This window comes from Urocampus carinirostris, chromosome 17, assembly GCF_059441175.1.
Source record: "Urocampus carinirostris isolate Australia breed hairy pipefish chromosome 17, RoL_Ucar_1.0, whole genome shotgun sequence".
Lineage (NCBI taxonomy): Eukaryota > Metazoa > Chordata > Actinopteri > Syngnathiformes > Syngnathidae > Urocampus > Urocampus carinirostris.
Genome location: NC_142365.1, coordinates 18,459,881 through 18,601,635, shown reverse-complemented (window position 1 = coordinate 18,601,635; position 141,755 = coordinate 18,459,881). Strand labels below are relative to the sequence as shown.

At 40.1% G+C, this 141,755-nt stretch overlaps 8 protein-coding genes across 18 annotated transcripts in view; 4 read left to right on the top strand and 4 right to left on the bottom strand.

The window, feature by feature from the left end:
* The window catches only part of cfap54 (cilia and flagella associated 54), a 55,061-nt gene extending 32,146 nt beyond the window's left edge, over positions 1-22,915 (bottom strand). For 4 of the 6 annotated variants that reach the window (XM_088321173.1, XM_088321176.1, XM_088321174.1 and 1 more), the window contains exons 1-32: positions 22,761-22,915; positions 20,617-20,722; positions 20,406-20,555; positions 20,170-20,335; positions 19,072-19,130; positions 18,854-18,997; positions 18,665-18,784; positions 17,091-17,192; positions 16,813-17,005; positions 16,645-16,743; positions 16,470-16,582; positions 16,279-16,396; positions 15,447-15,523; positions 15,259-15,378; positions 14,456-14,582; positions 14,303-14,358; positions 14,110-14,238; positions 13,835-14,015; positions 13,647-13,780; positions 12,275-12,466; positions 10,965-11,057; positions 9,987-10,175; positions 9,814-9,923; positions 9,490-9,570; positions 6,207-6,354; positions 5,990-6,145; positions 5,790-5,912; positions 5,018-5,140; positions 4,713-4,833; positions 3,165-3,254; positions 2,973-3,099; positions 2,109-2,211 (exon numbers count right to left, since the gene is read on the bottom strand). In XM_088321173.1, the coding sequence (XP_088177299.1) occupies positions 2,109-2,211; positions 2,973-3,099; positions 3,165-3,254; positions 4,713-4,833; positions 5,018-5,140; positions 5,790-5,912; positions 5,990-6,145; positions 6,207-6,354; positions 9,490-9,570; positions 9,814-9,923; positions 9,987-10,175; positions 10,965-11,057; positions 12,275-12,466; positions 13,647-13,780; positions 13,835-14,015; positions 14,110-14,238; positions 14,303-14,358; positions 14,456-14,582; positions 15,259-15,378; positions 15,447-15,523; positions 16,279-16,396; positions 16,470-16,582; positions 16,645-16,743; positions 16,813-17,005; positions 17,091-17,192; positions 18,665-18,784; positions 18,854-18,997; positions 19,072-19,130; positions 20,170-20,335; positions 20,406-20,555; positions 20,617-20,722; positions 22,761-22,915 (4,005 nt within the window). The remainder of the gene's footprint in view (positions 1-2,108; positions 2,212-2,972; positions 3,100-3,164; positions 3,255-4,712; positions 4,834-5,017; positions 5,141-5,789; positions 5,913-5,989; positions 6,146-6,206; positions 6,355-9,489; positions 9,571-9,813; positions 9,924-9,986; positions 10,176-10,964; positions 11,058-12,274; positions 12,467-13,646; positions 13,781-13,834; positions 14,016-14,109; positions 14,239-14,302; positions 14,359-14,455; positions 14,583-15,258; positions 15,379-15,446; positions 15,524-16,278; positions 16,397-16,469; positions 16,583-16,644; positions 16,744-16,812; positions 17,006-17,090; positions 17,193-18,664; positions 18,785-18,853; positions 18,998-19,071; positions 19,131-20,169; positions 20,336-20,405; positions 20,556-20,616; positions 20,723-22,760) is intronic. The other 2 variants (XM_088321175.1, XM_088321178.1) reach the window with 1 other exon arrangement.
* A 4,654-nt stretch (positions 22,916-27,569) lies between these two features.
* On the top strand, positions 27,570-32,484 carry LOC148349419 (alpha-crystallin B chain-like). Of its 2 annotated transcripts, XM_088321303.1 has the most exons (4): positions 27,570-27,823; positions 29,792-29,830; positions 31,470-31,592; positions 31,649-32,484. In XM_088321303.1, the coding sequence occupies exons 1-4, from the start codon at positions 27,629-27,631 to the stop codon at positions 31,835-31,837; spliced, it is 546 nt and encodes a 181-aa protein (XP_088177429.1). In that variant the 5' UTR covers positions 27,570-27,628; the 3' UTR covers positions 31,838-32,484. The 2 variants fall into 2 exon arrangements, with proteins under 2 accessions (XP_088177429.1, XP_088177430.1); XM_088321304.1 differs by lacking the exon at positions 29,792-29,830 and having other exon boundaries at positions 27,579-27,823.
* A 2,113-nt stretch (positions 32,485-34,597) lies between these two features.
* mia (MIA SH3 domain containing) lies at positions 34,598-42,518 on the bottom strand. 2 transcript variants are annotated; one of them, XM_088321283.1, is made up of 5 exons: positions 42,294-42,518; positions 41,934-42,194; positions 38,631-38,764; positions 36,922-37,032; positions 34,598-35,685 (listed from the first exon to the last, which is right to left on the bottom strand). In XM_088321283.1, exons 2-5 carry the CDS (start codon positions 42,049-42,051, stop codon positions 35,662-35,664), a joined length of 387 nt encoding a protein of 128 aa, XP_088177409.1. In that variant the 5' UTR covers positions 42,052-42,194; positions 42,294-42,518; the 3' UTR covers positions 34,598-35,661. The 2 variants fall into 2 exon arrangements, with proteins under 2 accessions (XP_088177409.1, XP_088177408.1); XM_088321282.1 differs by having other exon boundaries at positions 41,934-42,518.
* A 3,708-nt stretch (positions 42,519-46,226) lies between these two features.
* bicdl2 (BICD family like cargo adaptor 2) lies at positions 46,227-67,711 on the top strand. Of its 3 annotated transcripts, XM_088321125.1 has the most exons (11): positions 46,227-46,307; positions 52,461-52,558; positions 54,618-54,904; positions 56,579-56,794; positions 58,293-58,409; positions 61,120-61,266; positions 61,382-61,531; positions 62,802-62,876; positions 64,086-64,168; positions 64,236-64,350; positions 67,481-67,711. In XM_088321125.1, the coding sequence occupies exons 3-11, from the start codon at positions 54,653-54,655 to the stop codon at positions 67,658-67,660; spliced, it is 1,335 nt and encodes a 444-aa protein (XP_088177251.1). In that variant the 5' UTR covers positions 46,227-46,307; positions 52,461-52,558; positions 54,618-54,652; the 3' UTR covers positions 67,661-67,711. The 3 variants fall into 3 exon arrangements, with proteins under 3 accessions (XP_088177251.1, XP_088177253.1, XP_088177252.1); XM_088321127.1 differs by lacking the exon at positions 61,382-61,531; XM_088321126.1 differs by lacking the exon at positions 52,461-52,558 and having other exon boundaries at positions 46,232-46,307.
* A 3,740-nt stretch (positions 67,712-71,451) lies between these two features.
* LOC148349416 (mitochondrial import receptor subunit TOM40B) lies at positions 71,452-82,696 on the bottom strand. Its single transcript, XM_088320950.1, has 10 exons — positions 82,571-82,696; positions 81,127-81,329; positions 78,450-78,517; positions 78,247-78,339; positions 78,081-78,182; positions 77,505-77,610; positions 75,303-75,425; positions 75,156-75,232; positions 73,740-73,842; positions 71,452-71,837 (listed from the first exon to the last, which is right to left on the bottom strand). Exons 2-10 carry the CDS (start codon positions 81,311-81,313, stop codon positions 71,695-71,697), a joined length of 1,002 nt encoding a protein of 333 aa, XP_088177076.1. The 5' UTR covers positions 81,314-81,329; positions 82,571-82,696; the 3' UTR covers positions 71,452-71,694.
* Positions 82,697-82,884: 188 nt separating this feature from the next.
* fdxacb1 (ferredoxin-fold anticodon binding domain containing 1) lies at positions 82,885-91,050 on the top strand. Its single transcript, XM_088321668.1, has 5 exons — positions 82,885-83,246; positions 84,212-84,368; positions 86,042-86,245; positions 86,338-86,496; positions 88,341-91,050. The coding sequence occupies exons 1-5, from the start codon at positions 83,075-83,077 to the stop codon at positions 89,392-89,394; spliced, it is 1,746 nt and encodes a 581-aa protein (XP_088177794.1). The 5' UTR covers positions 82,885-83,074; the 3' UTR covers positions 89,395-91,050.
* Positions 91,051-95,347: 4,297 nt separating this feature from the next.
* Positions 95,348-113,898, top strand: alg9 (ALG9 alpha-1,2-mannosyltransferase). Its single transcript, XM_088320722.1, has 15 exons — positions 95,348-95,527; positions 98,108-98,243; positions 99,066-99,200; positions 99,866-99,936; positions 101,303-101,391; positions 102,790-102,925; positions 102,982-103,069; positions 103,567-103,672; positions 104,248-104,370; positions 104,429-104,583; positions 107,615-107,744; positions 108,661-108,808; positions 111,536-111,665; positions 111,732-111,862; positions 113,510-113,898. The coding sequence occupies exons 1-15, from the start codon at positions 95,388-95,390 to the stop codon at positions 113,631-113,633; spliced, it is 1,842 nt and encodes a 613-aa protein (XP_088176848.1). The 5' UTR covers positions 95,348-95,387; the 3' UTR covers positions 113,634-113,898.
* layna (layilin a) lies at positions 102,767-136,688 on the bottom strand. Of its 2 annotated transcripts, none has more exons than XM_088320723.1 (10): positions 136,608-136,688; positions 136,468-136,488; positions 130,939-131,281; positions 127,887-128,044; positions 126,470-126,511; positions 124,585-124,644; positions 124,416-124,512; positions 120,368-121,039; positions 103,039-103,063; positions 102,767-102,959 (listed from the first exon to the last, which is right to left on the bottom strand). In XM_088320723.1, the coding sequence occupies exons 1-10, from the start codon at positions 136,672-136,674 to the stop codon at positions 102,912-102,914; spliced, it is 1,533 nt and encodes a 510-aa protein (XP_088176849.1). In that variant the 5' UTR covers positions 136,675-136,688; the 3' UTR covers positions 102,767-102,911. The 2 variants fall into 2 exon arrangements, with proteins under 2 accessions (XP_088176849.1, XP_088176850.1); XM_088320724.1 differs by having other exon boundaries at positions 102,767-102,947.
* Between the last annotated feature and the right edge of the window lie 5,067 nt (positions 136,689-141,755).

The window sequence follows — 141,755 nt, the reverse complement described above, 5'->3', positions numbered from 1 at the left end:
ACCGTCAAAAGTTCAATGTCTCGTGAGCAGTGATTCGAGATTATCTTCGCATTTCTACACCAGTTGTTGTTTGTATAAATGCATAGACCGCCCCCCTTGCTTTTGCCGGTGAGCTTGCCGCTTCTATCAGCGCGGAAAGCAGTTAGCCCCACAATGCTAACAGCGTCATTCGGGATAGATGAGTTTAGCCATGTCTCCGTCAGAATTAAAGCACAACAGTTTGTCAACTCGCGGTTCGATGAGAATTCCACTTGTAAATGGTCCAGTTTGTTGTCCAGGGAGCGGACGTTGTATAGGAAAATGGATGGTAGAGGCGTTTTGAAGGGTTTAGCCTTCATCCGAGCCGTTAGCCCGGCCCGACAACCTCGTTTCCTTCCCCGGTCACAGCGCTTCCGCTTGCCACTTTTACTCGCTGCTTTGTTGGCCGCTGTGTTCTGTTGACGTAGCACTCCGAGGCTAAGTAAACACTCCAGAGTGATCGTCGAAATTTGCGCTGGATTTCTGGATGTTCGCATATCCAGCAAAAAACTGCGATCGTATATTAAACTGCAGTTAGAGTTGTCTTTGTTCGCCCTCATAAACTGAGTCGAAGATTGGGGTTTTTGACTAGAATGTGAGAAACTGTCGGGAGCAGATCCAGCCGCAGCCATAGAGGGCGCCGCCATTTTGGAATGAAGAAGTCAAAGTTTAGGTGCATGTTGTACACAAAGTTTTACCGTATTTTCACAAATCATTGGATCTAACGCGAGTTGATCCCTGGTCGCGGTGGTGATAGCACTGAACTGTTACCACTGGGCAATCAGTGATGAAAATAACATGTTAAAAAGCATTGGGTTTTATCTCATCATCACACTATTTTTAGTCACTGTACCAGAGACGAATGTTAACTTTGTTGTTCATTCCACATGTTACAATGACGAATTATTTTCTCTTCTTCTATTCAATAATGTTAGTTTTAGTGTGTATTCCACATGTTGCAATGTCAATAAAGTCAATTCTATTCTTCTATTCTAAAATGCATTGTCATTGTAACATGTAAAACATGTGAAATGCACAAAACATTTGTCTCTGGTACTGTGATCCAATGCATTTTAGCATATTGTCAGTATCACTGGTGCTCTAACCGCCATGACCCGGGATCAAATCCCTTTACAACCAATGTTTTGCAATAATATGCTAAAATTCTATTCTTTTCTTAATACTATATAAATTCATTGTCATTGTAACATGTGAAACGCAAAAAGAAATTAACTTTGTCTCTGGTATCGCAAGGAAAAATAGTCTGATAATGTGATAAAACCTACTGCCTTTTCTTACGTCACCAATATTACTGGGGGTAAAGTGTACTCTCACCGTCGCAACCTAAGTTTAATACCTGTTGCATCCAACCACAAAGTTTGAGCTGAGAAAAAGTGAAGCAAAATTTCATACCACATCCTTATTATTTTTAGGAGTGCGCAATTTCCACATATAAATGCGGTACATTTCCATTTAGACTTACACAATAGTTATTGGGCTGATCGTTATTGAAGCGATAACAAATATGACGTCACAATTATCGGCTAAAAAACAATAGTCACTTTATAATCGAACTTAGCGTGTGTTTTCATTTGTAATCATTATATCATGGAGTAAAAAAAGTCATCAGTGTCAGTCTCTTAAAGGAGGATTCTATCGGGTATAGTGTGTATCATTTGTCCAATCGTGCACTGTGAGATGTTGTTTCATAGCGTAACCCAACGGAAAACAAGTGCTGATGAGCACAAGGAAGAATACAAACTACGGAGTCTCAAAAGGACAAACTACACCGATTTACTCCTATTTTTTTGCCAAGCCTTTTTGAGGTTTTTGGGTACCAGTAGCAGCAAGATGGCAGACAATTGCATCTGTTCCCTATTAGTTAGCCATATTGTAAAATAAATAAAAAATTCTTAAACTACAGGTGTTTAAAAAAATGAAAAGTTTATATGATGGTTTATGTATAATTGCTTATTATGCTAATCATTAGGTTGTTTATTTTATGAATTACTTTTTTTAAACCCTAGGAACAGCTTAATAACACACACTGTCTCTTTAAGGATTTGAGTGTTTTTTGTTGTTTTTTTTACCTGTGATGCTTGACTTTCTGTAGCAGAAGTATCATTTGTTTCTCTATCGCATGGGGTGCTTCTCTCCGAACATTTGGTGGACGTGATCATTTCATCGTCCCTCCTAGACAAGAATAATTTTCAAAATGTCATATGAATGCAGTAGACCCCTGTGATACGGTGTCCTCACCTTGCAACATTTTCAATTTAGGGTGTGCAATAAGATGTTTTTTCAGCCCATTTCTAGAGCATTTTACCCACTATAGCACACAAATGATACATTATTTTACAAGCCCAAAAATGCATCAAATTCAAACTTTGCAGCAATTTTGCACATAATGAGTTACATCTGTAAATGCCTTTATGCTATTGTGGATATTATATCAAATGCTGGTCTGCTATTGATTTGCATTACAGCATTATGAAAATGCAAATCAGGACGATTAGTAAGAATAACAAGGTGACTAAATCATGGAAATAATTTAGGCACATGACAATCATCGCAAGTGGAAAGTTTAAAATCTCTCATTCTTAAGCCGCCGTCTCCTCCCCTTTGGCATCCACTTGACCAGCTCAAGACAAGACACACGAAAGGTAAATAGAATTTCATGTTTCCTTACTTAAAATGTTAATGTATTAGGATCAGGTATGTGTATTACACATAAGTTGTACTTCCTATATACCATTTGTTTCAATGAATGTTTTCATCTGTAAAAGCGAGGTTAAGAGCGAATTAGCGTCGGTTTATATCCCCCTCTATATGGCAATTTCAAATTTGCCACCTCTGAAAGGATTTATGTTGTATCCTCGGTGTCTACTCCATTCCAATCTCTCTCAAAAAAAAAAACAGAAGCACCACTCATTGAAGAAAAAAAGAGTCTTTACCTAGCCAGAAATCCAAATATGGTTTTTCCCCACTGCAAAACAAGATGTATATGTCCTTCTTCTATGGCTCTCTGAAGCAGCAGGGCTGAAATCTCCACGAAATTGGGATGACTTCCCAGCTGCATCACTGCAATGAGAACACAAAACAAATCCAATCGGAATCCTCGATCTGAAGGCGACTATGGGGCTCACCGATTCGGTAAGCGTGTTGGAGAGTGCTGGTAAAGATCCGCTGGCGGAGGGTAGCCGTGTCCTCCGAGCCACTCAGAGAGGGGGAACTCTCTACAAATAAGAATTCAGATATTTTTCTGATATTTTTTGAACTGAAAACAGTTAGGCCCGAAAATATTTGGACGGACATACAATTTTCACAAGTTGTGCTTTACATGGAACCACATGGGACTTGAAATAATCGTGACCAGAATTGAAGTGCAAATTGTCATGCTTATTTCAAGTTCAACATCTGACTGAAAATGAAGGAATTGTTTAAATTGTTTTCCAAACTGATCCCATTTTAAGGCTCAAAATTAATTGGACAATAAAGACTAATCCAAACAAGAATGATTGATGTCAATGTTTTGTTGCCAATCCTTTGGAGGCAATGACTGCCTGAAATATTGTAGCCATGGAATTTACCAAACGCTGGCTTTCCTCATCCTTGATGCTTTGTCAGGCCTTTGCGAAAGCAGCTGCGACTTGATGCTTGTTTTAGGGTCGAGCAAGTGAAATGCATGCTCAGTTTGGTTATTACTTATTTGCCCTAATAACTCCTGGGTTGCTTTTGCTGTATGCTTTGGGTCATTGTCCATCTGCTCTGTAAAACGCCACCCTATTGACCCTGTAGCATTTGGCTGAATTTGAGCAGAAAGTATATCCCTCTATACCCAAAAATCATCCGGCTACTTTTATCTGTTGTAATGTCATCAATGAACACAAGTGACCCAGTAGCCTTGGAAGCCATTCCACTGCCTCCTCTATGTTTTACACATGATGTGGTGTGAATTGTATCATATGCTGTTCCATTTTTTCTCAAAACCTTCTTCTTTCTATCATTCTGGGACAGATTTATTTTTGTCTCATCTGTCCATAAAGCACTTTTCCAGAACTAGACTTGAGGTGTATTTGGCAAAGTCAAGTCTGGCTTCTCTATTTTTGGGGCTGATAAATGGCTTGCACCTACCTAGTGGTGAACCCTTAGTATTTACTATCATTAAGTCTTCAATTTATTGTAGACTTAGAGACATCAATTTCCTGGAGTGTTTTTTACCTGAGATGTTGTAAATTGATTTTTTTTCCCATAGAGAGTATTCGGCAGGCCTTTTCGAAGTGCCAACATCACCAGTGCATTCCTTTTTTATTAGAATTGGCTTCTCCAAGCACATCGCTATCTCTATTATGGATTTCTTCTTATTTTCAGTCTCAGGATCTTCACCTCTATTGAGAGCTCCTTTCAACGCATGAAGTGTTGTCAAAACAACAGCTTCCAAATGATTCATCAGACACCAACAATCAATCAGACCTACCACCATAGGGGTATGGGTATAAAGTGTAAAGGGCTATAGTTCCTAAAACCTTATTTTAATTTGCATGTGGAAAGTCTCAAATTGCAGAGATTGTGGCCTTTAAGCCCATATTATTATATTATTGTATTTAAGAATGTGTTTAAGTAAACAGCTAAAATAACAAAAATGGTGTCACTGTCTACATATTTTCAGGCCTAACTGTATTTGGCTGGATTACCCGTCACTGCGTCCAGATCAGCTTCAGCAGCGATAACCTCCTTGAACTTCCCAAAAATGGCCTTCAGCTGAAGGCTTTTTTTCATTTCTTTCCTCAGGACAGACGGATCTTCTACCCTGGACTAGGAAAAAAACCCAGGACACTTTTATTGAGTCTTTGGGACCTGTTATGTGCATCTGCACTTTATTGTCGTCATGTCTGCGCATGTGAGAGTGTGAAAAAAAATTCCGATTACTTGTCTGTAAATAAAATCTGAGAAATATACATATAAATTGACTTTAAATATTGATTTTGAATATGTTTACCGATGCCCGCTTGCAGGCGAGTCTGATATAACGCTCCTGAGCGTCGAAGACATCCTGGAGGAGAGCCCGGCCGCACTCGATGGCCGCTATCGCTTTCTTATACTCCTTCCATCCCCGTAAGGCCTGTGATGACTCAGATTGTTAATGACTTAAAATCGTAATTAATATAAAATCAGAATAACAGCAAACAATAAAATAAAATTTTAAAAGTAAATAAATAAAGATGAATAAAATGTTAACAAATACATTATATCAAATTGGGTTAATAGCTAATTAAAATCTAAATAAAAATAAATACAATTAAATACATTGAAATAATTAAAAGAAAAAACATACAGAAAAAATAAAAATATGTAAATGATAAACATACCAAGAACTGATAAATAAAATTAATTTAATAAACAAAATCTAATTAAAATAAAAAATCGATCAAAACATTAATTGGATTTCAAATAAACCAATCTAAATACATGTAATTAAATAAAACAAAATACATTAAAAAATAAGTAAAAAAAAAAAAAAAATTAAAAAAAAAATTAAAATAAATATATAAATAATTAAAAAAATCTAATCAAATATGTAAAATTAGAATTAAAATAAATTAATGAATACAGATAAACAAATCAAATTAATATATTCAAAAATAAAATACTAAATAAAATAAATTATATAAAAAAATATTGAATTAAAATCAAATTAAACTAAAGAAATACAATTGAATTGGAATTGAATAAATACAATTAAATGACTTGTAGCTAGGCAAGGCGCAGACCTTTGCTAGATAATTGGTGATGCATGCAATCATGTGCATGAGGGTCTCCACTGTGTTTTTGGACCATTTTTGCTTAAGGTGAGATTCATTCTCTTTCAAGACATTCAAACATTTGCTGAGCAGCTAGAAAAAAACAAATATGAGCAATTTGGTTGGAACAAGATTGCAGCAAGGGAGAGGAAGCTTGAAAAAGCTTTGACCTTGACTGCAGGATCGCAAGGGATCTGATGAAAGATGAAGGGAACCAAGAGGCCGTAGCAGCTGATCACAGCTTGGACGGCTGAACTACTATCGTTTAACCACATGGCTAAGTCCATGGCCACCAGCAATCGCTCACATTCGGCCAGTCGAGCTTCCTGGATTCAAAAAAGAATGGAAATATGCCTTCTTGTTCTCAAATAAATGGATTTCAAGGACCTGCTTCCAGACAAAAAGTCCGCATATGTTGTCCGAGTCGCGGAGAAGCGCCTGCTGCTGGATGTTGATGTCCGTCTCGATGAAGATAGACGTCAGGAATAGTTGACACGTCAGTGGAGATGAGCATTGCAAGGATTTCGTGTTCAGCCTGGAATGCAAAAGATCACAATTTTCAAAAATTAAAAACACAATTTTGTCGGGATTCTTTTATCGGCAGTTGTTTTGGACGAATTCACATATTTCTATTATTTTATTTATTTTGATGTCAGTTTATTTGATTTTAATGGTGCAAATGTGCAGGAGGAATAAGCGAGCTTCATTTAAACAAAGCAGCTCACAATAACGGTGAGCCATACCCTTTGCAATGGCTAAAACATGGTAGATACCGCAATCACAGGACTAAGTGACGTTTGCTTGCAAGACCAGCAGTAGAAGGCGAGAAACACTGAAAGACGAAGCAGAAGCAGCTTACAATACCAATATGGCAAGCCATAGCCTCCAGCCCAGTGGCTGAAATGAATTGGTAGAGAAGGAAATGATGGAAAAAAGTCACTGAATGACTAGATTCAGCAAACATCACATTTGGGGCTCATCTGTGTGAGTTAAAAGCAGCACTGGGACAAGCTAAATCCTCAATAGGGCTCCGATAGTAACAGAATGCCGACCAAACATGTCAGCTTTTTCATGTTGTATCATTAATACATTTCTAAGTCTTAAATCAGGTTTATGTGCTTCTTCTTACTATTAGAATCAAAAGTATTTTATTTAAATGATGAATTACTTTTTCACCACTAAGTGAATAAACTCTGTGGCTTTAATGTACAAAACGGCAAGAACTTGATAATCGAACTTTGAAGTGTAATTATAATCAATTTAAACAAGTCCCTGCGTAGGTTAGATTTTAGCCGATTCGATTTTTAGAACATATTTCAAAGAAGCCTGCAGATTTTTCCATTCAGATAATAATTATGCCATTTTCATGCGAAAATAGAATTACTGACAATCGTTTTTTAAGAAAAAGCCTAAAAACTGTTACATTTTGAAAACAATAGTGCACTTATTTTTTTAAATCAGCAATCCATTAGAATTAATACCACATAATGAGTTTGTGGAATCGATCACTAATTAGTGAATAATTAAATAAAATATTTTTCTGTGCAATACTGGCCTTAGTGTTTCCAGAATTCTAATGCAATAATGGCCTTACCAACAGTCAGTAACGCCAACTCAGAACCGTTAAGAGAACATTGCCACATGACCATGAACTTTAAATATATGCATATTACATAATGTTTAATAGATTATTTGTTGATTAAATATATTTAAATTGATGAAATTGATGAATTAAGGTGAATGAATAAATGAATTAATATCTGAGGAATTTGTTGTGAGACATTCACGAAAAAATACTGTATTTCAAAATGATATGGTAAGAAATAATGGGCTTCCAGTAGGGTCATTATTGCATACTAGCTATGGAAGTAGTTAATGTTATTGTCACATGCTAAAAGTTCAAATATGAATAATCAAAAATATATAATATCAATAATTCCAATATCAAAAAGATAAATACAAAATATGAATAATTGAGACGGTCTTTCTATCTTCCATGCATTAAACAAGATAGTCGAATAAGAATCAGTACTGCCATTTTAAAAAGCAATCAGTATTATCAATCATTTGATTTTATCAAACCAATTGCTATGTATTTATGCTTGGAGAATAAATCCTGCACTAGCCACTAATGCTAGTGACAACACGGCCCTAACTCCATAGGCTCGAAACGGAAACAAATCAAAATAACTTGTCCTACCTTTGAAATTAGGATCAAGTCTTGTAATTTCTTGATGGATTGCTAAAACTGTTGCATCCAGGGTTTGTCAACCCTTTAATGGCCGAATTCAAGCCCTTTCAAGACAATTTTTCAATTTCTCAAGTACCATTAAGAGAAGACATCCAGTGTGGATGGTGTATTTTGCAGAGCCACAAATATATGTCTGATTTACATATGTGATTTTTAATCTTGTGTATGCATTTATCAAGACATGATTTCTAGGTATTTTGTAAACAGTGAAAATATTAGTTTTTGAGACAAATCTCTCCCTCTATAGCACATGTATCAAACTCCCGGCCCGCGGGCCACGTCCAGCCCACCGTGTAATCATATCCGGCCCGCAAGACCATTTTACATTATTGTTATTAATGGCCCGTCAATATGAACAACGCCGTCTCATCCCTGGACATCATATTCTGACGTTTTAGTCACTGTACCTATTCCTTCATATATGACGTATATTATACTATATAACCAGGGGTCGGGAACCTATGGCTCGCGGGCCAGATATGGCTCTTTTTATGAGTACCTATGGCTCAGAGACGAATTTCATTGCATGCAAATTTTCTCCATCTCGTTCAAAATTTACACTACATGCAAAGCCAAACCAAAGCTGAATTACAGAGCAGTACTTTTCAGAATATATAGGGCACGTTTTCACTACAATTTACAGTCAAGGTGTCACACAAAAAAAAAACTCGTTTTGGCTGTACAACGCTAAAGAATCCTTTATATAAAAGCTCACTATATAATCTGTGTTCAGTGTTCTGATACTTTTTGATGAATCCACGGAACAAATTGTAAATACGCCAAAACACAGGAAGAGAACTTAAAGTTATTTGATTGGGTGAGTGGGAGGGATGGGTGGAGCTATGCAAAAAGTGCAAGCACTCCCTTCCATCTCTCCCCCTACTCCGTCTGCGCCAAAGGTAAGCACATCAGGCTCCCTGTTCTCAGAATGTTGTGACGTTTTTACAAAATAATTTGTGTAGCATTTTCATATTTCTACTTTTGACAGGAGATATATTAAGGAGAGCAAAATCTTTTGGGATATTTAAGTTTTTTGTAATATATACATTGACATAGGAGCAAAGGAATTGGAATGTTATTTTAATGTTAAGTTGTTTAAGTTAAGTTCTAAGTTGTATAATTTAACAAGATATTTTAATTTACAGCAAAATAATAAATACTATATAGGTGATTTAAGGTTTAAATTTAATACTCTTGTCTGTTTTTATTCATATTTATGTTCCAAAAACATTCAGTTTAAGTGTGTTCAATAAATGTTTATCCTGGTTGGCCCGCGATCTTAAGTGTGTTTTGAATTTTGGCCCCCCCATGTTCAGTTGCAGGAAGTTCTTCCCTTTAAAATTTACTACTGAAAATCGCTACTTTCATTTTTTGTCCATGGCCCATAATGAATGTGTATAATTGATAAGTAATCCCTACCCTAGTACACATTTCATTGTGCCCTGTTTAGGTGTAGCAAGCATCGGTCCTCTTGGCCGCGACCTGTAGAGGGTGATGACCCTTGATAGGACAATGCCATACAAACGAAAAAGACATTAAACATGGGGGAAGAAGAAATTAAATGGCAAAGCGAAGCTTGCAGAAAGCAGTGTCGGCGTCATTTTAAAGCAGTCTTATTAAAAGACTGGCAGAAGTTTTAAGCACTTACAAGCACTTTACCTAAATTCAAGCACTTTTCAAGGATTTAAAGCACCCCTATGATCTTGGAACAAACTGAATATCAATATGATTGAAGTTTCTCACGTTGTGGAAAAGAGCCTATCCGGCGTTTTGTTGTCAGCCAGGGTAAAATGCTTCCATAACTCCTTGCAGGCTTTCTTGGCAATATCAAATTGTTTGGTTTGAAATGCCACCTGAGAAAAGAGATAAAAAAAGTAATCTCCTTGTCACACAAATTGTCCAAAAGAAAGGCGTACCTGTGCCAGGTGTGCCCACGAAGAAAGCAGTGACTGCGGCATGGATGTCATCAGCGGGAAGGTGGACACTCCAATGGCGTTGCCAAGCAAACGGCCCTGGCAGGTGTAAGCTGCGATGGCGAAAACGTACTTCTGGTTGGCTTCAAGTCTCTCTGCCTTGAGCTGCCACTCGCCGCAAACCGCTGGAACCTAGAAACCATTGAACATTCTGGGACAGTGTAGGGTGATTGCCCTCTCTAAAAAAGAAAGTGAAAAAAACTAGTCCGGCATAGAAGATTGGATTTGCCTGCTTGGAGTGGTCGGTATCATGAGATGCTGTACCCAATTTAGCCACCAAGGCCGTTATAAACCCAGGAAAAAATACCATGGGAAAGCAGATGTGTATTGATTTTGTTGGCATTTATTGGGGGTGCCTTGACAGGAAACCTAAGTAGGGACACTCATGGAGGCCTAAATTACAATTGTGTAAATTTTCATAAAAAACTGTTCATTTGTCATGGAGCTTATAAGTCACATACAAACACAAACACACACACACCCTCTCACACACGGATCGGGATTTATAAAGTAGTTCAGATACCCACCAGTTTTTCAAACACCCCACAACACCCCTCCCTTTTTTGTTCCAATATCTATCTTGTTGAAATGTTTGTTTATTGACTTTAGTTTGAATGAATGTAGTTGTGTTTTAGATCAGCCAATGATTGCTTGTTTTGATTTTAAAATTATAATTTTTTATCAAAATTAATTTACTGCAAATTGATAAATACTTAAAAAAATGAAATAATATGTGTAACTTTTACTCCAGAAAAACTAAACATGAGACTGATTTGTTTTAGTAGATCTTTGGTGTCGTCTTCTGGGTAATCTAAAGTCTGCAATTTGAGACTCCGAAATCCCTAAAAGTATTTATTTCTTAACTTGAGTAAAACGCTACAACAGCTTGGCAAGGGACCAAACAGGCCGTAAATTAGTCACCAGATTTCCCGTTCCCGCCAGGCTGCAGTCTCCTAAACGGACTTTCAGGTCCAGGCCTTCGGCTGCACGGCCGCAAAGTTGGTACCAGCACACCTGGATGAAGACAATCCACACATTAATTTACCGAATTCACACTGGAGACTGTTTATTTTTATTCCGTATTAAGTTACACGGAAGCCGTGGGACACTCAAAGAGGAGCACATGATCTATCAAGTTGGCGTCCCTTTGTCACTTAGTAGGCTATTTCTGACAGTTTGGGTATTTTTACCGAAGCTATAATAGTTATAAGAGTATTAACACTTTTGATGTAAACAACATGGAAGTACAAATTAGACAAGCACTTGGAATGGCATTGCCAATTTGTGATTGGGAAAAAGGACGTCACCATTCAATCATGTCAGTAGATTAATCAAGTTAGAGCTTCTTCATCATAGACTACAGTTGTTACGATAGTACTAACATTTTACTTCAAGCAAACGTTTGATGAAATCAAATTGTAGGACTGTATTTTTCTAATGTGGCGCACCTGAATATAGAGCGCATCCTCAAAAATAGTCTTGTTAAATATTTGATACGTACAGGGCGCGCCAAACTATAAGATGCATGAAATTAAAACAGTTGTATGAACTAGGGTTCCATAAAAAATGTCAGAAAACAAACTAACATTATGAAATCTGTTTAACCACGAAAGTTTTTAATCACTTCATAAATGGTGACCATATGCAGTAGAATTTCACTGTAATTTGCAATTGCAATCTTATCTACTGAATTTCCTGCTTTATAAAGCGGACTGGATTTTAAGGCGCACTTTCAAATTTAAGTAAAATATGGGTTACCGGTATTTAAATTCGCCTTTTAGTCCAGAAAATAATAGGACTTTAAAACATATCAGACGAGATCTTGGCAAGACGCTGCTATTTAAGTGGCCAGTGTATGATGAGGTTACCATGCAATCTCGTCAAAAGATTTATCCAGTTAGTTTCCTTTTTCCAAATTTTGCAGTTTTGATACTATAAACATATTAAGGGAACTAAACGCTTAAGGAAAACAACTTGTAGGTACTTCAAAATAACTAAGACAAGCTCTTGGCAGGATGCCGCCATTTTAATGGGCGGAGATGAACGTTGTCACCACATGTCGGAACATGAAATTCAATTTGGGGCCTTTTCATCCTGATTGAGGTGTTACAGGAGCATTTTTGCTCCTTTGGATTCATTGAAATCGGAATACATGGCTCTAGGTAAAGCAGGCTTATAAATAGACGTGTTGCTGTTTACAGTACGCTATCCAGGGAGACAAAGAATCCTACTTGTTCCTCCATGTGGTAGGGAGCAGGTGCAAAAGTCAAGGAGTTTTTGGTGCGAGAGATTAAGACAGGGCGAGGGGGTGGGGTCTCCTTCTCCTCCTTCACTACTTTGTTTTCAAGCGCCAACTTCGGGTTGTTGGCGATGAACAGTTTTCTTTCTTCTATGGCTGCCTTCTCGATGAGAATCAAGGCTTCCTGGGGAAAATAATTCCTATCAAAAATGGAAACAAAGCTAGCTCTAAATCAGTGTGATCAATTTATTGTTTTGAAAATTGGACAAATGCACAGGAGATTTCATAGGATGCCAGTTCCCTATATTGACTATTATTATGCTCTGTAGTTCGTTGTTTTAACATCCTTGTCGCTTTCTGATAATAATTCTACTGTCCTTTGATCTCCAGGGCTGATATGTTTCATGTAACCTAGAAGAGTGAATAAAAAGAGGAGGCTGAGACAGGGCAACAGCAATGGGTAATGGAGATTTTCTTACCTGAAGGTTCATGTACTTGTTTCTGCTTGAGAGGTCAAAATCCAATGATTTCGGCTATTCTTATTTTGAGTTTCTACTTTAAGTTTAAACTTAAGACAGTGTTTCCTAACCATTTTGAGGAAAGGCACACACACACACACACACTACTTACTTTACTTATTGCTCCAGCGAAGGTCGGGGGGTCCCGTCCCTGTGCGTTGAGCCGACCAGATGAACCAGGTTTTTCCAATGCTGGCGGTCTTGTGCCAGCTGTTCTGCATCCTATATATATATATATATATATATATATATATATATATATATATATATATATATATATATATATATATATATATATATATATAATGTACCTTTCCTCAGAATGAGGCACATACAATTAAGTTCACAATCATTTTTCTAGTTTTAATTCATTTTTACTTTTATAGTGAAAAAGTAACGATGACAATCGTTTGCCACTGCAACACTTTTTTTAAACTTTTTTAAACTAGACAAAGAAAATATTACCTAAAATTAGCAAAACAATCAGTCAGTTTGTTTTAATGAGATGAATGAAAAGGAACAGGAAGTAATTATAGTACATATTCACTTAGAAAAATAAAAGTTACTACCCCACTGTTTTACTGAATAATTTACTTGGAAAGACCCTTTTCCTCTGTGTTTGACTAAATCTCTCTAACTGGACCTTTTGTTGTGTACTGGAGATTAGACATCAAAGGAAATGTTAAGTTATTTTGTGACCGTTAATGAAATTGAATCATTTCAAGTCACACCAGACAAGGTCTCCAGGAACACTATTGTGCCACAGCACACTGACTGAAAAACTTTAGTGTAGACACATGTGAAATCCTCAACAGACATTTTGTGAGTTATTTTTTTCAATCCAACCTCAAGCAGGCTCTTCGTGACACTGGACTCGTTAGAACTCTTCCCGTCATACAACAGCAAAGACTTCTGGATGAGAAAAAGTGCTTTGGATACTTTGTTCTTCTTGATCTTGTCCAACAATGACGATTCCGTGACTGAAAATTACAAAGGTCAGAAGCGGAGTAGCATTTTAAAATACAACAGCTCACCCGCATTCAACTGCATCAGCTTGAGGGACGCTCGGTGGTAAACGATGTCCAGTTCCAACAGAATATCTATGGCCAGCATAGACATGCGAGTGGACTGGCTAGACCGATCCCTTTTAACATCCGACTCGATCTCTTCCTTTTGCTTCTGGCTAATTTCAGTCTCTCCATTTCCGTCCCGCCTCTTAAAAAGAAACAGAGGACATTGACTGCATTCGCACATTGGGATTCTTTCAAAGGCAAAATGGAACCTAAGGACCAAGGGTGCAGAAACGTGCCAGCAAGTAAGTAATGTCCGGAGGAGCCGAGCCGTCTTGGGGCATAAGCGTCACGATTCGCTTGACCAGAGCCTGGAATCCTTTCTCCACCACAGTGCAGACTTTCTGCAAGAGCTCCGTGCGGGAACCCTTCAAACAAGAAACCAAATCAACAAACAACTTTTACTGCCGCTCTCTAAAAAGCAGGTCTTACCTTAAGCAATGTGAAGCAGTATTTCTTTTCAGTGCCACCTTTGACTTTAGGTGGGACTGTGGAGAGCAAATACAGATTTTAGAAACCAAATTAATGGATGTAATGTAGATGTACAAGGTCCAGAACTGAATTAAGTTTTTTCAAAGCGCTTACTCCGATCAGCCGCATTCTCCAGCAGTAAGACCAAACTGTGGATCATTTCGGCAGTCTTGATGCAGTCTACCGTGGCCAGATTGCAGGCAAAGGCCACCTCACACTGCATCAGTAGGCACCAAGCCCACTACAAAGGCAGAAAACTCCATAGAGTAAATAAATCCTGGGATCTTCTGAGTTCAAAATTGTCATTTGGTTTAACGCTGTAGTTCAATGTGATGAATACGTTGGTCAGATGCCCTACAGAAGGACATCAGACATGCTGGCTTGAAATGAAATAGGTTCCATTGACTCAGCTCAAGTGGGTTGGAAGAAGATTGTATTTGTAGTCAAAATTATCCTAAAGTCAATGCACAATAGAAAAATGAAACTTCCTGACCAAGAGTTTCTCACAGTTTACATAGGTTTTTAATCGTCCCTTTTTGAGTTCCATCTAGTATTAAAAAGAAGGCCCACTCTTTAGGTTGATATAGACTCCCCTCCCCCCAATTTGAGTACGGTTATCAGGGTTTATTACCTCTCAGACTTAAAGCAGACAAGAACTACACTTAGCAGTGGTGGTGCCATGATCCTTAGACCCCATTTGAGAGGGAGAAAAGATTGACGTTAGACCACATGTTCACCCAAACACCCCGTGATGGTCAGCTTAATATTATAGTTGTTACATATCAAAAAACTTCAACTAGTTTGTCTGAGTTACAAAGCAATATTCTATGGTTGAATTCAGTTGTGTTAAGTGTCAACCTTACAAGTGTTTGAATCTAAGACAGCAGCATTTAAAAAAAGATTAATCAAATGTCTACCTTGTCATGGTCCTGGGTATATTCCGGATTCTTCATTTGATCCATCTGGATCACCAGCTTCATCTTTCCCCATATAAAGAGCAAAACATCCCATACAAGTTCAACTTCTGGCTGTGCCTCCTAAAAAACAACAAATGCTTAAAAAAATATCTGACATTTTTTGTCTCTGTTAGAAAAGAAGAACTCACAGCAACAGAATCGCAAACTGCCCTGTGCAGAGTCTCTGTCAGGGCCATTATGGCATCCAGGGAACCTTTATATCTGTCTGCAGGAAATATCAATAACAAGACCAAGGATTCATTTATTAAAAATGAGTTGGATGACAAGCAAATCAAATAAATAAACGACTTCTACAGGACAGGATCAATATTTTTTTCGAATGGGCCAATCTTTCAAATCTCAGCGCTGCAGTCCAGCTGGCAGGTTGCAGGTAAGAGCAGACAAGTAGAGGCTTTCAGCTTACATGCATAACAAATAGTATAATAGTAGAATTGTTTCTCAACTGGAGGTTCTAGCTGTCTTGTGAAGACCCTTTTATCTCCGGATAGAGCTCACTGTGCTCACTGTGATGGCTGTTGACATATGCTAATTTTAGCATAGCACTGACTCTCCCGCCTCCTATAAGCAAACAGCAGCTTACCTACCTTGACAGAGCTTTTATCGTCACTCGTGACTTTAATAAGGCGCGCCTAAAGACCATACGCCCTGAATGGTATTCGATACTGTGCAACCAGGGGAAATAAAATACTGGACAATATGTAGGGCAACATCAAAGATGCGTACAGAGCTGCCCTCTGCTCCCCACCTGGATGGATTCTATCACGTTTGTCTTTCTCTGACCGCTAAATATACCACACCTTCTGGAGGAAAAAGAGGTCTATCTAAGCTGTGGGACTGGTTTCCATTTAAAGAATACTTTCATTTTCTCAGGAGCTGATTCTGTGAAATGACCTCCCATGACATTGTAAAATCTGTTACCGGACTACATGAACCTTAGGAACCATTGCACTAGACAATCACTTTTACTACCAGCGACGTCCTCTCTCAGGCGTCTTCTGTGCGAAGACTTGAGGGTGGTGAAACCGTTAATCAAGGTGAGCTCGTACTCTGCCTTCCTGAACGCAGAACCTTCCACTACCTGACACATAAAAACAATGAAGACTAATCAGGATATCCTCCTGTGGTGTTTTCACAAAAGCAGAAAAGCTCACGGATAAAATCTCCAGCATCAGTCGGGAGTTTTCGATGAAAACGTCCGGTTGCTTGTACTGGATCATCATCTTGATGAACCTGACGGCGGTCGAGACGGGGACTTTATGTTCTCCTGTGGCGAGACACCAAAAGAATCTTAATTGGGGGAAGAAACAGAAGAGGGGACCAACATACCTGCGACAGCTAATTCCATCAGAGTTGACGTGGTGGACAAAGCACTTAGAGGTGAACAGTGCTGTTCTTGACGTCGCTGTTCGGTAGTGCTAGCCACTCCTACGTTGAAAAAAAATCTGCCGTTACAAATCTCACTGGGAACATTTTCTTGGTATCAGTTCTTTGTACCAGATAGGATACTAATGCCGGAGGCAAAGAGCTCCAGGACTACTTCTTGCAGCTCGAGTTCTTCGGGCAGCCGAGCCTGGAGGGGGCGCATGGAGCTGTCCCAAAGAGCTTCGCAGATGCCCAAGAACTGGGCGGCGCTGCTATCGAAAAGGCCCATCAACATTCGCTCTGTTGCATTGCGGGGCCACGGGATCTAATTGGGACATTCGTAAAATTAAAAGGGAAGGACTACAACTATCAACTATTGAGCATGGACATTTCAAGCCTCATTCTTTTACATTGGGAAAGTCCTTTGGAGTTGTTTTGCACTTGATGGTGATCATGTGCTTGGGCTTCCTCCTGGTCTCAAACACGGCTCGCTTGAACATCATGACAGCCATCTTGGAAGAAAATCGTGGGGAAAAAACATCAGAGTTTGGTTTGCAACTGTTTAGGGCAGCGATGGCTTTGGGGACGAAAACTGTCTGAGCCTGTTCGTTTTTTTAAGAGAACAATAACATCTGAGAGGAGTCCTAAATAATGTTTTTGCCAATGAATCCAGACTGGGCAAAAAGTGGCCCATGTTTTCTGGGCTGTGTTTTTGACTCTTTACAGTTTGATTTTTGGTTGATTTATAATCTTGGTATTAAGTTTTGATTTTATTGTAATTCTAGTTCGGCTAACAGGCAGATAGCAGTCCATGATTTTCTGGACTGTGCTTATGACTCTCTGTAAAGTTCTCCTGTCTGCTGCCGTCCAGCCAGCGTACCACACCGTGATGTTGTATGTCTAAATTTTTTGTTACATTTTTCTCAAGTAACCCAACATATTTCTTCGTTGAAAACAGTATTCACTACACAATAACAATAAATGTCATTCTATTCTAGACAATAAATTAAGCTGAAGGGCACACATCAGACACAGACAAACTACAGTATCTAAAAGCATTTCAATAATATAAAAGCCAAATTCATTTTAAACTATAATGCATTGTATTTATTATATTGTTCTCTAGTTCTGCCATACTTAACATATTGTGCAAAAGTCTGGAGCAATAATTACAAAAGTTCACTACAGCTCCTTTTTATCCTTCAAAAACGTGCAATTAGAACCCTACACAGGGTAGGATATCGAGATCATACTAATATTTTATTCCTGCAGTCCAAATTATTAAAATTACCGGTAGATGATTTAGTAAATTTTTTCACTGCACAACTGCTATTTAAGGTCAACAAAAACATAGTGCCAGAAAACATCCATAAATTATTCATTCGGAAAGAGGGAAATTATAATTTAAGGGGCTGTAGTGAATTCATAATCCCAAAGGTGAGAACCACCAGGAAAAGTATGTGTGTGTCTGTGTGTGAAGTCAAGCTTTGGAATGGTTTGCAAGACGAGATCAAACGGTGTCCAACTATTCACTTGTTCAGGTTTAGATACAAAGAAACATTCCTGGCGGAATACAGAGATGAGGAGGGTGGGGTATGAGTGGTGCGGGAGATTGGTAATAGTGTGTCTAGTTAACTTTGTGTTATTGTTGCTATTCTTATATCATAACTGTTATTATTAATATAATTACAATTGTTGTTATAGCATTGGTGTATTTGCAGGGGAAGATGAAGGGGTAGGGAATATAAGCATTTGCTTCTTACTACCATTTTTCAAACATATTATTTTGTTGTTGAGTTATTGTTTTTGTTCTGTTTTTATTTTGATGTTCGAATAAAGTTTTCATTCATTCATTCATTCATTCTAAATTGAAGACATGCCACAAGCTAACAAGCTAACTAAAAGTTAAGTCATGATGAACTCCACCAAAAAAAAGCCAAGGATATATTTGCTGAACTTCAAAAATAAAAATAAGTGTTAATACCTTGATGGAAGCTTCCCTGAAGGTCATTTGAGTTTCTTTGCTCCTTGGGCTCGCGTTCTCCTTATCCTTCTCCTGCTCTGCAAGGTCGTTGATTTTTCCCAATGCTCTCCTGGCGAACTCCTTCACAAATTCATAAATAATTTGATTCAAGATGTTTTGTTGTCAACATTTGCAGCAAGTCGATTTCACCTCAGCATGTAGAGAGGCCTGGTTGTCATAGTAACAGTGGCAGACAGCACAGTAGAGCTTGACGAGCCACGGGAGATGTTTGACAGTCATGACAGGCATGGTGGACTCTAAAGTCAGGCTTGCCCAGAGAAGGTACTCCAAAGCCTAAAAGAAATATAAAACTGAGTTTAAAAAAAGATAAGACTTTATGTGGGAGGAAAATGTATTTGATGGTCCACCTTTGCTCTATGGTTCAACGCCATCAGGTAGCTACACATCTTGAATATGTGCAACGTCCCTGGAAAAAATTCGGGAAATAAGTTTTAGAAATTCAGTGCTGCCTCTAGCTTTCAAACTGAACCAGTTTTGTTTTCGTGGTCGAGGTCTGAACTGATTTTTCGTAAAAGAAATAATGGTATAGATATATTTATTCATCTGTTCGGGAGCATTTGAATAAAACATGTATTTAACTAGAAATTTAGTCCTACATTTTGGGATGTTGCAAGGTCTATGTTTTATATTTTGAGTACTTATGGTTGGTGGCCTTGGGGGTAGGGCGCCCTCCCCAAGACTTGGAGATTGCTGGTTCGAGCCTCAACCAGGTCATACCGAAGACTTACAACATAGGTACCCATTGCCCCCCTGCTTGGTGCTCGGCATTAGGGGTTAAAATTGGGGGGGTTTGGTCACTTAATGACTCCCAACGAAATGTTGGGACACATCAGTTGGGTTGAGCGAGGAGGCTGGGAATCTCCTCCTCTGTATCAATCTCCCAAAAAATTCAAAATGTGAATGTGATTTTGATTCTAGCCACCTCCCACTTGGGGTTAGATCCATGTTTGAATAAATAGTTTGTAAATATTGAATTTGGTAGAAATAGATACAAATAAACAGCATGACTTTTTATGACAAAAAATGGTTTGGTAGTTGAAAAAAACAGTAGTTGAACACAAATTTCCTAATATCATATTCTTACTGTACTTCTTTTAAATTACGCTTTTCAAATGCCTCTTCAATATATCGCGGATAGTCTGGAAAACACAGCTCACATACAGCTTACAGCGAATAAATTAGGGTGGATTACTAAAATAATGTCAAAACCTCGAAAATCCACCAGATATATCTCAACCAATATTTCACATTTCAGAAAGAAGTGTCAAAGAAATGTGGATTATTTTAATCTCTTTCAAGATATTGAGTGCGAGGTCAGAACGTGTTAAACAAAATAAATAGCATGACTTGTATGGGAAATAATGTTTCAGCACTCCAACAATTCTCTGTTCGAACGTATTATGGTCAAGTACCAAGGCATCACTGCATAAAGAAAAGTAGCCAACCGTTATAAATGATCCAGGAGAGGTTCTTGTCGTGCTGCAAAGCCTGCATCATGATCCTGATGAAGTTGAGCACATGCAGCAGCTTGGAAAGGCCTTTCTGACAGAGGACCATGGGCTTCTTCTCCAACTCAAAGATGCACAGTGCACAGCCAAGCATGGAACGGACCTTCACACGCAAAAAAAAGCTTCTCAGCTACAATCCAGCAGAACAAAATGGGTACAGTACTTGCAATGACCTTCATGATAAAGACATCTTGGTCTTGGTCAAAACCTCCAGGAAAGAAGCATCTGATGAAGTGGTGGACGTCAGTGATGTCAGTGATACTTGTGGAGCAGAATTGAAGTAGGTGCAGACCGTAACCTTGGGACAATGCCGTCTGGTACAACTGAGGGGAGATGACCATCATTCTAACATGGAATACATCTAAGTGAAAATTTGACAAGTACCTTCAACCCGGTGAGGAAATCGCCAATCTGTAACATGCGCTCCTGGTACAATTTGAAAGGAAGACGTGGTTTAAAGTTTCTCCAGATATCTGCCAGCAGGGTCACCCTTTACAAAACAGGCAATGCCAGGACACTTAACTGGATTTACAATCCAAGTTTTGCTTTGGGGATAGAAACATTCTCAAGTGTAAAGGCAACAATCAACCTATTCACTACTGTTATGATGTTTATGTTTAAAATATATTGTATATGAAAATAAAAAAAAATAAAAAATGATCTAGCTAGCAATGGAGATTATGATTTTTTTTAAGTGCTAGCTACTTAGGTAACTAACATATTTAATGATTTCAATTCAATTAGATTCAACTGACATAGGTAACTTGAAATGTAATGTCAAAAAAAAAAGTTATGTTGCGAATGACTTCACAATAAGCTATTTACAAAAGCTAGCTAGTCAGTTTGCTACCGATAAAATATATTATGTTGTACTGTAAATACTTAACTTAAAACTTAGCCAGGTTGCTAGCTATAAAACTGTTATAAATGAAAAGTTGAAAAGCATGGAGGTGTGTTCTAGCTGGCTTGGTAGCTATAAAAATATGTATGAAAATGTAAAAAGAACAATAGATGTCTAGCTATAAATATTACATATGAAAATCTAAATAGGACTAAAGGTGCTAGCTAGCTATCGTGCTAGCTATGAAATATACATGAAAATAAAAAGAACAAAATGCGCTCGCTGTCTAGAATGCTACCTACAAAATATGTATTTGAAGTTTAAAAAAAACATAGTGGAGCTAGCCATAAAATATATTATATATGATAAGAAAAGGCTCAATGATGAAAGGGTATCAGTTTGCTAGCTAGCGGGCTAGCAGTTAAATATTTAGAAATAAATAAATATAAATTACAAAAAATGTTGCCAGCCGTCTGAGATGCCAGCTATAAAATGTATATTAAAATGTAAAAAAAAAAAAAAAAAAAAAAAAAAAAAAAAAAAAAGGAAAGTTAGCGATACGTATTATATATCCATCCATCAATCCATTATCTACGACTCTTATTCTCAGTAGGATCGCGGGGGTTCTGGAGCCCATCCCAGCCATCCTCGGGCAGTGGGCAGGGGACACCCTGAACTGGTTGCCAGTCAGCCACAGGACACACAGGGACAGACAAATTACTCGCTCAGTCACAGGGACAATTTGCCAATTAACTCAGCATGCATGTTTTTGGAATGTGGGAGGAAACCGGAGTGCCTGGAGGAAACCCACGCAAGCAGGGGGAGAACCTGCAAACTCCACACAGGAGGTTCGATCTCATGACCTCAGAACTGTGCCGCACACGCGCTAACCACTGCTCCACCGTGCTTCCCGTATTATATATCTCATCTCATTAGCTGCACCGCTTAGGGTCGCGGGGGTGCTGGAGCCCATCCCAGCAATCATCGGGCAGTGGGCAGGGGACACCCTGAACTGGTTGCCAGCCAATCGCAGGGCACACGGGGACCAGACAACTCACTCGCTCATTCACACCTAGGGACAATTTGGACCGGCCAATTCACCTGAAATGCATGTTTTTGGAATGTGGGAGGAAACCGGAGGAAACCCACGCAAGCACGGGGAGAACATACAAACTCCGCACAGGAAGTCTGGAGCTGGATTTGAACCCACGCAGGAGGTTCCCATGACTTGAACTGTGCCGCACATGCGCTAACCACTGCCCCGCCGTGCTGCCCTCGTATTAAATATGATAATTTAAAAAAGGCAAGATGTGCAAGCTAGCTGCCGTAATTAATGACTTTAATTTAAATGGATACTACTCACATGGCTAACTAAAAATGCAATGTCAACAGAAAAACAAATTATTTTATGCTATTAACAATTTCAAATGACCTCACAATAAACTATCAAATTTACATGTAAATGAATAAGAACAAAAGGTGCTGTTAGAAAAAATATATGAAAATATACAAAGAACAAATGTAGCTTATTATAAAATACATGTATAATTAATATGACATTTTAAAAAGAACAACTTTGCTAGCTATAAAACATATTATACAGTATCTGGTAACTTCAAAAGAAGAAAAGTTTTGGTTAACTTTTTGTTAACTTTGACGGCGGCGCAAACTAGCTAGCTAGCTTTACCCCTTAGCAAAGGCACCGTTCTCCTGGCAAGTGGACGACGCCGCTCGTTTCATCACAGTCATAAACGAATGTATGTCTCGCTCAAAAGAAACGATCACCGGGTTCCCTTTGTCAACTTTCCCGTAATAAGTCGCAGGCAAATTCATCGAAGCCATTATAATTTTCCAAAACCAGAGTGGCTCATTTGGTAGCCATGGCAACGACGCTATCAAACATACAGTAAGACAGTCGCGAGTGATGCGTTAAAGGAACCCAGAAAGTCGGAATTTTAAGACATACGATCTCCCGGTTGCCTACTTCAAACGTAATGGTGTGTTTGGAATTCAGTTTGTGACGTGTATTTGTTTGATTTTTTTGGGGGGTCATTGTGCATAATAAAAATGGATTTGAACTCTTTTGGATTGTATTATACTTGTGTTTTCAAATTAAATGAAATGAAATGATCTGCATTTATATAGCGCTTTTCAAGTCAATGACTTCCCAAAGCGCTTTACAATGTGCTCCATATTTCCCAATAGCGGCCTTGCAGCCATGTAAGGCGCTAACCTGCTTATTGGGGGTATTAGGGGTTCAGTGTCTTACCCAAGGACACTTCGACATGTAACACGGACGAGCCGGGATTCTAACCGGGATCCCTTGATCCCAAGACGAGCGCTCTACCTCCTGAGCTACTGCCGCTACTTACTCAAGGGCTACAGACCACTTTCACGTGACGTTGTTCTTTGAGGCGGGAGTAAAAAAATACGCTTTTTCTTCTGCTAATTAACATTTCAAAATGTCCTCACGCCGTCTTTATATCTTATTACTTATTACTTACATTACTTCACACACTTTGGGGCGGCAGTAGCTCAGGAGGTAGAGCGATCGTTTTAGGATTAAGGGATCCCAGTTCGAATCCCGGCTTGTCCGTGTTACATGTCGAAGTGTCCTTGGGTAAGACATTGAACCCCCAATTACCCCCAATAAGCAGGTTAGCGCCTTACAGGGCGGCACAGATCACGGCCGCTATTGGGAAATGTGAAGCACAATGTAAAGCGCTTTGGGAAGTCATTGACTTGAAAAGCGCTATATAAATGCAGATCATTTCATTTCATTTCATTTCACACCTAAATATGCTTGATTGATGTTGAGATTGTCGTGTTTGTTTGCTGCTGTTGGTGTCGGTGGATTTGTCCAGAGCAACAAACAATCGATTTTGGGCTGGACGGATCTATTGAAACTGACAAAGATGTTACATAACGAAATTGTGAATATGCTTGATTGCTGTTAATATTGTCGAGAAGGGTTGTGCAAATCTCACATTGTTTGTTTGATGTTATTGGTGTCAATGAATTTGTTCAAACTGGAAGGATCTATTGACACTATCAAAGATGTTACATAACGAAATTGTGAATATGTTCATAACGAAATTGTGAATATGCTTGATTGCTGTTAAGATTGTCGAGAAGAGTTGTTAAAACTTCACATTGTTTATTTGCTGTTATTAGTGTCAATAAATTTGTTCAAACCAAAAAACTTCACACCTGGGCCTAAATCGATTTTTTTAAACGACGTTTCCGGTCTGCACTAAAGGGACAGTGTGTTATTTAGTGCCTCATAGTTGTACAAAAAAACCCTTTCATTTAGTGAAAGAAAAAAATATTGATTTGAATACTAGGAAAATGTGCATCACTTGTTGTAACAATGTTAGTTAAAAAAAACACATAGGACGAGAAATGCATATTTCTTTTACACAGTGGCATCCCTTTTAAGTCTCCGCCATGTTTGTTCTGTCCCAACCCGCCATCCTGTGCACTGTGGCATTGGCCCTCGCTCGTACCTGGCAACACATTGCCATCTAGTGGTCAATTGTTACACACTGTGGCTTTAAGAACCAGCTTTAACTGTATATTCAGGTGCTTCGCCTGAGTACCCGTCCCGTGAGCGTGAAGACACAAATATGTTCCAAGTATGGCCCGTGGGCCACATACAGCCAGACATGGGACCAAGTCACACATGTGCAAGTCTCAAGTAAGTCTCAAGTCTTCACCTTCAAGTCCCAAGTAAGTCCCAAGTATTTTTTTCTTGGGCAAGTCAAGTCACAAGTCAAGTCCCGAGTCTTAGATTGCCAAGTCCAAGTCAAGTCACAAGTCATAAAAACAGCGACTCGAGTCGACTCGAGTCCAAGTCACTAAGTCTCAAGTCCCCATGTCTGCATACAGCCCATCAGGTTTTTTAATCCAATGTTGTTTACTATTCTGGTCACAAATTATGTTTTGCGTATAAAAATGTGGTGGAATGCACGTTAAAACTTTTTAAAGTCAGAAGGATGGCATGTACGGTTTAGTGCTTAATAAAAGGGACATTTTATTACTTTGATCTGTTTCTGAGTGTTTCTAAACCAATTTAATGAAATTAGACTATAAACTAATACAAGCCAAAATACAAAATGAACATGTAGATACAGCTCTCTATTTATAAAGTCAAATACAATTTTCATTTTATATGTTCTTTATGTATTGTTGAGGTATTGGATTCAAAACTCCTTATTGACAGACTTTTGTCCTCCGAGCCTAGGCTATTTTTAACCCAGGACTCAAAAGTGAGTACTGGTTATCAAGTCATCGAGCAATCAACACAGCCCAGAAGATTATTGGCTGCCCTCTTCCCAGTCTAGAGGACATTGCCTGTCTGCAATATCACAGCAGAGCCATCAACATTATAAAACACCTCTTTGACCTGTTGCACTCTGGTAGGCGCTACCTGTCCTTTAAAACAAGGACAAACAGGCTCAGAGACACCTTCTTACCCAGGGCCACCACCACCCTAAGCAAGTGCACAAAACTATGAAAACTTACTTTGCGCCTTTTTTTCTTTTTTCTTCTTCTTTTTTGTTGCTTCTAAATGTTATTGTACTTTTTTATTGCATTATTGTAACGATGCACTATTCTTTTTTTCTTTCTTTTTTAAAATTCAAAAACATTGTAGTATTATTAAAACTCAGGCCAGTCTCTAAGCACTACGTTATAAATATTTTGCCTATCTATCCTGACAGTTTTTTAAAATCTTTTTTCTCTTTAAAGTCTTTATTACCTGTTTCTCTTGGAGTGCCATGTCTAATCTCAATGCACACAATGCACAACATTGATATCAATGACAATAAAGACAATTCAATTTATTTAAATTCAATTCAAAAGGTTCATCCAACTCCTTGCCCAGCCTCACACTTTGTTCTGAGGTTTGTCGACAAACATTTGGGGAAAAATTCTAACATTTTATAACAACAAAAGTGAAGATTTAGATCTGTAGCCGGGTCGAAAGGAGCTGCCAGCAAAACCGTTCTGGCGTAATGCTTCGCCTAACAAACTCATCATTTCCCATTCATGCTTCGCATCCACATCGCTAGTGCTCCTAAAGCTTTTGGCAGCGGCCAATATCCTGTTCACCGGTTCTCATACAAATACCAGTGCCTCTCTTTGGGGGCCAAACTAGGGCCTTTACTGGGTGGTAGCATCAGCAGTTTTACCGGCCAACGTCCCCTCATGACTGCCAAGCGGGGAGAATAGAATAAAACATTGCATGCAAGATTGGACATGGCACTTCAGGGTAAACATATCCTAAAGCGAAATTTAAAGTGAAAAAAATGGTTGTTTGTGTGGTGTGTGTGTGTGGTTGTGTTGCATCACCCCTGTTATGACGCAAAAGCATTTTCATTTTTGGCAGGGTCCTTCACCTCAAGAGTAACCTACCTGATTGCTTGTAAATTGTGATAACCAGAGTAGCTACCTTATCACGGTTCACAGATCCCTTAACCAGCTGAGTTGTCAGGAGTCCATTGAGGATGCATCTCTGAAAAGCTTTCTCCACTGCTGACAGTTCCTGGCCCGAGTTTGGGTCGTGGTAAAGTCAGCAGCAGTACATTCCTTGATGTTGTCAGCCCAGTTCTTTTTTTGATAATACTCTTCTCCTGCCCCCTGGGACTGTGCCCTGAAGAATAATCTTAACCAGTCCTGATGATCTGGTGACGTTACCCTAGCACTGCAGTTTTCGTCTATGCACAGTTGACAACAGTTCTTTGTGGCATCACATTCTCCAAGGCCTGGATATTCCTTTTCAGCTTTGCTGAGAGAGTCCATGTCTCACAGTCTGAGTTTTATTTGTAACATCTTTTAAAAATGTTCAATGTTTCAGAAATCAGGTTTTAATTCAAAGCATTTCTTGTCATATGCACAGTAAAGAACAATGATTCTCTGCACAATGAAAGTCTTACTTTGCTGTCCACACATTTGCCAGCGTAATAAAACCAAGAAACTATATACATGAAGGGTGAGCTTTTTGAATTAGTGACCGGTCCAAGCTCTTGGTGGCTGATGGTGATGTTTGTGATGAAACCTTGGGTGTTGTTGGTCATTACTTTTGTTTTTTTATGTGCTGATTTCCATCCCATACTGAGTGACACTATGTCCAGGCAATTGAGCAGATCTCTGAGCTCCTGGCTATTAGACAAGCAGCGACAAAAAATCAAATAAGTCACAAGATATATATTTTCACTGTTTTGTGCGCTAGTTTAGGGTGGTGACCCTGGGACAACCCTAATAATTGGTGACTAGTTGACTATTTAAAAAGTGGTCAGTTGCAGCCCTAGTCGTCAGCGAACATCACAAATGTGTTTGTGGAACGGGAGGGAGATGACCAGCCGCCGTGGACAAGACCAAACAATGGGGCAAACAGTTGACATCATTGTTCCAGAAAGATCATGGTGGGCGGGGGTGTACTGTTTGGCTGGGGATTTACTGGAGGCATTTGAGCAAAGCACTATATAAACACGGTGCCGGAAAGCGCAGCCAGCACCTATCACACACCCAACAGACACCAAACCTCTTGTCATCATGGACATCCCCATTCAGCACCCCTGGTACCGCCGGGCCTCGCCATATCGGCGCGCCGACGTGTCTTTCGCCGAGTCAGTGGGCGATTGGCCCCTGGGTGATTGGCCCCTGGTGTGGCCCCTACCGTGGTCCTTCACCTGGAACCGTCCCACGTCCTCACGCTGGCTCAACTGGACGCCAAAGGGACACGGCGAGGTAAAGATCATGAAATTGTCTTCCGTGGACCTCCTTATGTATGTAGAAGCGTCTGACATAACTAGAAATAAAAGTACTAATAAATAAATAGGTACAACCATAGAACTAATTCAACACATAAATGGCATAATACCTACTGTATGTGTATATCTATCTATCTATCTATCTATCTATCTATCTATCTATATATATATATATATATATATATATATATATATATATATATATATATAGAGAGAGAGAGAGAGAGAGAGAGAGAGAGAGAGAGAGAGAGAGAGAGAGAGAGAGAGAGAGAGAGAGAGAGATATTATATATCTATATATACATACATACATGTGTGGTATACATAAAATTGATTCATTTATTTATGCATTTCGTCAGTTAGTTTACCATTTATTTATTCCTGTATTCATTATGTGGTATATTTGTTATGTTATTTGTCATTTAACATGTCATGTATTATGTTATGTATTTAGACATTGATTTTTTCTTGTCTTTTGTCGAGCATTTTTTGATGTACCTTCATGTTTATTTTGTCATCTATTTTGTCACATATATTTTATTATATTTTGCCATTGATTTTATCATTTATTTTTTCTTGTAATGTACAGTATTTTATCGTTTATTTTGTCGCATATTTTCTCGTGTATTTCGTCATTAATTTTGTTGTGTATTTGTGGGTATATTTTGTTGTGTAAATTGTCGTGTATTTTATCATAACAAAATGTTATTCAAATGAGGAAGTGGGTCAAACTATAAAATATATTTTTTGTGAAAAAATAGACGACACTATATACAACAAATACACAACAAATATTGAAATCAATAAATGACAAAACACACAACAAATTACATAAGATGTACAGGGGGAATATGTGACAAAATAAGGGACGAAATACAAAACAAAATAAACCATTAAATACACAACAAATTAAATACCTAAATAGATAAATGACAAATACACAACAAAATACACAACAGAATACACAGCAAAATAAACGACAAAATACAAGACAAAACACACAACAAAATACACAACAATATAAACGATAAAAATGCCAAATTAGATAAATTACAAATACACAACAAACAACACAACAAAACACAAGACAAAATAAACGATAAAATACACAAAAAATTAAATACAGAAATAGATAAATTACAATTACACAACAAAACACACAACAAAACACAAGACAAAAAAATAGATAAAATACACAACAAATTCCATCCATCCATTAGCTGCACTGCTTATCCTTAATAGGGTCGCGGGGGTGCTGGAGCCCATCCCAGCTATCTTCGGGCAGTGGGCAGGGGACACCCTGAACTGGTTGCCAGCCAGTCGCAGGGCACACAGTGACAGACAATTCACTCGCTCATTCACACCAAGGGACAATTTGGACCGGCCAATTAACCTGACATGCATGTTTTTTGGAATTTGGGAGGAAACCCAGCAAGCACGGGGAGAACATGCAAACTCCGCACAGGAAGGTTGGTAGCTGGATTTGAACCCATGACCTTAGAACTGTGCCGCACACGCGCTAATTACTGTGCCGCCGTGCTGCCCATACAAAACAAATTAAATACCGAAATAGATAAATGACAAATACACCACAAATACACAACAAAATACAAGACAAAATAAACAATAAAATACTCAACAAAATAAATACTGAAATCAATAAATAACAAAATAAATGTTAAAATACACAACAAATGAAATACTGAAATAGATAAATGTCGAATACACAACAAAATACACCCAAAAAATAAACGACAAAACACATAACAAAATACCGAAAGAAAGAAATGAAAAGGTAAATGACAAAATGCATGAATATATGAATAAATAGCAATTATGTCACAGAATTTAGGTATGACGTGATTTATTTATGTGTTGTTTTTCCTATGCCATATACACTACCATTCTAAAGTTTGGAATCACTTGGACATGTCTTTTTTTTAAAGGAAACCCGCCTTTTTAATGAAGATTACAACACTAACGTGGTAAGTTACTATTTTATAGGCAAATGCATCATATACATAGGTGAATAGAGGCCCATTTCCAACAGCCAACACTTTTTTAATCTTACATTTTACTTGCTAATTGCATGAGAAGGCTATTGGATTATTTAAAAAAACATGTGCAATGATGTTAGCTCAACTGAACTGTTCAGCTGGTTAATGAAGCTATTACAGTGACCTTCCCTTGAGGTAGTCGAGTATCTGGAGCATCACATTTGTGGGTGTGATTAAGTGTTCAGAATGGCCAGAAAAAAGAAAACTTTAATATGAAACTCGACAGTCACTTCTTGTTTTAAGAGATTAAGGCTATTCCATGCAAGAAATTGCCATGAAACTGAAGAGATTTCCCCCAAGAGTGAGTACTATTCCCATCAGAGGACAGCACAAACAGTCTCTAATTAGAGTAGTTCTAAGATAAATCAACTGATGCACTGATAAACACATCATCAGTAAGTTTCCTAGGTTCATAGTTTCAGGTCTCAAAACCCAGCCTGTGTTCAGGTGGCATTTGCCTGTCCCCATGGCTCTCCTCTCACAATCCAAAGGTTTCTTGAGCCCTTTTCAGCTTCCTCTATGGTGTTCTCTATGGCTCTGTTCCTTGCTGTTCCCGTTAGGCCCAGGCCACTTAAAGCTTTGTGGAGCGAGTGTCCCTCATATCCTCTGTTGCCCACTTCGATGGGCATACGTCTTCCCTTCCAGCCTTGCTGCCGACTGACAATCACCAGCAGTTGGAACTCTGTCATTTTTTATTCACAGGCTTCCATCAAGGAGTCCTCCCATGGCATTGTCAACTCTACCAACAAAATGTTTTTGATGCGCTCTGAGACCAGTAGGATGTCCGGCCTCAGGGTGGTGCTGATAATGTGCTGGGGGAACCCCAGTTGCTTCTTCAAATCTACAGAGCGCTAAGATTGCTGGGCCATTGCCAAGATTCTTGCCTTCTTGCACCATGTTCCTGGCTGGGCTCCTTCTCTGACAAACGCATTTTCCCAGTTAATTTTTCTCGCTCGACTACAATAGAAAGAGAAGTGGAGGGATGCAACCAAACAAGAGGACAAGTACCTCGAGTTGAAGAAATCAGATAGATGGATAGATGGATAGATACTTTGTTCATCCCCGTAGGGAAATTCACACTTCCAGCAGTATCCTTGTGTTGAAAAATAAAACAATAAAATAAAGATATAGAATACAAAAATACACAATACAACATTTTGCTATAGAGTATTTAAATAGTGCTACGGTAATATGCAAACGTGGGGGGGGGGGGGGGGGGGGGGTAATGTGGGCTTTTACTCCCCCGGGTGGAGTTAAAAAGCCTCATGACATGAGGAATAAATGATCTCCTCAGTCTATCGACGCCTTCCTCAACTAGCAGCCTGGTTAAATAAGAGCTGTAGAACACTAGTGTCAACATCTACAGTGAAGAGGTGACTCTGAGATGCTGAGTGGCAAAGAAAAAGCCATATCTGAAACTCACTAAAGGAAGGGATTAATATGGGCAAAAGAACACAGACATTGGACAACTCATCTTAAAAATAAAAGGGACTTTCTGTTTGGACAACACCACAGTCTGTACATATGGCAGGATTGGCCCTCCATACTTACCAGGTGTGCCCTCCAGATGAAGGTGGAAAAGGAGCGCTACGTCATCTACGTGGACGTCAAGCACTTCTCGCCGGACGAGCTCAGCGTTAACGTGGCTGATGACTTCATCACCGTCCACGCAAAACACGAAGACCGACAGGTAGGCGGACGTCGCCCTCTGGTGGAACTTCCACATCTCATTTTCTTCTCATCCAGGACGACCACGGCTACGTGTCCAGGGAGTTTGTGCGCAAGTATCGTCTCCCGCCTGGGGTATCGTGCGCCGACATCACCTCCAGCTTGTCGCTGGATGGCGTCCTGACCATCAGCGCTCCGAGGTCCCTGCCTGGCCCCGAACGCAACATCCCCATCTCCTGCGACGACACGGCCAAGCAAAAGATGTAGAACCCGCTCAATCACCGCCAATTAGATACTAATCCCCGCTACTAAATTGGCAGAGTTTTGGTTTTCAAGCAGTTTTGTGGGTCAGCATTTTAATAAACTTGTATCTAACTTAGCAATATTGCCTAAAAACCCAAAATAAAGGGACACTGTATATTATTTGACCACTAAATGTCGCTGTATTGTGTAGTGCAGGGGTCTCCAACCAACTACTTTTTGTTACTAATTAGCGTAATGGGCCACCAGTTTGATATGCGTTTCTAAAATATCAAATGATCGTGTTATTACTGTGTTATTACCAGGCTAATTACTGAAATTGGGGTTAAAAAGACCACAAAATGTTTCTATGAGAAAATCACAATGACCTAGCACTGGTGAACTATTTTCAGAACCAATCTGGGGGATAATTAGGTAGACTGGTACCTATGGGCACCACGTTGGAGACCCCTAGTGTAGTGCAACCAAAAACGAATGCTACAAACCACGAGGATGATAACAAACTACGAAAAAGTGACCAAACGCAACCCTTTTTCTTCTCATTTTTTTGCTTGGATATTCGAAAAAAGAAAAAAGTGAAAGGAAGAAAATAACAAGAAAATAAAAAAGGGGGGAAATAAGGAAAGGAAAGGAAAACAAAGAGGAAAAGAGAACAAAGATAACAAAGAGAAAACAAGAAAAGAAAAAAAAGAGGGACGGAAAATATGCAGAAATGAAAGGAAAGAAAGAAAATGAGGAAAAACTAATAAAGAGAAAAAAAATGGCTCACATGGCAAGTTTATTAATAACAAATAAGCGTGCTTGCAAGAAAATAGATTTGCAACATAACGACAAGCAAGTGCATGTCTACTTATATTTAAAGGGACAGTGTGTATACCAGCTCAGTAGCCTAGATGGTAAGGCGCCCGCTTTGAGACTGGGAGGTTCGGGTTCGCGCCCCGGCCGAGTCATTCCTAAGACTTAAAAAGTGGTCGGCGGCGCCCTCTCTTGGCTGCGGCTGCATCGGGTCAGATGCAATCGACATTTCGTTCTGTGTACATTGTTACACAGAATGACAATACAAGGAAATTATTATTATTATTATTATTATTATTTTGACCAGTAAATATCGCTGTGTTTTGTCTTGCAACAGAAAACAATAGAACACAAGGAAAAAATATAAAACTATATATTTTTTTCTCTTTTTTTGCCAAGCCTAATACAAGGTCTTTAGGTCCAAACAAGATGGCCGAAAATTATGTCAGCCCCCATTAAGGTGTCTCAAATAAATGCAAGTTTCTCTACCTACGAGTACAAAAAAATGCAAATTTAGTTTTGCCTATCATTCAAATCAATATTGTTCTTTTTTAATAAAACATGTATTCCCTTTACCACTTGGAGACGCTAAATAACATACAATGTCCCTTCAATGACAGCAAAAAACACTGCCACATTGAGTGTAAACATGCTCTTTGATTTTCAAATTGATGAGAAAAACATTTCTCGAGCTAGCCTTCATTTTGCCGGATGGAACTCGGGACCAGGTCTGCATTCCGCTAGAAGGGGGAAAAGGGGGTGGAGGCGTTGGTAAATGGAAAGAAATACTGTAAATCAGATTGTTACTGCTAGCTTGTATTTATGTTTGTTTAGCATGCGAGCGAAAATATTGTGAGCGTGTGTCTTGGAAATGCTGATTGTATATTAACATAGAATAAATGTTGTGATATAAAACAACATCAATCTGTCTTTTTAATTTTTTAAATTTTTTTACAAAACACATATAATGCAGCTAAATTAGCTTGGGGGCTATATGGTAGAACAGGGGTGTCAAACTCATTTTAACTCAGGGGCAACACAATAGAACAAACATTCTGTCGGGGGCCGGACAAGCAGACTAAAGGGAAAGAAAAAGAGAGATAAAGAAATAAGAGAAAGAGGGAGGGAAAAGGAGAGAGGGCGGGACAAATAAAAAGAGAGAGAGAAAAAGAGCGTGAGAAACAAAAGAGATAAAAAGTCGTGAGAGAGGGGGAAAAGAAAGGGAGAGGAAGAAAGAAATCCAAAGACAAATAGAAAGACAGAAGGAGAGAAAAGAAAAAGAAAGCGCAAAGGGTAGGAAGAGAGAAAGAGAAAAGAGAGAACAGGAAAAAAGGAAGTTAGAGCAAAAGAGGCTAAAAGACACAGAGAGCGAAAGAGACAAAGAGCAACAAAGGAAGATAAAACAAGAGACACAGAGAGTGAAAGACACAGAGAAAGACTGGGAGAAAGGGGTGGAAAAGAGAGACAGAGAGACAGAGAGAGACAGAGAGAGACAGAAATAAATACAAGTACAGTGTCTTTGTGAGAGGCACCTGGCAACATCAAGTTGACATATTTCAACCTGCAGCTTGTTTTTCTCTTGCGCTTCTCTGAGTGTTGTCTCGCGGGCCGGATTCAATCCCTTAGCGGGCCTGATTTGGCCCGCGGGCCGCCTGTTTGACACCAGTGTGGTAGAAGAAACATTCTTACAGGGCCCAGACTAGTAAAACAACTGCATTACAACGCTTTAGCCAGAGGGTTGGTGGTCTTTTTGGAGGCTGCTGTCCAGTATTGAAGCCCTTTTGTCCATTCAAAGCAACGAATTTTCACATAATGAACACACCCATAATCATATCGTTGGCCTCATGCTAAAATAGCACTACTGTTTTAAAATAAAAATACCCCTAGAAAAAACATACGACATACACGATTTGAAATGATCAAAAACGTATAAAAGTGTAAGGACCAGAACGGAAACAGGACCCAATTGCGTTAAGTTTTTCACAAGTTTTATTTGAGGAAAGAGAAAGGGCTGCGCCCACGATCCGGGTTTCGCTGGACGCAGGAAGCAAGTCGTTCTTGTACTCTGATTGTGCTCCGAACGCGGAAGTGGATCTTCTTTAGCGAGCGATGGCGGTGTCAGGGACGGAAAAATTGGGTCGGTAGCCGGGACTGGGAGAGCAAGGCGTGGTCGGGGTCGGAAGCGACAAAAAAGCCAGAACGGAAGAGTAGACGTAGTCGGGGACAAAAAGAGTTCGTAAGCCGGGACGGGAGAGTAGACGTGGTCAGGATCAAATCGGGTTGAAGCCGTAGACAGACCGGAGCAAAAAACGGGGCAGGTGGGAGTCAGGGTCGAAAAAAGCTTGCCTCGTGTTCACTGAGGTTAGCAGACGGACTGACAAAAGCGGACAAACATGACTGGGTTCAAATACTGACCGGGAGCCAATCAGAACACGCGGTAGTTGGCGCCAAATGCGCAGGCACAGCTGAGTCACATCAGTAATCATGACATAAAAGACATGGACTATTTTCTAGTAATAGCATGCAGAAGCGTGATTTCATCGGTTATTGGTAGAAACAGTAATCGTGCATCCCTACTTTTGATAGATAAAATATCAAGACTTCACTCAAGAGAGAGGTAAGATCTTAAGCCTGAGCCCTATTTGGAATTTCAGAGAGAAAGGAGAGAAGGGAAAAAATTAGAAGCCAGAGACACGCCTCCTCTCCGTGTCCTCTCCCAAAAATATAAAATTTCAGGTTTTATTCGGGCTCGGTCGCTCAAATCAAGTTAATTGGTCGGGCCCGAGTCGGGTCGGGCTGGATTTTATTAGGCCCGATTTTACCTCTTACTCAAAAAAAAAGGATATTGCAAGCTAAAGTGAATAACTTTGGTTAAAATCACAAACACTTTCGGAAATATTGCATTTCCTTCATTGTTAACCAAATAAAAAAATGAGGAGAACGTTTCAGCAATGATGGTAAATTTGCATTCAATTTTGCAGACAAAATGAAAATCTGGCAATGTGGTAACGGTTATTTTTTGGATGGATTCGGCTTCAGTTGCAGTAAAAGTCCCAATCCTGAAAATGAAAAAAAGCAAAGTGCAAAATGAGAACAACTTTTTGAATCATTTCTGGGAAGACAAAACGTCTAAAAACTACGGACTAGGATGAGCGATTAGGATGGTTAAAGGGACAGTGTGTATTATTTTGTTAAAAAACTTCCTTCATTTTAATAAAGGACAATATTGATTTGGAAAATAAGCAAACGCAAATTATCATGTAAATTCATTTTTTAAAGAGAAAGTTGTATTTATTTGGCATAAGAACGAAGCGCCCCGACGGAGCTGACATAATTGTCGGCCATCTTCCTGCTAAGGGTACCACAAAAAAAAAAGATTATTTTCTCTTTCTTATCTTTTTCTTGTTTTTTTTTATTTCATTCATTTCCTTTTTTATACCTTCTTCCTTCCTTCACTCCTTTCCTCATACCTTCCCTCACTCCTTTCTCCTTTTTTCTTTCTCCTTCCACCTCATTTTCTCCTCCTTTTCATTTCCTTCCTCCCTTTTCTGTCTTCTTTCCTTTTCCTTCTCATTTCCTTCTTCCCTTTTCTTTCTCCTTTCCTCTTTCCATTTCCTTTCTCCTTTCTTCCTCTCTTTTTTTCCCTTTACACCTTCCTTTCTTCATTTCTTTCTTTTGTATTTCTCTTCCTTCCTTCCCTTTTCTTATTCCTTCCTCCTTTCTTCCTTCTGTCCTTTATTTTCTTCTTCTTCATTCATTTCTTTCGTCCTTCCCTTCTTTCTTCCGTTAAACTTTGTCCATCGTTTCTTCGTCTTTCTTCTTTTCTTTATTACTTCGCTCATACCTTGCCCTTTTCTTCCCCCACACCTTTGTTCCCTCCCTCCTTCCTTTCTTCCATTCCATGTCCAAAGTCCCATTCATTTTTATTGTCTTTAGTCACAAAATGTCTCAAAGGACTGCACAGGTTACAATGACACCAGCCCCTGTTCTTCAACCAACATGCGAGGGAAGGAAAACTCAAAAAAAAAATTCTGTTTTTCTCCCTTATTTTCTTGCTTTTTTCTCCTTTGCTCCTTCTGTCCATCTTTTGCCCCAATTCCCTCCCTTTTCTGTCCTTCTTATCTAGTTTACAAAAGGAATGAAAATGTCCTTTTTGGTCACTTTGAGACTCCGTAGTTTGTATTCTTTGTCTTTTTGAGCAGTATTTTTTGCTTGCAGGACACATTCCACAGAAATCTAGAGGTCAAATATTACCCAGTGTCCCTTTAAGGAAAAAATCTAGGAAATGAACCCACGGTGGTGTGGACTTGTGTGTTGGCCGGCTCCAGAACTTGGACCTCCTCCACCACCGAGCTTGGAAAGTGACCCAGCCGAGCCTCTTGGCCTCCGTAGTATGAATCCTGAACCTGCCAAACATTTGAGAAAAATGAACCTTCATGGTGCTTAGTAGAGTTGTCCTTTTATATAGGAAGTATTTCCAAAGTAAATAATTTGACAATCAAGGGCCGGAATATAGTGTGGAGTTCCAAATATTCAAGTGGTTCCCCAAGGTCAATTCAGCCCGGTAATATAAGCAATCAGGTCTGAGATTTTAAAATGAATATTTTTAAAGTGCATTTGATATTTGTGTTTAAAAAACGAAACAAGTTTTGATTGTCACAAATGTGTGGCAACTGTATTTTAGTGTCATATTTTAATAAGTTTGTTCCAACACAATTTCAAATGTCATGCCAAGTATTGTAGTGAAAAGTATGGCGACTGGCTGAAACCCCAGCCGATGATAGGTAAGCAGCTGCCCTCCTCGAGGGAAGTGCTGATGGTCAACGACACAGTGAGCCTAGTTTTTTTGGGGAGAGGGCCAAGATCTCCACAACGACCCATGAGCCAGACACCTCCATCGCTTTTCTAATGGCATTCTCACTGCAACCTGCCGCACCACTATTGATTTCTCTCTGTCTCTTCCCGGACCCAGAACAATCCAAAGAAAACCCGCTGGTGATCGGGTTTTCTTTGCGCTCTCCTGACTTTCTTCAGAGTCCAATTTAGTTGATTTTTTTTTTCAACTAGAAGATTAACGAGAAAAAGATATAGGAAGAGGGAAAGGGAGATAAAGAAATAAAAAGAGAGAACAAGGGAGACTGAGAAGTAAAGAGAGAGAGAGAGAAAAAGAGAGAGAGCACAATACATAGATGAAGAGAGAAAAAAAGAAAGAAAGAAAGAAAGAAAGAAAGTGAAAGAGAGAGAGAAAGAGAGACAAAATTAGAGAGAAGGAGAGATAAATACACACACACACACACGCGCACACACACTAAAATCAATGACAATTAAAGACAATTCAATTAAAATTCCGTGAAGTATCGAAATTGCGAAAAGCAACCTGCGATACAGCGAGGGATTACTGTAGTAGCATAATGGTTGGTTGGATCCCTTAACCACTAGGGCTGTAGAGGCACCATTCCCTGTGGTGTGTCTTGGGCAAGTACAGCCTGGTTGTGCCCATCCCTCTCCATAATGAATTATCAAAAAAATTGAACAGTAGGGCAGAAACGGGTCCAGAAACAGGTCGGCAACAGGTATCAGGCAGGAGAAAACAGGACAGGAGATTGTCAGAAGGTACAGAGTTTGCCTAGCAAAAGCGTAGGTTCGCAAAATGGTCTGACAGCTTCCTCTTGGAAGACATGGGTTTGAAAAGAGTCAGGGAACCAATCAGCGACCAGGGCTGTTGGCGCCAACGGGGCAGCCCCAGGTGCCCTGAATCAGTAATCATGACAACATTCTTAAGAACCTAGCGCGGGTACTTTAAGGGGGAGTGAGGATGCAGAGAGACAATAAAGAACAATGACGTGTGGATAATTTAAAAAAAAGGGCAACAAGAAAGAAGCCGGCCAGAACATAATGATTGACAATTAAAGCCAGACCTGACCTGAATTTCTCCGACCCCAAATTGGGTCTGTTTTTTTCTCACATTGCGGCGTTATTTTTGTTGCAATTTGTCTGTACTCACGGTGCCTGCCCAGAAGAGGTTTCCGCTGTCCTGCAGCATGGCATAGACATAAACCAGTTGACCTTGCCGCATGGAGATGAACCTGCAGTCGGAGGCTTGGTAGTCCTGCAATGCGCGGGCCATCAGGATGGCATCTGCAAATAAAGTCATTCACAAATCAAAGACACTTCTTTTTTCATCATTTTTTTAAACAAGTGCATATGCGAAACATGGACCTGGTTAGAGGATTGTCAAATGACGGCATAGAATACTGTAGAAGATTGGTCAGAATTCCGTTTTGCAATGATCAATGTCAAAACATGTGAAGTGAATACTGTGTTTTGAGTCAATCTCTTAGATATGTTATCTGACTGATACTGGTGAAATGTGAGGTCTGGGGGTTGGGTGGGGGCGTTAGCTTGCATGTGTGCATCAAAGGTTGCAGCGACAACTCCACCACAGGGGTCCGCCCCTCCCAGGAGACCGGGAAATGGTACACGTCTCACCACGCAAAGGCAGTCTGAAGTTGGCCTGCAAGATGGCAAGAGGACATATCCTAAAAAGAACTGGATCAAAATCCTGGCCGGTCCTGACCAAGTCTCAGCTCAACAAGCAGCCAGAGAACCTTGCCAAGTCAGCGGCTAAGCTTGATCAAGCTAGCGGCTGGTGGGACAAGGCCAGCGACCTCAGAGAAGCCTCAGGTCACCAGCAGTCAAACCTCTTCTTTGACACCCTGCATCCTGTGGTCCTCGTCCCAACCTGGTCTCAAGCCTACCAGGAATCCTCATCGCTCTACAGCCGAGGACATAAAGACAATGTCACAAGCCAGAGACAGGACCCAATAGCGTTCGTTTAACTCAGTTTTTGTCACAAACCAGGAACGGAAACGGGACCCAATAGCGCTCGTTTTCTCAGTTTTTATTGATGAAAGAGGGAGAGAAAGGCTTGCTTCCACGATCCGCAGATCGACGAACACGGATAGCAGGTGGCGGGAACGCGGGAGTGGCACTTCCGTGTCGAGCGAGGAGGATCGGAGACAGGCGGGAATAGCAAGTTGTTGTCCGGGACTGGAGATCAAAGGCGGTGTCGAGTTCGTAAGCGAGGTCAGTAGCAGGAGGTAGGCAGGTAACGGGGCAAAATAGGTCAAGTAACAGGCAGGCAGAACAGGCAAAGTCCGGTCCGGAAACGGTTCGGTAACAAAGATCATGCAGGAAAAAGCAGGGCAAAAATGAAGTTGGACGAAAAGGCTTACTGAGCAGAAGGCAACAGTTCGCAACGATCCGACGCCGGTAACAGGGAGCCAGGGGGTTTGAAAAGTGGCAAGGAGCCAATCAGCGACCAGGGCTGTTGGCGCCACTGGGGCAGCCGCAGGTGCCCCACATCAGCAATCATGACAGTTTTATTGAAAAAGAGAGCAGTGTTTGCTTTCACGATCCGATGATCGTCAGACACGGGTAGCTGAAGGCAGGAACGCGGAAGTGGCACTTCCGTGTCGAGCGGGGATAGTCGTGAGTGGCAGGAAAGCTGGTCGTGGCCGGGACAGGAGAGCCAGGGCGGTAATTGAGTCCAGAAAAAAAGATCGGCAACAAGTATCAGGCAAGAAACAAGGCAAAACTGGTCGATGGCCGGGACGGAAGAGTAGGGCAGAAACGGGTCCAGAAACAGGTCGGCAACAGGTAACAGGCAGGAGAAAACAGAGCAGGAGATTGTCGGAGGGTACGGTGCTTGCCTAGCAAAAGCGTAGGTTGACAGGACGATCCGACAGCTTCCTCTTGGAAGCCGGGGGTTTAAAAAGAGTCCATGAAACAATCAGCGCTCAAGGCTTTTGGCGCCAACAGGGCATTCGCAGGTGCCCCGAATCAGCAATCATGACAGACAGGGTCGTCATCTTCATTGAAGCAGAACTTCGCAAAACATTTCATTGTTGTTAGGTATTGGTATGTTGTTGAAAGGGGAAATTCTATCAAAATACAATAACGTAATAATCAGGCCAACGTTGCCGTCCATCCAAATGGTGCCGGTTTAAGTTCTCAACTTCTAGTTGTCTTTGTTTTATTTTCTTATCATTGTTTTGTGTTCTATTCAAGCTTCTTCAGCAGATGATTAGCAAAAGAAAAGTCTATAAATCCAAGAGTGTGAGTAAAGTATATTGAACTATCAAAACGGTATAAAGAATTCACCTAAAGTGTGTGTAGTCACCCTACAGAATACCCAAACAAGGTTTTTCATCCGTTTTCCCGACATAATGATCGAAAAACATATGTGGTGCTCAAAAAAGGCGAGTTGAGTTTTGAAAAGAATAAACTCTTTAATTCAATTGGTCAATAAATTGAATAATTTATTGACCACCCATATTCACTACATAGATGTGCAAACCCTGTGTCTAGCGATTGAGAGTGTGTAGGTGGCCCCTGAGTATGCTTAGTTTAGCAGTGTGGTTAGAAAAATAAACATACGGATAAGGACAGAGATGCTTCCACAGAGCTTTTTTCTTTCTAAAAAGATGACAAAGTCCCGTCGTCATATGGGCAAACAAGCATGACGTTTCGTGCATGCGGAGAAGTTCTTGTAAAGTTGTTTATGCATGCCTTCTTGCAATAAAATATTATTTTGCAAGCAAATTGCCTTTTGTGTTCATGGGAGGCATTCTTTTGATATTGGAGGTATCCCAAATGCAAATAAAATGACAGGGCTCCTCTGCGTCTGGATGCGCTGATTATCTTATCAGCCTCACGTCCCATTCCCGCCATTCCTGTAAACATCATTCTCCACTAGGGTGCCCTGAACTTTCACTGCCCATTGAACTTAAGCCTACTCGGTGAAAATCTTCATTGCACTCAATAAATGTAACTTGTATTCAATCGTATAAAATCCTTTATAGTCAAATGTATAAAATCCTTCACGATATAGCTACAGAAGAAAATATAACCTTCAAAAATGAGTCAAAATTGCAAAATTTGGCTGGCTCCAACTCCTCCAATCCATCAATTATCTGGTGCTGGAGCCCATCCCAGCTATTCTCAGGCAGTGGGCAGTGGACACCCTGAACCGGTTGCCAGTCGCAGGGCAGGGAACTTACATGTTAAACTATTCCTAGGAACAATTTAGATGCCCAATAACCTGGCATGCTTTTCATTGAAGGGAGGAAACCCAGCAGGCACGGGTAGCTGGGTTCGAACCCTGGACCTCTACACTGTGGGGCTGCGTGCCGAAAACAGAAGTCTGGCATTGAATGAGTTAAATTGTTGGATACCCGTATCCTGCAATACACCAGAGTAAAAGAGGAAATGAGAAATTATCAGTAATAAAAGCTTGCATACTCACAGCTACATTCTGAGTCAGCACAGAGTTTTCTGGAGGAAAGTTTGGGCATCTGTTTGCCTGCATGAGCCATCGCCAGTAGGAGGCTGAGCCCAAGAAGCAGAAAGATTTTGCAAGGCATGTCTGAGCTTTCCGAAGATCTTTCGACTCCTATTTGTACTTTTTTGTGTTCACCCCCGCCTCGACCTCAGCCCCCCGCTCACACAGAAGCCCTTTCAAACAGGGATGTGTCGTTCCCAAACGTAACGGGTGAGTGAGCCGGCTCTTTGAAGTAAAAGAGGGGGAGCAGGGTGTTATGCCGAGAAATGCATCCCTGCCGAGAGAGCGCGCATACGTCACTCCCGCTACTACAACCACTTTTACCTCGTTTTATCTCACTTTTATATCACTTTTCGGGAATGTAATGGCGAACATATATCCAAGACCACCTCGTCTTGCATTTGTTGGGGATGTAATACAACTTAAACTATTCCGGCTTGAATTTGTTGTGAATGTAATCGAACGGTAATGCACACCGTATATAAACCACTTTTGAGCAGGTAACGTGTTTATTTTGCCTTTTTCGACTCAAATCGCTCGTATTAAAACTGTTATGCACTCTACTATAAAGCTTATTATGCTGAAACGAACTGTCAAATCATCAACAGATAAACGGGACACGAACGTGTTTGATTTCTCATCGTCAAACGAAGACGTAACACATCGTGTGCCTAATCTCATGCACACCCTGGTTCCTCCAGGCAGATCCCCCCAGTGGCTGTGCTCCAAATGGCTGCGAGCGGCGGGCCTAGGACGCAGCAATAAAGAAGAATCGTCTGCACCCACCCGGAGGGGGGAACCGGGGCTACACTGTGGGGGTCCCGGCAGCTACGGCCTGGGTTGTGCAAAGTAGAAGTAAGAAGGGAGAGGACCCACAAAGAGGACTGGAGGATGCTGCTTGGGAGGGTGGGATGGCAGAGCTATGCCCTTGCACAATAGTATTGCCCTTTACACGTTGGTTAACTACTGTTAAAAGATAATAACTCTGAAATTGTTTAATTGATGTTGAAAATGTCAGGAAAAAATGTTAAAACGTCATATCGTTACGTCATATTGTCAGATATAACAAAATTGTGAATATGCTTGATGGCTGTTGAGATTGTCGTGTTTGTTTTGCTCCTGTTGGTGTCGGTGGATTTTTTCAGACCAAAAACAATCGACTTTGGCCTGGACGGATCTATTGACACTAACAAAGATGTTGTATAACAAAATTGTGATTATGCTTGATTGCTATTAAGATTTTCGAGAAGGGTTGTTCAAACCTCACATTGTGTTTGCTGTTAAACGTCATATTGAAATATAATATTGTGAATGTGATTGATTGCTGTTGAGATTGTCAAGATTGTTTTCTGTTATTAGTGTCAATAAATTTGTTCAAACCAAAAAAAAAAATATCTCATCTCATCAGCTACACCGCTTATCCTCAGTAGGGTCGCGGGGGTGCTGGAGCCCACCCCAGCAATCATCGGGCAGTGGGCAGGGGACACCCTGAACTGGTTGCCAGCCAATCGCAGGGCACACAGGGACAGACAACTCACTCGCTCATTCACCTGAAATGCATGTTTTTGGAATGTGGGAGGAAACCGGAGTGCCCGGAGGAAACCCACGCAAGCACGGGGAGAACATACAAACTCCACACAGGAAGTCTGGAGCTGGATTTGAACCCACGCAGGAGGTTCCCAAGACATGAACTGTGCCTCACATGCGCTAACCACTGTGCCTAAAATGATATTATAATATAATATTGTCACAGCAACGGTGTCATTCATTTTCTAGTACAAATGATCCAACGTCAACCTAATAAATAAAAATTGTTCAAACCTCATATTGTTAGAACACGATACTGTATTAGGAAATTGTGAATGTTAAAAGTGTCGATAGTAACTCTGAAATTGCTTAATTGATGTTGAAAATGTGTTTGTTTTTATGCTGTTGGTGTCGGTGGATTTGTTCAGGCCAAAAAACAATCGCGGGACTTTGGGCCTGGACGGATCTATTGACACTAACAAAGATGTTAAAAATGTCAGAAAAAATGTTAAAACGTCATATTGCCAGACATAACGAAATTGTGAATATGCTTGGCTGTTAAGATGGTTGTTCAAACCTCACATTGTTTGTTTGCTGTTATTAGTGTCAATAAATTTGTTCAAACCCCCCAAAAAAATTTCGTTTGGACAAGTCTATTGACACTGTTCGGGCCTCACGTTGTTTGTTTGCTGTTAAACGTCATATTGTCAGATATAATGAAATTGTGAATGTGCTTGATTGCTGTTGAGATTGTCAAGAGGGGTTGTTCAAACCTTGCATTGTTTGTTTTCTGTTATTAGTGTCAATAAATTTGTTCAAACCAACCTAATAAATGTAAATAATGCTGGTGGGAGGGACCAGCCTGGCTGCAACAGCCTGGCTGCCGAGAAATGCACCCCCCATCTATCTGTGGCTATGAAGGTCGCAGGTCCATGAAATTTACCCTGGTTACTAGTGGTGGGCCCATATCTTCACAGTAAAAAGCACACCTCGCTGGATGCAACTGAACCTGTTTTAAGAGGGGGTGCGTTTTTGCCTGTTAGGCTACTTATGATGCACATGCAAGGATGTGTATTTCTTAGACACGTTTCAGCTGAATTCCTTTTTCATCTTTTCTTGGGGTTTGGGTTGGCATTTATTCTGTACTTGACAAAGACCTTTTCTCATATTTTCATGCTACTCTAACAAAAAGACACAATTAGAAAAAAAAAAAAAACCAAGGGGGCGAGCCGGCAGTCAATGCAAACGACCCCTCACTCCAGTACCCCCCCCCCAATAGAAAACAAACAAAAATGTGTCCCTTTCTAAAGGCTGAGCAAAAAATGAGAAGAAACCAATTTTTTTTGGCAGTGGTGTACTGTCAGGGCCTGCCTGCAAGACCTTTTTCCATGGCCTAAAAATATTTAAATCATGTAATGTCAATCACATTTGAGCCATTAGTTTTTGCTAGGCACAAAAAACATACCTGGAGGGCTTAAAAAAATACAGAAGGCCTAACATCAGTCTTCCAGAATGCCCTTGTTTTAGCCAATTGGATTCCAAGTTGGCGTCCGAGCGCCTGCTTGCGGGCATTGGAAAACATCACCGGTTTCACAAACAGATTTGCTAGGATGGGCAGTACACCACTAAAGCGAATGCGTCACCAACCGTTAAACTTGAAGAGAAAAGCTGCACAAGGAAGGATATTTTTGTGTTGATTTAATGGTGAAAAGTCAGACAACTCTGAAGCGAGAAAGCCTTTCCCAAGCTGGAAAATATTTTGTCTGCCACTTTCAGCCTTGAGGTAGCATCTTAAGCCTGACCCGATCTGAAATTCTAGTCAGGCTTAGCTTCTTTCACACTGACTTTTTGTTTTTTATATTTCACTTGTCATGGATCTTCTTTGTCTCCGTTTAAATATTCTTATTTTACTTTGATTTTCTTACAATAGGCAGGCTTTATGTGTGGCGCTGCGCAGGATCCTACACTTCTACCTCTGCGTTTTGGTCACTTTGAGTACTCATAGTTTATTTTATTCCTTGTGTTTTTTGATACTCATTTTCAATTGCACTACACAATGGAGCAACATTTAGAGGGCAAAATTACACACTGTTCCTTTAAAGTCCTTAAAACCGAAAAAGTAAAAAGTTTAAATGAGGAAAAAAATCCCAGTAGATTAAAAAAAGGCTATTACAGTAATATAATATTTCCCCCTGTTTTATCCTTATTAATCCATTTGTGCATAATGTGTCATTAATATTGGTAATACGTGGATTTAAATAACCAAAATTTGAAGAGCCATTTGGGAGTCAAAAGAACCAGCTCTTTTTGTTGAACAGAGCCGAAAGAGCCTGTTTTCTTCAACAAGGTGGAAATCCCATTCCTACTTGGAAAATTTCAAGCGGGTCAACAGGATGGAGGTGTGCTAATCTAACAAAAAACGTCTTGTTTTCTGACTTCCACTCACCCTCCCTCTTGTTTTGTTTTTTTTTCTCAACAACTTGGTCCATTTTTCCTTTAAGGCCATCCCTTGCGTGTAAGAAAATCAATTTTCCCTTCTAGACTTTCCCATTGAATTTGTAACACAGTTAATTATTATATCATCCAAATTCAAGATGCGAAAAATATAAAAGTCTGTCAACACGGATTAATTTCCTTCTCCACCACTAGGTGGGGTAGCATCCAAGGTCGGGGGGCAATTCTAAAGGGGGTGCGGCCTGTGCCTGTATTTGCATACTTCCAAGGTAACAAGCCGAGAGAGCCGCTCCTTTTCAAACACAAGCTGGACAAACAGGAAAAAGATTTTATCGTTGGCGTGAGAAAGCATTATAGGTAAGAGATTTTTTTTGCATGCTTCCTCATTTCTTTTTGTTAAAAAAATCATAAGATTATATTTCATGTTACCATACCTGTTAACCTCCACCAAGTGCCTCCCTTATTAATTATTACAAATACCCTTATGAGGTGATAATACACAACGCAGCACCTATTTACTCATAGAAAGACATACTATATAGAATGAAACAACGATAATTTAATTTAATTCCAGGTTCCTTCTATATACCAAATAAACAACAGAAACAGAACTTTCAGAATCTTTCTTAGTTCTTATCTCAGTTGTAGTTTATTCTGTGTTGCTTGTTATACTTTGGAGAGTATTTAAACAAAACTATTATAAATATTGTTATACAGTTTAAGCAATTTGAAATGATCACAAAACAAATAAAATACGGGGAACATCTATAAATTGACAGCTATGAGTTACCATCCAGTCAAAGTCAGGTATAAAAAAACGGACAAAAAGGTCCTTCGTGTGTATGTATTACTTTAAAAAAATGATTTATAATATAACAAAATGAAAATTTACCCCAAAAATGTATTCATTGCATGCTAACACCAGAGGTGTAATATTAATAAATGTTTCTCAATCAAGCTTTGATTTCCTGAGATTGATTACTAAGTGTGGGGCTGTTCAATGACTATAAACATGATTTGGATATAGAATTGTTTTCAATGTCATTGAAAAATTAACCCAGTAGCAAATATTGTTTACGGCAACATTAGACGTCCAAGATAAACATGTAAAGAATATTTAATGAGAAAAAAAAGATGGAAGAAATGTTAGTATAAATAGACAGAGTTGTTTTGGAGAGACTAAAACGCAATGTTATCAATTAATCAAATACTAACTTTATTTGATAGTAATAACTATGACAAGCTATTGTTAGGAGATTGGGACATTGCAAAAAGTGCCATATAATATCCTATGCGGGTGTGTTCTTTCTGTGAAAATACGTCACTTCGAAACATTATACAAGTGTTCCATTACCAAATGTCACACATGCCTTGGCTAAGAAAAATAAATCACCTTTTCTTCTCAAATGTACACAATCTTGCTGTGAACATAAAGTACCACCTGTCATCATGGAAATATAAAATAAAAAATATATGTAATGGTTAATGCTTTTTTCAATATGGCTGAGTTTTCACATGATGTTATGAATAGTATGGATACAATTAGCATGTATTACTGTGCTGAGCAGATACAGAGTGAGGCACGCAAATATTTTGCTTCGTGGCAGAGAGCAACAGTGAGAACAAAGATTTTGATTTGGCCCCAATCAATGGAATTTGTGATAGTATTAACAAGCTAAAGCAGGTTAATCTCTGATTTTTCAAATTCTATTATAAATACGATAAATATGCACATGCTCAGAGGGTGTGCAGATCCAGAGTGAGGCACGCAATTCTCTTGCCTCATGGCTGAGGACAACAGTGAAACCAAGGATCGTGATTTGGCCCCAATCAATAGAATCAGTGATAGTATTGGCAAGCTAACAACAAGTGAATCACTGAATTTTCACATGATTTTAGGAAAGTATGCAGATGATCAGAGAGTTTGCATGTGCAGAATGAGGCACACAATTTCCTTGCCTCGTGGCAGAGGGCAATAGTAAGAGCAAATATTCAGATTTTGACCCAATGAATAGAGTAATTGGTATTATTACTAAGCTAACCGAATGTCTCATCTCATCTCATCTCATTAGCCGTACCGCTTATCCTCATTAGGGTCGCGGGGAGGCTGGAGCCCATCCCAGCCATCTCCGGGGAGGGGACACCCTGAACTGGTTGCCAGCCAATCGCAGGGCACACAGGGACAGACAACTCATTCGCTCATTCACACCTAAGGACAATTTGGACCGGCCAATTCACCTGAAATGCATGTTTTTGGAACGTGGGAGGAAACCGGAGTGCCCGGAGAAAACCCACGCAAGCACGGGGAGAACATACAAACTCCGCACAGGAAGTCTGGAGCTGGATTTGAACCCACGCAGGAGGTTCCCATGACATGAACTGTGCCGCACAAGCGCTAACCACTGCACCGCCGTGCTGCCCCTAACCGAATGTCCATTTCTGAAATGTCACATATTAGGAATACAATAAGTTTGCAGATGATCAGAGAATTTGCATATGCAGAGTGAGGCACACAATTCCTTTGCCTCATGGCAGAGGGCAATTGCGAGAGCAAATATTCTAATTTTGGCCACAATAAATATAATTAGTGGTAGTATTAGCAAGCTAACAGGATGTCAATTGCTGAATTTTAATATGATATTAGGAATACAATAAGGATGTAGATGATCAGAGAGTTTGCATATGCAGAGTGAGGCACACAATTCCCTTGCCTCATGGCAGAGGGCAATTGTGAGAGCAAATATTCTGATTTGATCCAATCAATAGAATTAGTGATAGTATTCGCAAGCTAACCAAAAGTCAATCACTGAATTTTCACAGAATTTTTGGAATACAATAAATATGCAGACGCTCTTAGTGTTTGCAGATGCAGAGAGAGGCAAGCAATTGTTTTGCCTCATAGCAGACGGCAATAAGTGAGACCAAAGATTGTGATTTGGTACACACTGGAGACCCAAACAATAAAAATAGCGATAGTATTGGCATGCTGATAGCAAGTCACATCATCCAGTTATTTGTGTTTCTTGTTGCATGGACTTTTATTAAGGTCTATTGAAAGGCACATATACTTAATTTACAGGTTAAGACAATAAAGCGTTTTTTTTTTGCAACAGTTTACTACCTTACTACACACCAACCTTATCTCGGTAGCTGCAATAAATTAAAATGTACAAATGCTACATCGGGCAAATGTAATATTTGGCCAATTATGACTTATGACTATAGTGACAGTGAAACAAATTTATGGTATCCATGAATGGCTTAAGGAGTATAAAACGTTCAAACATGGACAGGACTGTCTGAGAAAACGGGAATAAGGTAATCCCTTGCTGTATCACGGTTTACTTATCGCTGTTTCGCGACATCACAGATTTTCCCCGTGCATTGTGTTCTGCACTCTGATTAGTTAAACAAAAAAGATTATTTCTATCGCCAAGAAAGTTCGACGTCTCCCCCTGTTAAACTTGCTCTGGTTCTTTGGTTCTCCCTAGTGGCTCCCTGGCGTTTTTTCAAAAATGTTTGACAATGGAAAAATATAGGGCTTCCGTAGGAGAGAAACAGTTTTCCATAACATACACATGATGGCAGTAAAGTCTCATAAATAAATTGGATCCTGTCCTGAATCATACAATTGTGCAATAAAAAGGCAAGATTATTTTTAAAAATATAATTTGACGTTACAGAAGTTATTAGTAAAAATATGTCCCCGTGCTTGCGTGGGTTTCCTCCGGGCACTCCGGTTTCCTCGCACATTCCAAAGACATTTCTGGTGCATTGGCCGGTCCAAATTGTCCCTAGGTGTGAATGAGCGAGCGAGTTGTCCGTCCCTGTGTGCCCTGCAAATGGCTGGCAACCAGTTCAGGGTGTCCCCTGCCCACTGCCCGATGATTGCTGGGATGGGCTCCAGCGCCCCCGCGACCCTACTGAGGATAAGCGGTGCCGCTAATGAGATAATGAGATGTTTATAAAGTACAGTACTTTTGTATGTTAAACAAATACTGCAGCTGGTAAATTGGCTTCGATCTTGGGCATTAAATAAATGAATACATGAAATAAGGCTTTTACTATGGCAGAACGTTAATGGAACCCAAAGCCCGCGAAAAACAAGGGTTTCTGTATCGTGATTAAGTTATTTATTTTCGTTAAATGGATGAAAAAAAATCATACTTTCAATCCACTGAAATCGTAAGCCTTTGATTATTTCAATGTATGCCAAAAACTCAAATCTGCAGGTCAAAATATTAGAACGAAGTATTCCCTCGCTATAACGCGGTTCGCCATTCACGGTCTCGCTTCTTCACTGGTTTTCATCATGCATAGTATTTTGCATTCTGAATGGCTAAACAGTCTTGAGAGAGTACTGTATTTTCCGCACTATAAGGCGCACCTAAAAGTCTAAATTTTTTTCAAAAGCTGACCATGCGCCTTATAACACAGTGCGCCTTATATATGGCTCAATATTAAATTCGCAAGGTCTCGCAACTACGAGAAACAGCCGTCGACTCCATTTTTCGCGCTGTGCATACTGGGAAATATTAAACAACGATTCTCTTTCATGCGTGCATTTGTATAAAAAAAATGGCTCCTGTTAAGAGACACGCGTACAACGCCGAGTTTAAACTCAAGGCGATCAGTCACGCAGCACAACACGGCAATAGAGCGGCAGCGAGAGAGTTAAACATAAATGAATCGATGGTACGGAAGTGGAGAAAGGATGGAGATAAGCTCCGCCAAGTAAGGAAAACTCAACAAAGTTTCCGTGGCAATAAAGCAAGATGATGAAGAGATGGTCAATTCGAACACTGCAGAAGAAGAATTTGAGGGATTCGTCGATGATAGATAGATAGATAGATAGATAGATAGATAGATAGATAGATAGATAGATAGATAGATAGATAGATAGATAGATAGATAGATAGATAGATAGATAGATAGATAGATAGATAGATAGATAGATAGATAGATAGATAGATAGATAGATAGATAGATAGATAGATAGATAGATAGATAGATAGATAGATAGATAGATAGATAGATACTTTGTTCATCCCCGAAGGGAAATTCACATTTCCAGCAGCATCCCTGAGCTGAGAACAATCGAGAACAATCGAAAATAACACGGGATGAGGAGCTTATAGAGTGATCTTTGTTTTTCTTTTGTGTGTTTACGTTTTACATTTTACAGTTATTATGTTATTGCTTTATTGTTATTGTTTTGTACTTGTTGTTTTTGCACATTACGAGTGTCACTTTATTGCGATTGCACTAATGTTTCATTTAAAATAACAGTATCAGACGTTTTTTTTTTTTGCGTGTTGACTAAATGGAGGAAAAGTAAAATGATATGCCTTGATGTTGTTCAAAGATGTTAAAGATGTGTCACGAAAATGCTTTACCTCAGAGAAAATAATAAAACGGCTGTTTATTTATTTTGGGAGTGAATGGAGTTGTGGAAAGCTTGTTTGTTAACAATAAAGTTTGACCTTTTTGAATGTTTTGTTGACATTCCCTTTAGCGTGGCAACATCTAGAGGTTGCATAACGTAACTACATTCTCTACTGTAGTCAAGTCAAGTCACATTTATTTACCGTAAATAGCCCTTAATCACAAAAATGTCTCGAAGGACTGCACAGGATTACAATTACAAAATTGCACAATTACCTGATCTTAAACCAGCATGCACTTATAGCGCCTTATAATGGGGTGCGTCTTATGTATGGCAAAAGTTTTAAAATATATCATTCATTGAAGGTGCGCCTTATAACACGGTGCGCCATATAGTGCGGAAAATACGGTAGGTTTTTGGTAAGAATATATAATTGTTTACAGGTACAGTATATGGTTCTTTTATTCGTTAAAGCCCCAGTGTGAAATATTTGACCACTAGATGGCAGTGTTGTCTAATGAGAACAAAAACATTGGTATCATAGTTCATGTATTTTTGCCTTGTATTCAAATCAATGTTATTTATTTTTACTGAATTAAAGATATTTCTACTACTTCGTTATGGATTTTCATTAAAAATGCCTCTTTTTGAGTATTAAAATGGAATATTATTACTTAGAGTTATTTCGGGTTTGTTGGTCTTCTTTCGTTTAAAAGGAATATGAAATCTCTAGTTTAAATTGCACAATTATTTCATTCAATACCTTTTAGAAGAGGCTATTTTTACCTTATTTGCAATTAGAGTGGGATGCTGGATCCTGAGTACAGACCAGTTGAGAACCATTGCATTAAAAAAATAGGGAACTCGATGACAATATCCTTATTTTCTCAGACAGTTTCCTGTCGAAATAAAGTTTTCCTCAATCCAAAAGTGGATTAAGTAATAGTTGACCTTCATGGAATTTAACTGTGACTAGAGCACATTACAGCTGGAATTTAAGGCGTGGATCCAAAACAAGAATAATAACACATCACAACATGACAAAAGAAGTCGTCAGACAAAAGAGAAGAGCGGATTGCGTTACCAGGAAGTAGCTCTCTGTTATGACCTGTTTTTATTTACAGTGGCGTTATTTTGGGAAGAAACGCCGGCATCGGCAACATCTGCAACCAAGTCCAGAAAAGAATATTATTGGATTAAGGACCGTAGAATCAGATTGAAGGTAATCCCAAATTCTTAAACATGTAAAATGTGAGGAAATAGTACATGTTTTTTTCATGAAATCTATATGTCATTTTGATATTCTGATTATTTTCCGAGTATTTTAAGACAGCATGTCTTTGTCATCCTGAGATGTAACGTCATCGGAGAAACACCAGCATCCTAGCAAACCAGTGGCCATATTGTCTTAAGTGTTAATTAGTCAAAGAGGGGAAGTTTTAGTAGTTTTCATAGAAGATGGCTAAGTGAGCGAGCCTGGGGAACAGGTCTTGAGCAATACGGACAGTTTCCGAGGACATGTGCTGCAGATATTGGCCCTTCAGGCAAGGGTAAAGTGTTTTACACATAATTTATAATAACTATATTTTGTACTTCTTAGCGCTAACTACGAAAACTAAAAAACTTCTAGTAATTTTTGTGTCTTTGTGCGGAATAACCTCCGACATTTATTTTTGTTAACAATTAACCCCAGCAGGAGCATTTGACTATATTTGGTAAAAGTAAATGTAAATGGTGGCAGTAGCTCAGGCGGTAAAGCGCTCGTCTTGGGATCAAGAGGTCGCAGGTTTGATTCCGTGTTATATGTCGAAGTATCCTTGGGCAAGGGATTGAATCCCTAATGGCCCCGATAAGCAGATAAGCGCCTTTCATGGCTGAATGGGTAAGAGTAAAGCACATTGTATTTTGTATTTTGCACACATACCATTGGAAATATTCTGTTTTTTGAATTTTTATTTATAATCAGACATGGGGACTTGAGACTTAGTGACTTGGACTCGAGTCGACTCGAGTCGCTGTTTTTATGACTTGTGACTTGACTTGGACTTGGCAATCTAAGACTCGGGACTTGACTTGTGACTTGACTTGCCCAAGAAAAAAATACTTGGGACTTACTTGGGACTTGAAGGTGAAGACTTGAGACTTACTTGAGACTTGCACATGTGTGACTTGGTCCCATGTCTGTTTATAATACTTATTTATACGATTGATATTCTTAGCTGTTATTCATTATTCTTTGTCTTACTGCTGTAACAAAATAAATTTCCCCATTGTGGGACGAATAAAGGATTATCTTATCTTATCTTAAAGTGCTTTCATTGACTTGAAAAGCGCTATATAAATGCAGACCATTTACATTTGACTATATTTGGTGAACCAAATAAATTGACAAAACCGATGCAAACGCCAGGCTAACCGATCAAAAAACAGACGTTATTTTTGCTCTCCTGAGTTAAAAAATTCTGGTCTGAAATCTGTCACTTTATTGCTGATAGATTGACATTGGGTTCCAATTATTTTGGAAAGGCACTGTACTTGGCATATATGACTCAGAGACATATAAGTTAAAGCCAAAGGAAATCCTTATTCCCAATCTTATCATCATAGTGAAATTCTACATTCACAAATGCAAATTCACTAGAACAAAATGTTCCTTCATTGCATTCCAATGTGAAGTGAAACATTAAAGATTTCCCAGAACCAGAAGGCCACTAAAACAAATATTCCCCCATGGCATGTTTTATTTTATGGTTTTGTCGTTTATCTTTTTCTGTATCGGTATTTTGATTTGTTGTACAGTTTGAATGTTCTGTTTATGCAAAACTATGGTACAATGTTTGTAAGGAAATGTTTCTGTGTTTGTTCAATAAGGCATTAAAAAAGAGAGGGTGGCCAGCCAATGACCACCAACTGGGAGCTAACAAAAGAGGGAAGCCCTCGGCAGCTTTGACGCTAACAGGGGGAACCTGGACAAAATGATACCAACCGCGACGTATGCGGAGAAATACATGAACCAAAAGCCACAATGGCTTACCTCCAAGCAGAAATGAGTAGTTTGTAATCGCGGTCTGTTTCGGTGCTGAAATTACATGTTCTGTTAATGGGATTCGCCATATTTAAAGTGTTGTATTCCTTCCATGATGTGAGCTTTAGAGGATAGAAGCCAGACAGGTCAAATTTGAGACAAAATGTATTGAGTTCTGGAGCGTGGAATATTTCTATAATACTACAGGTTCTGTGCCTAATTAAAAACAAGAATTCTGTTTGTGATTACCATAAAGGATGAAATTTTCCAAGTGAGTGCATCAAATGAGAGATGATGTTGAGTCCCAGGAAGAGCAGCATCCCGTCCCCCAGCCTGGAGGACTCCTTCTTCCCGCTCTCGTCCTCCTCATCCATCTCCCTTTCCTTCGGGCTACCTCCGGATCGTGGGGGCCCGGACGGGGACTCGAATGGGGGTCACGGCGTGGAGACGGATTTGATCCTGGCAGCAGAGCTGGGCCAAGCGCTGCTAGAGAAGAACGAGGAACTGGCCGCCGCTCTTCTGGAGAAGGAGGTGGAGATGGAGGTGAGATTTCTTCTCTCGAGTCACCCTGTTTAACCCTCCTTTTGTGTTAGAGTCGGCAACGAGCTGTTTGGGATTTTAATGTAAAAACCACATACATTTGTTTATTGCATCAAGTTTTCTTGAATTTGTCATGAATGTTTATTTTAAGAAAATCCAATTGAAAAAAATAACTACAATATAAAATGCTTTCATTAAAATTGTTACCTTTGTATTCTTAGGGTCATTTTTGATGCGGCTTTAAAAAACAAGACCAAAAGCGCCAGCTACAGCAAAAAACGAAAAAATACGTGGACTAGACATTTTTTGCTGAGATGTTGCTTGCAGTTTATGCACAAGAAGACACTATAAGTCACATATGCATTTTAACACATACTTGTATAGACATGCAAGTTCTTCCACACAGACTTTTACTCTAGTTGTGTTATTTGTTTGTGTTGGAACAAATAATCAATTTGGTCCTTCGTGGCTGTTATTTGTTTTGCAACATCACAGATTTTCCTCGTGCATTGTGCTCTGCACTCTGATTAGTTAAACAGAAGAAGATGCTTTCTATCGCCAACAAATGTTGACGTCTCCCCCTGTTTAACTTGCTTTGGGTCTTTGTAGTGGCTACCTGGCGTTTTTTCAACAATGTTTGACAATGGAAAAATATAGGGCTTCCGAAGGACAGAACCATTTTTCAATAACGTCCGCGGGATGGCAGCAAAGTATCTTGTAAATTGGATAATGTCCTGAATCCATACAATTGTGCAATAAAAAGTCAAGATTATTTTTAAAAATATCATTTGACATTACAGAAGTTATTAGTAAAAACATTTTTAGAAAGTACAGTACTTTTGTTTGTTAAACAAATACTGCAGCCTGTAAATTGGCTTTGATCTTAAGTAATAAATAAATAAAAGAATAAAGGTTTTTACTATGGACGAACATTGATGGAACCCAAAGTCCGCAAAAAACAAGGGTTACTGTAGTGTGATCAAGTTATTTATTTTCTATAAATAAAAAAAAATACACTTTCAATCCACTGAAATCACAAGCCTTTGATTATTTTAATATATGGCAAAACTCAAATCTACATTTCAAAATATTAAAATAAAATAATCCCTTGCTACAACGCGTTAACCTTTCACGATCTCGCTGCTTCATCATGCAATGTATTCTGCTCTCTGATTGGCTAAACAGTCCTAAGATCATGGTCATGCAAATCTATATGCTTTGACCCATTGTGCTTTTCATTTTATATTTCTACTAAAGTTATATTGTTGAATAAAAGGATATTTAGCCTATCTATGAGTCCAAACTGACCCTAACTCTAAGGATGTTATTACAGTCTGTCATCAAATCATCATCAAAATGTATTTTTAATTCTAATTTTGTTGTAGTATAGAAGTAGTGGAACAACTTGGTCTTGTCTCCTCTTTACCTCCTCGTAAAGTGAGGGAGGCACCGGAGAGCTTGGGCAAAATAAGATTCAAAGCATTTATTTTCCTTATGATATTTCGATTTTTGTATGGAAGTAGTAGCACGATTTGATCGTGTATCCTCTCTACTTTGCCGTAATTAGTATGTATGTATGATTTTCAATAGAAGTAATAGAACTTGGTTGTGTCTCCTCTCTTGAAGCACTGCATAGAAGTGGCCAAGGTGATATTTGAAGCATGTTTTTGTGTTCAGGAACTGCAGCAGCAAAAGCACGTTTTGCAGCGTCGTCTGGAGATGAAGGAGCTGTCCTTCGGGCAAAAGGAGGCAGAGCTTCACGGCGATTTGGCGGCACTACGCCGGGAACTGGACCGCCATCTTACCGAGGGGCGGGAGCGGCGCAAGGATGAGAGTCAGCAACTCACTCAACTGTCCAATCACAACCAGCGCTTGGTGGAGCAGCTGGCAGAGGTGTGGTAGAAGAGTGGGCCGCGGGCCGGTGCTAAACGACCTGCGCCCCGAAAAGAAAAAAAGAGTTGCCTCATGTTTTGCTTTTACCATATTCATTCGTGCATAACGCACATTTGATGAAAATTCACATTGGATGCAACGGGTTTCAAACCTTGATCATGGCGGTGAGAGAAACAATTTTAACCACGAGGCCACTATGGCTGTAGATTAAACTTTTTCAGTACCACGGATTGGTTTAATGTCTGACAATATTTCCGCAGCCCGCCCCAGTAGTAACATTAGTAATAATAACAATAATAACAATAACACGTAGAAAAAGAAAAATGATAAAATGAAGAACAAGACAAACAAAAACAACAACAAGTAGAACAATAACAAGAAGAAGAACAATAAGAACAATAGCAACAATAAGAGTAATAATCAAAAACAAGAAAAATGACAAAAACAGTAAGAATAAAAAGAACAAGAGTAAAAATAGAATTAAGAGTAACAATAGCAACAAGAAGAACAATAACAAGAAGAACAAGAAGTATAAAAATCAAAGAGAAAAATGAAGAAGCCTAAATTCACTGTGTAATCACTAGATCACAATAGATTTATATGACATAGGATAAGGCATTTAATTTGATCTCATCATCACGCTATTTTTACTCATGTTGCCCCATAGTACAAGATTGTTTTGGCTGAACTTTTCCCCATAATGCTCCATTACAACGTTGTACAGTGTAGCACCAAGAGTAAAACTAGTCTTATAATTGCTTTTTTCATTGTCTTCTAATACCTTTAGTAACCAACTGGCTAGCACTCTAATGGCTGCGATCCGGGCTCTATGGCTAGGACCTTGACTCGGCCTCTTGGCTGAGAGCAAGTGTCTCGGCCCCTTGGCTTTGTAGCGTATTATGATTTGACCGATAACGGATAATGGATAATTGATAAAGAATATAGAACAATAAACCTTACAAAATCCCCCCTCCTGTCACTACCGACGCTGAGCAGATGAGGTCAGCGGTATTTGTCAACTGACCAATAATTGCCTAATTACGGGTACTCAATTTCGGTTATACCTTAAAACCCCAGTGTAATCGCACATCCAAACTTTTGTTTTTTGGGCAGTGAAAAAAATTATGGTACAAGCAAAAAATAAAAAAAAGTTGGTCTCTTTCTGTGCGGCCCAGTTCCAAACGATCCAAGGCCCGGTGGTTCCCGACAACTGATGTAGATGACATGGGAAAAGGCTAGAAACACCGTGACAATGAGATAAAATCTAATGCCATTTCCTATGTTTTCTACATCCTTAGTAGTCTAAGGATTATGCAATTGGTTCAGGCTAATTATAATTATTATTGTTATTATCACTAATGTTTTTACTGGGTCGGGCCATGAGAAAATTATCATGTGTCTTTTCATGTGCTAAATTTAGCTTGTGAAAAATGCTAACCGACCGGTGCGGCAAGCGCCACGTTGTTTGACACGGGTGTCGACGTTTTTTCCCCTCTAGGCGGTGACGTTAGAACATACCTTGAGGACGGAGATCCGGAGCTTGAGAGAGGAAATGGATGAGTCCTCTTTTAGCCGCAATATCAGCTCCACACAATTAGAAAGCACGCTAGCTGAGGTACAATTAACAGCATTTGTATTTTTTTTACCAATTTTTTTTTGTCTGAAAAGTACTAATGGTATCTGTGTTCAATACCATCATAGGTAATTGTACAAGATTTCATATCGAGTACGCACACCGCAAATAAATTGTCATTTCACATCTTGATTTTCTGTAGCAGTTGTGGCACATCTTGGTTGTGTCTCCTCTTGACCTCTTTATAATGTGCCAGAGGGACTGGAAAAAGAGGACATAATAAGATTCAAAGCATTTATGTTCCTTTAAAATTTATCTATGTTAGCTATTAACCTAACAGCACAACTTAGTCTTATCTCCTCTCGAGCTCTGCAAAATACGCTTGAGGCACTGGAGAAACTGGCTAATAAGATTCAAAGTATTCATGTTCATGATTAAGAATTATTTTGATGTGCTTTGTAAGTAGTGGCGCAACTTCGCTGTGTCTCGTCTCTACCTCTCCATAAAGTGAGCGAGACACCGGAGAGCTTGAAGATAAGATTCAAAATATTTATGTTCCACATAATATTTCGATTTTTGTATAAAAACAGAAGCACAACTTTGTTGTGTCTCCTCCCTACCTCTTTATGATAGGTATGCTTCTGAACTTTCTATAACAGCGTTAGCACAACTTGGTCATGTCCTCTCTAGCTCTCCATAATGTGCCTGAAGCTTCTGAAGAGATTCCCCAAGTAAGATCCGAAGCAGAAATGTTCCTCATTATAATATTGTCATTTTGATGGAAGCAGTAGCACATTGTGGCTGTGTCTCCCCTCTACCTCTCCGTAATGAGTATGTATCTTGATTTTCTATTGCAGTAACACAACTTGGTCGTCTCCTCTAAGCCTCCTCATAATGTGCCCGAAGCACTGGAGATATTGGACAAGATCGAAGGATTTATGTTCCTTATTATTTATAAATTATTTTGACGTGTTATAGAAATAGTGGCACAACTTGGTTGTGTCTCCTCTCGAGCTCTGCATAATATGCTTGAAGCACTGGAGAAGAGGCCAAGATAAGAATCAAAGTATTTATGTTCCTCATTATAATATTTACATTTTTGTATGGAAGTAGTAGCACAATTTGGTCACGTCTCTTTTCTACCTCTCCACAATGTGAGCGAGGAACTGGAGAGCTCATTTCACATCACAATAAATGTTTTTCAGTGAAGTAAAAAATAATTCTCGTTTTCATGACCTTATCTAAATCTAATTATTTTGAGAAATAATATTAGTATTTAAACAAGAAAATTATTTTTTCGTTCTGAATTTTATGTATCAAAAATACTATATGTACTGTAATTGGTATCATCATAGGCAATTATACAATAATTAGTATCGGGGAAAAATTGAACAATATATTTAGCATTTTCAACCAGCCCCCCCCCCCAATGTTCTTTTTTGTAAAAAGAAAAACATCTATTAAAAATATAATGTATTGTATTTGTAATCGGCATCATCGCAGGCAATTTTCCAAAAAAGGAAAAAAAGAACTCAACTTGCAAAAAAATTATAAGAAAAAAATCTCATTTTTCAATAGTTAGAACTTTCTTGAAAATAAAATGTATTCAATAATACAGTCAAAAGTATTTTATTTTTGAATTCTTGAGAAATTTTCCCAATTCTTGAATAATTTATTAAAAAGAAAAATATATATCATAAGCATCAACATTTTTGAAAATGTATCATAAAACGAGCTATAAAATCCGAGATATAACAAGGCAGATTTTAATTTATTTTATCCTATTTTGCAAAATAATATAATCTAAGAAATTGTACTATTATGAAATTGACTAATCATATATAAATATCGTTTTTGATAAACGTTAAAATGAATGCTTAAAATGAAACCATTTTTCTTAACTATTTCTTTACATTTTTCTCACTGGATCTGGAAATTAGTGATACTATACCACCAAAAAAAGGAACATTTGGAAATCAAAACCATTTTATTTTCTTAAACATGCAAAAAAAAGTCAAATATTTTGACTTTTATTCAACGATTAATTAGGCCAAAGTGGGATGACGCGTCCTAAGAGATGGGCAGGGCACCCGTATGATGCGGCAGGGGTAAACCAGTGAAAGCTGTCAGGCCCTGCTGTTGAACAGAAGAGTGTGTTGTGTCACCCTGACCCGAGTGACATGGCCGCTTTATTGTGTCCCGTTTCATCTGGAGGGACGAAAGCATGACCAACTTGGGTGCCGAGGTGCCTAACTTGTTTGGGTGTTTGAGCATTTGGATTGGCCATGGTCCACAAAGTTTTGTGTGTATTTTCTGCTACTTTTTGCTACTTTATGCATTTTTTTTTCTTTTTTTGAATGTGTTTGTCTTGCTGGACAAATACTATCTATCTTTCTACCCAGGTCATATCCTCTCGAGGGACATGACCTGGGTAGGAAGATAGATAGTATTTGTCGATTTATGACCATCAAGTCTAGAACTAATAGGTTGATAAACAGGCAATAATCACCCTCACTGCTGTAAACGTGCAATGATGATAGGGAAGCTTCAGTTCTTTCATTTAATATTACTCATTTTTATATTGTTACCCTTATCATATTCAACTGTGCTATTTAAATGTTTTTGCACCACCAGGATGGTCTTTTCATTGCATTATGCTATTTATTCTATTTTATTGTATTATTATTTGGAATATTTTACAATAACAATGACGATTCAAATGACCTTGAGGCGCCTTCGACCTTGCTTGCAGAGTCGGGTTTTGAAGGGCCGCCTGAGCCACATGGAAGAGCAACTGAAGGCCTCCCAGGAAGACGGCGACAAGCTCCGTTGCGAGCGAAACCACTTGCGCCAACGACTCACCGAGCTTCAAGTACAACTGAAGGAAAAAGAAGCGGAGGTGAGGAGGAAACGGTCGCCGCGGCAACGCCAAAGAACTTCAATCTGCACGTCGCTCACACACGGGAAAATGGGCGATTCCTTTCGCTTAGAGTGCCTCGTTGTTGTGTGTGTAGATAGAGCAGGAGCAAGGCGTGGTCTTTGAGTTGCGTAGCATCAATCGCTCTCTGCGCCAAAACGTCCTCGACCCCCCGGAAGAGGAAAACACCCTGGACACGAACCTCAAACGACCTTTGTCGCTGCTTAGTGAGATTCAGCAATCGCAGGTACATGCACTCGCCAGGAGGCGGCGCTACTAACTTAATAGGATGCACGCAAATGAACATTTTGACACGAAAATTTGCAAAAATTAGAATTAATGAATAAAAATAAGATTTTGCACTGTTGAGATGCAAATTTTCAGTGTTTTGTTAATTAAATTCTCATAAAACCAAAACAAAAACGCCTTAGAACAGTGTTCCCCAAACTATGGACCACCTCCACATTAGTTCCAGCCCCCTGAACAATACCAGAGAGCATTTTTCATTTTCATACACTGTATTTATACGTGCATAAACTTTTCTTTTTATATATCTATAAAATAACCCTACGTAGCTTCACGCCAATCAAATTCGGAGACGAAGGGATTGAATGGCACTCAAAGTACATAAGAGTAAAAATGCCTCAACTGTTGGAAGTTTGCTTAATTGTGTTAGCATGTAAACATTAGCCAAAGTCCAGCTAGCGGCTAACAAAAACATTGAAGTAAAGGAACACTGCAACTTTTGACCTTCATAACGTCCCTTCATGTGTGCAAAATAATCAACCTCATTGTGCACTGACTCGCCCCCGAGTGAAAGCCAGCTCCGCACGGCTCGCCTCGCCTTGAAGGAGATATCTCAAAATCATTTCTTCGGTTTGACTCTTTCTTTCAGCCAACACCAAAAATACACTTTTGGTTACAGTGAAGAAAAAAGGTATTTCAACACCCTGCTATTTTGCTATTTCTCCCACTTAGTACAAAATCGAACTTTTTGGTCATAATTCCACTAAGCGTGTTTGGAGAAAGAAGAATGAAGAGTACAATCCGAAAAACATCAGCCCTACTGTGAAGCATGGGGGTGGTAGCATCATGCTTTGGGGATATTTTTCTGCACATGGGACAGGACCATTGCACCGCATTAAAGAGAGGATGCCTGGGGCCGTGTATTGTGAGATTTTGGGGAACAACCTCCTTCCCTCAGTTAGAGCAATTCAAGATGGGTCATGGCTGGGTCTTCCAACTCGACAACGACCCCAACCACACAGCCAGGCAAACCAAGGAGTGGCTCAGTATAAAACATATCAAGGTTCTAGCATAGACATGCACCTAGGATGAAAATTTCAGACTCCTCCATGATTTTTAAGTGAGAGAAATAGCATAATAGCATAGTGTTCAAATACTTATTTTCTTGAAAATCTTCAGTGCATGCTCACTGAGCAGCTTTCGCTTTTGCTTGTGCCGATTTTGGAAAACGCTGTGAACTTGTGTGATTTGAAATTTGTTTTTCTGTGCAGGCTAAAGACGCGCTCCTGGCACACTCCGTGGCGCTTCAAGCCAGAGACGACGAAATTGCGGCGTTAAAAGAGGAGGTAAGCCCGCTAGCATAAAGAAAAAATAAATAAAATCACAAAGATGTGCTTGTGCGCTTGCCAACTCAAAAGCGGACGACGCCCTTCAATTTGTTTTTGAGTCAATAACGAATCACGATTAAATTCCAAACCACGCACAACGATTTTTTAATGAAAACCCTTTTTAAAAGGGACAGTGTGCAATATTTAGCAACTAAATGTCGCTGTATCGTGTGTTACAACCCATAACGAGTGCTACAAAGCACAAGAAAGATTACAAACTAAGCAAAACTCAGAGTGACCAAAATGCACCGTTTTTGTAACAAGAGACAGGGTGTAATGTTTAACAAAGGGTTATTGCTGTATTGTGAGTGCTACAAACCACAAGGAGGAATACAAACCACAAGGAGGAATACAAACTACGCAGACTCAAAGCGACCAAACTGCAACATTTTTCTTTCAAAGACAATGTGTAAAATTTTAGCCACTAAATGTTGCTGTATTGTGTGTTGCAACCAAAAACAAGTGCTACAAAGCACAAGAAGAATACAAACTAATGAGAATCAAAGTGACAAATGCAACATTTTTCTTTTCTTTTTTCTGCATAGCCTTTTGAAAAGAAAGAAAAGAAAGTGAGGAAATTAAAAAAAAAAAAAAATGAAAGAAAATGAAAAAATTAAGGAACCAAATGAACAAAGAAGAGAAAGAAAAACAGTAAATACATTAAAAAAGAGAAAACCAAGAAAAGAGACTATGAAGAATTTGTGAACAAAACAAAATTTTTATTCTGATTTATTTTTGCTTCGCTGTTTACAAGAAAAAAAGCAAAAACTGAAAAAAACTTAAAAAAGAAGAAAAAAAAGAAATGAAAAAAGAAAAAAAAAACCAAGAAAAAGTTAAAAGGAAATAGGGGAATCGGACTGCTATTTAAAATAAAAATGCACATTTAAATGGTAATTCATGGATTATTGCATATTAATCAAATCCACATCGTTTTTTTGATGAATGAAGTGTTTTATACCACAAAGGGTCGCTTAATAATATACACCTTCTCTTTAAAAACTACAAACATACTACAATACACAGCATAATAGTTACACTGCTGTACAAAAAGTTGAAGATCAAATAGGTAAATGAGTGTAATAAAGAAAATAAATGACATTAAAAATCATTCCAATAATAGAAATCTATTTGGAATATCTCACCTGACTGGCTTTACCTACTTCCCAGTTGCGATCCCACCAAGAAAAACTGGAATCCTTGAGAGAGGAAATCAAACCCTTTCGAGGCGCTCCGGACGCGCCCACTTACCGGTGAGAAAAAGTGAAAAGTTATTTTTATAAAAGTTCTCCTTCTCACGATGTGTCTGATCTCATTTAGCTCGTTAGAAAGCGATCTGGCCTCTGTCCGGCAGGAAAAAGACCTGCTGACCCGTCAGCTGCTCAACACAATCCAACACAAGGTGGCGCTGTCACAGGAACTTGACGCCTGGCAGGTACGTCTCGAAAAATGAGATTGACGGTAATATGTTTTTTTTTTTTTTTTAATAAATCATAAACGAGCATCAGAACATGAAACAGATACATGTTAAAGTTATATCACTGAAAAATAAACATAAAACTAGAGGCACATAATATAAGAAAATATAGGAATTAATAAAAATATTCTTTCACCTTCTCACGTTTCTTGAAAAACCGATCCAATGATGTATGCTTTTGCCGGCCTTTGACAATCCCTCGAAAATGCGTGAGGCAGACGTACCAATATCCCGACTTGTCAACACTTTTTCCGAGGTATTCCTTTCCACAAATTCCAAGACTTGATGAAATGTTGCTAAAATGTATTTCATTTGGGCTGATTGAATGATGCCTGCGTCCTCCTCCACCCATCCTCATCTGTGAACTACGAACTGTGACGGTGACACGAAGAGCATGGGAGCACGCATGCACACTGGGTTGCCAGGCAGATTTTAAGCGATAGGCAGTTTGTTTACATTCGGCAAACTATGGAAGCGACTAATAGCAGCTTGTACTTTACTGTATTTTTGACTTTATATCCTGAAACCTTCCTAACTAGAGGCAATATTTTCCTGTTGAGGTACTTCGTAACCAATATATATGGAGATATCGTAAGTATAGATACAACTGTAACAACTTATCATGATATTACTAAGTGGTTACTATATTATTACCATTTTTTGAAGTAGAGTTAAATAGATTCAGTGAACCACAAAAAAAACTGTAACACAAAAACATTGTAAGGTGGGGTCGCTGTAAGCTGGGGGTCTCTTGTATGTACATATTCTGAGAATTTGTTGTCGATGAGGTATAGTGAGAAAAATGCCGAAATTAGTGGCCCATAAAAGTGACATAATTGTAAGGCAGGGTCACTGTAACTTAGGGGTCTACTGTACATTTATATTCTGAGAATTTGTTGTCAATGTGGTATAGTGAGGAAAATGTCGTTATGACGGGCCAAAATCCATCTTTTTACATCGTGATGCAAAAACAGGATTGCCGGTAACCTAGAGCGCACCTGATTATAAGCCGCACCCACCGCATTTCGGGAGGAAAACCGATTTTGTACATACACAAGCCGCACCTATATATTAGCCGCATGCGCCCACATTGAAATAACGCAATACAAACACGATATTTTTTTGGTTTGAACAAATTTATTGACACCAACAGCAGCAAACAAACAATGTGAGGTTCAAACAACCCCTCTCGACAATCTCAACAGCAATCAAGCATATTCACAATTTTATTAACCCATACCCGATACAGTCCAAAAATCACAGCCGGCAAAATGAGCGGAGAGTAATACCAGTACTTAATATTCAATGCAGACCTCCAAAGTCCGGGTGCCCGTTGAAAGCAATCCAAGGAAAAAAAGTGTATATTTCCAAAGGTAAGGGTGGGAAAAATATATATCCACTGTTGTCGGCTGCGTACACAAACACGTCTCACCTTTACTCCACTTCCCGTCAGCCCGCGTTTGCCCCGCCCCTTCTTTCTCATTTGCTCGAACAAAACATATCAGAATAAGTTTCTAAAATAAATACATTACAAAAATATACAGTTGCAAATACATATTATACATGGTTACACATATTTACAAAGAAAGACGGTACACCGAGAGAGTTTTCAAAGCTTTAATAATAATATTATAACTTTCATCCCAAATCGTGCCTGTGAAGGGTAGCAAAACGCTACTAACATTACGCTCGCAACACAGTATACAGCTCTGTTAAAAAAACATACCGTACTTGTAGTAAGCACGGTAAACCGTCCTCATCTCCCTCCTTATAACTGACGTCATCAAAGTCGTCTTCCTTCAGTATGGGAAAGATACTTTGACATATAGACGGCGTGCCACGCTCCCTTATACAAAAACACGCTCGCAATGTAGAATTTACGCGCGGTAGCGCTGTTTGCTTCTATATCGGACTGCACGATTGCGTTAGCCTGAAAGTTGCGTCATGTGCCTTTCTTTTTGCAATTTGCATGGTGAAGATATGTCTACGCTAATTTAATTTGTGCACAAGCTAAGAAGTTGCAGTCTAAATCTTACCTTTTGTACTCGAGTGCCGCTGGCGGCCGTTAGAAAAGTTACATAAATTGGCCGCATCACTGAATAAACCGCAGGGTTGAAAGTTTGGGAAAAGAGTAGCGGCTTATAGTCCGGAAATTACGGTACTATTAAGCTGTAATGCAAAAACGTTATATGGTGGGGTCACGGCAAGCTGGGGGTCTAATGAACAGATATATTCTAGAATTTGTTTTCAAAGGGGTGTAGTGGGTAAAATGCCAAAATGTGGGCCCCAAAAAACATCTTATTCCACACTGTTAAGTGAAATCGTTGTAAGGCGGGATCACTGCAAACTAGGGGTCTACTGTACAATTATAATTTGAGAATTTGTTGTCAATGTAGTAAATATTGTGAGAAAAATGCTGTAATGATAAACCATGTAAGGCGGGGTCGCCGTAAACTGGGGGTCTACTGTACATACATATTCTGAAAAATTGTTGTTGATGGTATAGTGAGGTAAATGCTGTAACGAGGGGCCCAAAAATCATCTCATTCCACACCTTGCAGTGAAATCGTTGTAAGGTCACAGTAAACTGAGGGTCTACTGTTCATATACAGTATAATCTGAAATTTTGTTGTCAATGTGGTAGATATAGTGTGGAAAATTCTGTAATGCTAAACGTTGTAAGGTGGGGTCACCATAATAATAATAATAATTTCCTTTGTATTGTCATTCTTTTTGTAAGAACGAAATGTCGATACACCTGACCCGTTGTAGCGAGCCGATGCAGCCGCAGCCAACAGAGGGCGCCGCCATTTTACCAATGTTATAAGTCTTAGGTATGACTCGGCCGAGGCGCGAACCAGCGACCTCCCAGTCTCAAAGCGGGCGCCTTACCATCTAGGCTACTGAGCTGGTTATAAGCCAGGGGTCTACTGTACATACATATTCAGAGAATTTCTTGTGGATGTGGCATAGTGAGGAAATGCCGTAATGAGGGGCCCAAAAAAAACGCCTCATTACACCGTATCGCGAAAACGTTGTAAAGCGGGGTCGCTGTAACACGGGGTACTGTATGCTGCAATATTTTCAGGAGGACATGCGCTTGGTGATCAACCAGCAGGTTCTGCAGAAGGAGGAAGACAGACTGAAGGAAGTGGAGCGAGAGCGTCGAAGCACGACTTTAGGAGGACTCCAAAGGAGCAGGTCTTTGAGGGTCAAAGGCGAGACGGAGGGAAAAGGATTTTTCTCGTCCTTTTTCATCAACAAATAAGTTTTGTAACATGTTCTTATTTAAATAATGTACAGTAAAGTATTCATTTCATTTTGTTGATTTATCATAAAAATATTGGTGTTTTCATGTTTTTTTTATTAAATTTTTTATGTCAAGTCACGTTTATTTGTGACGCCCTTAATCACAAGGAGTCTCAAAGGGCTGCACAGACCACAGATTATTGCTGTCAGAACCAGAAAAATGGTAGACCCAAACGCGTAACGTTTCACTCAAAAGTTTATTGGGATATCGAGGAAACAAACGCCAGCGATCCGGTGCTCGCTGGACAGAGGGAACAAGCAGCTCACGGGATCGGAGCGTGATCGGAATGCAAAAGTGGATTTGCCGGAGCGGGAGATCAGAGTGTGGTCACATGGGCAAAACGGGTCGATAACCAGAGCGGGAGATCAGAGCGTGGTCAATGGTCAAAAACGGGTCAGTAGCCGGAGACAAACGGGAAATCAGGAAGACGAGTAGGATACGGATGAAGACGGGACCGACGGGAGCCAAAATCAAAGTGCTTGCCTTGCGTATGCAGAGGTTCACTAACGGACTGACCAGGAGTGACTGGAGTACTGGGTATAAATAGTAGGGGAATCAATCAGGCAACCTGGCACCAAACGAGCGGGCACAGGTGAGTGCAATGAGTAATTATGACAATTGCAAACTACAGACTATTATGACACCATCACCTGATCTAAAACCTACATGAGGGCAAGGAAAAACTCTAAAACCTCAACATGAGGAAAATGAATAACCTTGAGAAGGGAGCGGACATGAAGTAATCCCCCTTCCAGGATGACCAGGCTGCAATGGATGTTGCAATAACAAATAATACACAGATATTGTCAACATGAAATATAGGTCATTCATAAGCTATAGAATAGAAGTGTGTTTTAAGCAGAGATTTAAACAGTTCCACTGAGGTTACAGATCGAATCTCAGGGGGAAGAGCCTTCCACAACATTGGGGCCCCAAACGGAGAACGCTCTTCGGATCTCTTCTTGGCTCTTGGGATCACTAGTAGACCAGCATTTTAAGAGCGAAGGCTCAGGGCTGTCTCGGGAACATTTCGGGCCTTTTTTAATGGGATCATTCATTTATTTATTTTTTTACTCAATTTAATGAATTTTATTTTTAAGTGCAGTTAAGATGACACTCAGAAGGTCAGACAAAATGTATGAATACGCAACAAAATACTGTATTAACAGTCCAAAATATAGAATGAAATACAGTAAATTTAGGAAAATCCAAGTTTGTATATATACAAAAATCTTTTATTTTAGTACATACATGTAATCCAGAATTTCTTTTCTCATTTTTGGAGATAGTCCTGCATTCATGCCTTCATACAAGCGGTAACCGCTAATGCTAGCGGCAACTTGGCTAATCGTTGCAAAAATAGGCCCTGATTAAATGACAGAAAATAAATAACTTGATCACAATAGTCTCATTTTCTCAGGCAGTACAGTATTAATGCTTCTAAATTAAAACCTAGTTTCAAATTTTTGCTGTGTTTTACGGAAGCGTGGCTCACGTCTAGCATACCGGACGCAAACATGGAGCTGCCCGGAGCTATCCGGCTTCAGCGCTGTAAGGGACAGAGACACAAAAACCTGCGGGAAGCGGAGAGCAGGTGGACTCGCTATCTACGTGAACACGAGGTGGTGTAACCCTGGGCACAAAGATTTCCATCTGCTGCAGGGACGTCGAACTTTTGGACTAACGTGTGACGTCATCCACTCCGCTGTGGCTAAACTACAACAAAGCACCCCGAGGGCATCCTGTTAATCTGTTAATCAACAACAAAGGAGACTGCTGGAAGTGTGAATTTCCCTACGGGGATGAATAAAGTATCTATCTATCTAATCCTAGAAGCAATTTGGCTATTAATAGCAAAAATAGACCCCCAATAAATGACAGGTAAGAAAAAACTTTATTACAATACTTTAATTTTTGGAGATAGTCCTCTATTTATTCTTTTAGAATAGAATCTTCTTACTGGTGCTAGGTGCTAATGCTAACAGCTATTCGGTTACTGTGGCTTCAGCAAAATTAGGCCTTAAATAAAAGAAAGAAAATAACTAATATTTTCATTTTCTCAGACAGTAAAGTATTATCTATTCTACATTAGAACCTTCTCCCTGGTTGCAGTCTCTAATGCTAGCAGCAAATTGGCTAACAATTGCATAAATAGGTCCTACATAAACGGCAGGTAAGAAAGAACGTTATTACAATACTTTAATTTTTTCGAGATAGTCCTGTATTTATGCCTCGACATAGGAACCTTCTTTCTGGTGCTAGCTGCTAATGGTACCAACGATTTGGCTAACAGTTGGAAAAATAGGGCTTGAATGCAAAACAGAAAATAACTTCTCATTTCCGAAGATAGTACTATACTTATGCTTTGAGATTAGAATCTTCTTCCTGGTGCTCGGAGCTAATGCTAGCAGCTACTCGGTAACTGTTGCGACAGCAAAAAGAGGCCTTGAATAAAAGACAGAAAAAAAAAGAATCACAATACAAACGCTCCCCTACTTACGACCATTCAACTTACGCAAAACGGGAGTATGAACATTTTTTTCGGGATATTGAAAAATATCCGGACACTGCTGTAAGTTAGATTTTGTATTGTGTGCAGCTTTTTCCGAGTACAGGACATTACTGTAGTGCTTCTTTCTGCCTCTACCGGCGTGTGGCACTGTGAGAGGTCACCCAGCATCCACCCCGAAGAAGAAATCTGGCTTCTACTTCCGAGGTGGTGTGTAATGTAAACACACTGCCATGTAACTCTGGCACGCTGAGAACCTTGACGTTTTTATTGTTTAATATCTCGTGCATCCATTCAATATGATTGGTGTAAAGTATAAGGAAGAGGCGAGCTTTGTTTCTTTTGTAATGAAAGTGGAATAAGAAAGCTTGATGCGGTTGGGAAAATGGTCTGAACGCTTTTTTTGGCCACTTTTTACCACAGAGGAGGACCTCTTGAAGTGCATCTCCCAAAAGTAAGTGAAACCTCCCTCTGTTTATCTTTATGGAGCTTAATATTTTATGAAAAGTTTACTTTTTAGTACAAAACAATACAGGTTACTTATACAAGCCTTAAACATACTTATATAAACCTTAAACATACAAAATATAGCACTGAAGCAACTTCTAACAAATTCAACTTACCAACGATGGTTACGACGTAGTGTGAATTGTTTACAACGAGGTTAGACTTGACTCCAGGAGAATCATGCAATAAAAAAATTAGAAGATAATAATTATGATGAAAAACTATATTAGGGCAGATTAGATATAGTTACCAAGGACACTGCAAAAATGAGCGACATCAAAATGCATCATTTGGTGTGTTGCATAAGCATTTTCATGCAAATACAATTGAAACAATATAAATGATAAACATGCAATCAAGATTTCTGTCACATCACTTAAGGATGTGCATCATCCCAGTTAGCTTCTAAAAATACAAAATATAGCACTGAAGCAACTTCTAACAAATTCAACTTACCAACGATCTTCGGGAACCTAACTCGTTCATCAGTCAGGCAGCGTCTGTACTCACATTTTTGGTGATAGACCTCCATTTATTCCAGAAAAGATTGAATTACCATCTCATTTTCTCAGGCAGTGATGTAATTATGCCTCAAGATTAGAACCCTATTACTGGTGTTAGCCGCTAATACTAGCAGCAATCCGATAGCGGTTGCAAAAATAGTACTGAATGCATGACAGAGAAGAAAGAACTTCATCACAATTTTCTCAGGCCTGTCGCTTTATTCTTTTAGTGGCACCTCATACTTTGATGGCAACCAAATCAATAAAAACATAAATACATATATGAAAACATAAATAAATACACAAATAAATAATCCCCTATGATTGAGAGGTAGATTGTACAGATTGGAGGATCTTTTCAGGGCCTGCCTGCTTACCACTATGTAATGCTGACTCACCGAGAGGAATTTGCTCATGATGAAGCCTGGGGAACCCATTCCTGCTCTATTGTTTTTTTTTCGTCAATTGTTCCTTCATTGTCCCACATTGACAGCGAGACCTACTTGCAGCTTGTCCCCGCGGTGGTTGACGAATGCGCCCAGAATTAAGGTGGCGGGCAGTGGACTCAAACGCTTCTCCAGAACGCCTCCAATGATGCAGCGGCTGTTGATCATGCCTGCAACAAAAGAATACCACGGTACTGTATTTTCCGCACTATAATGCGCAAGCCCCGGAAAGTGTTTTAGCATACAGACGCTCCCCTACTTACGACAATTTGACTTACGGTAGATATGAACATTTATACGGGATGTCGAAAAATATCCAGACATTGCTGTAAGTTACATTTTGTATTGTGTGCACCTTTTTCCGAGTAAAGGACAGTACTGTAATGCTTCTTTCCGCCACTACCGGCGTAAGGCGCTTTGAGAAGACACCCAGCATCCACCCCGAAGAAGAAATCCGTCTTCCTCCTCCTAGTTCATGTGTAAAAATTCTTTACTCTATCTCCAGCGCAGCAACAACTTTGACATATCTACTGTTTAATATCTCGTGCATCCATTCAATATGGTTGCTGTAAAGTGTAAAGAAGAGGTGAGCCGTTTCATTTGAAAAGAAAGTGGAATAAGAAAGCTTGATGCGGTTGAGAAAATGGTCGGACCGCTTTTTTTTGGCCACTTTTTACCACTTAGGAGGAAGTTGCCCAACTCTTGAAGCTCATCTTCCAAAAGTAAACTTCACTGTATTTGTCTTCATAGAGGATATTATTTTATTAAATTTTTATTTTTCAGTACAAAACAATACTTAAACAAATCTTAAACATACAAAATATATCACTCAGGCAACTTACGGACAAATTCAACTTAAGAACGATTGCTCGGAGCGTATCTCGTTCGTATGTAGGGCAGCGTCTGTATATTTTTTATAGATAACTCACACTGGCCTATAAAGCACATAGAAATGAGTCTACACTGTGTTTATAGGCGCATGAAAGTCTGGCTCTTATACACTTGAGAGGTAAGATCTTAAACCTGACCCAAATTTCGGGTCAGGTCGAGCCTAAAATGTCCATCGTTATGTTCATGTCGGGCTGGGCTTCTCTTTCGCTGACTTTTAAAAAATATACAAATATATGTTCATAAAAGCGTATACTAAAAGAATGCACCGACACTAAGTTACAACAAGAACATAAAGCATTTTACGGGCTGTCATTGTTTTTTGTCTCTCTACCTCTCTTTCTCTTAAAGTGCTGTGCTGGACTCCTAAGAACATACTGCTGCTGCGGTTTACAGACCAGTTTTCAACCCTTAAAAATGACGGTCGGCCTTAAAATTTTGCTGTCAACCCTCAAATAAATCTGTCAATGATGGAATGTTAAAAATCTTACCGCTGATACACTTACCGTATATATTAGTGCAATCAGTTGATAAGTATCGATGATCATAATTGTGTAACATTGTATGCGGCGAGAATCGAGCCTGGGTCACGGTAGTTAATGCGAGGACACTTAATCACTAGATCACCAATGGCACGAGTGACATACTAAAGGGCATTGGAGCTTATTTATCATCACACTAAAACACTGACTTGCCTAGCACGTTCTGATAGGTTAAACCGTCTCTCCACTTCCTCACCTGTGCGTCAATAACATTGCGGTCGAATATGTATTCGAACATAAAAGAGCTTGTATAGTATGTTGTTGAAATACTTTCCTTTCTCTAACTTTCATTGGTGAAAAAGGGGAGGGAATGCAAAACAAAATGCACTATGGAAATCAGTGTATCGGTCACCCTGATAATAGTGGTAAAAGATGAGCACCAATGCCTTTTCGTATGTCGTCTGTACCTGGTAACCTAGTTGTAAGGCGTCAACTGTCTTGCTGCCACTACATGGGTTTGAATCCAGTTGCATACAATGCTTTGGGTCAGCAATGTTAATCAATTGACCAATCATTGCACAAATACGGTAATATAGCGTATTAATGTGCAATAACATTTCTGGCCAGTTTGGGGTTTTTAGGTGTGCCTTATAGTCTAGACAATAAGGTACAGTATATAAATGAATAAAAATTGAATCAAACCTCGGAAGACCATGTTGGCCTCTGGCAGGTCCATCTGGTAGCCAAATGAGGTGGTGGTCTCCTGTGTTCTTGTGCTGGCTTCAAATTCCACTCCGATTTGGATCTAGTGAGCCCGTTAACGCATTAGCACAAAAATACGCTGAAAGGCGGTACAGGAGAGTCCCGGGATATGGCATGAAACAGTTCTGAAGCGGGATCGCAAAAGGAAATTGCCGTATTGTGGGGGATAAAAACCATTGCTGATTAAAGTGTTTTGTACTCTAGTATCCCAGGTAAAAACATTCAAGTAAGTATTATTTATCGGTGTATGTATTTTACGTGGATATGATTACATAACCTTATAAATAAATACACTTTACACATAACGGAAAAATGAGATATGATTTACCTTTACGTGACCTGAGCTGGTACAGTGGAGTAGCAGGAGAATGCAGAGGGGGTGAGGAGAAATTAAATCTGATTTTAATCCTTCCACTTGCGAGGATTGTCATCCCTTTAAGAGTTCCTTGCTTATTTTTAGAAATAGTTCCGATAGCTAATTGATTACGGTCATGCCATTTAGCGAGGGTGAACATTTGCGTGCCTTCTTCTTATTTCTTTGTTCCCATGGTGATCATGTTTTTGCTTCTCTCTTTAGCATCAGTGCAAGCTTTAGGACCAATAGGTGATAAATACAGTACAAAAAAATACATTATTGTATAGACAACTCACAAATAGTTTTTTAACTTATTTTTTTTCTCATTTAAGTCGTTTATTACATGTCTATCCTGTATGAACAGTTGACAATACATCCGAAGATGCCTATACTTCGTTCACTTTTGATGAATGTAGCTCTGGGTTAGGAGGATTTGATGTCATCAGGTAGTTACCAAAATCATCAGGTGCTTCGACCTTAACCACAACACCCTCCCATTTGCAGGCTGGCAGTGGTGGCCAAATGACTGTCCATCTCCTCCTCCTGGCTTCCAGCTAGCTGTCCATCGAAAGCTTCGCTTCCATGGTGATCACGTTTTTCCTTCTTACTCCAAGCCATGGGACCCATCGCCAATGAAGACAGAAGAAAAAATACTGTATTGCATCACTGATTTGTTATAAAGCACACAAGATTCTAAAAGGAATGAAATAAGGAAAAAAGCATCGTGGGAGGTTGTTCAGCTAATTATGTATCTGCATTTTCATGATATCATGATGCAAACTAATGGAAGACCAGGATTTTCTATGATATTGACCAATAGTAGACAGGCAAAGTTTTGAATCTTGTAAGTTTTGGGTCACGCTTAAAAACCTGTTGTTGATGTGGGAACATGCTATAATAGTGGCCAAAAAAAATCCAGACCCTAACATTAAAACATTGTAAGGCAAGGCTGCCGTATCCCAGGGTTCTACTGTACTTTTTTGTTTTTTTTGAAACAGCACCTGCTTGTTGGCTCTATGATAGTAGCTAGCATGAGCCCCTCCTTTGCCGGCATTGAGCGTGGCCACCCAGTTTGGTCCTGGACACAAAAAATTGTTGTGAGATCCAGCCAAGGAAGACACAGATTTTGGAGGAAGGAAAATTCCCACTTGAATATTGTCCAGCTAGCGTGAGGATTCCTCCCTCCTCTGCTCGGCCTCTGTGGTAGACCATCTCGCCTCCTAAAACCAGACTGGAGGACACGCTCTGCAGGAAATGAGCCACCAGAATGACTGCACACAAAGAAACAGAAAATAAATCCATGATATAGAATTGCATCCACATGAAAGCGTTTTTTTTTTTGATACAGTAGACCCCCGGCATACGGCATTCTCATTTTACGACCTTTTCACAATAGATGGGTCGTTCGCAAACATAAAGGTTCTATAAGCCGGCTCTTGGAATTGTATGACAAGAACCGGCGCCCCACCAATCAGGGGCCGACGACTGTCAAGATAATGATGTATCATTGGTGAACATAACTGCTCAATAACCTAATAATGTGAGTCGCTGCGAATACAACGTCTCTATGAGCCTCCTCTTGGAAAAGAAAAACAAGAACTGGCGCCACAAAAATCAGGAGCCAGCTCCTGTCAAGTTAATGATATGTCATTGGTGAACATAACTGCTCTATGAGAAAATGATGTGAGCCAGCCCCCTACGAGTTGATGATGAGTCATTTGCGAATGTATGGAAGTGAACGAATAGAAATGGCGCCCCCAAATATCAGGAGCGGGATCCTGTCAAGTTCATAATGTGTCATTAGTGAACAAAACTTCTCTATGACTTAAAGACATGTAGTTCGCAAATGTAACGATTCCATAAGCCGGCTCTTGGAAATAAACGACAGGAACTGGCACCCCACCAATCAGGAGCCAGCTCCTGTCAAGTTAATGATGTGTCATTGGTGAACAAAACTGCTCTATGTCCAAATGATGCGAGCCGGCTCCAGACCACTTGATGATGTGTCGTTTGGAAGTAAAAAACGGGAACTGGCACCCAACCAATCAGTAGCGGTTCCTGTCAAGTTAATGATGAGTAATTGGTGAACATAACTGCTCTATGAGTTGATGATGCGTGGGGTTCGCGAATGTAATAGCTCCATGAGCCGGCTCTTGGAATCCAAAAACGAAGACCAGCTCCCTACCAATCAGGAGTCCACAAGTGTGCATCCGTATAACGATGTTCCAGCTCCAGGAAGCCATGTCAAATGTTCAGCACATGGGCCAAATCAGAGGGGGAACTTTAGTTAGTTTTTTTTTTTCCATTAGCCGTTTTCACTTTCCACAATATACCCACCATTTTTCCAAACACTCCGTAAAACCCATCGTGTAACAATTTCCTTTTTGGCGGAATGTCATCATTAACTTCAGTTTAAATGAATACAGTTGTGTGTTTATGAACTGTTTGCTTATTTTGGTTTCGAATTAGTATTTTTTTTTGGTCAACATTGATGAACTGCAACTTAATCTTCACGTTCATATGTAGCTCCTTCAGAAAACCCAAGTATGAGACTTATTTCAGTGGACTTTTAGCATCCTCTTCTGGGTAATCTGAGATACTGCAGCTCAACTCCATAAATCCTTTAACCACTAATCAACTTAGATACATTAAAAAACATACATAATTATAAGAATGTTTAATCATACTTGCATTCTTGACTCTTTCAAATCAGCAAAAATGTATGCGTGTTCTTGACTTTAGCCACCTCCCACTACGGGATTATGGCTCTGGTGTGTACATCCATCCATTATCTGCACCGCTTATCCTCAGTAAGGTCGCGGGGGTGCTGGAGCCCATCCCAGTTGTCCTCGGTCAGAGGGCAGGGGACACCCTGAACTGGTTGCCAGCCAGTCGCAGGGCACACAGAGACAGACGACTCACTTGCTCATTCACACCTAGGGGCAGTTTGGACCAGCCAATTAACCTGACATGCATGTTTTTGGAATGTGGGAGGAAACCAGAGTGCCCGGAGGAAACCCAAGAAGGCACAGGGAGAACATGCAAACTCCAAACAGGAAGGTTCAATCTTGTGACCTCAGAACTGTGCCGCACAAGCACTAACCACTGTGCTGCTGTGCTGACCTAGTATGTAATACATTCGCATATTACAATTTAGTAGTAATTAATACATACCGTATTGTAATTTTAAGATTTTTATCTGTGATACCGGTTGGGAAGGCATTAGCTAAATAGCATAGCTTTCTATTGCCATATGGCAATTTCCCTTTACGATCCCCACCTCAGAACAGATACATGTTTAATCCCGGGGCTCGACTCTACATCAAAATTTGAATAGTAGAGGGACTGACCCGATTCCCGAAGCACATCCGGATTGGCCACCGTCACAGCGGCCGTGAAGTCACTTCCCCTGTACTCGGTTTCGAACTGCCACGTTACAAACTGGGACTGCTGAGTCTAAAGCACCAACACCCAGACACAAATAGGACATCACTAACTAACGCAAAGCACTATAAACATATACATACATTGGGAACATTCTATTGATTTATTTTGTACATTTGACAAACACACACACATTAATTGGATACATTAACATTAACATTGGTGAACAGACTACAAAACATGTTTCTATGATTAAGTCTTAAGTAAAATATTTTACCAGCATGTATTTGAAATGCAGTTTTGAAAACCTAAAGGGATTTTGGGTCATATACTGTATGTAAAGCAGACCTTGATAGCTTAGTTTCAAGTCTGACAGCGTCACTTTATTAAAATTCCCGAAAGAGGACGAAATTGAGGAGTTTGGGGTGTATGCGGGTCAAGCAAGGCATTTCCTTAGGGTACGGGCTCCTAGACACTGAAATGATCTGCATTTTGGTGTCTAGAAAAGAAAAAAGCAGGAAAAAAACCAACCTTTTCCTTACCTGGAAAACGGACCTGGCTCGGATGCGCTCGCTGAGATGTAGCAAAGCATGAGCGTTCAGGCTGCCTGAAGAATCCATCTCGCCAATTAAGGCGGGGGAATCCTGAGGAAGGGTCAAGGATCGATAAATAATTTTGAGTTGTCCGGGACAGCCATTCCTGCCTTACTTTGTCTTTGCTGTAGTCATCGGACTGCAGATGCTCCACGTGAAATCGATAGTACGAAGGGCTGATGGCGCTCAGGTGGAGGCTGTGACTCACCTGAAGCACCACATTGAATATTGGGGACGTGCCAGAAATGATCAAAATGAAAATTTCTAGTTTCGGACAAAAAAATAAATAAAACTTACTCATTTGCATCCAAGCCTCACCTTGAAGAAGCTGCTCAAAGTTTTATTGACAATCATCTTGACTCCCTCGATCTGTTGAGGAAAAACATCTAGGAAGAGGAGAGGAAAACTGTAAATTAAGATTTTCAGTTAGGCCCGTTAGCTGATCACACACACACACAATTCGAAAAACAACAATATATCATTTATATAGGCTCCAAGTGCACAATCTCAGCTGGACTAGGTTTAGGAGTTATAACCCTTTACACTTTTTATACCCCTTTTCAAAGCACTCAAAGTAATCAGACAATTGACTCACAGGGCTGTTATTGACTCAGAAGGCTCCTCCCTGGTTAACCTGTCATAAATTAAGTAGTGAAAAGGTCTGGAGTTGATTGTAAGTGTGTAGTATTGCATTTGGAAATGGTTGTAGTGACCACACATCATGCATACGAAAGAGCTCTCAATGGAGGGGAATCGGAAGATCCTGAGACTTGAAAAAAAATCTATAAGAAAGATAACTGAAGCCAAATCAACAGTTAGGTACATTATAAGAAAAAGGAAATTCAGTTGTGTGGTTGGCAATTCAAAAAAAAGGCCCTAGGCCTCATTTATAAAGAATATGTACATACAAAACGAGGCGTACGCCATTTGTATGTACAACTTTTGGTATTTAAAAAAAAAAACTTGACAAGGGAATTTGCGGACTTTCATGGGAGCTCTGGCCCTGCCGTACGCACAAAATCTGGAGAAACGGGAAACTACGACCCCCAACGGCAGATGGATGAAACAAAAACAAGTACCGGTACTGTATCTGAAATGTATAAGAGGCCCAATCGACATTGACTCTCCCCGGGAGCACACACAGAAACATTTAGATCAATTACTAAACTATTAGAATTCAATAGTTTTCATTGATCACTAAAATGTTGTGTTTGTTGCGCATGACAGTTGGCTACAATCAGGGCATTCCTTCCACTTGTGCTCTTTAAACAATTAAGAGATGGCTGGATCCAAAAAGACACGCACTCGCAATAAGGGAAGTCAAACAATGACCTATACTGCACTGTTAGAGGATGTAGTGCACGGGAGACTATCGAAAGAGCGGACTTTCAGGTGTAAAAGATGGGCGGAGTCCTGTTTAAAGCAATATAAACATTGCTTTTCATATTGGGACACGACGCAGCTTTTACTCAGATGCGAGCATCTACCAAATTTGCCCGAGGTGTACCGTAATTGCTGGTCCGTGATACAAGAAATTTCTGTTCATGACATCAGGGACCTATATTGAATATTCATCAAGGGTGGGAGTTCCCCTGGCCTTTTACAGGCATAAAGGGGCGATTTCCTCATGTGCGCCAACTTTAGACTCTTTAGATTGTGATTTATAAAAGAAAACAGGGGTGGGGCGGGCTTGTGCAGTTTTAAAAATGTGGAAATTTTTGTTCACACACACTTCCTGTGTTTCTTCCAAACGCCACCTTTAGTTTCTACACAGTTTTATAAATTAAGCTCCAGTTCTGGAAAAAAAATCTATTGAAAGGTGAGAGAAAGATAATCATGGACTAGAATGATAAGAAGACGAAAGTTTGGAGAGAAAAGGGGACGTGATCCAAAGCACATGGTGGAGGCAGTGTGATGGCTTCCAAGGCCACTGGGTCATTTGTGTTCATTGATGACATTACAACAGATAAAAGTAGCCGGATGAATTTAGTATACAAGGACATACTTCCTGCTCAGATTCAGCCAGACAATGACCCAAAGCATACAACAAAAGCAACCCAGGGGTTTTTTTCGAGCAAAAAAAGTGGCCAAGTAAATCTCCAGATCTCAGCTCAATCGAGCATGCATTTCACTTGCTCAAGACGAGGCTTAAGGCAGAAAGACCCACAAACAAGCAAAAAGTACCAGTTGCTGCCGCAAAGGCCTGGCAAAGCATCAAGGTGGAAGAAAGCCAACTTTTGGTGTTGTCCATGACTTCCAGACTTCAGGCAGTCGATGCCTCAAAAGGATTTTGCAACAAAATATGGACAACAAACCCTCTTATTTAGATTATGCCTAATTGTCCAATTACTTTGAACCACTAAAATATGGTCAGTTTGGAAAAAAAAATTCTACAATCCCTTCATTTTTAAGTCATATGTCTTTCAAACACTTCAATTAACCATCACAGTCTTCAATTCTCATCAAGATATTTCATTTGTAGTCAAATGTGGTTGCATGTAGAGCCCAACTTGTGAAAATGGTGCCTGTCCAAATATATATATAACCATGGTTGGGTAGGGTTACTTTAACTTGATTACTTTCAATTACTTTTGGATTACTCCAATACCAAATATGCTAATAAAAGACAAAAGAAACTAAATATGACTACTAATTATCTAACTAATTACTAAATTTTGTGCAGGCTTGGGGAGTAACAGAATACACGGAACGGCAAAAATGATGTTGGCAAGCTGTTTGGATTTATTTTCATTTTGTTTCTGTCGCATTTTATGTTAGTTTTGCCGGAGATCAAAGAGATCAAAGCCAGGAGAGAAAGCTTACCACGTGTTGTGAGTCATCATTTTATTCATATTTTGTTTCTTTTGTCGTTTATGAGCATATTTGGTATTGGAGTAATCCAAAAGTAATTGAAAGTAATCAAGTTAAAGTAACCCTACCCAACCCTATATATAACATTTCCAATTCCTTTCAAGAGCTTATTTTGCAGGTCAACCTTTGCAACTCCTGTGTAGCGAATTAAAGCTTCCTGGGTTAGGGAGTCGCCCATCTCTCCTCTCCCAACGTGGCGGGCTGTACCAGTGTGCAGGATGGGCGTCCCAATGAGAAGATGAAGGCGGCTCCGTGGAAAAGGGCCAATTCTGGTGGCCTGTACCGGACGACAAAGCCAGGACGCTGCCCATGGGGCCGCAAGGCTTCCTGATGAAGAGAAAAGTAAATACATTTTTCATTTTGCATAGGACTTTTCCATAGCAGTCAAAGTGCACATTTTTCCCGAATTGTATACGCTTTTTGACCATTTCGGATTGTTTTTCGGGTACAAAAATATATATATTACAAAAAAAAAACCTTTTGTTTGACCGATCTCGTCTTGCCGACTTCCGCTCTAGTCCGAATCGTCTTGGTCAACGGTAGCGGACAACAAGTTATTGTAGATTGCTAATTGCTAGTAAACATATATTTAAAATAAAAGTGCTTCCCATTAATTCATTAGATCTGCAATGCCTTTTGCACTCTAATGCCAAAAGTGAGAGAGTTTGCAGCCATGTGAGGAAAGTGGGGTGGGTGGATGCCTTCATCACTATGGTCGTAGGGGCAATATTTCCTGTGGTGTATCTTGGGCAAGTACAGCCTGGTGGCACCCATCTCTCTCCAGGCCAACATGTTTCCACCCGGTCTTAAACCGAGGACCTTTCGCATGCTAGGCGAATGTCATTACCACTGCACAGAGTAAGACCATTGTAGATCAGATGAAGTCTGCGAAATCCTGCACTTCTACATACAATAAGCAGCAATACATTTTCTGCTTGTTGGGAAAGGACTAAGAAAGATGCAGAAATAATTGTTTGTGTTGTTTATCTGGTAAATAAATTATTATTTATATTAATACACAAATAGTCTTTGTTTTTATCCTATATAGTTTGTCTTGCTGCGAGTAAATGGGCGCCAAAGTGTTGCTTATCGCCTAATTAATAAGGGGAATTGCAATTATTAATAAGGGGAGCTATTTCCTGAGGTTGACAGCTATGCTTTTACCACTTCATAATTGGGATAGAGTAAAGTCTTTATCTTCATTGGTTACGACGTAGTGTGAATTGTTTACAACGAGGTTAGACTTGACACTCCAGGAGAATTATGCAATAAAAAAAATAGAAGATAAAAATTATGATGAAAGACTATATTAGGGCAGATTAGATAATAGTTGTCAAGGACACTGCAAAAATGAGCGACATCAAAATGCATCATTTGGTGTGTTGCATAAGCATTTTCATGCAAATACAATTGAAACAATATAAATGATAAACATGCAATCAAGATTTCTGTCACATCACTTAAGGATGTGCATCATCCCAGTTAGCTAGCACGACCTTAGCATCCTTGCATCAGTCCCATAAATCCCATTTTTATTCAGTAAACGACATGGGGTCGGATTCAAATACCTCAAATTATGGAGAGAACCCGGTTGCAATGCATTGGAAAATTTTTGTGCAAATTCTTTGTCGCTTTAAAAAATATAATGGCGGAAGCGATCTGCCAGCTGTTGTGTGCAGGTACATAAAATGCCGGTAAGAAACTCGATTTAACGCAGTGACCTACTTTTATAATTTGCTCGCTTTTGTAGAATTTACGTAATCTAAAAAAATAATTTGATTATATTGTGTTAATAAGTGTTCATAATCAATTTTATAGTTTGGGGAAATGAAATACAATATTTTTGTTTTGAGTCGGACTACTATAAGTGAAGCAGGCGTGACCCACGCAGGCGATGCACTGCAAGGGAGATTAATCCTGAGCTTTGCTGTGCTGATCGGCACCTTAAATCGCCAGAAGGTCAGACCTTTTTAGCCACCAGACGGGAAAAAACGCTTTTATTGACTAAAACAAACAAACAAAAAATCTACATTTTGACGGGCGTTTTTGAACGGTTTTGCGAGGCAGCAAGCATGTCGCGTTCAATGTCAATCTTGCTGGTGGGAGAAGGCAACTTTTCCTTTTCCGCAGCGTTGTGCCGATCACCTTTGCAGGTGAGCGTGACGGCCACTTGTCTGCAGTCGCAGGAGGAGGTGCTGCGGCAAGAAGGAGCCTTCAAGAACATGCAAAGTATTCAGGATTCCGGTGAGAATGGTTGCAAGTGTCATGTTTTTTTCCAAGGGGTGGGCGGAATATCAAGGTTATTGATACTAAGCAAGTACTTGGAATGGAAATATAATGTTTCCTTGGATCTACACTTTGCTCCTCCACTTGCTTAAAGCGCATCTTCTCTACGCAGATAGCACAGCCCCTCTCTCACCCAACACCCATGGCAAGTTTATGCCTGAGTGGGTGACAGAAAGGCACACTTGTGACCTTTACCCTTTCTGGTCACTGGCTAGAGAGGACCAAATTGAATTAGGGCACCCCTGCTTGAAGCTAAAAATGACGGGCAAACAGGAAGCAACACACAGTGGAGTTTTTCTCCATTTACAGAAAAAGAGAATGCCAGGTGTAATTTGTTTGATTGTGTGGTCTGCTACTGTGGCGACACTACATATTTATATACACATATGAAAAAGGTTAAATTTGCAGAGAGCAACAAGCTGCAACTGGAAATGTAAAAATATATTTTTTTTCCTGAACAAAAACCCGTCTATTTGTTGTCACTATGGCAACAGAGTAAATTATATACAATTGACACCTTAATGCATTGCTGACTTTATTTACAAATCATTATTCAATGGAAGGTACAGTATTGTCTTGTTGACATTTTCTGACATGCAACTTGTTGACAGTTTCTGTATTTTTGTTACTTTTATGCTATTCGGTATGACCAACTTGGCTTTTTTTCTGAAATAGTTGTAATAAAATATTTCTATTCATTTGTTTTTACAGTTAAAACTTGTATTGTAGTTATATAATAAAAAATAAAACATTTTAAATGTTATGGTAATTGCAAAGTTGCTCAGGGGAAGGAGGGGTGCGATTTTTCAATGATCATGACATTTCCAAGCAAAAAGTAGCGGTATAGAATCGTATCAGTCAATACTACAATGTATTTACTTGATGCCCAAATTCCAAATATCATCCTCTCCTATTTTGTGCAGGTGGACGCCTCCTTTTCGAGATCGACAGCACAAAGCTGGGGGAATATGCCGCCTTACAAGGGCAATTGTTTGACCGCGTGGTTTTCAACTTCCCACACTGCGGGAGAAAAAGTGGCGTGAAGAAGAACAGGCAACTGCTCAAAGACTTCTTTCTCAGGTAAAATTGGGAGAGAGAAAAAACAATTTCATTATCGTATCATTCCAAAATCTTGCTGGTATGCTTAAATGTGTGTTGTGTTGTTTGAAGTGTCCTTAAAAAGATGAAAGTAGAATATTTTCTCTATTAAGTAAGTGTTGACAATGCCCAACTGAGTTAAAAGAGCCCTCATATATTTTTTACACTGTGCCTATCCGCTTATTTTTAGCAAAGCTGCTCAGGCCGCGGAACACATAAGGTAGGGAGGGTTGAGAGGGACTATGCTTGTCACCATTTTTTTTTGTTAGTGTAGCATGAAAATGATGAAGGTTAAAAAAAGACCCCATTTTAGGTACATCCTAAACGCAAACCCAACCCCCCAAAAAGATGAAAAGAGTTTATGCAAGCGCATCTTACAAATGCACGGCCTTGTCTGCGCAATATGAGGAGCTTGACAGTGGCTGCAATGATAACACAAGCCAGAAGATGGCCTCAGCGAGTAAAACGTTTCAAATCCTGTATTGCACCCTTAAAGCTTGGCTGGAGAGGGATGGGCGCCACCAGGCTGTACTTGTCCAAGACACAGGAAATGGTGCCCCTACGACCCTAGTGGTCAAGTGATCCAACCAACCAACCAACCCATAAATCTAAAGGGGGAAAAGACTTCTTTAGTCATGCTCTGCATTAAGCTGCCCTTTATGGGAGAGTGGCAAAAAGAAAGCTTTTTCTGAAAGAATACAATAAAAAGGCCCAATTGGCGTTTGCAAGAAGCCCCATAGGAGACACAAACAGCATGTGGAACATGTAGCTCTGGTCAGATTGTACCAAAGTTGATATTTTTGGGCTGGATGTAAAGCGTTACGTTTGGCGTAAGAGTAACACTGCATATCACCCGAAAGACACCAACACCCACTGTCAAACACTGTGGTGGCAGGATCATGCCCTGGGGTTGCCTTTCTTCAGCAGGGCCTGGGAAGATGGTTAGAGTTGATGGGAAGGTGGATTGAGCCAAATACAGGGCAATTCTGGCAGAAAATCGGATAGAGTCTGCAAGAGACCTGAGAATGCGGAGCAGATTCACCTCCCAAAGGGACAACGACCCTAAACATTGAGCAAAATCTAAAATGGAATGGTCTAAAACTAACAGTATAAATATGTTACAATGACAAAGGCAAAGTCCAGACCTCAATCTTGGAGTGTTTGTAGAAAGATCTGAAAAATGCTGTGCCCAATTGATCACCATCAAATCTTAAGGGACTTGAGCTGGTTATGTAAGGAAAGAACGGGAAATATTTCTGTTTCAAGATGCTCAAAATTCATAAATACTTGTGGATGCGATTGCAGCAAGAGGAGGTTGTACAAAGTATTAATTAAAAAGGAAGGCAATATGTTTGCAGCACATTATAAAATGGTGAAATAATTTGGTTTCTTTTCACAATTGTGTCTCAAATGTTGTTGATTTTTAGAACATGTTTTGAGGTTTTCTATCTAAAGTTTGAAGCCTGAAATATGGCAATATGTCAAAAAGTTATTGAGGAGCCATTTCATTTGCGAGGCTCTGTAACTCTCGGTGCGGCCCGGCACCAAACTACTCACGCCCGGTACAGGTCCGTGACCTGGTCGTTGTCGACCACTGTCCAAGATGGCTGAACGGAACTATTCTAAAACCGAATCCTTTTCTTGTTGTCCTCCAGTTGCGTGCAGGTCTTGGGCCAAGACGGCGAGGTCCACGTGTCCCTGTGCAATGGTCAGGGCGGGACGCCGGCCGACCGGCCCAGGCGAGAGCGCCACAACAGCTGGCAAGTTGTCGCAATGGCGGCCGAGGCGAACCTCCTCCTCAGCGACGTTCGTCCTTTCGAAGGCGACCGATTTCACGGCTACACGTGCACGGGATACAGGTAAGACTGCAAGGTGAGTGTTTGAACGGGTGGCTGCTTTGTTCCACGTGAGACTAGATCCGGTTTTCCATTCCAACGGGTTTTCCCCGCAGGAGTCAGGATAAAGGGTTCCATCTGGAAAACGCTTTGTTGCACGTCTTTACTCGGAGCGCCCCCTTCAGCTGCCCTGCAGTATTGAAGATGGAAGAAAGTGTGGAAGGACATCAAGTGGAGTACGACATCCCGGCAGAGCTCAGCGATTACGTGGCACGGTATTACAAACTTGATTGATTGATTGAATTGTCTTTATTGTAATCAATAACACCGTGAAACATGGTGTGCAACGAGATTAGACATGGCACTCCAGGATAAACATGTAATAGAGACTTTAAGAGAAAAAATAAAGACTATCCGGATAGAAGGCAGAAAAAATATTTATGTAATTCTTGCCCTGAGTTCTAATAATAATGCAATGTTTGTGAATGAAAAAGAAATGTGCAATAACATTCAGCAGCAACCATAAAAACGCCAAAATGAGTCGCAAGATTTATTCTCAGTTTTGTGCACTTATTTAGGGTGGTGACCGCCGTGGGGAAGAAGCTGTCCCTGAGCCTGTTTGTCCTTGTTTTGGGGGACATGTAGCGCCTACAAGAGGGCAACACTTCAAAGAGGTAGTTGCCGGGGTGGGAAGAGTGTTTTATAACGTTGATGGATCTGCTAAGGTATCGCAAGCCAACAATGTCCTCTGGACTGGGTAGAGAGCTGCCGATGATCTTCTGGGCTGTGTACTTGCTGTAGACCCACAGGATAAGGCAACCCCCGCCTTATGTTTTCAATTTACCATTCGGAATATGATGTTTTTTGCCCCCTCTTTACAGCTTTTTCCCCACTTTGAGCCGGCAACAACAAATTATTTCACATGCACCTCCAACTGACAAACAACACCACCCCAAAAATATATCAAACTTTACAGTGTTGGTGTGTCTGACAAGTTACACCTGTCTTCTATTGGTCCAAGTCATATAAGATGCTGGTAGTCTATTGGTTTGTGTCTTGGCATCATTAAAATACCAATATGCTATTGGATGAAAATCTTCCCACAATGCCTTGCTCTACTTTCATTCCATTATGAATCTCATGTGCTTCCCTGCAGATACAATACTATATTTTTCTACTGTATTTATTCTGAGGGCTTTCTGTGATCCTAAATAGAGAAGCAAAACATGATAACCATGGAAACCAATCTTGCCATTTTTAAGAAATTCAAAGAACTTGCAGTGATGCCAAGGGGAGAAGCAAAAGCACGATCACAATATAGCAATTTTCAAGAAATACAAATACGTTGCAGTGATGATAAAGTGAGAAACAAAAACATGCTCACCATAGAAACAAATCTTGCAATTATTAAGAAAGAGGAAGAACTTGCAGTGATGCTTACGGGCTAAGCAAAAATATGACAACCATGAAAACAACTTGCGATTATGAAGAAATATGTAGCGGCAAGGTGACTGAGTGGTTAGCGCGTCCTCGGCACAGTTTTGAGGTCATGGGATTGAATCCAGCTACCAGCCTTCCTGTGCCGAGTTTGCATGTTCTCCCCATGCTTGCGTAAGTTTCCTCTGGGCTTTCTGGTTTCTTCCCACATTCCATAAAAATGCATGTCATCTTAATTGGCCGGTCCAAATTGTCCCTAGGTGTGAATGAGCAAGAGAGTTGTTTGCACTGTGTGCCCTGCGACTGGGTGGCAACCAGTTCAGGGTGTCCCCTGCTCACTGCCCGAAGATAGCTGGGATGGGCTCCAGCAACCCCGCGACCCTACTGAGGATAAGCTGTGCTGATAACGAATGGATGGATATGTAGAGGCCACACAAATGGCTCCCCTTGCTAAGTTGCATGGCCATAACCAGTCGACGATGGGGAACATTTTAAAAAATGAGGCAAATACGCAGTTAACTGTATGTAGCGTAGGTTTATGTCCCCCGCTATGCAGCAATTTCACCTTGCAATTCTCAACTCTGAACAGAATAATGTCGTGTCCTGGGGGTCTACTCTACTGATTGTTTGATTCCCCCTCCAAGCAGTCACTGAAAGGTGGTAACCTAATTGTCTTTTTTAGGGGTTTCCTCAACTCTGATTCAGTCCACCCTGTCAAGCTGGTGCAAGATTATCTCTTTGAAGGTCTCCAGGAAGAGTGGGCAATCTCGGTGGGGACCAACGACCTTCCGCTCCTTCTCAAGGTCGAGCGTTGGAGCGGCGGCGACGTGGACCCGACTCAACTGTACTGGATTGACGCCTGTCGGAAGGACGACCTTGGAGAGCGCTGTGATGCCTCCGTATTGGAAGACGTGACAAGGTCATCATGTCTTGATGTTGACCTTCAGAGGGAAACGTCCCCTTTTTTGTTACGTCCTTCGCTGAACCCGCTGCTGGATACAATCTTCGCTAAAAATGACCAATCAGAAGCGGACCCAAAAGCGAAAAGCTCGCTGTGCGCCGTCAGCGGTCCGGTTTTCCGAAACCTTCCCGTCTCCCACTGGGCTCTTCCGGTTTTCCACGAGCTCCTCCTCACCGGAGTCATCCCTAAAAAATGCGAACCTGTAAAAGCTCTCGAACAAACTTTAGGAGCGCTGCTATCATCTCACGGCGTTTCCATGGTGACCAAAGAGGACGCTCTGCATCTGGTAGCGCAGCAGACGGGATCGGTCGGATACCTTAGGGCAAAAGCTGTCGACGACGTGAAAGTGTGCATGACGGCATCTTTGAATCTGGACCTCCTGGCCGTGCTGATGTTCTCGATCCCAGATTGGCGGATGCTGTGGTCACGTGACCTTCGTTTTTCGCAACAATTCGCTGTCCGACCGGCGCCGGGGACGCCCTTTGCCGCATTTTCTCTTTTCCCTGAAGTTTTCAGTTTTGATATCAGTTTCTGGACAGGGACGGCGAGGGAGGAGAGGAAATTTCACGCGCTGGTCCGAGAAGCTTCCTGCGGGACGGTGGAGCACATCAAGTTGATGGATAAGTTCTCGCATCCGGACTTGAGCCAGACCAGTTTTTGTTATCGGCTTATTTATCGCTCGCACACGCACGCCCTGTCGCACACTCAAGCGCTCAAATTCCACAAACGCTTGGAGGAATTGCTCGCTTCCTGCTTAGAAGTCACCATCAGATAGCAGGCAATATTTGCAGGGTTCGTACAGGTGCTGGAAATCCTTAAATTCTTGAATTTTAATGTTGTGTTTTTCAGGGCCTGAATTTTGGGTGCAGTGCTTATAAATGCTGGAAATTGTTGCCATGTTTCCTTGACAATTCGGGTTAAAAATGAAGCCGACACTGCTCTCTGGTGGCTTCGGTTTGCCATTGGTTTTCTTCTTCCCTTGTGATTAATAGTTAGTTGCTATGGCATTATCCTATGAAGCATTATCGCCCCCTATAGGTCAGGTGCATGATACACTTAAACATAGGACTATGAAATGTATATTAATGCAAGAATTTCGTATCAATTATGTATATTTATTATGGGCCATGCAAAAACTGAAGGTTGTGTTTCCCACTTGCAATGGGAAGAAATTCCTGCAACTGAAAATGTAACATACATATTTCTGTCATTTATATCAGACGCCTATATGTTCAGATCCACAAATATATTTGCGACTTACTAAAAAATAAAAAAAATAAAAAACATTGATAAATGCACATACAAAATAACAAGTGCATATGTAAATCGCAGACATATTTGTGACAATGCAAAATACAAGATTCACAATTTCACACCAGATTTCTTCTTATATTTGTACTAGAGAAATTGGAAAATTGGCTTTTAAAGTCCTAAAAAATACTTGAATTTGGCCAGAGCAAAAAGGTGTACGAACTGTTTTTGGTAGGGCTGAGCAGATCGATCAAAATATCGATTGTAAGCAAGTACTTGGATCAAATTGATATTATTGTTCTGGAATCAATACTTTATTCTGCTACTAATTTCTTCACAGCACCACTTGTCTATGTAGATAGCGCAATCCAATCTTTCACCCAGCACTCACAGACAATTTCTACGTTTATGCCTGTTTACATGACGTACAGGCACACCTTTTAGCAACTCTCCCTACCTGGCCTGCTGCATCCTGCCTGCCAGGCAAAAGGCAAGGCCAAATCTTTGTACCTACACTACCATCAACTAAAAATGAGGCAAACAGGAAGTGCAGCGTGTTTCTTTTTTTTTCAACCACAGAAAAGGAGAATGCCAGGTGTCATTTATATGCTAAATTTGTTTGCTACTGTGGCAACAACAATAATTTTAATAAAATCGTGAGAACAAAGCTCACCCTACAAAGAGCTAATAGCTGCAACCAAATAAAAAATGTTGCTGTGCCTGAACAAAAACTTGTATATCCTTTTTCACAATGGCAACAGAGCTAATGAGTGAATGTTTTTCCCTTACTAAGTTTATTTTCAAAATATTGTGCAATGGAAGGTATTTTAGTTCTCTAGTTGACATTGTTATACAGTGTCTTTAGTTTTGTTAAATTGCTGCTTTCGGTTTGGTTCTTTGTTTTTGTTCAGAAACAGTTTGATTAAAACTATTTATATTTTTTTTATACGGTTCAAGTTTGCAATGTATTTATTTATTAAAAAATGAAACGTTTTAAGATCCTTAAATATTTGTGCTGGGTTTATTGTAATCATGAAGTAATTCAAGAGGGATGATTGAATTATTTATTAATCATGATATTTCCATGCAAAAAGTACTGATTAGATCAGTCTCAATCAATACTACCTTACTACCAAATACTAATACTAATACTACCTGGAAGCTTGGATCCGATCAATACCATATACTGGACTGTCTCAGAAAATTAGAATATTGTGATAAAGTTCTTTATTTTCTGTAATGCAATTAAAAAAACAAAAATGTCATACATTCTGGATTCATTACACATCAACTGAACTATTTCAAGCCTTTTATTATTTTAATATTGCTGAATTTGGCTTACAGCTTAAGAAAACTCAAAAATCCTATCTCAAAATATTAGAATATCATGAAAAAGTATACAAGTAGGCTATTCAACTAATCACCTGAATTATCTAATTAACTCGAAACACCTTGCGAGGGTTTCCTGAGCCTTAAAAACACTCAGCTTGGTTCAGTAAACTAAATCACTGCTGATCTGACTGCTGTCCAGAGGACCATCATTGATACCCTCCATCAGGAGGGTAAGACACAAAAAGAAATTTCTCAAAGAGCAGGCTGTTCACAGAGTGCAGTTTCAAATCATATCCACAAAAAGTCTGTTGGAAGCGAAAAATGTGGCCGGAAACGCTGCACAACCAAGAGAGATGACCGCAGCCTTAACAAAATTGTGAAGAAGAGCCGCTTCCAGAATTTGAGGGCGCTTCAAAGACAGTGGGCTGAAGCTGGAGTCCAGGTATCAAAAGCCACAGTTCACAGACGTGTCCGGGAAATGGGCTACAATAGCCGTATTCCCATGGTCAAGCCACTTCTGAACTCAAGACAACGGAAGAAGCGTCTGACTTGGGCTTTGGAGAAGAAGCACTGGACAGTTGCAGAGTGGTCCAAAGTCCTCTTTTCAGACGAAAGCAAGTTTTGCATTTCATTTGGAAGTCAAGGCGCCAGAGTCTGGAGAAAGGCTGGAGAAGAGCAAAATCCAAGTTGCTTGAAATCCAGTGTGAAGTTCCCACAGTCAGCAATGGTTTGGGGAGCCATGTCAGCTGCTGGTGTTGGTCCACTGTGTTTCATCAAGTCCAGAGTAAATGCAACTGTGTACCAAGAGATTTTAGAGCACTACATGCTTCCATCTGCTGAAAAGCTCTATGGAGATGAGGATTTCATTTTCCAGCATGATCTGGCACCTGCCCACAGTGCCAAAACCACCAGTAACTGGTGCACTGACCATGGCATCACTGTCCTTGATTGGCCTGCTAATTCCCCTGACCTGAACCCCATCGAGAATTTGTGGGGTATAGTTAAGAAGAAGATGAAAGACACCAGACCTACAAATGCAAATGAGCTGAAGGCCGCTATCGAAGCATCCTGGGCATCAATAACACCTCAGCAATGCCACAGGCTGATTGCCTCCATGCCACGCCGGATTGATGCAGTAATCCGTGCAAAAGGATTCCCAACCAAGTACTGAGTGCATCAATGGACATTTTCAAATGTTTGATTTAGTTTTGCTGTTATAAAATTATTTTTTTTACTTGGTCTGAGGAAGTATTCTAATATTTTGAGATTTTTGAGTTTTTTTCAGCTGTAAGCCAAAATCAGCAATATTCAAATAATAAAAGGCTTGAAATAGTTCAGTTGATGTGTAATGAATCCAGAATGTATGACATTTTTGTTTTTTTAATTGCATTACAGAAAATAAAGAACTTTATCACAATATTCTAATTTTCTGAGACAGTCCAGTATATGATGAGGCGGCCTATCGTGGATGGATATGTAGAGGCCATGCCAGAGCTAGCTAAGCGGCGTTATAAGTGTGAAGTCATCTACTCTGCTGTGGCTAAACTACAACAAAGCACCCCGAGGGCATCCTGTTAATCTGTTAATAAACAACAAGGGAGAGTGCTAGAAGTGTGAATTTCCCTATGGGGATGGATAAAGTATATATCTATCTATATCTATCTATCTAAATAAGTGTGTGTGTATACAGACTACATATACTACATATGTGAGTTGAAAAGTCAAATTGTAATTCATATGCTCATATATGTCTTTCTTTAGCCTCTTATTTTCAAAACACTGACTTTCTGAACATGGCTTTCTGCAAAATAATTTAACATTTAACTTCTGTATCATAGGGTGAAACAGAAACAGCCACATTGTGTTTTATGACCATAGTCAAGCAGATAAAACACACTTAACACATTGTAGAAACTCGCCATAAAATATTTTCGAGGTCCATCCACTGTCATTTAAGCTTCAGTTCAACGGCACTTGTGTGCCTGTGCGGTCTAGCGAACGCAGTCTGATGGAAACATATAAAACATTTACACTAAACTTACATCATAATGTAGGGGCCTCACAATATCATCCAAATGGCCCCCAATCTGCGTGTTTGAGGACCATGATGTAGAAGAGAGACAAAAATAATTTGTGTAAAACAAGTTTATTTTATTTACCAAATAAACAACACAAACATGAATTTCAGTATGTTTCTTCGCTCTTCCTTCATTTGAAATAAATTCAGTGTTGCCTATTAGCAGTGTAGAAGTGTCATTATTTTACACATTCTTTTGTAAAAAAAATTGTTATACAGCATATTCCATTGTTTTCAAAGTGGGTCGCGGACCCCATTTTAGAGGGTCGCTGGGCCTTTGCCATGACAAAATAATGCTAAGAAGTAGAAAAAGTGGCGAGTTGATTACACTATTCTACTTAACAGTAGATAGATTTCCTTTTCCGGTTCCGTCATTTGGCGCTGTCTCAAACAGTTTTGTTTTGGGCCACATCTCATTTGATTGTAATTTTCTTCGTTATATTTCATTTTTCTTCCTATAATAATGAGTCCCAAGAAAGTTAGTAATAAAGGGAAGGAAAAGTGCAAAGCAGTGAATACAGCGATCGAGTTAAGGTGGAAAACAATGGATTAGCTTCTTTTTTTTTTTTTTACCAGTACTGTATATCAAACTTTATTATCTTCACGATTAATCCTTGTGGGGTGTTTGGGTCTCCATTGACCATTTTCTAGGTTATAAAACGTAACACCTGAGGCTCTACGAATAAAAGTGGTTTGACTTGACATGTGTCCAAGGCGTAAGCGAGCGAAGCGGCTGCTTAGGGCCCCTGCAACCACTAAGGGACCACCAAGAGTGGTTAACTTGTTTGGTCCCCATTGTCACTTTGTATGTCCACTGGAAAAAAATTCTACAGAATTACAACAAAAATACTACACAATAACTACAAAACTAAACATCAAATATAGTGCTTAAAAACCGGGACCTCATATATTATTTTGTTTTCATTCTGAAAATAAAAAAATAATGTAGAATTACTAAGAAAAAACTCCCACAGTAATACTTTATTACAAAATACCACAACAGAATTATTTACGACAAAAAAAACTACAAAAACAAAACTACAGTAAAATTACAAAAAATACTAAAGAAATATGCCAAAAACACTACTGTAGAAATATTACAAAAATACTACAAAAATACTGCTGTGGAAATACATCAATTATACTTCTACTGAAATACAAACAAAAATACCAATACATAATACTATAATATAAAAAAACGATCAGAGCAATATTACTACAAAAATAGTACTAAATGGGGATTACCACAGAAATACTACAAATGACACCTGGAGCAATACTACCAAATTATCCTATGTAAATATCACAAAAATACTACAAAAATAAAACTACAGTAACATTGTACTACAGAAAAACTACGTTCTTATATAAAAATAATACAAAATACAACAGAGATAGGAATTTTTTTTAAAAAAAAAAATGCTATTGTAATACTACAAAAATACTATAATCATAAAACTGCTGTAATAATACAAAAATACTACAGGTATACAACAAAAAAATCAACTTTCGAAATACAACAAAAGTACTACAAAAATACTAACAAAATACTACTATGCAAATATTACATAAAATTACTTTACAAATACTACAAAAATGGTACAAGAATAAATCGACAGTAACACTACAAAACTACAGAACCTTTATAAATACTAAAAAAAATCTATAAAACCCTACAGTAATACTTCAAAACCTAATAACAAATGAAGTGCTTAAAACAGGGACCTAATATACTATTTTGCTCTTATTGTGGTCGTTTTAAAACCAATTTGATGAAACTAATCTATTTAAATGGAAGTATAACATGTCACATGTGGCCCCTAACTTCAAATAGTTGCCCACCCCTTGGAGTAGAACATGGAATTAGTTCAAGTAGGTATATACATTTTCAATTAAACATGAATATGTTATACTAATTCTGATTTTAACTGCATATTCCTTTCATTTGATACATTTGAGAAATAGATTTTTTTTTGCAAGAAAAGGCTTGCATGGAGTGGGTGGAGCTTTAATATTCCCCCTGACCAATCAGCGGCTCTCACCCGCCTCCCTATCCGACTATTGACGGAAATGCCCGAGCGCTACTCGGAGGAGGCCGGTCGGCGAACATGGCGGCTAAAGCGCTCCGTCAGCGAAGCCGCCGAGGAAGCAGACAAGATGGAAATCACCTCAATGTCTCTTCTGAGGCTCGGACGCCTAAAGAGAACAAAGCGGGGGAGGAAAATACAGTGGCAGAAACGCGGCAAGAGTGAGTAAGAGACTGGCGACGGTCCTTTGGTTTGACAGCTCAGGTGTTCACAAGCTAGCGCGGTTGCTACACTGTAATTTTAATGTGGTGATAGCAGCTCATCTCTGCTCTAAATGAAGAGAAATATTTACGAAGTGCTCAGAGTGAACAGTCTTCTGCGATGCACATCATTCATACCGTCCATTTCAAACTTGAAACGAATGAATGACGTTTAGCACTCCAACGTGCAGAATGATTGAAAGCAATTCTTCAACATTCATTGCTTGTAATCGTCTCTTACAATATGCACAAAGTAAAGAAAAGATGAGGGTTTAGTATGCAGACGTACCCCCTTTTGATCCTTGCAGTCTTTTTATCTTTTTTTTTTTAAAGACCCAATGTGTGAGGTTTGGCCACTAGATGGCACGGTGTTGTCTGGTGCGAGCGACGGCCACTGCCACAGAGCACAACGTTTTTACCAATGACAACAAGTAGAATTTTCATACCTGTCAATCTGTACGTTTTTGCCGTACAAAATACGTTCATTATGCATTTTAAGACGTGTACGACGTACGAGAAAATCTGTACGGAAAAACGCAAATTTTTCAATTATGGGTACCATCCGGTATACACCGACGATGACGAAACGGCAAACCAATCAAGTCAAACAAGTTCGCCGTGGTAGCCTCTATCTCGGTATTGTTTTTTTTGTTGCAAACGAAGCGAGCGGTTTGATGCTACTGTGCGCATGCATCTGCCGCCTCGGATTTCATGTGGTAGTTATGTAGTGAAAGGAAGTCTGTCTCTTTCTAGAGAACCGGCTTTTTCAGCTCAACTCATTAAAGAGAGCCGGCTCTCAAACGGCTCGCTTGCTTTGATGCATTATATTACGAATCATCATTGTTGTATAAAGAAGTTAAGAAAAAAAGGAAGTATAAAAGGAGAAAATGAAAAAAGATAGGTTTGTGGTTATCCCTTTAATCAGGACATTACCAACAATAATTTAATGCAGAAAATGAATTCATAATTTGAATAAGAAAATGTATTATTCTACTTAATTATATTTGCATGTATTTTTTCCTTCTACAGTGAACGTCCAAGCTACTTAATTTTTGAACTTTTTTTATAATAAACCTCATTCGTGTCGAAATGTTAATTAACAATATATATGATACTGTATAACGAAGCACATGTACAATATAACATGTTAAACTACATAAATAAACACGTTTGGGAAAAAAAATATGGTGTAAGATTATTTTGTAAGGGAAAATACAACATTTTGTAAGGGCATGGAACCGTGGAGGTTGACAGGTATGAATTCAACTCAAATCGGTTCTGAGGTGGGGATCGCAAGGGTTAATTGCCGTACAGCGGTGATAGACACCTATCCTTGTCAGCAAAATGCACTTTGTACCCAAGATCAAAACATTCGAAGAACAAAAAGTATATAGTAACTACAACTTATGTTTAATATACACATGTGATTACGTAACCTTAGAAATATTAGGGAGAACGTAACTGGATCTACCTTTGGTGTGATACAGTTTGAGCTGGTACAGTGGAGTAGCGGGTAGATACCGCTTGCGACAGCAATGGCAGATTAAAATGAAAATGGACTTTAAACCTCTCAGTTACCAGGACTGATATGCTCCTTGAAGACTTTCTTACTTCCTTATTTTCAATAATAATCCAGTTTGTCGATTTGTGACAACTATGCAATTCAGCAAGGGTAGCCATTCGTGGGCCTTCTTCATATTTCTCAAGCTTTGTTTCCATGATTATTCTCTTCTTACTTCTCCCTTTAGCAGCACTCCAAGTCTTAGGACCTGAAGCTAAAGAAAAGCTAAAGATTCTGATCCAATTAACATTATGAAACTTCTTGCCCTGTTAGGTGCTACAGGTCCCTCAAAATGAGGACAAACAGGCACAGAGACACCTTCCTCCCCAGGGCCATCACCACCCTAAACGAACCCACATAAATGTGAAAACATATCTTGCGACTTATTTATTATATCTGATGCCCACTTTTTAAGTACTGTACCATGTTCTAATTTTATTTTTACCGATTTACCCTGATAGTCTTATTGTTTTTCTTTCAAGTCTTTATTACATGTTTTTACCTTGGAGTGCCGTGTCCAATCTCCTTGTATACAAGTTTTATAAATGACAATAGAGACAATTCAATTCAAGAAGAGAAAAAAAGGCTTGTTGGGGGGAATTCAGCTGATAGCACATTGACATTTTTCACGATGGCATGTCGCTAACCAATAGCAGACGAGTATCATATACATTGTGGACCAATAGCAGACAGGAATCTTAAAGACTTAACATAACTGAACACTTAACATAATTGAACACTGCATTCATTGAATTAGATTTTTTTGGGCACACTGATGTTGATGTGGTTTGTCGGGGAAACAGGGCACAAAAAAAAAAACCTTATTCCACACCATAAAGTAAAAAGAACATAAGGTGGGGACGCTGTAACCTGGGGGTGTACTGTCTATGAAAAACGGCTAATTTCGCATCACAGACTGTCTTGCAGCTGCTGACAGGAGTTTTAATTGTCACGTTTTTGCCTGTGTCTGTTTGTGATAGGTCCATAAGTCGCGGCGGGCAAGTTTGGGCCCCCGAAGGCTCGACCGCCTTCAAATGTTTGCTCTCTGCACGATTCTGCGCAGCCTTGCTCAGCAACATCTCCGACTGCGACGAGGCTTTCAACTACTGGGAGCCTGTGAGTACAAAAATCATTAAAGGTTTTCCCAATTTCTTAAACATGCAAAGTGTGAGGAAATGGTGCATAGTATTTGCATAAAATCTATAGATAATTCGTCAATATATTAAAAATATTTTCCGAGATAATGCATTTTGTCATTGGCATACTGAGCTGTGACATCATCAGAGGAACACTAACACCCTAGCAAGCCAGTCATCGTATTGTTTTAGGTGTTATTTAATCCAAGAGGTGGAAGTGGAAGTGTTTTCAGCCAAATTTTAGTAGTTTTTGTGAGGAAATGCCTAGGCGCTGTGTCGCAGGTGGATGCAGTAATTATATCACAAAATAGGATCAGATGAAAAGGGGCTAACTATCAAAAATAACACTGAGAGCTGCCAACAGGAGGCAAACCGCGAACACTATACGAATAGCGGCTGCAGAACAAAACAGGAAAGCCCTGGGCACAGACGCTAACAAAATGATACCATCCGTGGAACACGCAGCACCAAACGATGAGCAACAATGGCCTACCTCCAGGCAGAAATGAGCGGTATACAATCGCTGTTTACTTCAATAGCTGTGGTTCGGAGCTGGCCACACATGTTGTGGTAATGGGATCCGCCGTTTTAAAAGTGTTTTGTTCCTTCAATGACGTCACAGCTCTACAGGAAGACAACTTTGAGACTAAATTCCTCGAGTCCTCCGGTGTGTGGAATATTTCCATCATTGTGGGGGAGTAACACTAAACGTTATGTGCCTCATTTAAAAGAAAATGTTTGGAAATGCCTTTAATTCCATCACCACGGAGACAGTGACTCTTTTTTTTTTTTACCCCCACAGATGCACTACCTGCTTTACGGCACCGGGATGCAAACCTGGGAATACTCGCCGCTGTACGCCATCAGGTCCTACGCTTACTTGTGGCTGCACGCCCTCCCGGCCTGTTTGCACGCTCACGTCCTGCAGACCAGCAAGGCGAGTCTCGCGTCGCGGAGGTCACTCTAAAGCAGTGCTTCTCAACTGGTGGGTCGGGACCCAAAAGTCGGTGCAGACCTGTTCTCAGTAGGTCGCGGGGCTTTTCCTTGGCGAAAATATTCAAAGAAGATCGGAGAGTAATTTACTGTATTTTCTGCACTCTTCGTCTTTTGTCATATATTTTCCATACATGAGGCGCACCGGACTGTAAGGCACTACAGTAAGAACTTTAACAAAAAAAGTCAGATGGATCAGTCAAACTTTATTAAACCCTTTTTTAATGCGAGCGGACCGTCGGACTGTTCAGGAGCAAATATGTGTCTCGTACACGGTGTCTGTACGATATCACCAGTCACTGAAATACGTCATACCAGATATCATTGGAAAGCTTAAACTCTTGGGATTAAGATATGACCAATTCAAAGTATACCCATTGAAAATCAATGCACTGCAAAGAAATCCTATCCCCCCTCCCTATTTTATGATTTGTTTTGATTTTGGCTATCATCAGCCTGAACTGAGCACATTTTCAACTTTGGTATATTGTCTAGCATTGCTTTAAGGGTCGCTAGCTGCATCTAGCAGTAGCAACTTCTTCCATTTTCAACATTCGATCCATTTAACTTCTGACTCTTCCGGAATAACTCCTTCCTTTTGTTTTTCAGGTGTTAGTGTTTTATTTTGTCCGGTGTGTCCTGGCCTTTTGCTGCTGTGTTTGTGAGCTCTACTTTTACAAGTGAGTTCACCGATTTCTTTCTTTTGGGAGTTTTTAAGCTACCGTATTCTCTGGTCTCTAACGCGCACTGGAATATGAGACGCATGAGATTTACACTACTGTAAGAGCCAAGGTTGCATAAAAAAGTCAGAAAATGAAACCTCACTTATTTTATTGGACATAAACATGATGAAATTTGGTTTTGTATATTGCAATTGTGTATATGCATTTTTATTTACCGTTTTTTTTTTTGCCCAGCAAAAAAATACAAATAAAATCGTGAATACAGTACATATTTACTATTACAAAACCAGATTTCATAATGTTTGTTGTATGAAGTTTTTTTTTCTAACTTTTTAAGAATTTCTAGCTTTTGCAGTATTATATATGTCAATGGCCCTTCTAGTCTAGTGCACCCTATAGACCAGAAAATATGGAATGTTGAAAATATTCTATTGCATGGCAGATAAACCAAGTGAGGAAAAACGCCAGATGAAGTTTAAACTCACCTTTTTTAATATTCCTTCTGAACCGAATAGTTGTCTCATAAATTGATGTTATTCTTGTTGTTATTTCAGAAGTCTAGCGTTTTTATCTTTTGTATAGAAATAGTTTTTGGAATTTCTAAATGCCGATTTCAGTTACCTCTGATTACCGAGAGAGGACGCCAAATATCCACTGAATAAAATAATGATCAGTCTCATTATTTTGAAGGAGCTACACTTATTACTATTGTACACCGTTTATTGATGATTAATCACCAATTTAGTCCAGGGCATCACCCTACAGAAGAAATACATTGCAGGGCATAGAGAAACCATGTGAGGGAAAAAGTTACATGGAGATCTTCCTCGTCTTTTCCAAAAAATATAAGTACTGAACGTGTGCCCCATAAATGTGTTTTTTTTAATCGCTTTGATACACTTCAATATACAGAATTGTCTCAGAAAGTGAAAATATTGTGATAAAGTTCTCTATTTTCTGTAATGCAATTTAAAAAAAAAAAAGAAACGTAATTAATCATTAACTTGTTATCCTTAATCAGATAGGGTTAGTGTTTGTTAGGACTACTTAGATAAATATTTATTTAAGAAAGGTTGGAAATTCACTGATACTGTTCACTTAAATATAGTGTATGTAGTTTTAAATATTTTAGTAATGGCTGATGAAACAAAGAATATTGCACGCATTATTCAAATAAAACAATTTATTTTTTTAAATGTATGGAATTTACTTGTTAATTTTTTTGTTCGAAAAGTTAAAAAAATAAGTCCTTCATGTGGCGCCACTAGCTTGAAAATGAAGTTTTGGTGAATGTTGTATATGTGATTTAAGATGTAAAGGTCATTTGGTGTATTTATAATTAACATCACGTTTGTGTATGCAGGGCGGTTTGCAAGAAATTCGGCTTACACGTGGGCCGCTTGATGCTGGCTTTCCTGGTCTTGAGCACCGGAATGTTCACCTCGTCTGCAGGTTCTTCTAACGAATTTGATTTTCAGTGTTTCCCATACATAGAAAGATTATGGTGGACCTGGTTTTTAATGAATCCCGCCAGAGTCTCAAAAACCCAATATAATTTACTCAGTGACACACGGCGCACTGTTATTTGCTTGTTGCCGTGTTTGTCCCGCCCTGCCTGCTCTCTGATTAGATGGCTTGGTAAATTTGACATTGACGAGCGTCGCATTTTCCTCACGTTGAACAGTTTTCAAACGAAGGTTGAGCCTCTAGCGTTCCATGCAGAAGACTTGCGCAGCGCCTTGTCAGGACTGCTATTGCAAGCATTTGGGAAAAAATCACTCAGAGCACTAAAACACTTTTGTGGCCACAGGCCCTAGCTAAAGCTCAGAAATGACTCCTGTAAACCATTAAAGAAGAACCAGCATCCTGTCACAGCAGCAATCACAAAAGCAGTGTTATAGAGATTTAATATTACGGTAATACAGTATTACCTTGGTTATCAGGGTTAATGGTAAATACACAAAGCAGAAACCTTTGTTTGATAAGTCAAGAACCAACCCAACTTACAGGCTCAATTATTTGTTCATAATGTACAGTACTTTTATTCGTAAAACATTTTTTTTACAAAAAAAACTTCTTTTCTGTCAATTTAGAATTCAAAAACATCTTACTGTTTTATTGCACAACTTTATAAATTTAAGGACCCGATCCACCTCACTTTACATGATACTTTGCACCCATTATGTGGACATTATGGAGAACTGCATTTACCTTACTGTACCGTCCTACAGAAACCATGTATCTTTTCATTATCAAACATTTTTTAAAACAGCCAGGGAGCTACTAGGGAGTGCCAAAGACCCGTATGTAGCTCCTGAACAGGTTTAGAGGTTGGAAAGGTCCAGATTGGTTGGCAATAGAAAGCATCTTCCTCTGTTTAGCCATTCAATGTAGAACACAATGCATGAAAAAAATCCACGATACAGAGTACTGTAATACATTTAATTACATTTAAAACTCATCTGTGATTTGGTCTTTAAAATAGTACAGTATCAGCATTGGAACAAGTTATTTTTTGTCTAATTAGATGACGGGCATTTTGTTTTGCCTTAAACTCCTGTCTTGTTTACCATGCTTTGTTGGTGTGAGTTATTATCTGTGTCATTGCCTTTCGTAACTAGTGTATATTTGATTCAATTAATTATAAGGGCACACATTTATCATAGTTCTAGCTCCTGTATTTTGCTCTAAAAATGCTCCAGATCCATGCGTTTAAAATAGAAATGTACAGCATTTGCTCCCCCAAACCCAGCTGGACTGTCCACTCATCAGCGCCTCTCAAGATTCTGTGGGAAAGACTGTATTTTGCTTTTGGCGATGGCTCATGGTGTGTTTCCTTTTCTGCTGCAGCCTTTCTGCCCTCCTCCTTCTGCATGTACACCACACTGGTGGCCATGACGGGCTGGTTCCAGGACTCTGCACCATTGGCAATCCTGGGCGTGGCCGCCGGCACAATCCTGGGCTGGCCTTTCTCATCTCTCCTCGGGTACGATCATCCAACAGAATGCCTGGATATGAAACTGAATCCTGTTTGTTCTGCAGGCTGCCCATTGCGTTTGACTTGCTGCTCATAAAAAGACAGTGGAAGAGTTTCCTCACCTGGTCAACTGTTGCTCTACTGCTTCTGTTGGTAAAGAGAAAAAATTTCATACAGTAGAGCCCCGGGATACGACATGAATCGGTTCAGAGGGGTTCTGAGTATAACGGGGGCAGATACCTATATGAATTAACTAATGCATTCCAAAGCCCCGCTGCCTTAGATAAAAACTTTCAAATAATCTAATGGAACACGGTATAGTGAAAACTATAAGTGTGCACTACTGTTCAAAAGTTTGGGGTCACCTTGACAATTTTGTTTTATACAACATCCCAATAGATTGATATAGTGATAGATATAGTGATAGATAGATAAAGAGAGAGAGGGGGGATGGATGGATAGATAGATAGGGAGGGGGGGCGCGAGGGAGGAATAGATACATAGTAATAGTAATAAGCCGGAATTAGGGACCGAAAAGACATGTAATTCCACACCGCAAAGTGAAAACGTGGCAGGAACACCATATCCAGGGGTCTACTATATAATGCAAATATCATTTCAACTTTAGGTAATGCATTTTGTGCTTTCAGATTCCTTTAGTGGCAGTGGACTCTTTCTTTTATGGCAAGCTGGTGGTGGCGCCACTCAATATTCTGCTGTATAACGTTTTCACGCCACATGGGCCCGATCTGTATGGTAAGTGTTGCATTCAAGCCCTGGCTACGTTTCGGCAGTCTTTATTTTGAAAACAGAAAACTCTGAGAATTATCTGTCCAGCTAAGGATATTTTACAGGGTTTGCACTCCAACGCTATCATTAATAACGCTGAGAAAGACACAAACAGTAAACGCAAAGTCTTTCAACAAAATACTATACAAGGTCTCTTACGTATATATACAAATTAAAGTTATTGATACAGAGGTGGAGAAGTGAGAAGGCTGTTTAACCTGCCAGTATGCACTAACAAGATATGTGTTTCTAGCACCTTGGGTAAAAACAGTGTGATATTAGGGTAAGCTCTGATGCCTTTTTGTATGTCATCTGTATCTCTAGTGGTAAAGTCCTGGTGCCCTCACCGCCACAATGCAGGTTTCGATTCCGGTTGCAAACAAGTCTTGCCGATTAAAATCAAAAAACATTATTGATCTATTAATTATGAGTCCAGTGTGCCTCATGTATGAAAAACATTTGAAAAAGAATCTGGTGCACCTTGTAGTGCGGAATATATGGTACTTTTAGTTGGCATCCTTGAACACATTTTTTTCGTGCAGGTACAGAGCCTTGGCACTTCTACTTTGTGAATGGGGCCTTGAATTTCAACCTGGTGTTTGTTTTGGCTCTCCTTTCCCTGCCGCTGACGGCTCTCATGGAAACGTTGCTGCACAAGTTCAATGGTAAGCAAGCCTCAGAAGGTTTTAGTTAGGAGGCTAACTGCTAGCTTGTTCTGTGCAGTGCAGAACCTGGGCTGTCCCTACTGGCTGACGCTGTCCCCCATGTACTTGTGGATGTTGGTGTTCTTCACGCAGCCTCACAAAGAAGAGCGTTTCCTCTTTCCCATTTACCCGCTCATTTGCCTCAGCGGCGCCGTGGCTCTCTCGGCTCTCCAGGTGAGTTTCAGCTTTTAGGGTCTGTTCACTAATGTTGGGTGATTCTTGGAATTCTGGAAGCAATCCGATCCAAGTAAATACATCATAGTATCGATCCATACTGTTACATTTTGCTTGGAAATGTCATGATCATTGAATAATTGAAGCCTTACCACCCTGAGTTAGTTTATAATTATGATAAAAACTGCACAAAGATTTTAGGCTCTAAAAAGTTTCATTTTTTAAACTTGAATAACTACTGTACTTATTCATTAATAACGCACTTCTTTAACTTAATAACTAAAAGTTTGTATTTGTTATACACGAGGTTTGATAAACCATTGATTACATCGGGATTCAAACCCAGGATTTGAGGGTGCTGAACTTTAACCACTAGACCACCCATGATATATGTGACATATGAAAAAGCATCGTGTTGGCAATGACGATAAATTTGTCATTTTCACATATGAAATGCACAAAAATTGTCTCTGGTACTGTGACTAAAATCTCACTCTCTGTCTCCTTTTGTCTCGGGAGACAATGGACTGCGCCAGAAGAGTCACCATGTCAGTTGGATATAGGGCAACGTCGGGTATGACTGAACAGTCCGGTTCTTGAATGACAGTCTTTATCACAGTGTTTGCATGTAAAGGCACTCAGTGGTGCAGGTGCATAGGTTGCTCTCCTCTTTGCCGTTTGCCTTTGTCCTGCCACTGCTTGTCCCTCCTCTCCTGTGCCCTCTGCATGCCAGTTCTGACAGCGTGTCTCCAGGTGCTGCGGTCAGCAGCAGCTTCCCATGAGTTGGGGTCGATCTCAGCTGCTTTCATTTCCCTTTTGCACACATCCTTGAAGCGTAGCACTGGGCGGCCAACTGGTCTGGAGCCTGATGCGAGTTTGCCATAGAGGAGATCCTTTGGGAGGCGTCCACCATCCATTCGACGAACATAAGAATTTGCTCGTTTGAGTACGTCAGCATTAGGAACTCTTTCCTGCCACTCGATGCCCAGGATGCGTCGCAGTCAGCGCATGTGCAAGCTATTGAGGTGTCGCTCCTGACGGGCGTAGGTTGTCCAGGTCTCACTGCCGTAGAGTAGGGAGCTCAACACATAAGCGTTGTACACTGAGACCTTGGTGTTTGTGGTGAGCTTGGAATTTCCCCACGCTCTTGGACAGTCTCACCTTGGCAGATGCAGCTTTTCCAATCCGTTTGCTGATCTCTGTATCAAGAAACAGGTTTCTGGAAATTGTTGAGCTGAGGTATGTAAACTCCTCGACTACTTCCAGGGTGTAGTCTCCGATGCAGATGTTGAGTACTTTGCTAACGTCCTGGCCCATTATGTTTGTTTTCTTCAGGCTGATGGTAAGGCCGAATTCTTGGCAGGCGCGGGCCAGACAGCTGATAAGCCTCTGAAGTCCTACCTGTGCGTCATCCGCGAATAGTACCTCGCGCAGCAGCAGTTGGCGTATCTTGGTCTTGGCGCGCAGTCTGGAGAGGTTGAAGAGCTTTCCGTCAGTCTGAGTGTGAAGTAACACTCCATCTTCTGAAGAACTGAATTCGTACGACAGCAGCAGGAAAAAGAAGATCCCGAAGAGTGTGGGAGCGAGCACACACCCTTGTTTCACTCCGCTTATGATGGGGAATTGGGCGGAGGATGAGCAGTCAAACTGCACTGTACCCTTCATGTCCTCATGGAAGGAGGCAATCACGCTTAGCAACTTTGATGGACACCCTATTTTATGCAGGAGCTTGAAGAGGCCGTCCCTGCTGACTAGGTCAAAGGCCTTTGTCAGGTCCACCAAAGCAACGTACAATGCCTGCTTTTGTTGCCGACATTTTTCCTGAAGCTACCTCACAGTGAAGATCATGTCGGTGGTCGATCTCTCGGGTCTGTAGCCACACTGTGACTCTGGGTAGACTCTCTTTGCCAGGCGCTGCAGTCTTTTTAAAGCGAGGCTGGTAAACGCCTCCCCCACAATGCTCACCAGCAATATGCCTCGATAGTTATTGCAGTCGCTGCGGTCCCCCTTCTTCTTATAAAGGGTGAATATGTTTGCATCGGGCATGTCGTGGGGCACTGCTCCTTCCTCCCAGCACTGGCAGAGAAGCACATGGAGTTGTTGGAGGAGAGTAGGCTTGGCCCCACTGCAGCACTTCTGTGACTAAAATAGTGTGTTAATAAAATGATATCTACTGCCTTTTCATATGTCATCTCTACTGGAGGTCAACCGATTATCGGACGGGTGGATTATTGGCACCGATATTTGGGAATTTGATGGATATCGGCATATGTGTAGAATATAAATTAATGTTAAGTTGAGCAAATTAACCAAATATATAATTTAAAGAAGACCGTAAACGCCATGGTGTGCTCGCTAGCAGCCTTTTTTGTCTTCTCACTCACTTTTGGTTAATTGGTTAATCGGTTAATATGTGTGGTTTCGTTTCTGTTGCTAATTTGTTTGCTCAGCATAGCAGAGGGACAGCAGTACATTACAAGGGAGCACAAGAGAGGAGATAGAATACAATACATACATTTAAAATTATGCACTCATTTTAATTATATTATTGGCTCCAAAGCAGAGTGAATTGGCAATCACTGACAGAAGAACCCAAATCAGTCCCTCAAAGCTTAGGCACTTGGTGTTCCTTAATGCCAATATTCAGTAAAGACTAGAGACAGTTTTCTTTTTGTTTTACGCATTCTCATTTATATTTTTCCATGTTTTAGAGGTTCTGTGTTGTTTCAGTCTAGATTGGTTAAAAGTTGAATTTTAAAAAGTTAAAATTATTAGTGTTTATAGCAGAGTTAATATTTTTAATTTGCATTTTGTTTTATAGTTTGTTTTACAGGGATCCTGTGTTGCTTAGTATAAAACAGTTTAAATAAGTTAAGTTCACTGTAGTAAAAAAATGGTAGAGGTGTGACGTAATGATCCCTCGACAATGGTATCGATCCAATCCAAATACTTTCTTAGCATCGATAACATCAACGTTTGGATCAATCCGTCCACCCCTAGTGTTTACAATTTTCTTCCTCCCTCTCTGCAGAAATGCTACCACTTCCTGTTCCAGCGCTATCGCCTTGAGCACTACACTGTGTCTTCCAATTGGCTGGCATTAAGCGCGGTGGCGGCCTTCGCAGTCATATCGCTTTCTCGCTCTGTTGCCCTCTTCAGAGGTAAGTGTGCATTCTTTCGTCTCTTCTTTTGTGGTCCTTAACTCATTTATTGCAGGGAGAACCAATGGCAGCCAAATGTTTTTCCATTTGAAAAATTTGTTCTGTAGCTATAGAGACATATAAAATAAAGCTTCTTCCCCCAATCTTACATTACAAAGAAGGTTTAGTAAACAACATGGGAACATTGCGAAGTTTCTTGACTATACTTCTGAGAGAAACGGCTTTTTGTGAAAGGATGCATTTCAAGCAGAACTTTCACTAAGTTTGGTCCTTTTTTTGCATTTGTGATACCTCCAACATCTAAACAATTCTTTCCAAAAACACAAGGGCTCTTTGCCTATAAAATACAAGTTTATTGCAATAGCACTGAACTGATGCATGAATTGATGGCTTAACTATGCATGAACGATGTATACACTTTCACACTATTTAGGTCACCATGGCAATCGCGTTCCCTCGACGACAGTGTTCATACGTACGTGCATGCAATGTCAACCCTCTCTGACCAGACGATGACGATGGGACTTTGTCGTCGTTTTTTAAAAGAAAAAAGCTCTGTTGAGCAGTTAATTGCCAGTATTTGTCCTTAGAGTCCATATCTCATGACTCTCACCACTCAGCTTCACTACACCTACTCGGGCGTGCTACACACACTCATTTGCCTGATATAGGAAGTTGGGCTTCTTAAATGTGTAGACAAAGATCCAATCAAAATCATTCCTGTCATTTAATGGTAATTTATTATACTGAAACCATTACTAGAGGCTTAGTAATTACTGATAAGCAGCACCAAACCCCTTATAATAGTTTTTTTTTAAAATGAAACAATGAAAACGTATTTTTACGTTTTGTCACTAAAGGACAATGCTTTACGTCATGGCATTGAATGACTTCATGTTCAGTGGCCTCTCTGCAGGATACCACGCCCCTATGGACCTGTACCCCGAGTTTCTACGCATCGCCAAGGACCCCACCCTGCACTCGGTCCCTGAAGGCCGGCCGGTCAGAGTTTGCGTGGGAAAGGAGTGGTACCGCTTCCCAAGCAGCTTCCTTCTTCCTCATAAGTCAGTCGTTGAACATTCTTTTATTTTTATTGTATTCAAAATTAGGGTTGCAACTAATGACTATTTTAATAGCTGACTAGTCACAGACTATTGAAACGATTCGTCGAATACTTGGATAATTATTTTCTTTCTTAAATTTAGTTTATTTATTTATGTGGTATATAATATTTGACAAAATAATAAAAAATAATAATAAAATAAAAAATAATAATAAGTCGCACGGTTTCAATAATTATTTTGCGTTTGATTTCAAATTAGTTTATCAGACACAGTCTGGCATAACACTCAAGCTCTTTAATATCAAATATATGTGTAAAAATTGTACAGTGCATGGAATCAAAAGCGTCGTAGCTTAAACGTTACTTGAGGCGGATTCCGTTTTGTTCAACTGTCTGACTTGCTCTTTAAGTGTTTGTGTGTCATCGATCTACCGCCATGATACACAAGGTCTGCTTTGCAAAATTTGCCGGAAGTCGTTTTGTTTGCCGCACCTAGGCTAAAAGGCTCCCAAACTCTAGAGGTTTTTTGTACGAATACTTGATGTTGGCGGCGCCATTTCTGTAGGTTTATGATACTGCTTGAGAAAAAGACGCTATTGCGCATGATCAGAGATTATAATCCAGAGTTTGTACACTTTTTTCACAGCCAAATTCAAGCACTTTTTTAAAGACTTTAAAATCTAATATTCCAATTTTTAGTACCATTAAAAGAAAAATTCTGTTGTGAATCATGTATTTTGCTGGGACACAAAAATATATGTGATTTACATATGTGAGTTATAATCACTTTTCAGGGAGTTCTTCCCACTACAGTTCACCTCTTGGAAACGCAACCATTATATTTTACAAGGCCCATAATGCCCATAAGTGGCACTAATCAACATTTCATAGTGCCCTGTTTGGGCATAGCTCACACCTGTTCTGTAGGGGGCGATGACGCTTTATAGGACAATGCCATACAAACTAATGCCAGCTGCAGGTAATCACGGGGGAAGAAGAAATTCCATGGTAAAAAATTTGGGTTTTTTATTCACATACAGAAATTTTACACAGTGTACACAATTTGAAAAAAATCCAAAACGTGTAAAATATGGGGAAAACATATATTTCGACATGTATGTTATTGTCCGTGATGGAAATTTTGGCTTTCAGCTTAGCTCCTAAATGGCTCTTCAGATGTTTTTGCTTCTTGAATTGAGATACTACCAATCATAATGTAACACTATGCATGAAATGAATGACTAAATTATACTAATGTTTTATATCGAGCCTTTTTTCACCCTACAGTGAACTTTTAACTGATTTAAACTATTTTATACTAAGCAACTTTAAAGTGAAGCAACACAATTCCTGAAAAACCAACTAATGAACAAAATAAAAATTAGACTTATTACCTATTCCGTGCTATTAAACTTCAAAATACAAGAACGTTTAACCATTTACAATTCAACCTTTAAACAATGTTGACTGAAACAACATTTAACCTCTAAAAATCATTAGTCTACTGAGTATCTAATACAAAGGAAATTATTATTATTATTATTATTATTATCTGCATAAAGGAGTTTTGAGGGACTGATACAGATTATTTTGTCAGTGATAGATGATGCATAATGTTTTGGAGCCATTAATATAATTAAAATGAGTTCAAATAAGGATCATTTTCCGGGTATTGACTCGTTTTTTTAAATTCCCTTCTTGTCCTCTGTATTACAATCTCTCTTGAAACGTTCCTGTCCTCAGTTTGCTGCTGCTGCAGTCCCCCACCCCCCAACACCTCCTTCTTCTGCTCAGAGAACAAAAACACTCATGAGTCAATCAACCAGTTAACCAAAAGTGAGTGGGAGGACAAAAAAGAGATAATATATATTAAAGATATAGGGCAGCACGGCGGCACAGTGGTTAGCGCGTGTGCGGCACAGTTCTGAGGTCATGGGAACCTCCTGCGTGGGTTCAAATCCAGCTACCGGCCTTACTGTGCGGAGTTTGTATGTTCTCCCCGTGTTTGCGTGGGTTTCCTCCGGGCACTCCAGTTTCCTCCCACATTCCAAAGACATGCATTTCAGGTGAATTGGCCGGTCCAAGTTGTCCATAGGTGTGACTGAGCGAGTGAGCTGTCTGTCCCCGTGTGCCCTGCGATTGGCTGGCAACCAGTTCAGGGTGTCCCCTGCCCACTGCCCGATAATTGCTGGGATGGGCTCCAGCACCCCCGCGACCCTATTAAGGATAAGCGGTACAGCTAATGAGATTAGATGAGATGAGATATATATATATACAGTGGGACCTCGCTACTTTGCGGTTCCACGTTCGCGGGTTCAGAGCTTCGTGGGTCTAAAAAAATAAAAATAGAATTAAATAATTAAAAAAAAAAATAATAATTAAGCATTTTTGAAGGGGTGTCGCTACTTTTCGCGGGTGGTTTTGGTCCCCCATTAACCGATAACTATATATATATATATATATATATATATATATATATATATATACACATACATAATGTTATATTATTACAAGTTATGGGAAACTTTGTCAAACCCTAATAATCATGTAAGATGCCTCACCTCACTCAATTGGAAAAACGTGTCTGGCGACAGTACTTGATAGTGGAATTCATTGTGGACTATTTATATTGGCGAATTTGGTCGACAACGTCAATGAATCACTGGTCTTAAATTATATATTTTTTTTCTCCATATTCAAAATGCAAAACTGCTGTTGTCAACTCCAGCTGGCATCTCCACTTCATCCAAAGCGAATTCAAAGGTCAGCTCCCCAAACCATATGCTTCAGGTCCTCAGGCCACGCGGCTCATCCCCACAGAGATGAACGACCAAAATTTGGAGGAGGCCACCAGATATGTGAGATGCGCTCTCCCCTCCCTCAAAATCTTTTTGTTTGGTGATGTGAGCGCATTATGTCGGCAGGTGGACATCCGGCACTGCCACTATTTGGTGGACCTGGACGTGGAAGAAGAAAGCCCGCTAGAACCTCGCTACGCCGCCAAAAAAGACGAATGGAACGTCATTGCCTATAAACCTTTCCTCCAAGCTTCAAGGTATTGACATGGTGCCATCGTATCATGAAAACACAGATCAATTTTGAAATAACATTGTAAAGCAGTGATCCGTAACCTTTTCTGTAGTACGGAGCGGTTTAATGTCTGACAATATTCTCACAGGTCAGCTAAAATAATAACATTAGTAGTAATAGCAATGACCATAATAATGATAATCCCAATTCCAAGGTGTTATTGAAAGACCACTGGGGATCTAGATGACATAGGAAAAGGGATTCAATATGATCTCATCACACTATTCTTACTCACGGTACCATGTTATTTTGGCTGAAATATTTCCCATAATGCTCCATTACAATGTTGTACAACATGGCATCTTGGGTAAAAATATGATGAGATAAAATCAGAAATTTTTTCCTATGTCATCTACGATCATAGTGTGCTAATGGTCAGGACACAGTCCTAACCGCACGATCCGGGTTTGATTCCCGTTGCATCCAATGCTGAGAAAATGTGATCTAGCAATACTTGTCGACTGATCAATCATAGCTCAAATACAGTGAAATACCACCGTGAATCCTAGGTATACGCACCTGATCTTTGCGTTTTATTCTGCGCAAAAAAAAAAGCGTGTACATACAATAAATACGTAAAAGCAAAAAACTAGCCACGTTATTTCTTTCTGTGCGGTCCGGTACGAAGGACCCACGGCCTGGTAACTGTGCACAACCTGGTGGCTACTAACCATTGTTACAGATAAAGGACCTCTCTTACCCTGGTCACCACCTCTTAGGTCACTTAAAACAGGGACTAACAGGCTCAGAGACGGTTTCTTCCTCAGGGCCATCACCACCCTAAACAAGCGCGCAAAACCGAGGAATAATTACCAGTTGCATTGAAAATTGAGTCTTGTATAGAAAAATGGGTGTTCATATCGTACTGATCAAATTATCTGGGAAGGTTGTCACTGCTAAATGTTATTTCATTACTTTTGAATTGAATTCTCTTTGGCCTTCGTAGCAACGTAGTGAACATAGTTTTTATCGTGAGATTAGACATGGTGCTCCACAATAAAAACATAATGATGAAAAGACAATAGCCTAAGTTTTAAAAACTTAGGTGCAATGAAAAATGGTGAAACAAAAAAGATTCTCAAGTCCCTGGGGAAGAAACTGTCTCTGAGCCTGTTAGTCCTAGTTTTAAGGGACCTATAGCACCTACCAACCGGTGAAAGAGGTGGTGGCCAGGGTGAGAAGTTCACATTGCATGATTGTTACTACGCATTCACAACGTAGGCCAGTTTCTAAGCATTACCTTGTAAATATTTATGCCCTTTTATTATGACATATTTCTTTTCTCCACTTGACCCGTTTCAAGGATATGAAATTTAATAACAGTGTCTCAGGGGCCATAAAATCAAATTCTAATGGGGAAAATAGCGTTATCTATGCTTTATTAACTATACTGAGCGCTATTCTTTATGGTGGTCAGGACTGAGAGAGACCCAGGGTCAAAATTGACCGGCTAACAATAGTTAGCGGTGCCAATTCTGAACACAGCATGAGGGTTTAGTCTTTATTAGGTGTTTATCTTGGAACACCACATCTAATCTCATTGCAAACAATGTTCACTACGCTGTTAACAACGACAGTAAGAGATTTCTTATTTTAAATCGAATCTCACTAGGTCCTCGCCATTTTTCCGAGCCTTTTATATCCCGTTCCTGTCGGAGCAGCACACGAGCTACAGACGCTACGTCATCTTAAAACCGCGGCGGCAAAAGCAGCTTCGGACAAGAGGCCACGGATGACCTGGAAACTCCATCCTGACCTTGTGTTTGTCTCAAGAAACGGACCTTTGAAGGACCACACGGGAACAATTCCAAAGGGGGAACTCAGCATGTTTGTTTGTCTTTTTGTCTAAATGTCTTCTGTCAATCGTCTTACAAATGTCTTGGATGTCCTTGTTAAATGATGTCATGCGTGAGCAAGAACGATCATTAAAATTAAACTGTAGCGAATAACGAAAGGAAAAACTGTGACCCAAAAGTCTTGGAATAAATCAAGATCACCCGAGTTGGATATGTTTATTTAGGGAACAAACATACAAAGCGCAGTAGACATGGTCAAGACAAATCTTCACGGTTAAACATTCCTCAATAGCATGCTCAGCCACCACTAAGCAACGTTGATAATTGATGGAAATCGAAAGGAAACATTATTCTGCAACATTAAACGAACTGTTCTTCTGCCGAAACGTCCTTCCCTGTTGAGACGTCCTAACGTAGGCTGATCTGAAAGCAATTTTCTTTCTGAAGTAAAAGCAGCAACACTTACTGATGACAAAACATCCATGCTAAAAAAGCTACCATGGAAAAGCCCCCGCCAGGCTTAAAAGCTACGTCGGAGAACAGTATTTTCAAGCAGTGAAAGTCAAAGAAAATGGTGGGTGCCACTTATACTCCAGTGAGACTCATATGTTAAATTATTAACACATTATATTGAGTCTCAATTATTACCTGCGCTGTATATAAATGGTAAATGGTCTGCATTCATATAGCACTTTTCAAGTCAATGAAGACCTCCCAAAGCGCTTTACAATGTGCTTCACACTTACCCATTCACACACACACTCACACACCAATAGCGGCCGTTCAGCCATGCAAGGCGCCGACCTGCTTATTGGGGGCATTGGGCATTCAGTGTCTTGCCGGAGAGAGTGAGAAAAACGAGAGAAAGAAAGTGGAGGAGCAAACAAAGAGAGAAAGTGGAAGGATGGTAGAGAGTAGGAGGAAAAGGTGGACAGTGAAAAAAGAGAGTGAGTCGGAAAACAATAAAGAGAGAGAAAGAAAGAGTGAATCACTTCACGTGTTATTTTCACACTAAACCACAAGAGGGCGCTCTAGGCCTGCGACGTATAGTAATACATTGTATTTCAAAGCAAGATCGCTGTACATATGAGTAGGACACAACAATAAACGAAGGGTAAAACAAGCAAGTAATAAATAGCCAATAAAACACATTATAGTGGAAAGGAGCGGTGAGTGAGGCAGATGGTCAAGAAAAAGCAAGTCTGAAGAGGTGAGTTTTGAGTCCGAATTTGAAGGGTCAGAGAATTTCAGAGGTCAGACGGTAATGAGTTACAGAGCTGGGGGACAGAGCGGCTGAAAGCTCTGGTCCCCATGGAGCGGAGGCGGGCAGGTGGTATAGTGAGATGGAGGGAGGAGGATGATCTAAGGGCGCGGGATGGCGTGTAGGCCGGAGAGATAGGGAGGGGTAAGGTTATGAATGGCCATGTAGGTGTGAGCAGGATTTTGTAGTTGATTCTATGGTAGCTTGGGAGCCAGTGGAGTTGCTGAAGGACAGGGGCGATGTGATGGCGAGAGGGGGTTTTGGTGATGATTTGGCAGCAGAGTTATGAACCAGCTGATATAAGCGGAAAGAGGAAGCATTGTCTACCTCCAGGACCTACAGGTAGTTGTTTACTGGTGAAAGTAACACTGAAGATGACTATTTCATTGGATTTAGTGATTTGGAGGGAAGCTGATAGTTTTCTATGCTAGAATAACTGTTATGTTGTTACTGACTTGCGTTTCTAAGATGTGCATGTACATTTAACGTTAGTATTTTGGTTCTCTGTTATTAATTTAAAATTTCTTTCAAGATGACATGTCCCGTTTTTGGTGTTGGATTTTATCTAATTTCCCCCCAAAATCCGACTTATACTCAGAGTGCAATGTATACATGTTTTTCCCCCTCCTCGACTATGCATTTTTGGCTGTGCCACTTATACTCCGGAGAGACTTATAGTCCGTAAAATACGGTACTCACCGCTTTCAATAGGCATATAAGAAGAAAACGTGCACATTTCCCGGTAAAATCACTATGCGCACTGGGCAGTTGTAGGCGGCACAGGGCAGCATTGGCTAAGGAGGTAGAGCGTTCTTGGGTTCAAGAGGTCGCAGGTTCGATTCCCGACTTCTCCGTGTTATATGTCGAAGTGTCCTTGGGCAAGACACTGAATCCCAAATGCCCCCAATGGCAGGTAATTGCCTTGCATGACGCTGCTATCGGTTAGTTAATGTGTAAAAGGGAAAAGTGTGAAGCACATTGTAAAGCTATATAAATGCAGACCATTTCCATTTAGGACGTCTCGATGTGTAGGAAGGAATTCCAGAACACTTAACTCGATGAATCCAGTGAACATTTACAAACACGGCACACATCACCGACGTTTTGACACATCATGCAGATGCCATGCATTAAAAAAAATGAAAATCCAACTACTTCAGTACAGTTCATTATACGCAACACAGTCTTGATCCGGACCACGAGCACAAACTCCGTTAAGAACACTTGAGAACGGTTTTTTTTTCAGTGCATGCAGTGCAGAATGTTCATTTTTGAACCAGAATAACAATCAAAGAAATTGAGAACTAAAAATTCAAATCGATACAAATACTGCAGACTAACTTTGAGGTCATTCATAGTGAATTTCTTTGGTCCTTGCTTGTAAAATCTCTTCTCTTAAGTTACCATTTACAGTTTCTGCAATGACTTTTGGTGCTGAATTTGGACATCTTGGTCGAAATTAACAAGTGGGAAAATGCGGTTTCCGATAATGGTCGGCTCTGAATTTGGTTATTAGCAACCAAATTTTGGAGCTTCATCTATTACATAAATCTCGCAATCTGGCGGCGAGTTAACAAGATCCCATATCTTAAACTCAAACAATCTCTTAATCTCTGTAAACCCATCATTTAGTTTCCGTAATGACCAACGTTTGGCTAACGTTTACAAAATCTCATAGCTTAACCTTATCAATCACGCAAGATTTTTGGTTCGTTTCTGTGAGGACTTTTGACGCCAAAATGTGAACACTGTAGTAGAAATTTCCAAATGCAAAAATGGCAGAACCAGCCACCAAAAATTAGAACTAGATCCAGTATATTATTGTGAAGAATTTCGCTGCTGAATTTGGCCGTCGTTTACAAAATTGGATATCTTAATCTCAAAACTATATTTCTATGTGTGCAGTCTAGTTTCCGCAATGACTTGGTGCTAAATTGGGCCGTTGCGTGCAAAATCTATTACCTCAATCGCATAAATAACATTAATTTATTTCCATGACTACTTTTTGTGATTAACATAGACATCTGGGTAGAAATGTACAATTTAAAACTAAAAGGAGAAATCCCAGTTGGTCCATTACCAGGATGATTTTTGGCCATTGCTTACAAAATCTCTTAGCTTAATCCCATAAATAGATTTGGTGAGACTTTCAATTCATTTCTGGTAAAACTTTTCGTGAGGTAGAAATTTGCGAGTTGATAAATGGCAAAACCGGCAGCTAATCAGAAAGACAACTCATATTCCTTTAACCTTAAATTCTGGACCACAAGATGCTAATATTTTTTTAAATATATTTTAAACACTACTACAGTGAAGAAAATAAGTATGTGAACACCCTGCTATTTTGCTATTTCTCCCTTTTAGAAATCATGGCGGGGTCTAAAATTTTCATTGTAGGTGCATGTCCACTGTAAGGTGAGGAATCAGCCCGGAACTACACGACAGGAGTTGGTCAATGACCTGAAAAGAGCTGGGACCACCGAGGTTACTGTAGGTAATACACTAAGTCTTAGTAACAACATAACAGTGACTAAGATGTCATGATTTGAAATAATTCATGACACGAAAGGTTCCCCTGCTTAAACCAGCAAATGTCAAGGCCCGTCTTTAGTTTGTACATGTCCTTTTGGATGATACAGAGGAGTCATGGGAGAAAGTTTTGTGGTTGGATGAGACCAAAATAAAACCTTTTGGTCATAATTCCATTAAGAGTGTTATGAGGAAGAGTACAATCCGAAGAACACCATCCCTACTGTGAAGCGTGGGGGTGGTAGCATCATGGTTTGGGGTGGTTTTTCTGCACATGGGACAGGACGAGTGCACTGCATTAAAGAGAGGATGACTGGGGCTGTGTATTGTGAGATTTTGGGGAAGCCAACCAAGGAGTGGCTCCGTACGAAGCATATCAAGGTTCTGGCATGAATATGCACCTACGATGAAAATTTCAGACCCTTCCATAATTTCTAAGTGGGAGAAATAGCAAAATAGCAAGGCGCTCAAATACTTATTTTCTTCACTGTACGTACAATACAATGTTTCTTGTCCCCCATTTTCTGCATGGCGGAAGATTGCAAGGGTTGCGGCAACTTCACTGAGCAACTGGCTTAGAACTGGTGCGGACCAGGAAATCTGACAACTTAAAGTGTCGCAAAAGCATGGGGCAGGTAATGACGAGATGTGATTTCTGCCAAGTGCTTTAAATGTCCAAACAAAAACGTTCAATGAAGCAAGGGTAAACGGCGGGAGTAACTATGACTCCCTTTGGTAGACGAATGCATCGTCATTAAATTAGTGACGCGCATAAATGGATGAACAAGATTCCCACCGTCCCTTTTGATAATGGAAAAATATGTGGTTTCTGTGAAACAAAAGAGGACACATACTATTTTCCAATTAATAAAAGATAGATACATTGTGTTTTGTTTCTTACCTATTTGGATGAGGCTTTTCATTTTTTTAAGCTGTAGACATATTTTTAGGCTTTTTCTTTTAGTGTAATATGGCAGACATGGGACCAAGTCACACATGTGCAAGTCTCAAGTAAGTCTCAAGTCTTCACCTTCAAGTCCCAAGTAAGTCCCAAGTATTTTTTTCTTGGGCAAGTCAAGTCACAAGTCAAGTCCCGAGTCTTAGATTGCCAAGTCCAAGTCAAGTCACAAGTCATAAAAGCAGCGACTCGAGTCGACTCGAGTCCAAGTCACTAAGTCTCAAGTCCCCATGTCTGTAATATGGCGTTTTTTGGGTTACCGCAAGGTAAATGCATTTTTCCATTAATGTCCACATGATGGCGTCAAAGTCATGTAAAGAGGACCTTGTCCTTAATACAGCTGTGCAATAAAACAGCAAGATTAATTTAAAATGATAATTGGTCAGTACAAAAACCTTTATAAAGTACGTTTATTTGTTAAACAATTATTTGAGGCTGTAAATAGGTAAAAAAATGTTTCTACTTCCGTTGGTTTTGAATATCGGGACATTTTTGGAACACAACCCCTACGAAAAATGAGGGATTACTGTACACATTTGCTTCTATTTATTTTATTATGTGGCTACTTTTTAAACAGTTTTAGGGCACCGGTTTTAATGTGAGTATGTATAGTCATTTGTAACTAGATAGATTCTTTGGGAGTAACACGCTATTTAAATAGAGATACTCAGTAACTAATTACTTTTTTCAGTAACGTGCCCAACATTGGGTCACAGTATTCAGAAAATAACGTTAATTATACAAAACATTTTTGAACATCCAACAAAATTAGTGTAGACCTGTGACAACATTAAAGCGTGCCTGGTGGACCCATCCAATATGGCTGACTGTTTACTTTCAAGGATTCTTGTGAATAAATGCGAAAACTATCAATACATGCATCTGTTTTGAATGATCCACTACAACCAAATACAGTGGTACCTCTTTACACAAAACACAAAAAAATCTGTATAGGTTTCTTCCAACAAAATTCCATCACACCTTAAAGAGGAAAATCCAGTTCACGAGCAGTCCCAGAGGCTACCACTAGAGAGCGCTCACTGCTCGTGACTGCTTCCCGCTAGCGTCATTTGTCCAGTCTGCACATGCAAACTACTACATGCCAAACATTTCAAATGTGCTGTACAATTTTTTTGGAGTGTATGTTCATTTAAAGTTGGTTGGATCTCTTAAGCGCACGGGTCGTTGGGGCACTATTTCCTGTGGTGTGTCTCGGGCAAGTACTATTTACTCACAGCCAGTCTGTTGAATACTGCAACAGTATTAGCAATTAATGATTACGTTGTCTTCTGTTACCTGTGAGAGATGATCCGCATTAGAGCTGTAAAAATTGTAAATATCATTTTATTTCTCTTTTTTTATGTTAAATTAATTTTTGAATGTGTTTTTTGGGACCAGGAAGATTTTTTCCAGCCATTTAGAGTTCACTTGGATGCTTTTGGGAGGTGAGGAACAGACCATAATGGCAGCACGGCGGTGCAGTTCTTGGGTTGTGAGATCAAAGCTTCCTGTGTGGAGTTTGCATGTTCTCCCCGTGCTTGCGCGGGTTTCCTCTGGGCACTCCGGTTTCCTCCCACATTCCAAAAACATGCATGTCAGGTTAATTGGCCGGTCCAAACTGTCCCTAGGTGTGAATCAGCGAGTGCGTTGTCTGTCCCTGTGTGCCCTGCGACTGGCTGGCAACCAGTTTAGGGTGTCCCCTGCCCACTGCTCAAAGATAGCTGGGATGGGCTCCAGCACCCCTGTGACCCTACTGAGGATAAGCGGTGCAGGTAATGGATGGATGGATGGAACGGACCATAATAATTTTAGATAGGTAAAATCCACTTGTTACATGAGCTACGAACACAATCCTGGAATGAATTAAGCTTGTCAGAAGAGATACCACTGTACTTTTTGGTTGTGCACACGCCCCCACGTCAGTACCTGGTACTGTGGATCCAGTTTTGTTGGTTGGAGTATCTTCGCCCACTTGAGTAGTTGTCCAGAGTAGCCTGGTAATCTTTGCGGTATTTCCCCAGGATGCTTTGGTAGGAATCGCGGTTGCCTTGGTTACTGTAAATTTGATACGAGTCCGCCTTTGGTACCTGTCCACCAGGAGTCGCTGTCTGCTGGAAGTCACTCAGTAACTGGCAGTCGCCACCCCCGCCCAAAAGCTCACTTTTGCCGTTTCGGCGGCCCAAACTGCGCTGGTAAAAAAGGGCGGGGGTAGGCGAACCTCCGTCGTTCGCCTTGACTTTGAGCGGCCGGCCTAAACTGCCGTGGTGGAGCTCGCGACCCCCGCTGCGACCGCCCAAACTCAGGTCGTTGAGTTCAAAGTTGACGAAGCAACTTTCGGTGCTAGCTAGCGTAACGAAGCCGCTCTCGGTGTCGCGGCCACCCAGGTTGTCGTAGTCGCCAGCGGGGCTTCCGGTGGGGCTCCCCGTAGGAGTTTCCGGCGACGAGCAGAGAAAGGAAGCGTTTTTGGGGCGGGGGCGTCCACACGTGAGGTCGGCGTCCTTTTGAGAGCGGATAACGTTGTAGACGTCGCTGGGGGCGGGGCTCGGGCGCCCGTTCGCTTCCGGCACGCCCACTTCGGGCTTCTGCTTTTTCCTTCGACTGTCGGGAGCAAAAAAAAAAAAAATCGGGGTAAAACGTGGGTTGCGAACCTATGGCTTGCGAGCCAGATAAGGCTCTTTTCATGTGTACATCTGGCTCAGAGATCTTTAAGGGCCATACTAATTTTCACTGCGACTTTCTGGTTTAAAAGCCGAAACAAATCGGTAATTCACTTTTTCGGTCTAAAATATTCAGACCAAAGTTTACACTACAGTTTACACTGACATTGTTATGCCTCCAGGGAAGTCTTCATTGACTTGAAAAACGCTATATAAATGCAGATAATTTCGTTTCATTTGACAATGTATGTTGACTGTTGAAAATACCTTATTAAAACCCACAGAACAAACTGAAAACACCAGCCAAGCACCCAAGCAGTTTGGTCAGCTGGGGGGTAGGGGTGGGTGGATCTCTACACACACCGTACTCCCCTAAATACTTCCGTATCTTTCTCATTTGCAGTATTTTGTGACATTTTTACAAAAGAATGCAACTCGCACCTTGTGATGAAATCATTAAAATTGACAATTATTATGAGCCCCACCTATCTAGTGTAGCTGCAGAAGAGAGACAAAATCAGAATGTTATATTTGTTGAGATGGAAAACACATTCTGGCATTATTACTTCATAGATTTTAAGAAATCATCAAACGTCAAACAGTGAAATAAAATATGCTGAAGAACGAGCTTTTGTCTGGAAAGCGGGTTTGGTGCTTTTGTTGTCTGGTTTGGTTCTTTACCCCCCAAAAAATCTAATATTTGGGGTCATGGCTCCCCGAGTCAAAATGGTTCCCAACCCTGGGCTAAGAGGTGTAAAAAATGGCGTCGTAAAAGTTGATTAAGCGAAAACTAAACCATAGCCATTAAATCGGGGGTCTCGAAACTCACAGGTGCCAATAACAGCCAATAGGATGATCGTTTGAATCCCTCGCCTTAATACAAAGTTTTAAGTAGGGGTCAGCAAACTACAGCCTGCAGACCATATCAGGCCGCCATCTCCTGGCTTGTGCCCTCATTGCAGCCTCACTTAGCTCATTCGTTATGTGCGTGCAAGTATGTGCATTTCTTAGACGCGCTCGAATAAAGTCCTTTTTTTGTCATCTTTCGCTGGGTTTTGGCATTTGGACAGTACATGAAACAGCCATTTTCTTTAAAGTCAAGTCACGTCATGTTTATTTGTATAGCCCTTAATCACAAGGAGTCTCAAAGGGCTGCACAGACCACACATTATTGAAAACTACGGACTATTATTACACCATCCCCTCATCTAAAACCTACCTGAAGGCAAAAACTCAATAACCTCAACATGAGGAAAATGAAACGTTGAGAAGGGACAGCACATGAGGTAATACCTTTACCATTTTAATATTAAATTGAAGCAACAACAAAATGCCAGGATGAGCATAAAATCACCCTCCACCCCTTCTCAGTCCCCCCATTCCACCCACATAATGTATCCCGCCTTGAACAGCTTTGTTAAAAGTTAGGCTATAAAAGCAAATAACCACAACGCGTTGTCCATTTAGTTGTTGTCGATACGCATCATGTTTGTCCAAATATTTGAGTGGAGTGTTTACTCGCTGTATCCTTTCTTATCAGTACATTCCCAGCAATGGTCTTCTGCCCTTAACGTATAACCTTTGACGTCTCAGGAATGTGTTGTATTAAATCTTGTGGTGGGAATTCTCCTTTCTTTTGTCTTGTAATGCGAAATCCCTGAGGTGCGTGTTAGAGTTTCATGTTTTGCAAATCCATACCCCTTTCCTATAAAACTTTCTTCCTAGGCTCTCTTGGGAGCGCATTCCTGGGAGGGCGCTTTCCATCGACTGTTCTGAAGGGCATTCTGATTTTGTCTTTATTTTGACACTGTCCTCAACTGCATTGCTTATCTCCAGCCTTATTATAATTCAAAGTCCGAATACTAGATCTGGTCCAGGTAAAGAACACGAGTTAACCTAAAAGTATGGATAGATATAAATAAATTATCTTTAAATTTAAATAAAACCAAAGTAATATTCTTTGGTAATCGCAAGGCAAATCAAGATTTAGAAGTGGACATGGATGGTGCTGCAATAGACACTGTATCAGACACTGTAGCAGAAAGTTTTTAGGGGTCATAATAGACAGAAAATTAATCTGGAAAACACACATCAGACACATAAAAACTAAAGTATCTAAAAGCATTTCAATAATTAATGAAGCCGAATTCATTTTAAACTGTAATGCATTGGATTTATTATATTGTTCTCTAGTTCTGCCATACTTGACATATTGTGCAGAAGTCTGGGGCAATAATTACAAAAGTTCACTACAACCCCTTTTTATCCTTCAAAAACGTGCAATTAGAACCATACACAGGGTAGGATATCGAGATCATACTAATATTTCATCCCTGCAGTCCAAATTATTAAAATTAGATGATTTAGTAAAATTGTTCACTGCACAACTTCTATCTAAGGTTAACAAAAACATAGTGCCAGAAAACATCCATAAATTATCCATTCGGAAAGAGGGAAATTATAACTTTGGGGGCTGTAGTGAATTCATAATCCCAAAGGTGAGAACCACCAGGAAAAGTATGTGTGTGTCTGTGTGTGGAGTCAAGCTTTGTCGGAATACAGAGATGAAGAAAATCGGGTATGAGTGATACAAGAGATAGGGAATAGTGCGTCTAGTTAACTTTGTGTTGTTGTTGCTATTCTTATATCATGCCTGTTATTGTTGATATCATTACAATGGTTGTTATATAATTGGTGTATTTGGTGGGGAAGATGAAGGGGTAGGGAATATAAGCATTGCTTCTTACTACCTCTTTTCGAACATATTATGTAACGTTATTTTGTTGTTGAGTTATTGTTTTTGTTCTGTTTTTATTTTGGTGTTCGAATAAAGTTTTCATTCATTCATTCATTCATTAGCAAAAAGCTTTAGTAGCTTCTTTCATTGAATGTTCAAGTAATGGGGATTTTTATATCAGGGATTTTTTTCTTTTGTGCCTATTGAAAATGAAATAAAATTTTTCAACATTCGATCAGTTTGGCCGTCGGCTTGCAGCTTCCTTTTTTATTTAGCTTTGAAAGAAAGGACTTAGGAAAGAGAAATGAAGGAAAAACGACAATCATCATCCGTGAGTCGCACACTTCAACTCTGAATATATCGAGTGCAAGGTTTAAATGTATGCAGGAAAATGGATTTTCCCCGCCAGTAGGGAATAGGCCATTAAAAGACGGGACCGTTCGCACACAGATACGATTTTCCGTGATGGATGCGCACGCCGCATCGACGTCCGAGTTACCGTTGACGATATTGCGCGCCCGGCTCGCACGTTCCGGTCTGGATTGGGTCGGGGTCACGGAATTGGGGAGGGGACGCTTACCGAGCCGCCAGCATCTTGAAGCAGCAGACGCCCGTCACGGTCATCAGCAGCAGGATGAGCGGGATGGTCGGGATGATGATGTAAATCACGTTCAGGGCTAGCAAAGCACGTTAGCGGTTAGCTGAAAAGTGAAGAAAGTATATTGAGGGTCGATTGCCGATGGCTCAACCTGTTTGCCTTTTGACGTCGTGGTTGTTTGGATTCCAGGGCACGGAGGAGGGCAAAACGCCTAAAATGACAAACAAACAAAAAAAACCGGCGGGTTTCATTTTAAATTGTTTCCACTTTTTTATTTTCAGGCATGTTGCATCAAAGAATGAACAAAAGACACGATTTGTTTTTGTTGAAGGCTTCTAGGAGAGCAGTCTGGCCCCTAAATAACAAATTATATCAATCCTTCTAAATCAGTAGCATGTTTTACATCATTACAATTGTCAGTTGGTAGTCCATTTAGAGATAGAGAGAGAAAAACTGAGAGAGAGAAAAAGACAAAGAGAGAGGAAAAGACAAAGAGAAACTGAGAGGCAGCAAGAAAAATAAAGATAGAGGGAGAAAGAAGGGAGGGAGAGCAAGAAAGAGAGAGGGGGACAGGAAGAGAGAGATATAAATAAAGCAGGATGAAGACATAAAGAGAAAGACCGAGAGCTTGAAAGAAAGAAGCGTAAGAAAGAAAGATAGAGTAAGAGAGAAAAACAGTGAGGAAGAAAAAAACGACACAGACAAGGAGAGAGAGAGAGAAAAATGAATCAAAATAAATCGAGTGGTATAAAGCAAGAAAGAAATACAGAAAAGAAAGAGAAATGGGGAGAGAGAGCAGACAGAGAGGAAAACAGAGAGACAAAAAGACAGAGAGAAAAGAAAATGAGAGGGATCGAGAGGGAATAAAAAAGGAGAGCATTGCAACCAGAGGAAGAGAGAGAGAGGCTAAGTGAGAGAGACAAAGAGAGAGGGGGGAAAGCAAGTGAGACAGATGAAGAAAGAGGCTGAATAAGAGAAAATATATGACAGTAGCACAAGAGAAAGAAAGAATGACAGAGAGAGAAAGACCAAGAGAGCTCAAAAGAAAGAAAAGAACGAGAGTGAAAGACAGAGTGAGAGATAAAAACCTTTGAGAGAAAAAGAAAAAGAGAAAGATCCTGAGAGGGAGAGAGAGAAGAAAGAGTTAAATAAGTAGAGAGCAAGAGAGGGAGGGAGAGAGAGAGGAGTGATAGATAATAGCTGAGAGGAAAACAGAGCGAAACAAGGAAAGACAGAGAGAAGAGTGAGAGTGATCAAGAGAGGGAGTGAAAAAGAAAGAGAGCAAGGCAGCCAGAGGAGAAGAGAGAGAGAGACAAAGAGAGAGCGAGAGAGCGAGACAGTTGGACAGATAAAGAGAGGAAGAAATACGACAGTAGCGCAAGAGAGAAAGAATGACAAAAAGGGAGAGACCAAGAGAGCTCAAAAGAAAGAAAAGAACAAGAGAGAACAAAAGACAGAGTGAGAGATAAAAACTATGAGAGAAAGGGAAAGAAATGAATATCCTGAGAGAGAAAATTAAGACTGAAATAAGTAGAGAGCAAGAGAGGGAGGGAGAGAGTGAGAAGTGATAGAGAATGAGTGAGAGAGAGAGAGAGAGAGGAAAACAGAGCGAAACAAGGAAAGACAGAGAGAAGAGTGAGAGGGATCAAGAGAGAGGCAGTGAAAAAGAAGGAGAGCCAGGTAGCTAGAGGAAAGGAGAGACAGACTAAGAGAGAGAGCGAGGGATAGAGAGAGAAAGCGAGTGAGACAGACAGAGAAAGAGAGGCCGAAAAAGAGAAAGAAATACGACACAGAGTGAGAGACAGAGAGAGCTCAATAGAAAGAAAAGAACACGAGAGAATGAAAGAGATTGTGAGAGAAAATAAAGTGAAATAAGTAGAGAGAGAGAGAGAGAGAGAGACAGAGAGGGAACGGGAAAAGAGAGAAGACAAGAAAACCAGAAAGAAAGAAAGATAAAAAAGCGCTTTATGGCATTGTTCTCATTTTAGGACCCAGTCCTGTCCAATCATTTCAATGCAAAATAATAAGCTTTTTACCTCCATGTGTTGAATTTGCAGTGGAAGCATCTTCTGACTTGTCTAGCAATACAGACAAAATGAAAATGAATGAAAATGATGCTTGTTTCTGTACAGTGCCCCCTCTCTGATTTTTGTGTTTTATGCCCACTCTTCTTTGCAAAAATGTAAAGTTGGCTGTTTTGAGATACGTGCATTTCTCAGAATTCAATACAATGAAATTAATCTGTTTTTATATTCCTAAATATAAAAACAATCTCTCTCACACACACACATATAGTCACGTTTCAAACATCAGTCTAATTTAATCTTTTATACCTTTTTCAATCTTATATCCTTTTATTGTGAAGTCGCGCTTATGTGTGTTCCTTTTCCTGTTTATGTGTCAAATAAACCACACCTCCTGACAGGAGGTAAGTCAGTCCTGTCGGAGAGATTTTGGCAAGATGGCTTCCCGGCAGTGCTGGCTCCTTGGCGAGGGAGATTTTAAAACTTAATGAGTGATTTCATCTGAGTAATTCTGCCAACAGAGAGTTTATAATATATAGCTCTAACAAAAAGTGTTTTAAATCTGCCAGATTGGAGGGTTTTCTAGCACGAACTGCCCGTTTAGGGTCACACTACAGCATCTCAATTGGATATGAATCCGGACTTTGACTTGGCCACTCCAGAACTTCCATTTTGTTTTTCTTTGAGCCAGTGTGAGATGGACTAGCTGGTGTGTTTCAGGATTTTGTCCTGCTGCACGATCCTGCTTGAGCTTGAGGGCACGAACTTATGGCAGTACGTTCTACTTCAGGATATGGTTATCACCAAAATGTATGATTCTATCAACAACAGCAAGTTGTCCTGGTCCTGAGGCAGCAAAGCATCCCCAGACCATCACACTGCCGCTATCATGCTTTACTGTTAGCATCATGTCCTTTTTGCTGTGCCATTTTGACGTCAGATGTAACAGAATGTTTTTTCAAAGTCTTGAGGATAATCAAGATGCTTTTTGGCAAATACTCTTTTGCCTGGGAACCTTGCCACGGATGCCATTTCTGGTCAAAGTCTTTCTTAGTGGAGTCATGGAGACAGACCTTAACTGAGGCCAGTGAGGCCTTCAGTTCCTTGGATATTTTTCAAGGTTATTTTGTAACTTCCCGGATTACCCGTCATCACATTCTCGGAGTAACCTTAGTTGGTCGACCGCTCGTGCGAAGGTTTCTCCATTTGTGGATAATGGCTCTGACAGTGGTTCACTGGAGCCCAACAGCCTTGGAAATGGCTTTGTGAACTCTGAAAAAAGTTTTGTATTTTCTTGGGTTTTCTCTAGGTAATATTAATATTGGTTTGATGATTTAAATCGTTGTAAGTGAAAGAAATCAGGAAGGGGGAAAATACTTTTTCACGGCATTTTATGTAAAAACTTGATTACACTTTTTTTGTTTTGTACCTGTCGTGTATTTGCATATAAAATTGTGTTTGGTGTCACAGTTGTCGTCGTTCCACTGGAACATGTAGAGTCCTCCTGAACCGGCTGGAGCCGAGGGCTGATGATACATGACCACGCAAACTTCGTAGCCGCAAGACGGCTCGTCCCAGTGCCAGTTCCTGAAAAATAAAACAGGAAAATCATTTCTAGTTTTTTTAATTACTCTAAAATGAGTATACTTTAAAACTTCTGTAGTGTTTTCTTTTTTAGAAAGAAAGCCAAATATAACATTAAGGCTTTGTTTTCAAGAATTAAACTAAATATTTAGCTTTGGAGTATATCTGTATTATTTTTGTAGTATTTTTACTGCAGTAGAATTTTTATAGTATTTCTGGAGGGTTTTTGTACTATGTATGAAGCAGTAGTATTGTAATATTTGTATGGTAGTATTTTGTAGTATTTCTGTTGTATTTTTTGTAGAGTTCTGTTGGATTATGTTTATAGTATTTATCTAGTACTACTGTATTATAGCATTACTGTAGTAGTATTTTTGTAGTATTTCTGCAGTATTTTGTAGTGTTAATGTAATATATTTAATATATTTAAACAGTATTTCTGTAGTATTTTACAGTATTTTCGGAGTATTTATGTAGTATTATTATACAGTATTTCTGTATTACAGTACTGTATTATTCTAGTAGTATTTTTGTCGTATTACTGTAGTATTTTTATAGTATTATTATAGTATGTATGGTAGTATCATTTTTGCTTCATTGTAGTACTGTAGTATTGTTTTGTGGTATTTCTCTACTATAGTATTACGTGAGAAGTATTTTTGTATTATTTCTGTAGTAGTACATTCCAGTATTTGTGTATTACAGTAGTAGTATGTTTGTAGTATATTGTAGAATTCTAGTAGTATTATGGTAGTATTATTTCTGCTTTAGTATGATACCGTCCTATTATTTTGTAGTATTTCTTTAGTAGTGCATCCGTAGTATTTTTGTAGTATTTCTCTATTATAGTATTACGTGAGTAGTATTTCTGTAGTAGTCTATCTGTTGTTTTTTTGTAGTAGTAGTACATTGCAGTATTGCTGTATTACAATACTGTATTACTATATTAGTGTTTTTTTAATATATATGTATAATTCTTTCTGTAATGTTTTCATAGTATTGCTGTCGTAGTATGTTTGTAGTATTCTTTTAGTATTATTGCAGTATTTCTGCTTTAGTGTAATACTCTAGTATTATTTTGTCGTATTTTTGTACTGTATTACTTTATTAGTATTTTTCTATTATTTCTGTATTATAGTACTGCATTACTTTAATACTATTTCTATAGTATTTCTCTAGTAGTTCTGTATTATAGTATGCCCATTGTAGGAGTAATTTTGTAGTATTACTGGAGAACTTTTCAAGTATTTTGGTCCAGAGTTTATAGAGCTCTGCGATGCAAAGGATCGGTATCGATTGCCATTCAATGGGCCCACTTAGTCCCGTCACATAAATCCTCTCTACGGGAATCAGACCTTCATTTAAAGTGGGATTGTTTAAGGCAGGGGGTAGGGGGGGGGGGTGTCTGGGGGGGCTATCGATCTGTTTAAGCGGCCATTTAGGGAGCTGTGGTTTAAACGCACATCAAGCAAAAGAAGAAGATTCAAAAGACAAATTGCAATTGGTCCGTGGATGCTATTTGCATGCGTCTAGGAAATTACAATGGACACGTTTGACCTCCGCGCATTGTCACCATGTTTTCTTATAGAACAGGGGTCACCAAGATGTGGCTGGCAGGCCCTAGGTAGAAGAGGTGAGGTGTTTCAGACCGGTTCTGAAAATAGCTCATCCGACATTGTGATTTTCTAGGAAATTTGGTTCCTACCTGGTAGCCCTCCTTCCTTCCTTGTTTCCTTGCTTACTCTCTGGTTTCCTAGCCTCCTTTGTTTATTCTTTCCTGTCTTCCCTAAAATCCTCCTTTTTTCTTTTCTTCCTTGCTTCCCTCCTCAGCTTTTTTCTTTCCTTCTTTCTTCCCCTGTTTCCTTCCTTTCGTCTTCCTTTTCTTTTTAACTTGTTTCTTTCATTTTCTTTGATTGTTTTCTTTGTTATTTAATTTCTACATTAGTTCTTTCCTTCATCTTTTCATTTCTTCTTTCCTCATTTCGCCATTACTAATTTTCTTTATTTCTCCATTGCTTAATCTCTACAATACTTCATGTATCCATTTGTTCATTCATCCCTTTCTTCATTACTTCATTTTTACATTTCTTCATTGATTCATATCCTTCCTTCCTTCTTGACATCCCTTACGGTCCTGCCACCCTCCGTCCCTGACACCAGCACCCATGCCTGCCCTTCCTTCCTTCCATCCTTCCTTCCATGCTTCCTCCCTTTCATCCTTCCATGCTTCCTTCTGTCCTTCCATCCATGGTTCCTTCCATGCTTCCTTCCATCCTTCCTTCCTTCCATGCTTCCTTGTATTTTTCCATGCTTCCTTCCATCCTTCCTTCCATGCTTCCTTCCTTTCATCTTTCCGTGCTTCCTTCCCGACTTCCCTCCTTCTATGCCTCCTTCCAACCTTCCATGCTTCCTTCCATTCTTCCTTCTATCCTTCCATGCTTCCTTCCTTCCATGCTTCCTTACATGTATCCTTCATTCCATCCTTCCATCTTCCTTCCATTCTTCCTTCCTTCCATGCTTCCATGCTTCTATGCTTCCATCCATCCATCCATCCTTCCTTCCTTCTTTCCTTCCTTCCTTCCTTCCTTCCTTCCTTCCATCCTTCCTTCCTTCCATCCTTCCTTCCTTCCTTCCTTCCTTCCTTCCTTCCTTCCTTCCTTCCTTCCTTCCTTCCTTCCTTCCTTCCTTCCTTCCTTCCTTCCTTCCTTCCTTCCTTCCTTCCTTCCATCCTTCCTTCCTTCCTTCCTTCCTTCCTTCCTTCCTTCCTTCCTTCCTTCCTTCCTTCCTTCCTTCCTTCCTTCCTTCCCGCCTTTTCTTCCTTGGTGACTAGCTGGTGACTAGTTGACTTTTACAATAGTCAACCCTAATAGGAATTATCAATAAGAGCTGCAACCCACCGGAATGTGGCTTTGGACCCGTCCAGCCAGCGGTACTGCGCTGAGCAGTCACTGCGGTCATGGTCGCCGTCCCGGTCGCCGTCCCTGTTGCCGTCCGTGTCGCCGTCCCGGTCGCGATGGTTCCGCCTCAGGCCGATCCAAAAGTCTCCGTCTCCGGGTCGCAGATCTGCGATGAGGCGCTCCAGTATCCTCTGCTCGCTTGCCGACTCGACGCTCAGAAGACTCCCGCCGTCACGCCGGCAAGCAAGGTCGGCCTCGGCAAAATTTAGCCGCCGACGCAAGTCCGCGAAGTAAGCTAGCTTGTAGCACGCTTTGCCGTGGCCCGACCTGCACACCCGATGACCTGCGTGCGTGTGTGAGAGGCCGTTATACTTACTCTCACATTGATGTCATACTCTCATACGCAAGCACAACTGTACTCTCATACAGACACAGTCTGACCCATGCACAAAAACTACTAGATATTCTCATACCTACTACTAAACTCTCATACACACACTACTCTACTTTCACAATCATACCGCTATACTCTCATGTGCAATTATACTGTCATACAGACACATTTAGACCCATATACCAAAACTACTATACGCTCATCACACACACTCCTATTTTCTCACGCACATACAACTATACTCTCTCACATATATGAGTGCACGCTCTCACAGAAACTGCTCAACTGTCATACACACAATACTATATTCTTTTATGCATATTACTACACGCTCATTCACACAATACTATATGCTTTCACACGTATTGCTTTGCTCTCATACAAACACTTGTATACTCTCTCAAACATACCAATATACTATCATACACACTCTACCATACTCTTACATAAAACACTAAACTCCCATACACACTATTATACTCTCTCAGGCATACCACTATACTCTCATACGTACTATATACTGTCATAAAGTACGGTATTGCAAAATAGTACATACCACTATGCTGACATACAAAAACTACCATACTCTTTTACACATATGATACAGAAATACGTAAACTACTACATTCTCTCACACATGCTACAATACTATCATACACACACTACCATACTCTCTTACATTTGTTACGGGATATAACCCATGCGTATGACCGTGTAATGGTATGAGTAAGAGTCTAGTAGTATATGCGAGAGTATATTAATATATGTGTGATAGCATAGAGACATGTAGAGAGTATAGCAGTATGTGTGTGAAACCATAGTAGTGTGTGCATGAGAGTAAAATATATGTGTAAAAAAGTAATTTAGCATACATGTGAGAGTATAGTAGTATGTGCGTGAAAGTATAGTGGCGTGTGTATGAGAGTATAGTACATTTTCAGACACAGTCCTGTATAGTCATTCAATTGCAAAATAATGAAGTTTTTAATAGTGGTGTGTATGAGAATATAGTACACGTACTACTATGCTGTCACACACGTATTACTATACTCTCCATATGTGGGAGAGAGTATAATACTTTGTGTATGGGTGTCTAGTAGTATGTGTGGGGGATTATAGTTGTATAGGTGTGAGAGTGTATAGTACTGTGTGTGTGTGTGTTTGTGTGTGTGTGTGTGTGAGAGTTTAGTAGTATGTTTGAGAGAGGATATAAGTATATGTGTGAGAGTGTAGACTAGTGTGTGTGTGTGTGTGTGTGTGTGTGTGTGAGAGTATACTATTATGTGTGAGGGAGTATAGTAGTGTTTGTGCATGGGTATGACTGTTTGTATGTAAGCGTAGTTGTACTTGTGTGAGAGTATGATGTATAAATGTGAGAGCAAATAGGATTTCCAAATGGCACCTTACACGCGTGATCTTTGCTTTGTGAAATTCTCTCAAATTTTGAATCGCATTGAGCGTCTCAATATTATTGATTAAAAAAGCATTGAGGGGAGTAAGGGCAAAGGGGCAGGAGCTTTAGCACCACCTAGTATCTAAAGGTGCATGCCATGAAATTAAAATTTGTTTTTAGATTAGAAAGACTATTTTTTGACAACGATCTTAATGAGTTAGTTAAAGAGTCAAATTAAAACATCTCTGAAAGACTGAGGACAAAGGGGCAGGAGCTTTAGCACCACCTAGTGTCAATCACCTCTTTAAATCATTTATCAAATAAATAAAAGAATGGTGAGGGAAGTAGCACAAAGGGGGCTACTATGTCGTGTCTATCGCCCCATAAATTATCTACTAATGATTAAAAGAAAAAAACAGTGAGGCGGTAAGGGCAAAGGGGCAGGGTCTTTAGCACCACCTAGTGTCAATGACCTCTATTGATCATTTATAAAAGATTTAAAAAACAGTGAGGGAGTGAGGGCAAAAAGACAGGAAATTTAGCCCCACCGAGTGCCAATGATCTCCATAAAATCATTTATTAACATAAAAACTGAGAGAATGATGGCAAAGAGGGCAGGAGCTTTAGCGCCACCTATTGTCATTAATTATGTCATGTTATATTATGATAATTACCGATTAAAAAAGACCAGTGACAGAGTAAGGGCAAAGTTGCAGGCTACAGAGTCTACTGCACAGGTGTCAAACAGGCGGCCCGCGGGCCAGATCAGGCCCGCTTAGGGATTGAATCCGGCCCGCGAGACAACACTCAGAGAAGCACAAGAGAAAAACAAGCTGCAGGTTGAAATATGGCCACTTGATGTTGCCAAAGCCAGGTGCCTCTCACAAATGCTGTACTTATGTCTTTCTTTCTCTTTTTTCTCTCTCTCTCTTCCTCCCTTTTTCTCTCACTCTTTCTCTCTCTCTTTCACTCTCTCTGTCTCTCTTTTTCTCCTTCTTTGTTCCTCTTGCTCTTTTTCTGTCTTTTTACCTTCTTTTGCTCTCTTCCTTTTTTCCTTCTCTCTTTTTCTCTCTCTCTTCCATTTTCCTTCTCTCTTTCTTTCCTTCTCCTTTCTCTCCTTCTCTCTTTCGCTCTATTTCTATTCATTCCCCTCTCTCACCATTTCTTTTTTATCTCTTGTTTTTCATGCGCTCTCTCTCTCTCTCTCTCTCTCTCTCTCTCTCTCTCTCTCTCTCTCTCTCTCTCTCTCGCTTTTTTCTCTCTTCCTCCCTTTCTTTTTTTGTCCTACCTTGTCTACTTCTCTCTCTCTCTCTTTCTCTTATTTCTTTATCTTTTCTCTTTCTCTCTAATCTACCCTTCCGGCCCCCGAGACAATGTTAGTTCCAACGTGTGGCCCCCAAGTTAAAATGAGTTTGACACCCCTGGTCTACTGTATGTCTATTTCGAGGTTAGATTCAGATGTCATTTGGTTGACAGATATCTAAGACCAGCGTTTCTCAACATGTGGGTTGAGACCAATGTTCCCTCTAATTTTCCACTGGTCTGAGCGTTCACACAAAGTCGGTGAGCAACGCTTGAAACAACAGTGAGCAACCATAATCCCAAGTGTGGCAAGATAATGAATTATCAAACATGTCCAAAACTTGACATCAAGTTACATTTTGCTGAGTTTGCGGCAATGCAAAATTATTTTTCTCTTTTGAATGAATTGACTCATGTACTATTGCAAAGGTTGTACGGCCTACAAACGTCGTCGTCACAAGATATCCATTTCTTTTTATTGCCCGATATATTTTGTCGCATGATATTAACATTTTTGGGGGCTTATTTAGTCGGTTGTAAGATACAGAACTGTACTTAATCACATTTTTTAGTGGAAGTACAATGTTGGTAACAAGATTCAATTGATATAATTGGAAATTATTTGAATGCAACACAAACTTTTTCTTCTTAAATTCCTTTAAAAAAAATCTCATTGTGTTTATTTTTTCCGAGCTGTTACTTTTTTCTTTTTGTTCTCTATTTACTTTTTTCCTACATTTCTTTCTTTTCTTTTTTCTGGCTTTTTTCTAAATGTTTCCCTCTTTTTTTCTCTTCCTTTTTTTTCTTTTTTCTCAGCTTTTCACTACTTTTTCATTTTGGTATTTTTTTCTTTTTTGTTCTATTCCCCATTCCTTTAAGTCATTTTGTGCATAATTTTACATAATATTTGGTCATGTTGGGATTAAAGAAGCAAAAACAACCTTAAGAGCCGTTTAGGATCCGAAAGAGCCGGTTCCTTTTAGTGAGCCGAGCCGAAGAAGCCGGTTCTCGACAAACTCTACTAACTTTACTCAACTTCATTCTCCTTCGACTCGACTTCAAAATACCACATTCAGGACACAACGTCAGGGGAACCCGTGTATTTTTACCTTCATGCACTGTAACTTTGACTTGAGTCGCTTCTTAATTAGTAATTTTGAGCCCTCATTTTTGTGCGCTGGCTAGATTTTCTTGTGCGCTGAGAATGTGCGAGCAGTGCGCGCAGCTTAGAGGGAACACTGGTTGAGACCCAAAAGTGGGCCGCAAACCTGTTTTCAGTGAGTCACGGGCTTTTGCCTGTCTAAAATAATCCTAAGAAAAAAAAAGAGGGCCAATTGAGGAATGTGTATACAGTGGTATGTATTTGTTGAGACACACTACAATTGGGTGGTCATTTGCAATTAAATGTTGCTCATGCAGTGCAGTAATAAATGGGAAAGCTCAAATTTTGTAAATGAAAGGTTTACTACTGTATATTACAATCATGTATTTGTTTTTTTTTAAATAACATAACTTTTTTATTTACTGAGTATTTAATGATTAAGAGTTCATGTCAAACCTAATATCGGAAGTTGCAATACCATTTTTACGTCTTAAAACATATGAGGTTTAGCCTCAACCATAAACTTTACAAATGCCAAAAAGTATAATATTCATGAAATTATTATTTAGGTATATCTTGGGCATTTAATCTTTTCAATTCATCAGGTTGCCTTTTTCTTGCAATAGGATCATCAGGGAAAAAACATTTGCAATGAAAAAAGACCGAAACTTTTTACAATTTCCCGATTTTATTCGGATTCAATATTTTTGGATTTATTTAAAGAATTGGCTAAGTATATAGCGAGCATTCACGTAGATGGTTTAGTTTGGAATTTAATAAAATGAATTAATGTGCAGCACGGCGGCGCAGTGGTTAGCCCGTGTGGGGCACAGTTCTGAGGTCAAGAGATTGAACCTCCTGTGTGGAGTTTGCATGTTCTCCCCGTGGATTTCCTCCGGGCACTCCGGTTTCCTCCCACATTCCAAAAACATGCGGTTCAGGTTAATTTGCCGGTCTAAATTGACCCTAGGTGTGAATGAGCAAGTGAGTTGTCTGTCTCTGTGTGCCCTGCGACTGGCTGGCAACCAGTTCAGGGTGTTCCCTGCCCACTGCTCAAAGATAGCTGGGATGGGCTCCAGCACCCCCGCGACCCTACTGAGGATAAGAGGTGCAGATAATGGATGGAAGGATGAATTCATGTATTAAGAATCGTCAATACATCTGAATATAATTGGATGTTTTGCATTTTTTTGTGCCGAGTGGATCCTTTCCACTTGGTTATTTCTAAGTAGCTTGCTTGCTGAAAAAGTGTGAATCCACCCCTATTATAGATTAATCATAAACAATGTTGGAGAATGAAATCGTATATGTTTTATGTATCCAGTTTTGTCATCTTACCTCTGGCTTCAAGTGCATCAGCTTCAGGTTGGGAGCATTAGACCCATTCCAAGAAGATCCCCAACCCCACACAAAAAAAAAATCATGAGGTCCACTGTTGAGAAGACGACATGAGAAGTTGCAGACGAGTTGAAGCTCACCTGTGACGATGCTGGTTGCTTCCGAAGGAGCCAAAAAGAAGACCACCAGGACAACGAGGCGCTCCATCACGTGATGGTGGCGGCGTGGGGGGCTCCTCAGCCAAAAGCGAGTGATACCCCTCAAAAGATGAGAAGATCCTCGCCAGTTGAGGGAGGAGGAGCCAAGAAGAGAAGGAGTTTTCATCTAGGGAGGGGGGCCTCATCTGTAATCTGTTAAGAGCAGCCTTAATGATGTTCAGGAGAGGCGCCATTGATCGCTCGGACATCTAATCACGCGAGTGCTTGTAAATGCTGACCGTAAGGGGGTGGGAGGCGATATTCGCAAGCAGGCGCCTCCGAGGATTATTGTAACAAAAGCGTTATGTGAAAATCATCTGCCGTAATTTCATTTCATGCTAATGCTAACACCACCGTGTTTTCCTGGAATATGCAAAAATTACAGTGCTTTGCAAAAGTTTTGTCATATTTCAGACAATCGTGAAACACAATTGTGATAAGAAACCAAATGTGTTCAATATTTTATATTGTGCTACTATCGAAAAGTAGGCGTTGCGAAAATATTGGTCTCGTTTTGAGGTAATACCTTGTACAACTTCCTTTTACTGTGATCACAGCCACAAGTCTTTTTGAGTATGTCTCTAAGTTTTGCACATCTTAAAACAGAAATATTTGCCCATTCTTCCTGGCAAAGGTTTGATGGTGATTGATTTTGCACAGCATTTTTCTGGTCTTTCCACAAATGTTTTATAGGATTGTGGTTTGGATTTGAGCTAGGCCAGGGGTCAGCAACCTATGACACGCGTGCCAGCAGTGGCACGTGAGTAGTTAACCAGTGGCACGCGAGCGCACGGCAAAATAATAATGATTATATTTTAAAAATGCACATTTTTCCCTAAAATTCAGACATTTTCAGTTGCGCGCTGTGTTATTTAAAGGTTTTACGCTGGCGCCCCTCCTCCTCTGCTTCAGGTGTCAGTGTGTGTTTGCGCGGCACCTCGCAGAGGAGAGATCTGTGTTTTAACTCAGCCAACAAAACACTCACACGCGCGTGATATATGAACGAATCATGATTGCTCCTTGAGCGAAAACATCTCGTTCTTTCCAGCCAGCGTGGACAGACGAATGAAGCTTTGTATAAAAAAATGACCGTGCTGTTTTGTGCATACAGTGCTAAACCACTGCCTGCCCTTGGAAAAGGAGACCACAACCTCATTCTGCTTAAACCACAGTACAAACCAAAAGTGAGGAGGCTACCAACAACCACACGCTCTTTTAGAAAATGGTCCACCGAGGCAGAAAGCCTGTGCGTCTGAGATGGGAGACCCTCTACAGCGCATCTTCAACCTGAGCCTTGAACAGGGGAGGGTCCCTCAGCTGTGGAAAACATCCTGCATCATCCCAGTCCCAAAGAAATCAAGACCTGAGGAACTCAACGACTTCAGGCCGGTCGGCCTGACATCACATGTGATGAAGACCATGGAGCGGCTGCTGCTGCACCACCTGAGGCTACAGGTCCGTCACGCCATCGACCCACTGCAATTTGCTTACCAGGAGAAGGTGGGAGTGGAGGATGCTATAGTATACATGTTACACCGATCCCTCTTTCACCTGGATAGGGCGAAGGGGGCTGTGAGGATTACATTTTTGGACTTCTCCAGTGCCTTCAATACCATACAGCCTCTGCTACTGAGTAGGAAACTGACAGAGATGGGAGTTAGCTCACACCTTGTAGAATGGATTACTGACTACCTGACAGGCAGACCCCAGTATGTGAAACAGGGGGGCTGTACATCGGACACTGTGGTTAGCAGCACAGGATCTCCGCAGGGGACCGTGCTCTCTCCGTTCCTATTCACTCTGTATACATCGGACTTTAAGTACAACTTTGAGTCCTGCCATGTGCAAAAGTTTGCCGACGACACTGCGATCGTGGGATGTATCAGAAACGGGCAGGAGGAAGAGTACAGGAAATTGATTCAGGACTTTGTCCGATGGAGCGACGCAAACCACCTGCACCTAAACACCACCAAGACCAGAGAGATGGTGGTGGACTTTAGGAGAACCAGAACTCACCCGGTTCCTGTAACAATCAAAGGAGAATGTGTAGAATTTGTCCAGACCTACAAATACCTGGGTGTGCAGCTGGACAACAAACTGGACTGGACTGCCAACACAGAAGCTCTATGTAGGAAAGGGCAAAGCCGACTTTACTTCCTCAGAAGGCTGGCCTCCTTCAACATCTGCAAAAAGCTCCTGAAAATATTCTATGAGACAGTAGTGGCAAGCGCCCTCTTCTATGCGGCAGCGTGTTGGGGAGGCAGCGTCAAGAAGAAGGATGCCTCTCGTCTCAATAAACTGGCTAGGAAAGCGATCTCTGTTGTGGGCAAAGAGCTGGACAGCCTAACAACAGTAGCTGAGAGACGGGCACTGAAAAAGCTGCGGTCAATCATGGACAATCCATCGCATCCACTACACAGCATTATCTCCAGACAGAAGAGCAGTTTCAGTGACAGACTGCTGTCACTGTCTTGTACTACGGACACACTGAAGAGATCTTTTCTTCCTCATGCCATGAGGCTCTTTAACTCCACCCGGCAGAGTAAAGGCCCTCATTAAACCACACCACCTACATTGGATATTACCGAATCTTACTGCAATATGTATTCTGTGTAGCACTATTTAGTTATTCTATATAACACGCTACAGTGGGCATTTGCACGTCACACTGGGTATTTGTATATTGTATTCTTTTGGCTTTATTATTGTACTGTTCTCAGCGAAGGGATGCTGCTGGAAATGTGAATTTCCCTTTGGGGATGAATAAAGTATCTATCTATCTATCTATCTATCTCTCTCTCTCTCTCTCTCTCTCTCTCTCTCTCTCTCTCTCTCTATCTATCTATCTATCTATCTATCTATCTAATGCCTTGAGAGCGTTGTACCTCGCACAGCAAGTGTTAAACGTCATTACGAGACGAAACATGAATTCAAGGCGGAGACATTAAAACGCGCATTGTCCAGTTACGGCAAACAAACACAGACCCCGAAGACCTTTGTCACTGCTAAAAACACCACCACTGAAGCAAGCTATCACATTGCTCACTGCATATCAAAGCACAGAAAACCATTTACTGATGGTGAATATTTTAAAGAAGTGTGTGCCTTTTGCTTTGCTGCTGTTATTTCAAGTTTTGATATTTTCTGCAACAAGATATCATTGATGAATGGTTTGGCAGCTGTCCATAGCACTTGCTTTTTTGATTGTAGTTCATTGTTAATGAAGAATGGTTGATTCTGGTTAATTCTTGTGGCAAAAAGTCATGGATGGTTACAGGCCTTTCCATTTGTTATTCACATTCATTTTTGTTGTTGATTGATGAACAAGAATAGTGGAAGATAAGTTGGTCAGTTATACGGTTAAAATATATACCCATGTTGTATATTTGTACTGGTGTAAAATGACAGCTCTGTTTGATATTAAAAAAATGTTGTGCGAGTCATTAATCTTGGTGTGGCACACTGATTTACAAGGAAATTTGAAAGTGGCACCCAGCCTGGTCTTTGTTTCTTTTGTTTCTTCAGAAAGCCGAGACTCCATGCGGCCCAGACCTAAAGGCAAAACGTTGGTGTCTTCTGGTCCGCCATTCTTCTCAACAAACTATTCCAACAAAATACCTTTTGGTTCTTGTGAGGTAAACCAAGAAAATATTTCACTACTGTTTTAGGATCAAGGGCAAACACTTTATTTCTTGCATGCTATGAAAGAATTCCCTGTTGATTGTTTTAACCGGGTTTATGGATCAATAATGTCTTGATCGCTACAGAATTTCTTCCCCCGTTCCCGTTTTCTAAGACTGCGATGGTTTATGTCAACAATGACCTTTTATTCTTTTGTGTCATTCAAATTTCCTTTGTCAGGTAAATCAATGTAGTTTGTTAGTATCAAACACCTGCATTATTTATTTGTGTGTCTCTACTATTTTCCTTCTCGACCAATCAATCGTTAGCCATATCAATGAACTGCTAAATTGATAATTTAAAGCTAAAAATAAGATATGTTTCAGTATCGCTTGCTTCATGATATATGGTTGATACAATATGAGGCTATATCAAATTAATTCGAGGTTGGAAAGCCTGAGCACTACCTCCAGGCCAATTCCGTAACCACTAAATTAGATTCAGAATTTAATAAATATAATTTAAAGCAATTTATTCTACACTGTATTTGTCGGGTATGAGTCCCAAAGCTTGCAGTGATGCTAAAGGGAGAAGCAAGAACATGTTAAACATAGAAACCAAGCTTGAAATGATCAGGAAATGCAAAGAAGGCACACAAATAGCTAGCTTCTTGTGGCTGTAACCAATAAACCATCAGGATCGAACTATTATTGAAAATAAGCAGGCGATTTAAGCGTGCGAATATTCTACCAATCCTCCCTTGCGAAATTTACAATCAGTATCATTTTTAATCCACCGGGCTGTCTCAACTAACTAGCTTGTTTTAGGATCAACACGAAGAAGAAACCGCAAGGAACGTCGCTGGTCTACAATCCCGTTAAGCGTGATTGATCCGAGTCTGGTCCCGCGCAGGTTAGCAGGTGGCCAATAAAAAGTCAAGTCTCTGTGTTTACAACATCTGAGCGGGAGATTGAGGAGCTTTCATTCAATTAAGACTTTGGCTCTTGCGCTCTCTTTCTGTTTGGCCTCCTCTTGCCTCCTTCTTAATGACTTGATGGGGGATCAGGATGAATGCTCCCTGGGGAAAACTCCCGTAGATCACTGCTCCCTCCCACAACGCTCCCTTCTGCCTCTCCTCTCCGGAAAAACGGATTGCTCAGCTGATGGAGTCATCAGAAAGCTTGCGTGGCATCTTCTGGAAAAAAGACGCGGGCCTCATAAAACACGACGAGGAGGAGTTTTGCTGATTTGCACGGCGGTCAAAACCGGAGAACGCGCCAAGCAAAAGTACTTTGTGCTAAATTGGATTTGAATCGCGCGAGTTGGCTTGCTACCAGACACGGCAACGGCCGCATTGCAGATGAGCTCACCGAAGGAAGAATCGTACAGTTGTTAGAGCGTTTTAAGCCAACCTTCAGAGAGTTTGACGACCAGCTTAAAATGATGATAAATGCAGCATTAGCTACACTA

What these genes read in the sequence shown, in the direction of transcription:
- LOC148349419 (XM_088321303.1), top strand. Translation starts at nt 27,629, where the DNA reads ATGGACATCCCCATTCAGCACCCCTGGTACCGCCGGGCCTCGCCATAT. An exon ending in AAGATTACAACACTAACGTG is followed by an intron (nt 29,831 to 31,469) that starts GTAAGTTACTAT and finishes TGTGCCCTCCAG; the next exon opens with ATGAAGGTGGAAAAGGAGCG. An exon ending in CAAAACACGAAGACCGACAG is followed by an intron (nt 31,593 to 31,648) that starts GTAGGCGGACGT and finishes CTTCTCATCCAG; the next exon opens with GACGACCACGGCTACGTGTC.
- mia (XM_088321282.1), bottom strand. Translation starts at nt 42,051, where the DNA reads ATGCCTTGCAAAATCTTTCTGCTTCTTGGGCTCAGCCTCCTACTGGCG. An exon ending in ACCTCTTCTGGGCAGGCACC is followed by an intron (nt 37,033 to 38,630) that starts GTGAGTACAGAC and finishes AATGTTTGGCAG; the next exon opens with GTTCAGGATTCATACTACGG. An exon ending in ACACACAAGTCCACACCACC is followed by an intron (nt 35,686 to 36,921) that starts GTGGGTTCATTT and finishes TTTCATTTTCAG; the next exon opens with GATTGGGACTTTTACTGCAA.
- bicdl2 (XM_088321125.1), top strand. Translation starts at nt 54,653, where the DNA reads ATGATGTTGAGTCCCAGGAAGAGCAGCATCCCGTCCCCCAGCCTGGAG. An exon ending in TGAAGGAAAAAGAAGCGGAG is followed by an intron (nt 61,267 to 61,381) that starts GTGAGGAGGAAA and finishes TTGTGTGTGTAG; the next exon opens with ATAGAGCAGGAGCAAGGCGT. An exon ending in AGGAACTTGACGCCTGGCAG is followed by an intron (nt 64,351 to 67,480) that starts GTACGTCTCGAA and finishes CAATATTTTCAG; the next exon opens with GAGGACATGCGCTTGGTGAT.
- LOC148349416 (XM_088320950.1), bottom strand. Translation starts at nt 81,313, where the DNA reads ATGGGCAGCGTCCTGGCTTTGTCGTCCGGTACAGGCCACCAGAATTGG. An exon ending in ATGACTACAGCAAAGACAAA is followed by an intron (nt 78,183 to 78,246) that starts GTAAGGCAGGAA and finishes ACCCTTCCTCAG; the next exon opens with GATTCCCCCGCCTTAATTGG. An exon ending in ATCATAGAGCCAACAAGCAG is followed by an intron (nt 73,843 to 75,155) that starts GTGCTGTTTCAA and finishes CGGGCTCACTAG; the next exon opens with ATCCAAATCGGAGTGGAATT.
- fdxacb1 (XM_088321668.1), top strand. Translation starts at nt 83,075, where the DNA reads ATGTCGCGTTCAATGTCAATCTTGCTGGTGGGAGAAGGCAACTTTTCC. An exon ending in CTCAAAGACTTCTTTCTCAG is followed by an intron (nt 84,369 to 86,041) that starts GTAAAATTGGGA and finishes GTTGTCCTCCAG; the next exon opens with TTGCGTGCAGGTCTTGGGCC. An exon ending in TACACGTGCACGGGATACAG is followed by an intron (nt 86,246 to 86,337) that starts GTAAGACTGCAA and finishes TTTTCCCCGCAG; the next exon opens with GAGTCAGGATAAAGGGTTCC.
- alg9 (XM_088320722.1), top strand. Translation starts at nt 95,388, where the DNA reads ATGGCGGCTAAAGCGCTCCGTCAGCGAAGCCGCCGAGGAAGCAGACAA. An exon ending in TGGCTCTCTCGGCTCTCCAG is followed by an intron (nt 104,584 to 107,614) that starts GTGAGTTTCAGC and finishes CCCTCTCTGCAG; the next exon opens with AAATGCTACCACTTCCTGTT. An exon ending in TGGAGGAGGCCACCAGATAT is followed by an intron (nt 111,666 to 111,731) that starts GTGAGATGCGCT and finishes TTATGTCGGCAG; the next exon opens with GTGGACATCCGGCACTGCCA.
- layna (XM_088320723.1), bottom strand. Translation starts at nt 136,674, where the DNA reads ATGGAGCGCCTCGTTGTCCTGGTGGTCTTCTTTTTGGCTCCTTCGGAA. An exon ending in AGCAACCAGCATCGTCACAG is followed by an intron (nt 136,489 to 136,607) that starts GTGAGCTTCAAC and finishes CCCAACCTGAAG; the next exon opens with CTGATGCACTTGAAGCCAGA. An exon ending in GGGTCCAAAGCCACATTCCG is followed by an intron (nt 128,045 to 130,938) that starts GTGGGTTGCAGC and finishes TTTATTTTTCAG; the next exon opens with GAACTGGCACTGGGACGAGC.